The sequence below is a fragment of the Topomyia yanbarensis genome, chromosome 2 (assembly GCF_030247195.1).
Source record: "Topomyia yanbarensis strain Yona2022 chromosome 2, ASM3024719v1, whole genome shotgun sequence".
Lineage (NCBI taxonomy): Eukaryota > Metazoa > Arthropoda > Insecta > Diptera > Culicidae > Topomyia > Topomyia yanbarensis.
Window position 1 is genome coordinate 362,905,855 of NC_080671.1, and position 144,179 is coordinate 363,050,033.

Below are 144,179 nucleotides of genomic sequence, written 5' to 3' on the forward strand. Positions count from 1 at the left end.
GCTGCAGCCATGATCTTACCCGTTCGACATAAGAACAAAAACTGATTCAAACGGGTACGCGTCACCTCTATTTATAAACTAACCGTATATGGTTTAGTCACTTAGGTGTGAGTGTGTGCAAATGCCAACGTTACCAAAAATCGATAGCGCTTATTGCATCGCCCGGAGACGATGTTGCTCGTATGGGATAAGAGCAACAACTGATTTAAACGGACATGCGTTGCATCTATTTATGACTTTTCGTGTTTCATTGAGCAACTAAGCTGCCCTCTTTTGACGGCTGTGTCTGAGAAATCTGCCTCACGAATGGTATTTTTCCCGTTTTTGGTGAACTTTTTAATTTTACCAATTTCCAAAAGTCTACTTTTATTGGGGAGATATTAAATTATTACCAATATTTAAGTTAGGTGTTTCTGAATCGGTTGGTGTATGAATGATTAAAATCCATCTAGTAATATCGGCGATAAGCGTGCAAATCTTACATAGTTTCGTTACATGGGAGATAGTTTAGATTTTAGAATGATACCTAGCCCCAGATAGTGGAGTAAGACATTTTTAATGTCAAAACTTTGACCATTCCACTTAATTCTAGATCTCTGTTACAACTGTGAACTATGACGCGCTCAGTTCCAGCGGATTCTCGTCGATCTCCAAAAACAGTCCATCCTAGCCAAGCTCTTCAAAAATTTCCTTGTCTAGCAGTGTCAAATCAGAGCCGTCGTCGAATAACGCAAAGGTTGGTACTGATTTTCCGTTGCTATGCAGTAAAACAGGTAATATTTTGAAAAGCGAAGATGTCCGATGACAATGTGTGGATACTAACGAAGGATATATTCTGTTCCTGGAAGTTTTTCTGCATGCAATAATTAATGATGTGGTTCCTTGCAGTCACTTATTCCGCATGGCTGTTTTGTTCTACATGGCCACTTACCATGGCCAGTTAGACGCCGCTTACATAAATCGTTCTGCTCCACAAAGTTAAGGCGTTCTGGGATAGTATACCTTAGAAACCTGTCGCATTTGCGAATCTTATGTTCGTTGGGTTGGCATACGCGGCAGGGTTTTGTATTTTTAATCAGGTTAGACAAAATTGTTTCGTTTTCTGTTTCCGGTTCTGGATTACGTTCTGCATGCGTTACTGCATGCGCATTCAGGAATCCATCTTTTTCATTTTTCGATCCACGTCGTGTGTTACAGTCTGGTAGGCTTGAGACAGTTGGAAAACTAAACTGGCAGACAGCCATTTTGATAGACAGAGCGTAATCGCTGAATAGCTTTAATAAAGTTTCAGGGATCCGCTGACTATACAGTCCCCAATCTCGTCGCTGACTGGTTGTTTGCCTACTAGCTCTGTTAGCAGTATTTGGTTCGATAGATGGTCATGGAGATTGGCTGCTTCGATATAAGTTTCGAGGTTTTTGACCTCTCGACCGCTTGTTGACATTTGGAGGAGGTGCGTTTCGTATCTTTTAAAGCAGGCCATGTACGAGTTGGTCAGGACGTCGTTGACCACACTCATATCGAAGTGTACTCAGTGTTTCCAGAATCGCGGATTGTAGAGTGAGGATGCTATGAACCATTTCTGTGGCGCTCCGTACCAGGCTTTTGCAATCTTGTAAGATTTTCGTCCGGTTGGATTCCACACATCACTGTTGTCTCGAATGCACTTATAAACATCGGGGTCCCTAGAGAATTTAGGTAGTTCTTTGCAGACTACGTGACGAGCAGCGAGCTGTTGTGAACTGATAATTCCATCCGTACGCTACGGAAATTGCGGTTGGGGAAAGAAGATAGTTGATTGCTGGGGCGGTGGGCAGTATGCAGAACCATTTGGCATTGGCTGTTGCCTTGCGTAGTGCATACCACCTCTAGAACCTGCTTGCTATTGTTTTGTAGGCTGTTGTTGCAGTATCGGTGCCGTTTGAGCCTCTAATACTTGCTGCGCTGCATGCCCGTGGTCTATATCGGGAACAGCTGTTGCAGGAAGATGACGATCGACATAAGAAGTAGAATTGATCGGCGGTTTCAGTACTTGTCGGACATCGGGTGGGCGATACACACTAGTACTATAAGAAAATGGGTCTCTGGATAGTACGACGATGGATTTGGCACCGGTTGTTGTGCTGTAGGATGTCCAGAAAAAAAACAGGCTGCAGACTAGTCTTCGTCGGACGCTAAATCATAGGTCCAGTCCCAATCTCACCCATATATGGAACAGGATAGTGCCGAACATCATACGCGACAGGGTTCACTGGAAGCAAGGTTCCCATCGCATCTAAGGGATTCGTTACGGGGAGCATAGGCTTCGGTAAACCATACGGCGTTTTTGGCCGGTTTTGCTGCTGTAGTTGATCTTGATCTGGGATGAACGATTGCTGTAATCCGTCAACCTGGTGCATGTGAGAGGCTGTACTCAGCTCTTGATGATGTGCGACGAGCATCATGACGATGTGCGGGTATATAAGCCAACGTGTAAACAGGCTCGGGCACGGCATACATGTTACCTGGCAAACGTCCAGGTTAGAGATAACTGGTGGTGGAATCGAGGCTGCTATCGCTGCGGAAACATTTATGGGCGTTGACGTGCTCGCTACTGGGCGACTAATTTTCGCTTGAGCTTTATTTTGTTCGTCAACCCAGATACGTACACCCATCTGACTGTGCCGACCGCTTTGATTTGTCGCACAACTTTCTACTCTATCGGTCTCTACCTCCAGCTGGTGCTTTTGAGTCAAATATTCCTGTTCCTTTTGGGCTTGCAGCATCAGAAGCTTATCCTCCAGAGCCATCTTCTCTTCGAGGAGTTTTAAACGAAGTCTAGCGCTCTTGGATGTCCTGCCGGATGCATTGGATCCTCAGAACGTAAAGCACTGGCAGTATCTCCATCGGTTAACGATTGAGCTCTGTACTCCTGCACAGCCGAAGTGCCACCAAGTGTTGCACTTGTCGCAGGCCACCATGTCCTCGACATGATCTGGGCGGTCGCAACCCTTACAATTAAATCCTACTAAAGGTTGCATCCTGATCTGACTGAAATCCGCAGTATTGTCAGTTCCTAGAGTACTCATCACTCGTAATTTTTGAGAATGTTAGAGTTTTTGTAGTCTGTCTTATTGGCAAGACTCAAACTGAAATTTATTGACATAAATTGATCTTATCATACTTACAATTAGTATCTAACTGAGTATATTGATGATCGAGTTCTTTTGCTAAGAATTGCCGACTAATTCTCTCCACGCGACTTCAGTGCTATCGAATTCGGGTTGTTTAGTATTGCACAGGTTAGGTTAATTCTAGTCATTTCAAATTCATCATACCTTAACGCTAGATAGGTTGCTTTGGTCCAATTTGCACTGTGGCACCAATATATTTAGTACCTAAATACTATGTATAAAGAAAATAGATTTTAAATTATAATAAAACTATAATTCGGGCTCACGTGAATATAATGTGATATTAATCTATAACCTTCGACAGTCACATCTAATCTACACGCTTATCCTCCGCTACTCATTGCAACTAAAACGCTTTTACTCAAAAATGAGTTAAATTTGTTTGATAGTTCAATATGATGTCTGAATTGGGTCATCTCCATCCAACATCGGTATACTGCATAGCCTCACCTACTTTTACTCATTTTTGACAAGGTACGGTTTTTTCACAAATGAGTAGATTTGACGCGTACGTACGTAATTCGTACGTAAGATAACACTGGTATTTTTTGTTTGATTGTAAATTTCTCAATGACATGCCATTTTCACAAATAGTTTTACTCGTGGATGTTGAAGTATGTTTGATTAGGAAAAGGATATAAGAGGATGCTCATCGAAATCGAATGAAATGTATGAAAATGCAATTGTTATTCCACAGTATGTTCATTTGATTTATCCAGGATTGTTACTTGAAGATTCGGCATGTCGTCTTAGCAGCGCCAGCGTTTAAATACTGTGCGTTGGGAAGCGACTGTCATTTTGGACGCAGCTAATGAGCAGGATGGTGCAGCCCAAGTATCCAATAATCATTAGTGTAGCGTAAGATTTGCCATAAGCAATAAGCTCTATATTTCGATTTAATGCTAATATAATGCTAATGACTGGGAGTGTAATAGTAAAATTGTGCTCCTTTTGCTGCTGAGGCAGTATTGGATATGTTTGAATGCAATGAAATATGTCCATTATTATTCTAAAAAGTAGATACATTACTCATAAATCAGCAGCAATATATTAGTTTTATATTTGCTCTACAACATCACTAAATGCCTATATAATGCTTTCATGGTTTAAAGAGACATGAGGCTTGTATGCCTTACATCAGCTTTATATACGTGTGTAGAGCTGCCAATTATGCTAATTTTTTTCCAGTGGTGCTAAGCAATCACAATGCTAATGGAAAGTTTGTTTGTATTGTAAATGCTGAAATAATTTCTTATGCAATGCTAGTAGTTATTAATACCAATATTGACTCTGTACTTATGATTACTTGGGAGTTTTGCCGCGATATGTAACATAATATAATGTCAAAATCATTAATATGGTTTTCCCATGGCTTTCATATGCTGCTCAGAGTGCACCACGTTCACTTCGAGATTTTCCGGAAAGAATCCAATGCGAACACAGGGATAACATTTTCAAAGACATGTTCGAAGCTGTTCTAGGAGAAACGTAAAAAATAAGAAATATGAAAGATTTTATTGAGGGCAGGTGTTCCTACAAGCTGCTAACACAGGGAGAGAAAACGGTTATTGGGATGGACTGATTGCATCATTATAGTGCTCAGATGGTGCACCAAATTGACGGCTCGAAATGGGATAGGCTGGAAGTTTTCACTTTTTCGGGACTTTTCGAAAGATATTTCGAAACACGGTTGAATGCGGTTAAATATTTCAAATACAGCTTTACTACACATATTTTCGACTAAATGGCGAAGAAATTTATTAATTCCATTCAATATAACAAAAAATATAAACGGTTCGAAGTTTGCACGACTTTTCTTCCTACATTTTGGAAAGGGGCTCCTGTATTGAAAGGTAAGTTGTTGGTCACGATAAAATTAATTTTATTGATTTTCAAAAGCACGGAAAGCATTACATCAACTCAATGGTAAGGTTAACAATCAATCAAAATACAATAATCGTGAGTAAGATACTCCTGTTGACCCTTTTAAGGCAGATGAGAGATAATTGTGCCAAATTTTAGAAACTACTGTTTTTTTTCGTCATGGGAGCAGAAATCCGGTGGCTTCAGTCACTAGATGCCCTCACGACCTCAAGCCTGATTGATTCATCCTCCTAGTGGACACCCGCCCCCTTATTTGGAACCTTGTTTTGAAAATGTCTATATGCTTAACTTTTGAACGCAATTAAATAAATAAATAAATAAAATTAAGTCATCCTAGTCTGCTTCAGGCTCATCAAACGTGCCCATTATTGAACATGTCTAACCATATCCGAGATGTTGTTAGAACTAGTCCATTTTTCATGCGAGGTACTTTTTATTGTTTGGCAAGTTAAATATCAATCTTACATGGATGCTCTGGTCTATACCGGCCAACTTGGCTTGGAAATAAGTAGCAGAACATAAGGGCTTCCACCCGTTAAACACGCTTATTTGTTTACCTGAAAAGGGACAGTATAATTTATGGCACGAGTATCTCCCACCTATTTTTGCATACCTATTTTACACCTTTAACCAACACGCTTGTTACAACAGGCAAGTATCTTCTGTCCCGTGGTGGAAAATCGTTCCGGTTGGAAAAGGTAAGATCCGTAGAGAGCACCTTTTTGCTTTTCTTCGGGGAAAATGGAATAGATGGGGATCATTATTCTTCTATTTATACGGCTGCCGCGCTGCAGCCATATCAGAAATAATTCATTGGTAATTGGAGTTTTATTGTCTGACTTTTATCCGGCCCCTATTTTCGATGAGCAGGATACCGTAAGCCAGGACCCCTATGACCCGTGATTGTTTAGATTCAGGCCATGCCACGCTCCGGTTAGATAGGTTAACAACAGAAGGGTAATGTTTCGTAGACTATCCACCACAGCTACTCTTTGATGACTGTCCAAGGGTGGCTATTAAGATCTGACCTTTGCTCACGAGAGGAACAGTAAAGGTTTGTTGTCTGCCACTTGATAGGAAAATCAACTCTACTATTATGTTTGAAGGATGCTTCAGAAGGTGAAATGTTTCTTTATTTATGGAATGGCACTCTCTCAATTTGTTTGGACTTACTTGACATGGGTGGTAGGTCTTCTTTGATTTGGCTGATGCTTGGTACAATTCGGATTAAGTGGACATTGTGCGGAACACAACGTTTGTCTATAGAATTGTTATAAAAATTAAAGATTGCTTAAAAATATTACATTTTCAGGATTTTACGGTTTTCGCTGTACATATATTTGGTCACAGATTTCGTACTGAATAAATATATGAAGATCTTACTTACTATAGATATCCCATAAATAGCGTAACTATCCGTGTTTACTTTCTTTTTTCTCCTCTATCAGAGTCGATTTTATTTTCATAGCAAATTTAAAGGCAAAGTTTAGATTAGTCCCTACACATGTTACACGTATATGTCATACATTTAACTTATTCACGATCATTTTTCATAACTTTCAGATAGAGTTGAACGCACATTAGATTCCATTCCAAACGCAATCAGTCGACAGTCGTTATTAACCAACGTGGTCTGCATTTGTTGTGATTTGTAGTTTCGAAGACCAGCAAAAGCTAATCCCCCATATGCTCTATGACAGTTTCCTATGGATTCAACTCAATTGGGATGTGGATGAAAACTGGGCACTGCAAAAACCAGTCCATTCGAAAAGAACTTATCTACATAACATTTCTATCCTTCGAGCATCAGCAATCGGGCACTCAGTGAATCTAACAGCAAAAAAGTCAATCAGATCAAATTTATAATCCCGAAAAGGAAAGTGCTCGTCATAGACGTTCTGAGCAAAGTGAAAAGCTAACTATTTTAGTTAGCTGCTATCTAGTCGATGGATATGATGTTGGTGGTGGCGGCTATTCCTTTTCGACTGCCTGGGAAATATGCAATTTGGCTCTGTTGTGCTCACTTGAGTATTCCACCAATGCATCCGTTTGCCGGCTCTGCCACTGTCCGGTTGATGGTAGGTACGGCATTTAATCGGATTACATTCAAGGGCGGGCTTGGGTCGATCTGAAACATAATATGGTCGTCCATGAGGAATCCGCACGGAGAAAGTATCAAGCAGAACTTGAAACTATTATGTCTATCTTAAAAGAACGTCCTGAGTAAGTGGTGATGGGTTGTATTTTGCGAAGCACAGAAAATTCAGCAACTGGATCACTTATTGTTTTTCTCCTATCAATTAATATCTACTCATTAACTAATTTTAATAAAAAAGAATTTGCTATTGCAGAAACAAGAATAGATAAAATGGCTGAAAAAAATTAGTTTCGAATTCGAACATTATGTTAACAAAATATTTACATTTAAATCGCACAGTGGTTCAGAATGCGGAAAAACTGGCCATAAGGAGCACTGTGCTACAGTGATTTTGTATTTTTCAAGTGACCTAGTATAGGTTGTATATCTCATCAAATGCAACACAAAACAACGTATGAAAAGTGTCGTATACGTACAAAACCTTGATTTATCACAAAACACTGTTTTTCAGGACTTTGGACACAAAATTTTTTTCTACGGGGCCATTTTTCAACCACTTTCCAATTTGTTGAGTATTCTGGAAAGAAGAATAAATGACCTTTTGTAACGGTATGCAATGTTATGTTCCTTAATAAAAAAAACTATGTGATTTTGGGACAACAATAAGAAAACAACCATTGTCTTGCGATTTTTTCAGGAAAATTATACAAATTTCACAACATTTTTCTATGTAAGCGCCCATGTTTTAATTAAAGAAAGAGCGAACATTTAATTTCGCATCTAACGACCTATTTATCATTAAAATCGGGTGAAGAAATAGCAGAGTAATGCATTTTTTCCAAAATAGAAAATTGCTCATAATCTCTGAAGGGGTTAGTGTGGCATTGTCCCGCACTATGCGATTCTATTAATATATCTTCCATTATTTTTTTTCAGTATTAACTTCAAAATTCACACACATACTTTGGAATATACACGTAATCGAGCAAAAAAAATTGATTTTTTGAAAATTTTATGCGAGACCGTCCTCTTAAAAGTTTATGCGAGCTTGTTTCAAAATTGAAAAAAAAATAATATCTGCCATTTTCCAAACGATTTTGATATCTAACAGTTTGTTAAATGCGAAATTGAATGTTCCCTTTAAATTATTATTAAGAATAGACGATACTTAATAACAATTTTCACATTTTTCACTTACGAATCGTAGTAAAGTCCAAGTAATGATTATTGTCAAATTGATGTCCAAAAACCGCATATGCTATGACAAAATAACACAATACAGCATACCGTGCGGGAAGGTCAATTCTTCTGCTTTCCAGAAAATTCACGAAGATGAAAATAGGTTGAAAAATGACCGAGTAGAAAATTCTTTGGTGCCGAAAGTCCCATTTTTTCTATAAATCAAGATTTTGAGGGTATATTAAATTGATGTAACGTAGTTTTGTGTTGTATTTGACCAGACCTAGAACCTTTAACAGATCACTTGAATCACTTTTGTTTATTTTGTAGCACCGTGTACACATCTCGCGAGTTTTGCATTATTGAGGAATTCCACGAATAACCGACCGAAAATCGTAAAATCGTTATCGACCACTTCCAATTCCGATAACACGTTTCACCGGCATGGAAGACAAACATTTTCCACAGTCAATGAGATCATTTTGACCCAATACCATTTTTTATAAAGGGGTTGAAATCTTTTGCATGCAGAATTTTATAAAAAAATGTTCGGTTATCATGTTTTATACAGCAGAACTATCTGAGAAAGAGTAACATGCAATAACAACATACACTGAGAAAAAGTTACATATTTCACAAAAACAAATATTGAAATAAAAAAAAATCGCAAGAATAAACCCATTTTATAAAATTTTTGATCTTCTTTCAAAGAAAACTTTAAGAGATAGGCAGGGTTGCCAAAATTAAATCTGTATTTTTATCCTAAAAAATCTTTTCATCTGTATTTACTCTTCGAAAAATCTGTGTCGGTATCTGTAACGAATCAGTTGACTTGTTCAACATTTTGGTGGAATATCTATCGGAGATATTAATTCCTGTGGTTTAAATGAATCAAGCAAGGACCTTTTCGCCATAAAAACACTACAAATCGTTCTGATATTTTGCATCCAGAAACTTGAACTTTACCGATGTGCACAATGGAAAAATAATTTTCTTCTTCATTTAATGACTTTTGTTGATATATAATGTTACATATATTAAGTCGCCTAATGTAGCTGTCGAATTTTCGGACAAAAAATTGTGAATTAACAAAGTCACAGAGCATTACAATTAACGTTTCCGGAAGTAGACTTCAGCCAGGCGTTTGCTGGGTGCTAACCTGAGTGTATTACAAACCTTTACCTTTCAGAATGAGCGACCACTCTCAAAAGTGAGGATTTTTTAATTAGGCTGTGCACGCGGACGAAGTCGACATAAATAATGACCTTTACTGTGAGCCGGGTTTACCAACACTGCCATTAAACTGTGAAGCAATGTTTGTCAACACGGCTGACAGTAAAAGTCATTTTTAAGTCGACTTCGTCAGCGTGCGCAGCCTATTTAGAGGGCTAAGCTGAGAGAGACACAGAGGAAGTATTAGTGAAACAAAGAAAATATTTCTAAAATAGGTTTGGTAACATCACTTCTCAAAAATATGTATATCTGCACATACATGCAAAAATCTGTATATATGCACATACAGATTCTTGGTCTGAAAATGGCTGAAAAATCTGTATAAATACAGATTATTCTGTGTTTTTGGTAACCCAGATGGCAGATAGGAAATATTTTAAATGTAATTGGGTAATTGAAAAAGGTCGAAATCAAATCAAACAATTGTTTTTGCTGAAAACAAAAAAAATAAAATATCTGGAAAACTACATTTTTAATTTTTTTTCTTTATTAGGGTATTTGGAATCATATTCTATAAGAAAATTACATTTTGAATGCAAATACAGTGAAGATCCGATCAACCCCCGATTTTGTGAACCCCGATTTTATTAGATTTTAACCAGATTTTGTCAGCCTTGTATAAAAATCGATAGTTGGTAGTTCGATGGGGTCTAGCAGACGAACCAAGTTGATTTCGAGTAAATCCTTTCTTGAGCATATTTTTTAACTTTTTTTAAAATTTTGCGCCGTTGGGCTCCCTTAAGAGAAATTGTCCCCGTTTTATCAGCCCAAAATTCACCAAGGGGCTGATAAAAATGGGTCTTCGCTGTAGCATGAATTACGAAAATATGTTTAAAGTGGAAAACTTTCTTGTTGATAGTTTCTCCGTGATACAAATTCGCTAAAAAATCCATTCCGTATTTTAAAACAATGACCATATGATTGTTGATAGTTCATGATAGAGACACTCGAATAACTTCTAGAAAGGGTGTAATTTTCCGAATTGAAAGTAGAGCTAAAAATAGATGACGAGAGAAATTTGGCCAATCGAAGAGAGGGGGCGGTGACGATTTGCTTATAGGAGACATTCGGGGTCTATGGGTGCATTAGTAGAGATTGGGGCTATGGCGGTGATCACGATACTGTTGGGAATTTGTGATGACATCATCCAAATTGAATTTTAATCGTATCTTCATTCTCACCGTTGTTGTCATTATTCTCTGTCTATTTCCCATTGGACTCGTTCTTACAAATGTTTTCAATCCCTGTAACTCTTTCTCTGATTGTCTTTTTTGGGATATTTTCCGTGCAAAAACTACTACACCCTTTTAAAAATAAGCAAAATATTTCAATTGCCGGAGAAAATCATGAAAACACAGCTGCAAAGTTTTGTTCAAATCAGCGATGGTCATATTTTATGGTTGGTTTTCTCCTGGAATTCCTCTAGAGCATTATATCAATGCACAGTGGTGCCGATTAGGGCATTGCAAAAAATCACTCATTTTTGATTTCTCAAAGTCCCAAAAGTCCTCAAAGTTTCATATAGTGACTAATGTCAAAGTAAGCTCAGATACCAAATTACACATCATTTGGACCCTCGCCCACTCCTAGACCCTCGCCCACTTCGCTTGAAATTTATGAAATACAATGATACTATGATAATAGGAGAAAATATGGAGGAAAAGTATATTAAATACACAGACAAAAATATTTTGTAATTTTAAGTTTATTTTCATGCACATATTTGGAGCATGAATATAAATGTAAAATTAAGTTCCACCACAAATACACACGACTTGTCGTGCTTTCTTCAACGAATTTTATTATAATTTTACACGTGGATTGAAAATTGCAGTTTCTTTAAACGGAAAACCAATGCACTTCAATGTATTTTTACTCGAGTATTGCTGTAAAATGAATGACATGTAATATTACACGAATGGAAGTGTAAAATTGTATGCTGTTTGATGCTCCAATTGCTTTCAACGTAATTTTCAATCAAATTTTTTATTGAATCTTTGAATGTTTACATTCGTATTATTTTTTTTCATTTCGTTTGCCGAATTCTTTTGTTTTTACATTTTGAATATCTTAAAACTAGGAGGTTACAATGTTGAAATATTTTTTTTTATAAAAGAGAAAAAATTTACAGCTATCTTAAGACTAGAAAAAAAATTCTATATATAAGAGAGGGGGCAAAAGATTTTTTTTATGAAAAATTTTAAAACAAGGAATTCAATAGTAATAGTTTTTTAGGAAATATTTACAGTTATCTTAAAACTAACAATATAGTTTGGTACACAAAAGGGGGAACAAATATTTATGAAAAATTTCACAGATGTTTTAAAACTAGGGATACAATTCTATTTACAAGATGGGGGACAATAGTTTTAACAAAGAGTAGAAATTACAACTATCTTAAAACTAGGAATACGGAATACAAATTTGATTTTTTATCCGATACTTATGCTTGGTCATTTCCAAAATCGGTGTAGAAGTCGTTGTATCAAGGACAGGGGAGAGAAGGCGTAGATGGTGACCGGTAGAGAAGAGCAAAACTTGCAACTTTCAGGCAAACGGGAGATCAGCGAAACAAATTTGCGCCTCAGTCTAGTAGGTCGGATTGGCGGATGGTATTCTTCGGACCCGCGGGGGATCCTTCAAAGGGAATCCTTCGGACATCGAGTCGCTCTCGCTTCAGATTCCGTAGTGATAAGGGCGACGGCGGTTACATAGTTGCAGTCTGAAGCATATCGGTTCCACACGGCAAGAGGAAACTTCTAAAAACGAGAAATAAAAAGAGAGGGGCTAAATTGGGATATTTATCGTTTTTATGAAAGTATAAATAAGGGACATATAGGGGAAATCACGATTTGCCAGCATATCTCGGACTGGGACATTGGGTGGTCTACCTCGGGCCCGAAGGGAATCCTTTAACTGAGACCTGGCGTCCAAATACCCGGCGCATACCCAGACAACGTGCTCGATGTCATGATAGCCCTCGTCACAAGCGCACAGACTACTCTCCGCAAGCCCAATACGCCGCAAATGTGCATCTAAGGTGTAGTGGTTGGACATAAGTCGGGACATTACACGAATAAAATCCCGACCCACATCCATCCCCCTGAACCAAGGTTTCGTTGATACCTTTGGGATAATCGAATGTAGCCATCGTCCAAGTTCACCATTGCTCCACGAGGTTTGCCAACTGTTGAGTGTCCTCTGACGACAAATACTAAAAAATTCGTTGAAGCAGATTGGTCTTTCGTATATGTCACCATTTAATGCGCCCACCTTTGCTAATGAGTCGGCCTTTTCATTGCCCGGGATAGAACAATGAGAGGGGACCCAAACAAAGGTAATCTGATAAGATTTTTCAGATAACGTACACAAGGACTCCTGTATCATCCCCAGAAAATACGGGACTTGCTTTTTAGGCTTCACCGCACGAAGAGCCTCGATAGAGCTGAGGCTGTCCGAAACGATGAAGTAGTGATCTGTGGGCAGAGTGTCGATGATCCCAAGGGTGTACTGAATTGCAGCTAACTCTGCGACGTAAACTGAAGCGGGATCATTGAGCTTGAATGAAGCGGTGATAGTATTGTTGAAGATACCGAAGCCAGTGGACCCATCGAAATTTGATCCGTCAGTTTAGAACATTTTGTCACAGTCGACTTCTCGGAATTTATTATAAAATATATTGGGGATCACTTGAGGGCGTATATGGTCCGGGATTCCACGAATCTCTTCCTTCATGGATGTGTCGAAGAATACAGTAGAATCAGAAGTATCTAGGAAATGAACACGGTTGGGAGTATACGTAGAAGGATTAATGCTCTGTGCCATGTAGTCGAAGTACAAGGACATAAATCGGGTTTGAGAATTAAGCTCGACGAGCCTCTCGAAGTTTTCAATCACCAACGGGTTCAGAATGTCGCATCGGATGAGCAATCGATATGAGAGTTCCCAAAATCGATTTTTTAGCGGAAGAACGCCCGCCAGCACTTCGAGACTCATCGTATGGGTCGAATGCATGCAACCCAAGGCAATGCGCAAGCAACGATACTGGATTCTCTCCAGTTTGATGAAGTGTATGTTCGCAGCGGAGCGGAAACAGAAACACCCGTACTCCATCACCGACAATATCGTTGTTTTGTACAGCCTGATCAGGTCTCCTGGGTGAGCACCCCACCATGTTCCAGTTATTGTTCGGAGAAAATTGATCCTTTGTTGGCATTTCTGTTTCAGATACCTAATGTGACATCCCCAGGTACCTTTAGAGTCGAACCAGACCCCGAGATATTTAAATGTGAAAACCTGGTTGATCGTTGTACCCATTAATAGAAGCTGGAGTTGCGCCGGCTCACGCTTCCTAGAAAAAACAACCAACTCAGTTTTCTCCGTGGAGAACTCAATACCCAGCTGAAGAGCCCAAGCAGACAAATTGTCCAAGGTATTTTGTAATGGTCCGTGCAAGTCGGCAGCTTTGGGCCCTGTAACAGAGACCACCCCGTCGTCTGCAAGTTGCCTTAGCGTGCATGAATTGGCAAGACAATCGTCAATGTCATTCACGTAAAAATTGTAGAGCAGGGGACTTAGACATGAGCCCTGGGGAAGACCCATGTAGCTAAATCGCGATGTTGTTAAATCGCCATGCGAAAAGTGCATGTGCTTTTCAGACAACAGGTTTAGAAAAAAGTTATTTAAAATTGGTGAAAGACCATGCTGGTGCAGCTTCTCTGACAGAATGTTGATAGAAACTGAGTCAAAAGCCCCCTTAATATCCAAGAAGACTGATGCCATCTGCTCTTTGTTAGCATAGGCCATTTGGATTTCTGTAGAAAGCAACGCAAGGCAATCGTTCGTCCCTTTGCCTTTGCGAAAGCCAAATTGTGTATCTGACAGTAAGCCATTTGCTTCAACCCAATTGTCGAGGCGAAACAAGATCATTTTCTCGAACAACTTCCGAATACAGGACAGCATTGCAATCGGCCGATACGAGTTGTGGTCGGAGGCTGGTTTTCCTGGTTTTTGAATGGCGATGACCTTCACTTGCCTCCAGTCATGAGGGACAATGTTACCCTCAAGAAACTTGTTAAATAAGTTCAGCAAGCGCCTTTTTGCAGTGTCAGGCAGATTCTTCAGCAAATTGAATTTGATTCTGTCTAACCCTGGGGCGTTATTGTTGCATGATAAGAGAGCAAGTGAAAACTCCACCATCGAAAACGGTGTTTCGTTCGCGGTATCGGGAGGAGACGCGGCGCGGCACGTTTTCTGTACCGGGACAGAGTCCGGACAGATCTTCTTGGCGAAAGCGAATATCCAACGGTTTGAATATTCCACGTTCTCGTTGGTACTATTACGGTTACGCATACGTCGAGCCGTATCCCAAAGAGTGCTCATCGCTGTTTCTCTCGTTAACCCGTCGACGAACCGGCGCCAATAACTGCGTTTTTTGGCTTTTATTAAACTCTTCATTCGCCTTTCTAGCGACGCGTACTGTTGATAGCTAGCGGGTAACCCGTCTTCCCGGAAGGCCTTATATGCAGTGGACTTCTCCGCGTACAGCTCTGAGCACTCTTTATCCACAGTGTGGGAGACCGTCCATGGGTATTCGCGCTGGGTACTGGTTTAGTCTGAGCTTGATTCGCACTGTCGAGAATCAAACCAGCCAAAAACCTGTACTCTTCCTCCGGAGGAAGTTCTTGAGTGGATTCGATTTTAACGGATATCGCGGTCGCGTAACTCTTCCAATCAATGTTCCGTGTGAGGTCATACGAGGCATTGATTGTTTTCGATGGTCTTGAACCGTTAGCAATTGAAATCACGATAGGCAAATGATCGCTACCGTGGGGATCAGGGATCACCTTCCACATGCAATCTAACTGTAGCGATGTCGAGCAAAGCGACAAATCCAACGCGCTTGCGCGTGCTGGTGGTGTAGGAATCCGCGTCATTTCTCCCGTGTTTAAGATGGTCATGTTGAAATTGTCGTAAAGATCTTGGATTAATGTTGATCTATTATCATCATGAAGACAACCCCATACCGTACCGTGCGAGTTAAAGTCTCCCAGAACTAGCCGCGGTGCCGGTAAGGATTCCGTGATATTACAAAGCGTTCGGTGCCCTACCGAGGCTCTAGGAGGAATGTAGATGGAAGCAATGCAAAGGTCTTTACCTTTGATTAAAACTTGACAAGCGACAATTTCAATGCCTGGTGTCGAAGGGAGGTTAATTCGGTTGAAAGAATAGCACTTTTTGATCCCCAAAAGTACTCCTCCATAAGGGTATTCTCGATCCAGACGGATTATATTAAAGTCGTGGAAGTTGAGATTTATATCAGAAGTTACCCAGGTTTCACATAATGCGAAAGCATCACATTTTAAACTGTTTAGTAAGAATTTGAAGGAATCGATTTTCGGGAGGATACTTCTGCAATTCTACTGTAGAACAGTGATCGAATCGGTGACCTCGTTCGATGACTTAGCCATCGAAGGATACGATCGCTGCAAGGAGGGGCCATTTAGTAGTCAACTGCTTCAAAAATGTTTGCACTATAGGAAGAAAACGTATCAGAAGGCTTTTAAGAGGATGAGTAACATTGAAAGCTGTGAAAATTAAGTCCACTATGTCAGAAAATTTCATTAGTCCGTTACTGGACTGAGTATCTGTTTGAAAAACGGGGACACTTGGGGTTTTCGGTGTCCCTGGAAGTGGTGGGTACTCCTTGTTAGAATTAATATTTCCAAGTCCTGGAGCAAATGGCTTCGGCTTTTGTGCTTCACTTCCGTTGGATTTATTGGTTGTAGATGGCGCACTCTGAGTGGACGACACCTTGGCACCCTTACGAGGCAATGTAGGGGAGGCTAGATTTCTCCTCTTCCTGGATTCCCCTGGGTTAACCAATGATGTTCCCTCTTGTGGGTCGTCAGATTCTTGCTCAACGCCAGCCAAAAGAGCAAAGGAATTTTCGGAAGGGACAGATGGCGAAGTATTCTTTAGCATTTCTGCATAAGAGTGCCTCGAGCGATCCTTAAGGGAGCGCTTAATTTTATCCCCGCGCTGCTTGTACACCGGGCATGACTTAAGAGCATGCGGAGGGCCCCCGCAGTAAATACACTTCTCAGTTTCTCCACCGCAAGCGTCATCCTCATGCTCTCCCTCGCATTTGACGCACCGTTTTTTATTGCCACAATAAGTGGCTGTGTGGCCCAGTTGCTTGCAATTGCTGCAGTTCATTACCCGCGGTACAAACAGGCGAACGGGTAAGCGAACCCTATCCAGGAGGACATAGTTGGGAAGAGCAGACCCGGAGAAAGTCACCCGAATCGAGTCTGACGGAGAATAAGTTGTCTTATCATTTTCTGTTTTTGCGGAATACAATTGCTTGCATTCCAGAATCTTCACCTTTTGAAGTGAAGGGTCGTCTGTACGTCAGGAGTGGTTTTGACGTTGGCTAGGACAATTTTCGCTGCGTACCGCTGTTACCAAACGGTTTGTATGTATGTTGGAATAGTCTTCGGTCGACTCAAACTTTTTTGACGTAGCTGTGATAAGTTGCTGCACCCGGTGGTCAGCTGCCGGTGCAATTGGTTGTGTGGTGTGACCCCATAAGTGAAACTCTTTACGCCCATCCATTTAATAAATGCATTTCTGATTGGTACAAGGTAGGTATACGTGTTCCGTGATTGCTTGATTCAATAAAATAACTGATTCGCATCCTGCCTATGACTCATTCAGAAATAGATACTGTTGAGGTTTTAAAATTATTTACGTTTCTTTTTACCCTTTTAATTGTTGTTTTGCTTATTTTTTAATTATTTGACGTTTTTGCGTGTGCTTTTTATTGTCTGCCTACGATGGATAACGACGATGTTATTTGTGTTGAATGCGGGAAAAAGGAAGCTGATTCTATCAAACTTGTTATGTGTTTATATTGTTTTAAAAGTGCGCATTATAAATGCCGTAATATTGTTGGCAATGCCGTTCGTCGTGTAAAGGAAAATATGTACTTTTGCACACCTAGCTGCTCTGACATATATAAACAAATAGTTGACATGCAAAAAAAAAATGACATTGTTTCCGCACTAAGTTCTGAATTGAAGAAAGCTGTTTCAAATGCAGTGGCTTCTGAGATGAAAAATTTACGGGAGGAGTTTAAGTTGATAACTTCGGCTATTGAAACCTCGCAGGATTTTCTTTCTTCAAAGTTTGATGCAATTGTAGCAGACTTTGGAAATCTGAGATCCGAAAACGAGGTCCTAAAACATGAGATCAAATGCTTAAAAAAATCACAGTCTTGCCTTTCCACCAATGTGAACAAACTAGAAATGGATTTGGACAAAGCCATAAAGGGAAAAGTTTCTGAGAATGCGATCATTTTGGGAGTCCTCTTCCTTACCAATGAAGACTCTGTCGGTATAGTAATTAAAATTGCTAATTGCATTGGTTTGCCTTTAGACCGTGATGCCGTCTTGTCTGCTTCAAGGTTGTCGCCAGGAAATAAAGTAACCAATAGCCTGGTTCCTATTAGGGTAATTTTCAAAGACGAAGCAGCCAAGGAAAAGGTGTTCGCAGCAAAGAAAGAGTTTGGAAGGCTGTTATCTACAACAATCGATAAATCTTTAGTGATTAATGGTAAACCTACATATGTTGCGATAAGAGATGAGTTGACGCCGCTTTGCTTAGAACTTTTAAATGAGATGCGCGAGTGTCAGGAAAAACTTAATATTAAATATGTGTGGTCAGGTAGAGGGGGTGTTGTTCTTGTTAAAAAAGATGAGAGGGCTAAACCTGAAGTCATCCGAAATCGGAATGACCTAAATCGCATAACCGGCCATTACTTGAACAATTCGGATTCAGTAGATTGTCACAATAATTCTTCGAAGATTTCTCCTTCCCCAAAAAGGAAGCGAACTAATATTTCGTCGAAAGATTAAACGTCCCCTTTTCATTTTTCGCTATTTATAAACCTACATCTCGTACCAATGGGTGATATAAGAAACTTTATGCATGATGATCTTGATAGCTATAATAACAGCGTTTCGAACAACAACAGGAAATTTCTTAACCTCTTGCAATGGAATATACGAGGCATGAATGATCTTAGCAAGTTTGATCATATCTTAGAAACTTTAGATCACTCCAGTAACATCATTGATGTGGTTGTCATCGGCGAAACGTGGGTTAAATCTGGAAATGAGGATATTTTCAATATTCCTGGATACAATAGCATCTTTTCTTGCAGAGAACAACCTAACGGTGGACTCGCAATCTATATTAGGAAAAATATTTGGCACAGGGAAGTTCTGAGTGTTGTCACAGACGGTTTTCATCATATTCACATCGAGCTGTGCATTCATCGAAATTACTATGATATCCATTGCCTATACCGACCCCCATCTTATGACCTCGGGGATTTTCTAGACAAGGTCGAATATGCTTTGTCAACAACTTCAAATACGCGTCCATGTTTCATTGTAGGTGACGTTAACATACCAGTAAATCGCCCGAATAACAATGCTGTAACTAGATACTTAAATCTTCTTGAATCCTATGGATTTGCGTGTACCAACACCTTTACGACTCGCCCAGCCAGCTCGAATATTTTAGATCACGTTGTTTGTAGACTCGACGATGTTCCGCGTTTGAGAAATGACACGGTTTTTACGACTGCTAGTGACCACCTTCAAATAATTTCTTCTTATAAACTTGTTGTAGAAAAAGAACTAGTACGGCTAACAAAAACAATAGTCAACCACGAAAAACTTAATTCTTATTTCATAAATTTCATAAATAGCTTCCAGGTAACCAATGACGTAGACTCGTGCTTTAATACAATCATTTCCACATACAACTCCCTACTAACTCAGTGCTCGAAGACAGTCTCTAAAACTGTTAAATGCAAAGGTGTATTTTGTCCATGGATGAGCTTTGACTTATGGACACTCATCAAAATTAAGAGCAACTACCTTAGAAGGGTGAAAAATAATCCTAATAATGAACAACTCAAAAGCCTGCTTCGCCATGTAACGAAAAAAGTTGATGTAATGAAAAAACGTTGCAAAAAGACACATTTTGAAAATATCCTTACAAACACACCTCATTCGAAACTCTGGAAACACATTAATTACATTTTTGGCCGTTCCAAGTCTGCAGATCCCATAAGTTTAGTATGCGATGGAATTAGAATAGACGAGACTAGCGCGGTATGCGAAGCGATGAATGACTACTTCGTCAATGTAGGGAAAAAATTGGCCGATAATATACCCACCAGCCCCACAGCAGATCCCTTTTCTAATACTCAACGTATTCGTGAAACCATCTATTTGCGTCCCACAACTGTTAATGAAGTCATTTTACTAATCAACGGTCTCAAGAAAATCCATAGCAGTGGTCCTGATAATATACCTGTTAATATTCTGAAAAACAACTGTGTAGCTTTTGCAAAAATCCTTACCCAAATTTTTAATTTAATGCTCGACACCGGTCAATATCCAAATTGTTTAAAAATTGCCAAAGTAATTCCCATTTTCAAATCTGGAAATCCCTGTGATTCGTGCAACTATCGTCCTATTTCAACAGTATCAGTATTTAATAAAGTGCTTGAAAAATTGTTGATCTCTAGGTTACTCGATTTCTTAAACAAACACAATATAATCTATAATTTTCAGTACGGTTTTAGGCAGGGTTGTAGTACGTTGATTGCAATGACTGAATTAGTTGAGTCTATTGTTGATGAAATTGATCAGAGAAAAGTTGTTGGTGCTCTCTTTCTGGATTTAAAAAAAGCATTTGATACATTAGATCACTCTATATTGCTAGGAAAATTAGAACGATATGGCATAAGAGGCTTAGCTAATAATCTAATTCGTAGCTACTTGTCGAACAGACTTCAATGCGTGTCTATTGGCAATGTAACTAGTTCGTACAGAGACGTTGAAATAGGAGTACCACAGGGAAGCAATATTGGACCATTACTATTTCTTCTTTATATCAACGACCTAGGAAGACTTAAATTGAAAGGCACACCACGTCTTTTCGCAGATGATACAGCTTTGTTTTATCCAAACAATAGCTCTAGCAACATAGTTTGTGATATGGAATATGATTTGAAATTACTCATCGGATATTTCAACGATAACCTCCTCTCCCTAAATTTATCAAAAACCAAATACATGTTATTCCATTCATCTAGAAAATCCATAGAAGATCATTCGCATCCAATAGCTGAACACTACGAGATTGAGGAAACGAAATGTTTCAAATATTTAGGTCTTTGGTTAGATTCTACACTCTCCTGGAACAACCATCTAAAATCTCTCGAAAAAAAAAAAGTGGCTGCATTATGTGGGGCTATGCGTCGGGTTTGTACTTTTGTACCTCTGCACGTGCTATTAAAGTTTTACTATGCACACATTCATTCATTACTAAACTATCTTGTTTCAGTATGGGGGCGTGCCAGCATATCAAATCTAAAAAAACTACAAACTCTTCAGAATCGATGTCTTAAAATTATTTTTAAGAAACCAGTTATGTATTCAACTATGCTACTCTACAGCAATAATTCACATAACATCTTGCCATTGCTTGGTTTGACAGAATTTCAAACAGCAATGTATGTTTTTAATGCTCTGCATAACCCAATAGCGCATAATAATTTACACTTCACCACAGGCACTAGTGTGTATAGTACCAGGCAAGCCAATAGTTTACAACGCTCCAGGGCCTCCACTAACCTTGGTCAAAAACGTATTTCATTTATCGGGCCAACGGTCTATAATCGGCTTCCTACTGAGTTAATACAGATAACAAATCGCATCCAATTCGAAACAAGGCTGAAATGTTTTTAAAAAAATAAAATTAGAGAATTTGTAATATAGAATTAGTTATTCACCAAAAAGTTTTCTTTATGTGCATTATTCTAATAATAATTATACCTACTAGAATTTAGAAAAAAAAACACTTTCTGTATCTATCATAAATACTGTAGAGAGCCCCTTAAAAGGAACATCGTTCCACTGGGAGCTCGATGCAGTTATTTTTCTTGCATTTAACTCTAATATCTTTATTGTGCCGGTTACTTTCACGTATTTTTTTTGTCTTTTTTGTTCTCAGCGTATTCGCGAATAGTTTTTTCTTCTTGTGTTGCCTTTTTTTTGTCGCTGAGAACTGATGTGTCCACTCTCTGTGCGAGCCTTTTGGTGTGGGGGTGAGAGGCGGGCCATTTAAAAAAAAAAAAAGGGTCCTTAAAGCACGGCTATTCCATCGATCTCCACTGCCCTACAAGGCACATACACTCTGAATTGTTTCGTAAAATGCTCGCTGCGAGCAATCTGGTTCGCCTGATCGAGGTCATTTACTATAACGCGTATCTTATTAGCTCGAACACGTGTTATCTGAGCTACGGCCGGGTAGTTAGCAGTCAGCTCCCGTGATATTTCTAGAATATTGGGCGATTTCGTGTTGGGCCGGAAATACACCACCCAGGGTCCATTTAAATTGGCTGGGTATGTTTTAATACGGGGAGGACTGGGGGAATCAGGGGAGGGAGTAATATCGGGTTTATCCGGTAAATCCATGGGAATATCATTCCCATCCAATGTTCCTTCGCCCTCGGCCATTTAGGCACGAGGATAGCACGGGGTGTAAACGAGAGATGAAACTTGTATTCAGGGGAAAGGGAAAAGTAGACCGATCGGGGAAAGGGAAACGAAAGAAAGAAAAATAATACTTAGCTTATATAGCGGCGTGTCCGGCAATTCTGGTATTCACTTCACAAGCCTGGGCACCGGCGAACAAAGACTGCCTCAAACAATAGTTGACCTTCACTGTCAATATATATTCTTGTTCACTTTATGCACAGCACCAGAAAACGAACTGCTTCGATCGAGAGCTCGGAGAGTTATGACACACATTCGTATTGATTTACATGTCGTTTAAATTTCATTATTTTTTGGTGTGTACTATAACTTTTGATGTAGCATTCAGAAAATTACAATTCAAACTTTTTTTAACCCTCCAGTACTCGCGCCGTTGCATTTAGTGCAACACTTTAAGAAACTCTAGCGAAATCTTCTTTCAGCATCAGCGGTTGCACATTCGGGGAGCCATTCGCGCGAGTGCCGGAGGGATAAAGGAAAGAACCTGATAAAAATGTGTATTCGAGACGAAATGTCAAAAAATCTGATGTTCCCGAATTTCACCAGTAACGATTCTATTTTTATGTTGATCCTAAGGATTTTCCACGTTCAGCAAGGTACATTTTATGTTAATTGATTGAAGAATAATGATAAAATTCAATACCATTGACAAAAAGATATATATATATATATATATATATATATATATATATATATATATATATATATATATATATATATATATATATATATATATATATATATATATATATATATATATATATATATATATATATATATATATATATATATATATATATATATATATATATATATATATATATATATATATATATATATATATATATATATATATATATATATATATATATATATATATATATATATATATATATATATATATATATATATATATATATATATATATATATATATATATATATATATATATATATATATATATATAATCCCAACTTCTGGTTTTCGGACAAAGGTCGCAAAGGCTCCGTTCGATTTCTGAATTTTTTCATATTAGAAAAAAACGGCAAAATATGCATGATTTTCAGCACGGAGTAGCATTTTCCCGTATTTATATTTATATTTAAACTGGGAAAAACGCACAATTATCAGCACTGTCGCTAAAAACTAATATTTCTTTTAGATTCCTTGAACAATTTCCTTCAAAAAGCAACTTACGGTTTGATTTTAGGGTAAATAGAATCAAAGATATAATCAAAAGAAAATTAAAGGTTTTTCCAATTTGTCATGGGCCGAGGGGTGGTTCAATTGGGCCAGCTATTTGGATTTTTAAATATTGGCTCTAGATAAACAATTCCACCAATTTAACAAAAGCACTGTTTTGAGCGACTTAGTGGAATGTTATATTAAACACTTTAACCGTTGTCTTCCGTTATAACATAGTGGAATTAAAACGGAAGACAACGCTTAAAGTGTTTAATTCCACCAATATTGGCTCAAATCCGTAAAGGTCGATTACACGTGCCTTGATCACTTCGCGCGGAATGACCCAGCAGTTTATGCTGATGAGACAAAATATTCTCCTTCAAAATATTATAAAATATTTCTAAAATCACTTTAACGGAAAATCAAAACTGCAGAAGTTATATAAATAAACCCATTGTTTGAAAAACACCCTGTTTTTTGGAAAATATCTTGTAAAATGAAAATTAGAAGACATAGAGCTCTATGTGTCTTGGACAAAGGTTTTTGGAATTTGATTTTCTTAAATTTTCTGGAAGTGTTTTGAATATCTCGCTCTATTAAAAAGCTAAAATTATTTTACAACCACCGCACTGTCCATTATCGCAAATCAGCTCCATAAAGATAGGAAATCCTATCGAAAACGGGACAAATATGCGATCATGGGCAGTACACCCACTATTTAAAATAGTAGGAAAGTCTTGTAAAGTGAAAAACTATATCTTGAGGACGAGTTTTATCTTTTATATTGCCCACCGTGAAAGTAATGTAAACATATCACCAAAAGTCGATTTTTTTTAACACATCCTTTAGATTAGCGACTCTAAATCTTGTTTGAATCCCGGGCCCCCTTTTAAATCATTCAGGTTGGTCGCGAACCCCTTCGAAATCACCCTGAGTGATTAAGACCCCCACGATTTAACATCGATTTTGTATATTGACAATATATTACACTGAAGTCTTTTTATGCGGTTTTTTCATGCGACTTTTTATGCGGATTTTCAAAATTATGCAGATTTTTTATGCGGATTTTCAAAGTTATGCGGTTTTATTTTATGCGGATTTTCGAAGTCATGCGGCTTTTTTTATGCGGATTTTCAAAAGTATGCGGTTTTTTTATGCGGATTTTCAAAGTTATGCGGTTTTTTTCATGCGGATTTTCAAAGTTATGCGGTTTTTTTATGCGGATTTTTTATGCGGTACGTATCCTCCGCATAAAAAAAACTTCAGTGTATTTTCAGTCTGTTTGAACTTGAAATTTCATTATCTATCCAGAAACTATATTCATATTCGCGGACCTCCAGCAACGACTTCAAAGCCTCCTAGGTTGGGAATTGGAGCTTTAGATTATTTTCAGAGTTTTTGAAGATTTTCTTCAAACACATCAAAACTCTTCCTTCTATTCTCAAAAGTTATAAATACTTATGAAAAATATTTTTGAAATCGATTTTGTGAATATAAAAAAAATCGTCATCGTCATTTTTTACTCAGTTATACGTAGTTGAAAAAGAATTATCATTCAATTAGTGATATTGGTAAATACCTGATTTTTGGCGAAAAACTGCTCATAATTTTTCAACGATAGTAGTTGGATAGGTAGTGCCAAGAAACAAATTATTCACCCTAAAACACTTTTAAGGGGGGTAAGGGTTTCAACGTGACAAAAAAATCACTTTCTTGGCGAATTTTTTTAGAACCTTGCGTGAAGCGAATTGATCAAAACTTTTGTACATTGTAGTATATCATTTCAATAACGTGGTGTAATTTTTCTATGCAAAAATATTGACAAACGACTCGGTGACGAAGCTTTTTGTAGAACGTCTCTGAAAAAACATGATTTGCGGTTTTACCTGCCATTCAAAAACTACTTACCCGATTTCTTTCAGACTTTGCATACACATTAGACCGGCAACAATTTTGACCTTTTTCGGAACACTGCCAATTCGAATGGTAATGGTAAATCCGTCTTCATCGATATTTTCTTCTTTATTGGCTATGCTAGTTGTTGGTTTGGGAGCGATTGTCGTGGTTGTTGTATCTGCATTATTGGTTAATTGGATCGTTGTTTTTGGTTTAACTGAAGGTGTCGGTGGCTGCTTGTTAGAGTTGGCTGTAGTAGATGAGTTTTGACTAGTTGCTTCGGCGCATGTTTTTCCGTATGTTTTTCGAATGGTAATTGATAATGGACCTCACATGCAAAATATGAGATATTTCCGATAGCTCTAGTTCACCCACAAGAGGTTTCAAGTTTCTATAGTAATGCATATGTAAAAACAGGAAATAAAAACTTATTTTACAATAAACAATTTCACAGTAATTCTGCGTACTTCAAAACTGATAGTCGCGTAATTTATTTTATAACAAATAGCTTTGTTGAATATCGCATATTGATTGGAGGTTCTCCTAAAAAGTTATTTAACTTTGAAGACCAACCAATTTTTTTGAAATTTCCTATTCTAAGCATGTGCGAGAAAGAGAGGTAACACATAACTGCAAAATCGGATCAATTTGCAGTGTTCGGCAATGTTGATCCTTCCACCTTAAGCTATATATCTGCAGATTTTGGGATGCACAAAATGATACTGGCATTTTGTAATGAATTTATTGTTTCGATAGCCTATTTTTCATATATTTTCACATTCAAACTTGAAAACTCTTGTGAGTGAATTAGAGTTTTCGAAAAAAGCTCCTATTTGACAAGTGGTATGTGAAGCCAATTAGCGTTTGATTTAACGGTGTTCCGAAAAAAAAAGTCAAAATTGTTGGCGGTCTTATACACACTCTGTAAAAAATACTTAACCCCTACGTTTAGTTTTTGTGAATGGCGTAGTATACTGGGTGGTAAAAAAATTGCAATTCATTTTTCACCTTAGTACGATTGCAACAATTTCCCACCCATCCCACGACAAAACAATACAATCGTAAACGTAAGGTCACCTACTCTAGGGATCTAACAAATACTGTTTACACTAATTGTCATCTAATGTTGGTATTTTTTTCATTTTCTAAAGAACTATGTGTATGCAACATTATTATGTCGGTGAGTGAGACGAATATTTTGAGAATATCTTCAAATAATAAGAATGAGACCTGTGAAGCTCCTCTCCATTCATTCAGATTTTCAGCTGAAACATAAAATCGCTTCCATTTACACTCTTCTTATCATCAAGCAAATCCGATGAACTGATGACAAAGCCACTCCTAGCAGCATTATCGCTATTGAATTTTGTATGGCTGCTGTGTAGCTTCTTATCTTTCTGCAAATATCGGTTCGCAATGAAGCCGAACTCCGAAAGCCAAGCTTCTGTCGGGTTTAGTAGTTGCAAAATGTAGCTGTATAATCCCTGGCCAAGTACACCCACAGATTTGCATAAAATATTCAATTGGTCTTTGTGCGGGGATAAGATGGGTAAAGTAAAGCATATTGGAGAAATCTATAATCTAGTGTAAGTCGTAATCGAATAGTCCTTTAAGCTTATTGGGGTAGTTTTGTTTTCGAAACGGGGGCAAAGCGTTTCAATTTGCGAAATGTGTCGGAGTAAAGGGAACCTCAAACTTTAGAAAGATGAGCAGCAACGATTTTATATAGCCTAAGGAGTTATGAAAGGGCTTTACACGTTCAATATATTGATGTATTGATAGGAATTCCATCAATACTTCAACTCCATTTGAAAGCTCCAGCATCATCAGTCCAATTTTTTTTCAAGAATATGTTTGTCAATACTTTTAACTTATTAATGTGTAAGGGCAGCTATATTGTTGCGAACACAGAAAGTTTAGAAATTTTTATCATATTTTCTAAATCATGATTGCCAAATTTTATTAAGCAATATTTTCATTATAAGGTTGAACGTTAGAGTGGGACATGGTTATATGAAAAAAATAAAATTTTGCTTCGAGTGACTTTTTGTGTCACATTTGGCTCCCAGAACAACTCTGCAAATTTTAGCTCGATCGGTGAAACTATATTTTTGCGCCCACGGTTTAAAATTTACATGGGGTTTCGTAATCGTCTTTTGCAAATAAATGGATGTTTGATTTTTATAGGAAATTTGTCAAGAAAACAAAGTCTAGAAGATCACGAAATGATCTGAGGCTTGTGGAAAAAGTTATTAAGCAAAAACCGAATGATGCCCTGAAGATTGATGAAGATTTCACTTTTCATAGCATCACTGCTGCTGACAGTCGAATTATATACAAAAATTTTAACTTTCTCGTATTATTATTTACAAACGAAGCTTCAATTTATCCCTCAAAACCCTTACGAAGTGACCAAACAGTATAAATCAATGAGTTAGACACATTAAGAGAAGATCAAAACAACATTGCATACAATTGGAAAACCAACAGTAGTGGTGCTAGAAATAATGAATATTTTATGAATCGTCAGAGCATCAATCGGTTTCTGCTCAATAATTTTTTTTTCTTAAGCGTCAGATCTTTTCGTGGTTTTCGAGACATTGTTTCCTTGTTAAATTTCCTATAAAAGTCGCATAACGATTTATTTTTAAGAAGTAATGGGCGACTTCTGGTGGAATTATTTTGTGAAACTATGTAAACTTTAAACAGCGGGCCAAAAATATAGTTTCAGGGATTGCGCTATGAATTTGCACAGTTGTTCTAGGACACAAATGGTACCTAAAATGTTGCTCGGAGCTGGAATCTAATTTTTGTTCCACCCTATTAAACATGTTATAGAGTAAATACTTTTCAAAAATCTTGTACAAACAATATAACTATGGCTATAGCTCTAATACACATTTTTTCTTAACTTGCGGTGAGCATAATAACTCACAAATCGCTCAACTGAAAATGTTAGGATGAAAACATCCGTTTGTTTTAAATTTTTCAGTTATTGAATGAGTGATTTCAATTTTTTTTCAAAAATGGTTTTGATTTTCCATAATAAATCGATGCTGATAAAACTTTTTACTTTTCCTCTGTATGGTAGCCTAAATATATCCCACAAGAATCCTTTGATTTAGTATAATAAGGTTTTGAGTCCTTTTGATAGAAGAGAGATAGAATATCGAGACGTTTGGAAGAATTACTGCAAAATGCTTGTTCTACAATTTTGTAGAAGACACCTAATTTTCATCTCTCTTCGTTGAAAAGTTAGTATTGGCGCCCTCTATGCGATAATATAAGGAACTAAAATTTTCTAACCAAAACATGACTCGTATTATATACTATAATTCTTCGGAACGTACTATTGTGCCAAACCTAACCGATATTTCAGTAAAATATATAGGTCGTAGGAATCGAGTACTGATACACAACAATGCACTGCTAGGCCCCATGCAAAATGGACTCATAGATCACTTCGTTAAAAGTTTAATAACTTCTTTTAACAAATCCGGATTGACTAGCAGTCTTCAACAAAGTTGTAGACAATTAAATTGTTTTGCCTTTCTCATATAGAAAGGTTATGCAATCACTCTGAACACTGTCAACTTAATCCCGGCCATATACCATTCGACTCAGTTCGTCGAATTCGGCAAATGTCTGTGCGTGTGTGCGTATATATGTGACCAAAAATAAGCACATCGGTTACTCAGTAATGGCTGAACCGATTTTTTAAAACTTAGTCTCAAACCAAAGGTACAACGTTCCCATAAGCTGCTATTGATTTTTTTTTAAATTAAGGTGCCCCTACAGCAATCGGCGTAACGTTATGGTGCATTCAGAATGGACATGACGATCGGTAAGTAAGCCATTCGAGATTATTTACATAATACGCGCAACATTTTCCGGGCGTTCACGGGATAGATTGCCCTGCTATTCCTTGGGAGACAATTCCTCGCGGTAAACGGAAACCGAATCTGTAACCAGATAATGTCATCGGCGGTACTCTGAAACACAGCTCAAACATTCATCCTAATGCATCAGTTAGAAGACTGTCCTCAAAATTTAACAGCTAATCAAAAGAGGTAGCATGCTGGTTATTATGCCTAGTTATTATTCGCCGGAGACGTTCCGGAAGCATCGTAGTTGAACATGAATCACAATACTCAGCATATCGGCGGATCTGGTCTGTTGAAGAATGAGAAGTTTATCTCATCAAGTTTAGCAGTCCAATTATCACACCTGAAAGTTGAGTGACCGAAAGTATCCAGCATGTAGTAAAACGCTAGCATTTGTTCATAATAATTACCATACCTGCGAGTAAGTGATAAGGAATCAAATCAGATTACAGCTCAGCGCCATGCCTGCGAACCAGAAACTGTGGAGCAGAGTTATACCACTCAGCCCCTCCACCGCATTACTCAATGGCCACGGGTTAGTTATTACCCAGTACTAGGTACTGGCAAATTTCATCAGCTTACAGTCACACATTGGAAGTGGCTTTAAGGTTCCAGGCAGTAAACATCAAGGGATGCCGCTGTTATTCCAACTTTCCCCCAAGTGAAGTATTTTCAATCGTTACCAATTCAATAGAAATTGATCCCATACCTCACCTCTAATGCATCAGTTTTTGCATCGAAAAGGGGGGAGGAGGAGCTGAACGGAAATAATCAGAACCAATTTGCATTCTTCAAAAAGTATATTGCGACTATAAAAACCCAGCGTACCCCACAACAGTTACGTTATACAGTGTTTCGTTTGTAACTTGGTCCATCAATATTGTTTGTACATTGTTCGCCAGTTCGTTATTATACGCTTAGTCAAGTAGTTCGTGATAGTCAGAATATTTTATATGTTCGTCAATCCATCGTCCGTTTTGTAAGTCAGCGAATTAACCTTTAGCTGATAATAGTGCTCGCGATTTTTTTGCCGCGACTGATTTTCCAATCAAGATACATTCGACACTTTAACAGATACTTGAATGTGCGTAAACCGAATGCTAGTGATAATTTGCAGAGCAAAGCGAAGCCTTGGTACTACTCTTCTTTGCAAAACTTGATCTTCCGTTACGACAGATTTAGCAGCCTATTTCGATTACACAGGACAATCGCTAACTGGGGTTCGAATTTACGACAGCTGGTTTGTGAGACCAGTGCCTTACCCTCTGAACCGTTAGACCAGGACAAAACAGTGATCATTTACTTAATAATTATAACAGGTGTCAATATTCCTCCAACTTGAACAGTTCTGTAGAATAAAATTAAACGGATTTAACAAAAAATATCGATTGATCGAAAATCACTATTCTATATCAAATTGAATAGCTCTAGCCTCTAGTAATCCAAAAATCCACCCGGCTACCCGATACATCAATCGGGACCAGCCTTTGGCATAAGTGTTCGCATAGGGGAGCCCGGGGCTAGTTGCCGATTGGGTTTAGTTGACGGAATCCCTGTTCCTGTTAGACATATAGCGCTGCCTCTTCTTGTGTGCCTCAAGGTATGTGAAACCCGTTATCCAATGTGGTTTTGTTGCAACGAAAGTTATTTTTTGAATAGTTTTTAATAAAATATGCGGTTGTAGTAAGCTGCACGCGGGGCAAGTTGGCGGTACTATTTACAGTGCAAAAAAGTCAATAAAAAAAATTTATTTCTGGAATTCGCTTCAAAGTAAGAAAATATTTTTCTTGAGTATCTCGCCAATATAGGAGATATTTATTCCGGCCAATTTCATGAAGAATTTCGAAAATTTGCTTTTGAATAGGGAGTACGCGTCAAAGTCTAAATGCCGGGGTATTGAAGCTGACATATAATAGCAAATGTCGGTTAATATACATTTTTCTCGAAAAGATATTCAGCCCGTTCCAAAAGGGCCCTTGAAGTAATTGAATCTCCATTTGACCGGGGTAAGTTGGCGGGTTTTCCGCGTCACATATTTTTGTCTCTAAATATGGAGATAATGCATCAAACACTTTAAAAAATCAGAGATGTTGCCAACTGTCTGCTCTTTCATGCCGCGTGTTCTATTTTGCAAGATCTACCTACGTCAAAGCGATAAAAAATGAAAACTGAAAACACCGCCAACTAACCCCGGTCTTCCCTATGTTTTGTAAACTCTGTGCTATATTTCTCCTTAGTGGAGAAAAATTTAAGTAAAAACTATATTTACTCCACTAAGAAGAAAACTGTTTAAAACCACATTTGCGCAGGAAGGCCACAAAACCTAGATCTAAATTAGTTATGGAATTTGCGTTTCGACTTCATCTCATCAGAATCCGGCGTTAGTATAGTTCTGTCACTTAGATTCGAAGACGAAGTCGAAACGCAAATCCCATTACATACTAATTTGTGTGAACTGTTAGGATTAATAAATATTTAGTGTCTGGAGTCAATTTGGCGTTAGTTTGGAATTATCGTCTAACTGGCTCCATGCTGGTGACAGTTCCTGACGAGTCGAATACAAAACATTAAAACCCAGCTTTTGTAACTTTTGTGTTGTGCCCTCATGCAAAGGAAGTTCTTTCGAAATGTTAATCATTTGGCGCAAATTGAATATTTTTGCCAGAAATGTGTGACCCAAAAGGTAAGGTTTAAGGTTGAGGGGGGAAAGTTTGTGATATTTTTAAAGAGTTCTATTCGAACTTTGTTTAAAAAAGCAGAAGGCAATATGTTAGTAGTACTATTGAAGAAAATAAAAACAAGTTGTATTAATAAAATTTAAAATTGCCGGAGTTATGGCCCCGCATCAGTAGCGATTCTTTTTCGCGTAGGCTTGTGGTGAACACTATTCCAGATAAACCGCTCAACTTAAAAAAAGTAAGGAAATTATGTAACAAAAATGTATTGTGGTGCACTTGAACGGTTAGGTTCCGTTAGGTTATTATATTTATCTTATTTATTTCAAACATTGGATTCATTTTATTTTATTCATTCACTTTATTCGTTGTTTAAATTTTATTAATAATGCAACTTTCATAAATTTCATCCTTATGAATTGTTTTGCTCAGTTTATTTTGTATATTTGATATTTGATTATTAGTTGTATTGTAGGGGAACATGGGGAGACTTGACCAGGTTTTCAGCTAAAACTGCATAAATCTCTAAAAAGGCCTCAAATGTCATTGAGATATAATGTGCAAAGTTATTACAAAAGTTTTTCTGAGATCGTGTTTTTTTGTCAAGTCTCCCCACTGCGGGGAGACTTGACCAAGGCGTGGGAAGACTTGACCAAGAGAATTTTGAAAAATCATAACAAAAAATAATGACATAAAACATACTGTAATTATTTTTTTTCCATATTGTCGAGATCTTTAGGTAGCAATAAAAAATATAAAAATGTTGCATTAGATAAATTTCGATTTTTTTAATGCATTTCTTTTTAAGGATTAACTGTATTGCTTGCATTTCATGTTCACACATCACGAAATCAGTCCTACTATTGCTAACTAAAATACTAAAACATAAAGACTTATGTTTGAGGTGGGATTTTTTTATGGCGTGATAAACATTAACAGTAGATACCAAAGCAAAATAAATATCAGGAATTTTGTATCTTTCTTAAGCTAATTGCCACCTGGTCAATCTTGGTCAAGTCTCCCTAACATTAGTTATTGCGTTCAATGTCATGCTAATTCTAATAATAACTATTCCAATGTTCCAATTCATGTAAAATCGTTTCACTGCTTCACAAAGATTAAGATGGTATATTAGTACAATAATAGTAATTAGTAGTCAAGTAGATATGTTCATACAAAGTTTTATAAAAAATTTCATCATTTCATGTAAATTTATTAATCACGTAATATTTTCTGTAAGGAAAGGATTTTTCATTCCAAACTTTTAAAATTACCTTAAGGGATCGAAACAAGCCTTAAAAATTTTTTTGAAAATTTTTTAAGAATCGAAGAATCGAAACGCCATAGCCAAAAATAGAATTTTGCGCTTGTTGATACTTTAAGTTCAAATGATGGCTGATATGAAGTGTTACCTATTCAGAAGGCTATAACAATTTTGCTTATTAATATTATATTTTCTATACATGGGCGGATCCAGAAAAAAAAATCGGATGGGGTCTGAAATTTCGATTTTTTAATAATCCTTGTGCAAATCGCAATACGTGATAAACTTATTTATTTAAAATCAGTTTTGGTGGTCAAATTTGGTTTGTAATGATTTTAAGCTTGAAACTGACATACAATTGAAACTAATTTAAAATTGTTCAACAAGTTAAATGATATCGGAGGTTCCGGACCCTCAGAACCTTCTGGATCCGCCAATGATTCTATATTTTATGGAAATAATCCAAAATTTAGAATCCATTCACTTTGGCTCGCTGTGGCTACTTTTTTCCTAGTTTTTCATGACCCCAGTACATCCAAAAAACGAATCGCAAAAGGTCAAATGGTTTCCGCTGGAAATTCGACCTCATCACAGATACTTCGTTGGAGCTTCCATGGTTAGCAGCCGCAATCTTTGTATGTCAATTTCTCTTAAGAAGCTTCCAAAATATTTTCACGCTTATAAGTCGCAGCAAATTTAACGCCCTTGTCAGTGAAAATGATCGAAGAGCGTCCATCGTACAGTGATGCCACTCAAAACAGAAGTAGACCAAAATCTCTAGGGTTTTTAAAATTACGAAAAAACGGGGAGCATTTATCACTTTTGCTAATGTTTTTCGAATAACTTTCTTCAAATTAAGTAGATGTAACTGATTTGATTTTTAAAACAAGTACTGGTACCCAGCATTTTATTTCGTTTTACTATAAAAATAAAATAATTTTGTTTGTAAATTTTCATTCGTTGTTTTCGGGGTAGCTTTGATCAGCAAAATATGTAGGGGAAGATGGGGTAAAACGCACCCCCTAAGGAAATATGATTATAACTCAGCTATAGAACATCAATCGGGAGAATTTGATTAATGATATCGTTTTGCCAACATTTTCCTGTGTTTTCACAATCATAACACTTTGAAAACTAATCAAGAACATGAAAAATATTCGATTCTTCAAAATCATTAAAAATGGCCTTTCGAAAAATAAGCGGGGCAAAACACAACTGTTCGAGGGTAAAATGCACCACAACATCGGGGCATAATGCACTACAACCACGGGGCAGAATGCACCGCAACAACTGGGCAGAATGCTCGGTGAATAAGCAAGTAGTTTTGTTTTCTAACGAGATTTCACAAAAGTGTGCCATTAAATAGCCTTAGGTTATGCAATTAGTAGGTTTTTAGAACAATTTTTCTGTTTTCGATTGAAATATAAGCCAAATCAAAGAAGAGAGCATTTTGCCCCGATGGAGCAGAGATATAAATTTAGCAAAAAGTGAATTATTTAGTAGATTTTTCATATATAGTGCGACAGAATAATGAACAACGGTATAAATAGAACTGGAATGCATTGATATAATAATACAAATTGCATTTATAAGAGCTGAAAATCCTTGTTACACGAGCCACGATAATGACATGAGAAGAGCACGTGATTGTATTTTGTTTATTTCTCGAGCTGCTATTGATGTACGGTTATCAAACTTTGACAAAATATGTTTAATTTGGCGGACTTCCAACTGGTGTTACCCTTTTCTATAAATTTTCAGTAGTTTTCGATATAAGCAAGGGGTGCATTTTTCCCCGGAAGAAATAACGCTCGAAATGTTGTGTAAATTGCATATCCGTAGGCAATTTCAAGACCCGATATTATGTCCTCTCGTAAGAAAACAAAATTACATAGAAGGATACAGCCGACTTTTTTCGAACTTTTTCAGAAAAATAGTCGAAATTAAATAGCTAACAACAAAAATCTCAGATTATTAAAATTAATTATTGGACAAAAATATTCTCGGTTTCTAAAAAAGTGGTCGGTTCAGTTGAAGTTGATTTCATTAATATACAAGGAATTGTTTGAACACATTGTATCGATGCATAATAGTTGCATCATTTTCAATTTGAATTTTTGTTCATAAAAGATACATAAAATGACGAAATAATCATTGCCGATAAATGCTGAACATGTTTAGAACATGGTCTGTATTTTGTTTCGACAATTTGGTTAGAGCGAATCATTTGATCGTACGTTACTGAAAAAAGTCTCTTTTGATCAAACTTACCCCAGTGATCAAAGATACCCCGTTTTACGGTAATTATAGTACTGTGGAATCGATTCTGGTGTTTTGGTGTATATAATCAAAATAATGTTCCTAGGGTGGTCGCAAGACACAAATCAAGACATTTTTTCACTAACATGGGAAATGTCGGACTTGGCTTTAGCGGTGCATTTCGGTTAAACGGTATACTGTTCAAAACCATTCTTTTGCAGACATGTTTTAGGGCATAGGGTGTACTAGAACACATTTACTTATTTTAATTACGATTAGTTTTCTTAATTTTATTTTCTGTTTGATTATATTGTTTTGTTTGCATTGCATTTCTTCCCTATTGTTTACATGATTCGGTTAATTATTATTAAGATATAATATGCTTGTTAAGTGATTTTTGCAGTAGGAAGCTTTAAACCTATTTGTCATGTGAATAATGAGCTAAACAAATCTTATAAACTAACTTACAAAGTATAAAAAGAGCTAATCGTTGCAATTAGTAATTGCAACGATTTTTGTCGGAAATCGCGTATAATTAAGTTTTGCTTTTTTGTGTTTCGAATTCATCTCGTCAGTAACTAGCACCATCTGGGTGTCTAGTTAGACGATGTATCTAAACTAGTACCCAAATTAGCACTAGTTAGACACAAAAATTTCCAAACAGTTCACACGACATATTTGAACGCATAAAGCCACATGTCCCGAGTGATGTCTCGGGAAGCAAATATAGCTCTGGTTTGCTGACGAGAAAGCGAAGACGAACTCTTGTCTTTTGGTTCAAGAAACCAAACGCCTGGTATTATGCAATAAAATTGGTCTAAACCGTTTTGCGCGTTAAGGGCACAAGACCTAATATGAATTAAGTTTTGCTTTTTTGTGTTTCGAATTCATCTCGTCAGTAACTAGCACCATCTGGGTGTCTAGTTAGACGAAGTATCTAAACTAGTACCCGTGCTTATAATACTGTTCGTCATCATTTCTTATGTTTCTATGTTTGCGAGTCTGTGCAACTCGTTTGTGCTAAACCAGGGAGGACGCTTCAAAATCATTTTCAGGTATTGTGCTGAATCCTTTGAAGCGTTTTCTTCCTAGTAGCACAACAACTTGCCCAGATTGTCACTGCATGTAGCATATAGTATTTGTTCATAAATTAATAGTTTGTTCTTCAGGCAGAGCCCAGAATTCCTGTTTATAATAGGTTATAAACATTTTATATTTTTGCTGCATTTTGTTTGGATCCCTTCAATGTGATCCTTAAAAGTGAGTTAATTAGGATTAGTTATTTTCGATGCTTAGTTATTTTCCAATACAACAGTTCTTTACTGTACAAAGTCTTAAATTAGAAGTTATAGGGACTGAAGCTACTAATAATTTAGAGATAATATCTTCAATCGTCAATCCAAGCAATGCTTTCCTTCGGTTGTCGCTCCTATATCTCTGCTCTTGTTTTATTGGAAGTCTCTTGAGTTTTTTTGCGGACAAACGGTTAGTCGAAGGAAAGGACATTTTAAAAAATTTAATGACCATGTAGCAGCAATTTGTGCACGTTCGTCGACATGTTGCAGCAACTAACTTTGTAGTTTCAAAATCGTTTTAAGAAAATGAGATTTAGATACTTTTGAGAGTTTAAACGTTGAATATAGCAAGTACTTTCGACAATGTTTAATTTGACAATATTTCCAAGCGTTTGTATATAACTAAAACGCACCATCAATTTATGTATTCGGACGGATAATTTACTCTACTAATTTTAGTGCCTGTTTGATTTTTGAATAGTTGGTGCAATAATAGGCAACAATAAATCTTTACTTTTCTTGTAATTTCATCAAACCTTTGACGCAAAATGGTTATGTATCAACCTTGGCGCAAAACTACGCAACACACCACTATAATATTCGGAAAGAAAATGAAATTTTAAAGAATATGCAACTAATGGCGTTCTTTAACGATTTTCCGTAATTTAGTAAAGTTATAATGAATATACATAGATTTCTATATCATAATATATTTGTTCCAGTTTTTCAAGTATTTTTTCAACCTGATGATCATTTTTGCAGCATTTTGATGTAACATGCATTAATTATTAGGATTATCGGATTTCAGTTATAATGAATGATTTTTATTTCAATTATAAGTTATCTATCTAACTTTTCTGGACGAGAGAAAAAAAACTTCTGTGCTTGGCTAACCGAGACATCACTTGGTTCCTGCCAGTTATTTTAGACGTCCACATACGTTGCTCTTTGGATCTAGTGTCTAACTGGCTCCAACTTGATGTTAGTTTGGATATATCGTCTAACTGACAGCAGGTTGGCGTCAGTTACTGACGAGTGGAACACGCAACATTCAAATCCAACTTTTGGAAGGCTCAAATTTCGTAAGTGAGATCAATTAGGTACCATGGATTAGGTACTAGCATTTTTGCAGTTGCTATTGAATATTCTTTGAATTCCTTAATTTTAATTGTATATCCTGATGTTAAGCACTGTACTAAAACTTCGCACCTGGAATGTGATATCAATGTTGAAATTTCTAACATTTTATTAAATTCAATAAGTTCTTTTTTCAACCCTGTTATTTCAGCGGAAATATTGGAAATTTTGAAGAATTTTCTTGCTGTGTTACCATCATTCGAATTTCCGCTTCCACCACTTTTTGGTTTATCAACAATCAGTCCTAATTTTGCCTTAAACTGCGATTGTACCTGCTTTTTGCTACCTGCTATTAATATTTTGTCTTCTATATTTTTAACCTGCCAATTTTTTTGTATCCAATTGGTGTTATAAATTAATGAAATATTCGTAGAATCGTATCTTCGCATGTAATTGCGATAAGCCGAATTCGTATGGTTTTTCGTTGACTTCTTTTTGAAGACTTTCTTCAATGTTGTTCATATCTTTGGAAAAGGCTGCTTTTACTTACTTCAACGAAGATGTTTCTGTTAATGCATTACATACTTCTCCGTCAACCATGGTTAGCTGAACAGTGCGCGTTACATTGGTGGTCACTTAATTTATGACAGCAGTACATTACAACTGGTTATCGTAAATTCGCTGGATTCTTTAGCAAAGTGGAATCGCATATAGGTCTACACTAGTTGGTTAACGAGAGATGTTGGTTTTTCCAAAGAACATTGACACTATCTGGTGTAGATTTTGTCATCATCTGCAGCGGGACATACGGTGTTCCGAACCAGTGCCACTGTAATAGTTTGATCTTGTTCTTTTGAAATGCTTTCCACATGCCAAATGAACAAGCTGAGCATCATCAGAAGGTGTTCGTCGAATTGTTTCAACCACCTCTGCAGATTTTTCAGAATTAAGCCCAATTTTAGAAGCCCTTATTTCGAAAAGGTGCATTCGGGAGATGGATGTCATTGTCCAAAACCAACATATTTTCTGTACCTTTTGGAGTTATGATTTTTTAATGTAGAATACATTTAAGGTTTCAATATAGGGGTCCCGTTTCAAAATATCGGCTGCGGCGCCGCGTCAGATTTTTAACGTTAATAACTTTTATCATACTTAACAGAATGATTTGATTTTTAGGCCAATTTGTTGCAAATATGTTCCTCTATGCTGTATTAAAATTTGAAGTATGTATAACATGTACTAATAACAAAAAAAATGTGTTTTGAAAAATCTTTCGAAAACGACTCGGAAAAGTGAAAATTTTCAGCCCATCCCGCACAGAGCCGTCGTTATGGTAGACCAACCGAACAATAAAATAATGAAAAGTTTATATATAGGTCCATTACATGTTTGTTCGTATGGTTATTCGCATTGGGTTGCTTGACGAGAGCACTTGGTGGGGGAAAGACGGCATATTCCTTTGGTTAGGCCATTAGAAGCCGGACGGAAAGGAAAGGCTCATGCACGACACGAGAACGAGGGAGAAAGCGATAGTAGTGCATATTAGCGCGATTATATAAATATCTGTCGGTCGGTTTTTCTCATCATTCGTATTCGTTCAAGCACTAGCAAGCAGCCAGTCCACCGAAGAAAAGCAGTCGGCGATGACGACGGCGGAAAAAGTGCCCCAGCTACTGGTGACTCATCGCAACCCGATCAGGAACTGTCGCCCTGCAAGAATTTCGCCCCAACTAAAGGGCAACAGAGTAGGCTATCGTTCCAGCGTCTGGGTCGTGAGATTGTGCAGGACTGCAAAGTCGAGCTACGCTTACAAAGCTCAGTCGTAATGATGCCCCGAGAAGCCAACAATGCCTACTTGGTCGGTTTGTTCGAGAATGCAAAATAGTGCTTTCTAGCTCACCGTGTCCGCGGGGAGTGCGTCTGAATTATGCTCCCGCAATAAAACAATAAACGGTTCTTTACAGGACCAATTAATTGTGTTCTAATAAGAGTTAAACTGAAATTTACATTTTATGGTGTATAACAAATAATTTTCAGAAAGCAATATAAGAAATACGATGTGTGGAAAGAAAGAAAGAGAATTTAAATTATCCTCTCGCTCGTTTTCGTGCACTGTTTTTCCATTCCTTTCTGCTGCTACTACCATCATAACTAAAACGAATGTGCGTGTTCCCCCACCATCTCATGACCAGTGTTGCCACAATTGCATGTCGCTATTACAATTTGAATTATTTTATTGATCCTCTCTAGTATTGATAAAATATAGAACGTGCAAAGTACACTAGTCGCATGCTTTTATTCGAACTTTTTGGCAGCCTCCGTTGATTAACTGCATAAATCGATTTGTTTGTGCAGCTCCTTGCTAGTAGCAAACTAAATAGCCTTTATCAGCGCTAACAAATAACACGCAAGAATTTAAATTTGTGAAAATCTTTTCCTTCCTTCTTTTCAAATCTGCAACATTCTTTGAAAATATTGTTTGAATGTTGTTATTGAAAAACTGAACATGCAAGTTTGCTAGCACTGGCCACTAGATTGAAGGCGATGGAAAGACAGAATATTCGTTTTGGTTATGCTAGTATTGGTAGCCGAACGGAAAGGAAAGGCGCAGGAATGGCACGAAAACGAGCGAGAGAGCGATAGTAGTGCTTTCTCGTGTTTTCATATATGAATATTGGTCGTTCGGTTTTTCTCATCATTCGTATTCGTTCAAGCACTAGCAAGCAGCCAGTCCACCGGAGGAAAGCAGTTGGCGATGATGACGGTCCGCAAAAGTGCCCCAGCTACTGGTGGCCCATCGCAACCAACTACCGATCAGGAACTGTCGCCATGCTAGTATTTCGCCCCAACTAAAGGGCAACGGAGCAACTAATCCGCTGGCTAACATTCCAGCGTCTGGTTCGTAAGGTTGTGTATTACTTCAAAGTCGAGCTACGCTTACAAAACTCAGCCGTAATGAAGCCACTGATGCCTACTTGGTCGGTTTGTGGGAGTGGGCGTAAATTACAATAAAAGCAACGGTTCTTTTCAGGACCAATCAATTGTGTTCTAGTGAGAGTTAAACTGAAACTTTTATTTTAAGGTATTTAATACGTTGGGTGGAAAGAAGTAGCTTGCACACGGAACAAAAATTTAAATTATCCTCTCGCTCGTTTCGTGCACTGCTTTTCCATTCCTTTCTACTGTTATTATCAGTATTACCAAAACGAATGTGTTGTTGCATGTGTTTAAGAGAAACGTTGAAGTCGCATGCTTCTATTCAAGCTTTTTGGCAGCCCCCGTGAACTAACTGCATTAAATGATTTTTTGTGCAGCTCCGTGCTAGTAGCAAACAAAATGGCCCTACCAGTGTCTGATTCGTGAGATTGTGCAGGATTTCAAAGTCGAGCTAAGCTTATAAAGTTCAGCCGTAATGGTACCCGAAGAAGCCAGTCTTGTCGTTTTGTTCGAGGCTACAAAACAGTTCGCCAGGCACGTAACTATCATGCCAAAAATATCCAACGATCCAGCGCATCACCATCAACACCAACGCCGATACCAAAGGTTCTTTTCAGAACCACCATTATTACCATAGAGAATTATTTGAAAATTTCCCATTCAAACGTGATTCTGCTGAATATTATTAGATTTAAATTAACGTCTCGAATTGAAATCACGACGCTCCGGTTATGTGACAGACATTACCCACCCATCTTTTTTTTATTGTGACCACGACACCCCATTTCAATATTTCTGAATGAACAGAAGGTCGAGTTTGGAAAGTTTGTAACTTTCATTGTACTTAACCAAATTACACAATGTTCGCACTAATGATTCAGAAATATGATCAGGAATCTTCTGTTAGATTTGTAAGTATGTATAATTTACATGAATAAAGAAAAATTGATTTTCAGGAATCAATTATTATCTGTTCTTCCATTGGCCAGTACTACGCGACTTCCTCATGCTAACAATTAATTTCATCGTTAGCCATCTCCCTCACCAAGGCCAACAACGCCAACAAAACCGGTCCTTTTCAGGACCACCATCATTTTTGTAAAGAATAATTTGAAATATTCCTCGCCCAAATCAGCTTTTGTCCGAAAATCCTAATGAGTATCAACATATTTGAAGAACGTGTTCCTTATGTATTCTACATCTCTCCGGTTATGTCGCAGACATTACCCACCCATCTTTTTTTAAATAATTTACCGTTCGTAGCAAATAATTGAGTACAAAATCTACATAACTTGAAGTGAATTATAGGAGTAATTTGGTTGTATTTTTTCCATGGGTTACTATGGTCAAGAAGTATAACATTGATTGTTCTGATCAGGGCCGTCTTAAAGCCACTCGGGGCCCTTGGGCACAAGTGAGCTGAGGGGCCCCTATAATTGAACAGGTATAAACTGCTGTAGAGTAGAATGATCAAAAAATGATTCCCAGCATTAGGGAGCCATCTATGCCAAATAACTCAACCTTACTGACTCAAATACTGTAGGAATCAAAATATATGGAGACAAATTTTTAGATTTTCATCACTATATGTGGTATTGTAAATGTCCAAATACCGTCGAATAACGGTAGATGATTTTGATGGATCTTGATATTAGCATTTCTGACTAATCTGACCGAAAGTAGCAAAGGGCCTAACACATTATATGCGGTTGTGGGAGTTCGAACTCAGGTGAGCTGCGTACAGTGTAATGGACTTAACAGTTGGGCTATTCCCTCCTCATTTATGATATAATCTGACCTTGATAGTTGTAAGACGTTGTTTGAGGCTGAAGAGTGCCTTCGTAAGTAATGAAGAATGACTTACAGGTTAAAAATCAACGCTACAATGACGACGATTCAATTTCAATAATTCTCGCGTGTTTTTTGAGAAGGGCCAATAAGCATGCTGTCAAAATTCACTTTGAGAGAAAATTTCGGACAAACCGTAACTCGCCGAGAATGGATGTTAGCATTTTATGAAAGAGAAAAGTTTTCTCAACTGTTGTTACGGCATTTAATTAGCAAGGGACTGGAAGGTGAAGTATATTTTTCAATATTAAGAGCCATAGTACTCAAGGGAGCGCAAGGAGTTGAAGGGAGAAAGTTAAGATAAGCGTGGAAGGGTCATATGTGCATACCGTAGGAGTCAAGATCTTTTGGCATTAGAAATGCGAATCACCTGAGTCTATGACATGTCCGGACAAGCGTAAAGTAACTTGTTACTTCATGCTGTCGGAACCGATTGTGCAAATTGCAATTGTGTCGGTTCCGACAGCATGAAGTAACAAGTTACTTTACGCTTGTTCGGACATGCCGTAGACCCAGGTGATTCGCATTTCTAATGCCAAAAGATCTTGACTCCTACAGTAGCAGACAAAGAGTTAAGACGCCGGTAAACTCTAAGCTTGCACATATGACCCTTCCACGCTTTTCTAAACTTCCTTCCTTCAACTCCTTGCTCTTCCTTGAGTAATATGGCTCTTAATATTGAAAAATATACTTCACCTTCCAGTCCCTTGCTAATTAAATGCCGTAACAACAGTTGACAAATTGACTCAATAGGTCGTTAACAAAAAAATGGTTAACAAAAAATGGTAAAAATAAAAGTTTTCTCTTTCGACTATTGCTGTGTTTTACAATCGGCGATTATTGGTTTGTCCAAAATTTCCTCCCAAAGTGAATTTTGACAGTATGCTTATTGGCCCTTCTCAAAAACACACGAGAATTGTCCTTACACTATGACAATCTAGGAAAAATATTTAGCAATATGCCCATATAATTCAACTTGTTAATAGATGACGACTACGTGATTTACAAAAGTTACATTGATTCGTACAATGTTGTTCTCAATTTCGTACTAATATGATGCAGCTGGAAAAAGTCAATTGCCAGCTTTACAAAAGCCACATTTTTTCAATCATAATTCAACTACATTTACATGTGACATTATTGGATATTGCAGCCAATGAAATCAATCGATATTATATCGATTCTATGTGCGCGATTCGAGTGTCATGCATTTTAGATATTCGCATTTTTCGTTGTAGGAATAGAACGATTCTTTGAGATAGTGTCTCTTCATGCACAAATTGTTGGTGAGGTAAATTTTTGTTATATATTCTGATAGAAGTTTCGTGCTTGCTTTTATAGTGAGTGGATAGCAAACAAGTACATTATAAGTAATATTAATATTTTCATATTCAACGAATTAGTATCTCAAAGACGGCGTTGGTAGTTAAGTGGCAAGTCTAGGGTTTTGATGGTAGAGTCGTCTCTCTGGTGTCGGTAATAGGTACCCAGCGCAGAAAGAGACCGAAGGAAAAAAATAATTTCAATAATTAGCCTTTTCACCTTTTGAAAGTACAAATGTTCAATACCTTCATTGTTACGTAAACAAATAAACATAGCGAAACATCGAAATTATTCGAACCTCTTAATATGAGCAAGACAATTAATTTCAATAATTAGGGTTGCCGCCTCTGGAGAGGCTTTGACCCGGAGATTTTCACTGATCTGGGGGGTGGTGGATTTTGAGTGGAACGAGACAGGAATTGGAATCAAAGCGATTGCTCGGCATTTTAGAACACTTTAATTGCTTTTTATAACTACGTTAAAGTTAAGCTGTAATTTTTTGGCGCTTGAGAACGGTTTTATCGGTTTAATGTGGTGTAGTATCTCACTTCCCTGACTAAGAGCCAAGAATACAAAAGCACCAGCTACTCTCACTGTAGAGGATAATTCGAACGAGTTCGGCTCACCTCCAAAACTAACAGGAAAAGAAGAGCAAAGGAGGCAGAGCTGCGGCATCACACTATGTGGTGTCGGTTATTCATCACCAACGAATTTTCATATCGCAACAAAGCGGCAAAACTCACCTCCCTAGCCCAGTCAAGGATCGCTGCCGGAGTAGCAACAACACCGGAAGAACTCGTTTGATGTTGACCTAGTCAGTTGGATTAGAACAAATCTGCTAGACCTGAGTGCAGCTGGTGATAAGCACCACTATGAGTGAAATGATTTGTTAAAATTGCGGCAAAATAACTTTTTTACACCATTTTGAACGACTTAGTGGAATGCAATATTTCAATTGTAGCACATGGCGAAATATTACTTTTCTTAACCCTCCGGAAGTCGCGCATATGACCTACCGAACGAGCAGCCGCTGGTACCCTAAGACGATTTCGCTAGATTTTCAGAGCAGAGTGCACTCAGTGCACTATCGCGACTGCCGAAAGGTTAATTTGTAGTAATTTTATTTGTTTTTCATTTTCATTGCTTTGTGAAAGAAATTAGCAATATTTGGTGAACTCATCTTCGCCACCTTGAAACGAAAGGTAAAATAAATCTGAACCAGAGTAATAGTTAACTTAGACTTTTAAAATATTATGTAAAGAATCAATAAATTCCAAAAAAAATTGATCCTATGGTTCTTCCCACCAAACCCGGAGAAATTGATGTAAAACCCGGAGATCGCTCTCGAAAACCGGAGTCTCCGGGTCAAACTTGGAGGGGTGGTAACCCTATCAATAATTCACTACCACAACTATCTATCAACGAAGCTCATCAAAGACGAAAAGCAAATGCTATATCACTTAGACTGCAATATAATACAAAATGAATTAAAATTCTTAAATTCATTTCAATACCAGTTATGTAAAACATCGAAATAGGAAACACATCGAATGCACGCTGCCGTGAGGCATAAACCCTCGACTACCTACGGGATAGGTTGAGGTTACATTTGAGCCAGTCCATTCTGATTCCTGATTCTGACGGCCTGAAATATTTATGATAGGGAGGAGTGCCGTACAAAAACAAAATAATTGGTTCTGTAGCAGACTACGACGGCGTAGTGGAAAATGTCTCAAGAAGTCCAGGAGTCATTTTTAGAGGTTTTCATGCAGATTTGTGCATTCACAATCCCTGATATGATGAAGAAATGAAAATTTGCCACATGCGCGGATCGCTTGCCAAACAAGGATTGTGTACCGAATTTCGGTATCTTCTTCTTCCACTTGCTGTACAGCTTCTTTGTGCAAATTTTGCCACCTTGTTGGTTGCCGCTCCTGCTTGGTGCCTGTCGAACTTTATACGTGTTGTAGGAAACATTTCATTGTTTTTGCTCAAAATGAATTGAAACTTGAATCGAAATGTTGGATTGACGTTTGAATTGGTCCAACGTCATGCAGTGCTTCGTTTCTTACCGCTACCATCACTACGCTTGATTGTCTGATGCTCTTTAAACGTCACATGGGATAAGGTGCAACGTGTGAACCCTAGCAACTGATCCATTGTTACGTAAACGCTAAAGAGTTATAACAATTGAGTGCTACTATTTTTTGGAACATAGCATTCAAAACAATTTATCCCAAGTTGGGGGTCCCTAAATGCCCGGAGCCTCTGGCCCAGTGTGCCCATGCGTAAATACGGTACTGGTTCTGATGCAGCGGTTTTGAGAAACCTCGATAATTTGATTATTATAGCTAAGAGTCATAAAAGCATTTTTTTGTAAAAAGCTCAGCAATTTTCGAAATTTGAAAAACATTTCTCTTCAGTTTGCCTGAAAAAGGACCACCAATTTGCTTTGTATTTTGGTAATATATTTATTATTCACCAAGTTTTTCGGTGGGTCGAAATTCGACAAACACACAGGGTAACCTCCTTTACCTATCTGGACTCTATTATTGATGAAATTGTATTATCTATGTAACTTAAAAAAGTATCAGAAGGAATCCAAGGTAAAAAGATGGGTGGGTAATGTCTGCGACATAACCGGAGAGATGTAGAATACATAAGGAACACGTTCTTCAAATATGTTGATACTCATTAGGATTTTCGGACAAAAGCTGATTTGGGCGAGGAATATTTCAAATTATTCTTTACAAAAATGATGGTGGTCCTGAAAAGGACCGGTTTTGTTGGCGTTGTTGGCCTTGGTGAGGGAGATGGCTAACGATGAAATTAATTGTTAGCATGAGGAAGTCGCGTAGTACTGGCCAATGGAAGAACAGATAATAATTGATTCCTGAAAATCAATTTTTCTTTATTCATGTAAATTATACATACTTACAAATCTAACAGAAGATTCCTGATCATATTTCTGAATCATTAGTGCGAACATTGTGTAATTTGGTTAAGTACAATGAAAGTTACAAACTTTCCAAACTCGACCTTCTGTTCATTCAGAAATATTGAAATGGGGTGTCGTGGTCACAATAAAAAAAAGATGGGTGGGTAATGTCTGTCACATAACCGGAGCGTCGTGATTTCAATTCGAGACGTTAATTTAAATCTAATAATATTCAGCAGAATCACGTTTGAATGGGAAATTTTCAAATAATTCTCTATGGTAATAATGGTGGTTCTGAAAAGAACCTTTGGTATCGGCGTTGGTGTTGATGGTGATGCGCTGGATCGTTGGATATTTTTGGCATGATAGTTACGTGCCTGGCGAACTGTTTTGTAGCCTCGAACAAAACGACAAGACTGGCTTCTTCGGGTACCATTACGGCTGAACTTTATAAGCTTAGCTCGACTTTGAAATCCTGCACAATCTCACGAATCAGACACTGGTAGGGCCATTTTGTTTGCTACTAGCACGGAGCTGCACAAAAAATCATTTAATGCAGTTAGTTCACGGGGGCTGCCAAAAAGCTTGAATAGAAGCATGCGACTTCAACGTTTCTCTTAAACACATGCAACAACACATTCGTTTTGGTAATACTGATAATAACAGTAGAAAGGAATGGAAAAGCAGTGCACGAAACGAGCGAGAGGATAATTTAAATTTTTGTTCCGTGTGCAAGCTACTTCTTTCCACCCAACGTATTAAATACCTTAAAATAAAAGTTTCAGTTTAACTCTCACTAGAACACAATTGATTGGTCCTGAAAAGAACCGTTGCTTTTATTGTAATTTACGCCCACTCCCAGAAACCGACCAAGTAGGCATCAGTGGCTTCATTACGGCTGAGTTTTGTAAGCGTAGCTCGACTTTGAAGTAATACACAACCTTACGAACCAGACGCTGGAATGTTAGCCAGCGGATTAGTTGCTCCGTTGCCCTTTAGTTGGGGCGAAATACTAGCATGGCGACAGTTCCTGATCGGTAGTTGGTTGCGATGGGCCACCAGTAGCTGGGGCACTTTTGCGGACCGTCATCATCGCCAACTGCTTTCCTCCGGTGGACTGGCTGCTTGCTAGTGCTTGAACGAATACGAATGATGAGAAAAACCGAACGACCAATATTCATATATGAAAACACGAGAAAGCACTACTATCGCTCTCTCGCTCGTTTTCGTGCCATTCCTGCGCCTTTCCTTTCCGTTCGGCTACCAATACTAGCATAACCAAAACGAATATTCTGTCTTTCCATCGCCTTCAATCTAGTGGCCAGTGCTAGCAAACTTGCATGTTCAGTTTTTCAATAACAACATTCAAACAATATTTTCAAAGAATGTTGCAGATTTGAAAAGAAGGAAGGAAAAGATTTTCACAAATTTAAATTCTTGCGTGTTATTTGTTAGCGCTGATAAAGGCTATTTAGTTTGCTACTAGCAAGGAGCTGCACAAACAAATCGATTTATGCAGTTAATCAACGGAGGCTGCCAAAAAGTTCGAATAAAAGCATGCGACTAGTGTACTTTGCACGTTCTATATTTTATCAATACTAGAGAGGATCAATAAAATAATTCAAATTGTAATAGCGACATGCAATTGTGGCAACACTGGTCATGAGATGGTGGGGGAACACGCACATTCGTTTTAGTTATGATGGTAGTAGCAGCAGAAAGGAATGGAAAAACAGTGCACGAAAACGAGCGAGAGGATAATTTAAATTCTCTTTCTTTCTTTCCACACATCGTATTTCTTATATTGCTTTCTGAAAATTATTTGTTATACACCATAAAATGTAAATTTCAGTTTAACTCTTATTAGAACACAATTAATTGGTCCTGTAAAGAACCGTTTATTGTTTTATTGCGGGAGCATAATTCAGACGCACTCCCCGCGGACACGGTGAGCTAGAAAGCACTATTTTGCATTCTCGAACAAACCGACCAAGTAGGCATTGTTGGCTTCTCGGGGCATCATTACGACTGAGCTTTGTAAGCGTAGCTCGACTTTGCAGTCCTGCACAATCTCACGACCCAGACGCTGGAACGATAGCCTACTCTGTTGCCCTTTAGTTGGGGCGAAATTCTTGCAGGGCGACAGTTCCTGATCGGGTTGCGATGAGTCACCAGTAGCTGGGGCACTTTTTCCGCCGTCGTCATCGCCGACTGCTTTTCTTCGGTGGACTGGCTGCTTGCTAGTGCTTGAACGAATACGAATGATGAGAAAAACCGACCGACAGATATTTATATAATCGCGCTAATATGCACTACTATCGCTTTCTCCCTCGTTCTCGTGTCGTGCATGAGCCTTTCCTTTCCGTCCGGCTTCTAATGGCCTAACCAAAGGAATATGCCGTCTTTCCCCCACCAAGTGCTCTCGTCAAGCAACCCAATGCGAATAACCATACGAACAAACATGTAATGGACCTATATATAAACTTTTCATTATTTTATTGTTCGGTTGGTCTACCATAACGACGGCTCTGTGCGGGATGGGCTGAAAATTTTCACTTTTCCGAGTCGTTTTCGAAAGATTTTTCAAAACACATTTTTTTTGTTATTAGTACATGTTATACATACTTCAAATTTTAATACAGCATAGAGGAACATATTTGCAACAAATTGGCCTAAAAATCAAATCATTCTGTTAAGTATGATAAAAGTTATTAACGTTAAAAATCTGACGCGGCGCCGCAGCCGATATTTTGAAACGGGACCCCTATATTGAAACCTTAAATGTATTCTACATTAAAAGTGAGTTTTGAGAATGCGCGATGATTTCAATTTTATCGATATACCTACATATATCGGTATATACTATTCCTTCTGCATCCTATATCGTTCAAAACTCGACACGTACCATTCCAGTATATGAGGAACATCAACCCTAGAACGTTGCACTGGGGTAAAAATGTACCCCACGCCTTCTTTGGAGCCGTGTGAAGACGAGAATTCGGCATTTACCGACCTGGGACCCTAACCATAATTCAATTTAGAGTTCCTAGTAAGAGTAGGAAAAGGTGGTATAGCCAGTTTGCTTATAGCCTTTGTGGAAGCAGGTGTCAAAGTTGGCGTGGGGTACATTTGTACCGCAGTGTATACGGTTGCCGCTAGTATTTTGTCCGGTTTCGTGCTGTCAGTGGAAATGTGATTCGTGACAATACCATTTTAAGTACTAGTTGTTTTACTACGTAAGTAACAATTAGTATTATATGATCGTTTTTAATCATTTATTTAATTAATTTAATTTTATTTTGAAGCGGAACAAAAAATCGTTCTCATTTTTGCTGATTTTTATTGTTTTATTGTTTATTTTTTATTTTATAGTTTTTCACTGCAATGGCTCACAAGTATAATTTGCGCACAGTAACTGATGTAACAGTAACGTTGCGTGTTACCAATGTATTACTGGTCAGAAATATTTTTTCACTAGCTGTAACCCGGTGCGCAGGACTAAACGAAATATTTTAAAAATACTAAAAATACCAAATATTTTTGCTCGCGGATAAACAATGTTCTTAGTTTGACCACCTGGAGCACAATTAAATGAATTGCTCTGTATTCCTACACACAATCGTTTGAAATCCCTTGATATCATTCGAATTCGACGTACATCTGCTCCTTTATATTTTCTAGCTACAATGGGTGCTTAAATGAAATTATTCAACCAAAGCACAGTTGTGGTGGGTCGATGTTGCGCAGTAACTAATATAATAGGTACACAAAGTTTCAATTGCAACACATGCGGTGCACAGTGTTGCAAAACGACGTTTTCACGATCAAAATTTAATAACTCCTGATCCATTGGTTTTGGAGAATGGAATTTTTCGAAGGATTTTCTGGATATAAATAGATGCATGTTTTGATATAATAAATTGAGTGATTAATCCCCTAAAAGTGAGATAGAAAATTTATTTCCCCAAATAATTTAGCTAGAAGCTCACTGTCTTCAGTAAAGTTCTAGAAAATATTATTGTGAAAATCTTTACTGAAGATACTAAAGCTCTATATAGTAACAGTAGGGAGATATGTAGGCTTGTTTGGGATAGACCCCTTCAAAACAGTTTTCGAATATAACTTTTTACGATTACTTTTTATTATTAAAAGTGTCTTCTACAAAGTTGTTAAAAGCGATAAAATACACATTTTTATAACAACGATGAATCTGTAGCTCTCGAAACAACAAAGTTATTGTCAATTTTCGAATATTTTTTTTATCAATTTACACCTTAAGCAACTTCCTTAATCGCAAAAATTCGTAGAAAGAACTTTACTTTTTCGATTAAATATAAAAACCTTCGTCTGACGGCGACTGCTGGGTTGGTAACGTATAAAACCACTACTCCGGAAAGCATGGTGGATCGACTGAATTAAATAATTCAATACGATAATCCATAGATTTATATGCGTAATAGAATTACCATCGATTTTATTTTGGATGGAGTAGTGTTTGAAATTGAAGTCAATTTACGCAATCGATTAATTCTTCAACAGATTGTATTATGTTACAAAATCATGTGAAAATATGGTGCAAGTTATTGTTGCATCAATTAACATTTTCCCAACCCATATATCTAACTTTTTTGGCGAATTAACCTGCGAGGATGACTATAAGAATCATTCAATAAAAGTATGCACATATAGTGAAAAGTTAATTCATAAAAAAATGGAGCATTTAAAAAATATTTTGGCGATACAGAGAGTGTTAGTATATTCATTCACTTTTCATATATTTATTGCACAATTGAACAGTATTTCTTCAAATATCATAGCAGAATACTAAAAATTGAGCCACAGAAAATCTCTGGAGGTATTTCGTTTAAAACTTGCTTTGTGGTGTAAATCATAAATCAAGATATATTGAACCAATCGTTTTCAAGGTTTGTACAGTTCTTCTACATATCTCCAGGTATTGATCGAAGCTTTTATTTTTTTCCTAATATTTGAATTTTTTATAGCATTCTGCAGCTAAAAATGCAATGTTCGCTAAAAAAATCATGAAACTTATTTTTGTGAACAAAGTTATGATCTTCAATGATGTTATGATATGAAGGAGAACTGTGTAAAATTTCAAACAATTTGGTTCAGTAGATTTAAAGTTATTCTGTACATCGCATTTATTCGTGGTGTCTCCAGAAGATTTTCAATATTTTGCGGTGAACATTAAGGAAAATATTGCTTAAATGTTGCATTATTGTCTGAATAGACTAACACTCTCGGTATCGCCATTTTTTTAAGCACGATATTTTTTCAACAATAATCCTACCCCCTTAAGCAAGAACTGATTTCATCAGTAGGTGTCGACTAACGGATAAAATTTGACGAAGATCGCGGACCACGCTACCAAATATTCGATAAGTTCCTTTTATGGGTCATCGTGAATTCGTCCTATATAACAGTGTTGCATTCTTTCAGCATTTTGCTTACATCCGAATTTTGATTGATATTGTAAGTAACGTTTTCCGCAAGCGCAGGATTTAGTGGCTGTTTTGGGGCAGAGCTGTTCGTCCATAATCTAGCAATGTTGATTTTACTTCAGATGAAGCGATCGCAGGTGCAATTTTCAATTTAATTTTCGACAAATTCATGCGATTCATCAGTATTATATTGTCATTCGCGTAATAGATCTCTATCAAATAAATTCTTGCCATTTCATTTATATGCTGGTAAACATACATTCATCAAAATTTTAGATTTTTGAAGTAATTGATAGATATTGCATCAGAAACCCTCCCTCTCCTTCAGATTCCGAAACCAACAATCATGTCCACCGTTTTGGTGCCAAATCATATATAATATATATAGCTAAAAAAGTTCTTCAGTACACCCCCCCCCCCTCTCCCTTTCCTCGGATTAGGTACTTCTCACCCTTCCCATTGTTCACAAAAACCACCCCATGACCATCTCCTTAGTGGAAGGAATACTTATGTCAAAATTGAATTCATCGCTAATAATCACATTGAATGAATAGATAAGAATTACTTCAGAAACCTCCCCCCCCCTTTCTTGGTCCACTCCCATCATCCATCGGCTCAGTGGGAGAAATACTTATGTCAAATACTAATAAATATGGAGATATAAATAATTCTTTGCCTAAAAAACAACCCCCCCTAAAGCTAAGTGTACCCCCCCCCCCCCAAAAAAACATACCATGAACATTTTCTTGGGGAAAAGAATACGTATGCCAAATTTCATCAAGATCGGACTTGTAGTTTAGAAGTAGTTAGCGGACATACATACAAACATACATTGATTTTTATATATATAGATTTCAATTTCCACCCCATTTTGTGGCATTTTCCAAAACACAATTTTTAAACTTTCACTCTTCAAAATATTCGCACTTTTTTAAAAATATCGAAATTCCATTTTATATCGTTTCAAGACCATTCTTTCTACTTTAAGAATCATTTGATTTTTTTCAAATCGGTTGAAAATTCGCAAAGTATTAGTAATTTTTGTGAAAAAGTCACAACCGCGATTTTTTCGCTTTTTATTTTGTTCAAACCAATTTATGTATCATTGATTCAATAAACTCCTTACTTTCACTTACTCAGCTGTTTTCGCAATAAAAAAGAAGAAAATGATGTATTATACATTTCTATTGTTTGCATTGTCACCTGCGAAAATTGCGATAATACGCGTGGGGTACATTTATACCCCAGTGCAACGTTCTAGGGTGGAAAACGCAAGTGCAACGTTCTAGGGTTAATATTTATTGATATTAAAATTGATATTAAAATTCATATCATTGACTAAATTCATTTAGTTTGATTAACAAATTCTAATCGATTAACTTCGTAATATCTATCATACTTTTCCATAATAATTTATTTCTAGAAATACCCTTTAATGTAGGCAAAATCAAGCATGAAGAAATGACACCTTTGAAGCTATATAATAGCTAACATCCCCTGAAAGCACTGCGGCTCTTTGGCAATCCTTACTGCTCACGAGGAAAAAAGAAAAATTCGATCCACATACAACGCATTACTCATTTTACTTATTCAGAAAATTTCCTCTCTAACATGTTTTGCCAAAGGCTATGTGCAATACTTTCACGAACGAGGTTCGACTCGAGCTTATGAGCTATTGCTGTTAGAACTGGACACGGTGGGCTTGAAGCATGATCGAACTTTACTCGTCAGTTACCAGCTAGGTACATAATTCCCATTCAAGCGATCGTACTACATTGAGCTGATTATAAAGTTCGTGAAATTTCAGGAATCCTAAATCATACCCACCGTGGTTGGCTAGCAAGCTCATAAAGAACGGCAAAACCTTCCGTATGAAACACTGCATGGTAGATCACGTATCAAGCACAAACCTGCAGCGGCATTCAAATGTCCTACTGGAATGACTAAGGTAACTTTGTAGGACCGTGCAGGATATCTTCCATTCTCGAATCCGTATACGCTAGCATTCTCGCCGTAGCTTTGTATGAACAGGAAAATCTTCGTCATAATTTTTCTCTCGTTTAAATATTTAATATTCGTTCCCGTTCGTTCCATTGTGTCAAAACTGGCTGCCAATAAAATTTTGAGAAAAAGAAATACATAGCGGTGCAGCAGCAACTGAAACATTTTCTATTCTGAGCAAATCTTTTTGATAAGTGGAAGATTTACTCTATGCAGAAGTAGATAAAAAATAAAATAATATTCGAGCAATGCAATTTGTGCACATTTAGGAATGCTCGCATGTCAGTCGCAGATGGAATGTGCGGCAGAGCAACCCAAGTAAAGAATGTTTATCGCAATCCAAATCAAATAAAAATCAGGCGCTTGTGTGCATTAAGCAGATGAAATAAAATAGCACTCACCTGGTGTAGCCTCACTACAGAACCGGTAGACGGGAAAGAAGTAATTTTTGGAAAAAATACATTCTCACGTAGTTCTTCATCTTTTATGGGGAAGATTAGGGACCACCATGCGGGTATTTTGTAGACCGGGAAACGTCGGACGAGAGACACTTTATGTGTGTATGCAGAGCATATACTTAATGGTGCAAACGTGCTATTTCCGGCGCAGAATTATGCTCTCGAGCTTCCGAGCTGGATCTTTCGCTAATGTACTACCAGAACGAGTGAGCGCCTTGCAATAAATTATATGCACAAAGGAAGTTGTATACAATTTGTTTTCATGAAAACGCGACTCTTTGAATGGGAATGGAAATGTTAGCGAAATTTTGATAGATGATCAACAAGCACATTGATATTATTGAATGTTATATTCAAAAAATACAGGTAAAATAAAGCAAATCGATTTCGAGGTGAATGATGATTTTTTGATTATAGAGGTTTTAACTTTAGGGTCATTCGCATTTTTTTGGGTTAGAGAGTGAGTGATGAAGAATACATAGTGTCTAATTTTTGTTTCAGATCCAAAGTGGATTTTTGGAGGAGCTTTAAAATTGAACACAATACTGATTTTCGTGTATTTTATACGGCTCATAGCGGTGGCTTAACAGAGCCGGTGATCCTTGATATGTTTACAAAATGTAGAAATAAAAATGAACTTAACAACTGATTTTCCATTAGATCTCGTGCACGCAACTTTTTATTGCGCCTTTTTATATACCTTCTTTCGCGGCGGGAAACCATTTATCTTCTCGTCTATTGCGTCATGGGGGTCATTTAATTCGCACCTGGCGTTCCTGTCATTATCGCTAAAGCTGTCGTGGCGCTCGCAATCAGATGTTCTTCCCTGATTCTTGCATTTACGAGCGACCAGTCTCTCCTCCTCATTGTTATTGACTTCTTCACCGATGTTACTTACAATTGGTCGGTGTTAAGTCAGACCGGACTAAGTCACATTGCATTGATTTCGAGAAAAACGAGTTTAAAGTTTTATTCTTAGCATCCTTTACATGATAATTCGAAAATAATTTTTGCCATAATTCATGCTTATTATAACATATTACAATTCTGGCAACAGTGGAATGTAGCCGAAGAAATTCTTTATCCAGTACTATCATTAACTCACTTTTTGATATTTTGCGACTTAGTCCGGTCTGACTTAACACCGACCAGTTGATGATGGAATGCTGGATGCTACTTTTGCGGCCGTTATTAGGGCCTAAACTGCTGGCATAAATTTGGCAACCGTTTGGGTTAAGGTCCTGGTGCTGAAAACTCTGTTGTCAGTTGGCGCTGGATTCTGCAGTTATCTCAGGAGAGGCACGCGGTAACAGGTCATGTAGCCTTACCTCTGTATAGTAATTTTCTATATACACAAGAATGCTAATTCAAACGTTGTCACTTTCAACCACGTGCTCTTAGTTGGTTCGCAAAATGAAACGGTTTGGATTAACCTGTTGAATGATATCAACACTGTATTGCGGAGATGATGATACTGAAGATAAGGTGTCTTCCTTACATACCTTACATGCCTTCTAGTGAGAAAAATTGAGAAAAGTTAGAATTTTTTTAAGGGTATTAAGCAATGGTTTTATCACATCAAAGTTATAGTTTTGTGATAGCACATTTTCCATTGAAAAAAAATCAAACATTACTTCACAAAAATTGATAATTGGTGGAGCTATGGTGTTTCCTCCGAAGTCCTTTTTAATTTAAGAGGCATGCGGTTATCACTATGCAAGTTCAGTAGATCAATCAAAATCTTAAAACTCAAAAATCCCGTTAGTGACCTTAATGATTAGTTGAAAAAATAATGATTTTTTGCGGCATCCGGGAACGTTTTTCCCAAAAATTCGATGTTTTGAGGCCTAAAAATGCGCAAAATAAAAATATATACACAAAGGGCCCACAGATGAGTAAGTTAGCTATGGAATTCGGGAAACGTTGGTTGTGGGGGCCTACACTCGGGTGGTGAAGGGAGGTGGGGGGCGTTGCGGACCAGGTCGTTGGTTAGTATGTCCCGTATAGATCCAGCCAAACCGTATTGCTGCCAAAAGGTCCTCGAGCTCCTGGAAGTTGCAGAGGAAGTACTTGGCGGAGAGTCGGGTGTTCTAGGGTATGCATTCTGGTGTTAGAACGCTGGAGATGACGTGTGCGTGAGTCACCCTGATGTGCCCCACCAGGAGACAGGAGAATATCTTTTACTTCTTCTAACTGTCCCGGTCTGTCCAACTGTCGGTAGATCTCTTGACATTGTGTGTGTGGCCTTGGGACCTCAGCCCGTGGTGGGTGAATCCGTAGTGCAGATTGGTTTTGAGGTCCTTGTAGTTATCGGTGTTATCTCGACTAGGAATCGGTTTCGGGCTCGTCTGCCATGTAGGGCTCGACTGTCGGCATTCGTGTTTTCTTTGATACCGGGACCCAGCCTAGTGTGATCAGTTGATCTCGTTGGCCTTCGATAGCCTGTACGAAGGGGTGTGTCGGAGTTCCCGAAGCGAGATCTTTCAAAACCGATAGGGGATCAGTGAAGATGCGGCGGTGCAGATTGAATAGGGGGCTGGTAGGTGTAAGAAAAGGCCGCTCCATAGTTCGCTGATTCCCGCTCCGACGCCATCGTCTGCCTTGAAGCCATCGGCGGATGAGACGTCGTTATTTGGTCCGGGGTCATGCAGGGTTTGTTGATGAATACCTCATGTATGTTGGCCGCGAAGGTAAGCAGCAGGCATTCGTCACTCGCAGTCTTCTCAAGGAGGTTCACCCAAGGTACTCTGGCTGCTTCTCAGCGGCAGGATAGTATTCCGGCCTCATGTAAGCTGCCTTGGCAGGGGTGCTTGATAGTAGCCGGGAGGTTATCCGCACTGCTTCGTGGTATAATGGCCCGAGAAAAGTTGAGAGCCCTTCTAGGTTTAGACACGTCAGTTCAATCCCGTACAAGATTTTACTATGTATTAATGATCGTCCGACAGGCAGTGCTAATTGGCTCTTGGAATGGCGGAAGCAGACCAGCCGCTTTCTGCTTGCTGCTTGCGGATTGGTCTGAGTCGTCTAGGTGGTGGGTATCGCAGCAGTGGGTGATGATACGTGTTTCGACCACCTGGAATGATATTCGGCTGGGCGTAGACGTTTCTGGGTAGCGTAGCAAAACGCAACTTTATCTTAACAAGTAATAGCGTTACTAATAGTACTGAACCTTGCGGTAATTCGTTGGTCTCGCGAAACGCCTGGGATATGTTAGTATATTTTAATTGCCGCAAGGTATCGATTTTTTTACTATTTTCAGCAAATCTAAGGCTAAGAGAAACGAAAGCAATGAAATTGAAAGAAGGATAGGTATTCTGGAACGAATCGGTTTTAAACCTAGAACGGAAAACTCGGCTTTAAAAGCGAGTTCTATTCCATTGAATAGTTTATTGTAGGTGACTGTGAAGCAAGTCGGACGTGATAGTGGTCGTTGAGGCTTGTAGTCTGCTTTTACGCAGGAAGTAAACAGCGGGCTGGGCTTCGTTGGCGATTAGGAATTGGTAGTGATGATGAAAGCTATTTTGCTTGACTTTTAGGATAGTTTTCGTATTGGTTTTGTATTGAGACGTCGCAGGTGTCCCAGTTGGCGCTGTCGTATAGCCTGCATCTGCCACGGGTAGTGTTGGGTGGAGGCGATTGATGTGTATTTCGGTTGGAAAATGGTCGTTTCTAGCCGTGTCGTTCGCCGTACACCAGTCACATATTCCAGCGATGAAACTAGAGGTGAAAGTGACGTCGCGGGTGGAATTTTCAGACCGATGGTTTGATGATTGTTTTGAACGCTCGCCATCTTCCTTTCGTATTTGTTTCCGAACCATGGAGAGGGGTCGACACCGGTGGGCAAGCGTGTTTCTCGGATGAAGAGGCAGAGTAGAACTGTTCATTTTGAATGTTATTTTTTTCAATTTAAAACGAGAGATGATAATTCCCGATGCGGCTAGAAAATACAATGTGTTCCAGGCTACATGTGAAATAGGTGTAGAAAACACAAAATCGAAATAAGTAGAATAGTATCATAGCAATATCCTGTCTCTGAACACTCTACCTGCAATTGATCCATAAATCGACTTTCCTCGATTTCCTGCACTGGAATATTTTAGGGTAAAGTTCAAGTCTACAATCCCAAAGTAGATTCAAGAGAAAAGAATTTCAAACTTTGCCCTACAATCTCAAATCGGGCAGGCGATTTGTGAATGTGGTGAAATAGCTCAACTCAGTTTTAGGCTGATCCTGTATCACTGTTCACAGTTGTGGGACTACGTGTATATGTGACGCTAAACCAATATCTTGATTTTTTTGTTTATTCTAGCAGAAACAATATGCTTTTGGAAATGTCGCCCTGGTCGAAAGAGAATGAGATATAAATAAGCAGATATAACAAATCAACCGAATTAAAAATGGGATAAATTCTTTTGGAGTGGTTAGAGCCACTTTCGGGAGACGCCTACAATATTTTGAACAAAATTGGCGTGAACTGAGCTACGAGCGCGCATCGTTGTCAGAGCAAAAGCACGAAGCAAGCTCGTACTACTCGCTGGGTGAAACAATGAGCGCGTTTTCGGAAATATGTTTTTTAAAACTATGCTGGCGTAATCGGAAGTAATGTCTTGTTGTGTAATCCGAGTGTATTTTCTTTTTCTTTTTCTTGTGAAGGAATTTGAACAAAAAAAATAAAAGGTGAATGTAAAATTTTCACGCACGAAACTCATTTTTTAATATATTTCTATCGTAACTGATTTGGCTTTGAAATGGCAAAAAAATCTTTTTTGATCGGGAATTAGAAGTTTTAGATAGTAATGTTAACGCTATCGCAACCGGGAAACCCTTATAAGGAAGTTACTTGCTATTCGCTGCGAGCCTGAGAGCTCGATACATATTTTCTGCTATTGTACAGAATTATATCTTTAAATGCAACAATACTCCGGAAGGCATCTTATGATGCCTAGCGATGTGTGATATACTTGTCCCGAACGGCTCTTTATTACATCAATAAAGTAGTACCCGGCCGGGACGACACATGTGGATAAACCAATAGCTTGCTTCCAAATATAATGGATTTGGATAATGTGAAGCATGTATAACTAATAGGGGCAGCTACAAATGTTAACCTAAATAGTGGTCGCAGTTGCGAAGTTGCCTCTAACAGGAAAAAAATCGCTGCACCAGGGACGACTTTGCTACTATACATTTTTGTTGTTGATAATTTTGGCACAGTTTATATGACTGTATAATTAAACTCGAGATTCAAAGTGTAATACCATTGATTTCAATGGTTATTAAAATAATTAAAAACTAATTAAAAACTATTTATTAAATCAATCATGTTTGAAACTGCCTTCTGCTTAACGCTTCTGCTTGTTTTCTTCGAGTCGACTTAATGTTATCAGAAAGCCTTTCTGTTTGCCCCTCCGACGCTGTCGAATTTCCGACCTACGGGAAGATGGGGAAAAATGCACCTCTTACTTTTACTAAAAGGTGCTGAAAATATCTGGAAAACAGTGACACCAGCCGGACCTCCGCTATAGTAAACATACTCCGCTAAAGTTTCCCAAACGTATATCAATTGCAGCCCGAGATATAAACAAAACACAATAACGTGCTCTTCTCGTGTAATTAGGTCATTAAATGAAGAATGAAATTCTTCTTTTATTATATAAACCGATAGAGCTCATCTCTCTGAATATAACAATATATATGTTCAATCCTTAAAACTTCAGAATAATTCTTAATCGATTTTCAATGAAAATTTAAACACGTACCCGTTTGACACTATCGCTCTTCATTGACAGTGAATTTAGCCACATGGGTTAGCATTTTTGACAATTATCCCAGCAAAAGGAAAGGGATCAAGGTAGTTCAATGGAAGGTGTGGTCGTAATAAAAAAAAATATTTGTTATTTTGCGCACTTAAGCGAAAAAAAGTTCGACTACGTATCTTCAACTTCAGCTGCATCGGAAAAAATAAAAAACAGCATATTACTTGATGACCCAATTATTGTGGCTCACGTAATAAGCATTTTCAACATATATAAATGCTGTTTCACCATTATATCAGTGCATTCCTGTGCTATATTTACCGTGATTCGTTATTCTGTTGCACTGTATGAAAAAAAAAAAAAAAATTAAATGATCTACTTTTTATATCTACTGGAGAAAGCTCCATCTTCTTTAATTTAATAGTACACTTTTGTGACATCCCGACAGAAAACAAAATTACTTGCTTGTTCGCCGAGTATTCTGCCCCGTTGCTACGGTGCATTTTGCCCCCTGCGTTTTGTCCCGCCTATATTATGAAGAGTAAATTGTTATGATTTCGAAAAATAAAATATTTACCATGTTTTTGAATATTTTGGTTAATATTGGTTAATGATATCATTAATTAATTTCTCCCGATTCATGTTCTATAGCTAATTTATAGTCATATTTCCTTAGGGGGTACGTTTTACTCCATCTTCCCCTATACGCAAGTGAAGTGTTGCTCCTTGAAATATATTACGCACAAAGTGGCAAGGGTGGTAAGATGGCTGGAAACAGCTGTTGCAAGGCTATTCAGCCTCGTCCTATATTCAGTCAAGTTTGGCGTGGGCAAAAGATTACCACTCATAAGGCCGCTTACAGAGTTAATGAAATTTTACTACATAAGTATTATTATTTATGTTACCGGCATAGGGTTTGTCGTCGAGATTTGTTCTGAGAAGCATTAATTGGTAGAGCTACTTTTCGACTATTATTGCTTGTCAGATTTGCACTTAATATTAGAACTCAGATACAAGTGCACTGTTGCATGACAAACATTATATTTACATTCAACAAGAACGGCTCCATTTCTACTGCAGTTAATCCCGGATGTAGGAACCCTGTTCACATATCCAATATGTGAAACTCAAATCAACCAATGTAGTTGTTTGAAAATCTGGAAATATCACTGCATTTTAATGGTCCGGAATTGTTTACGAGTAGAACAAGAAACTGTAACATGCCGCTATTATTGCTTAACCGGAGCACCAATGCATTTCAGACATAAATAGACGAAAAGGTCATAGTTCCATGCAAATTCTGCAAATATATTTTAATCGCAAACAAATTTCTTCCGTTTCCCTGCAAAATGAAACTAGTAATGCTAAAATCGGACCAAAATCAAAAGAGCAGCATTTGAAGTGATCATAAAAATTACCCAAGCAACCAGAAGTTCGGATAATACTTAAAAAGCACACTTTAAAGTTCACATAAAGTTCTTAGCGAACTTTCAAGCTGCTTAAGCTTTAATGGAACTTGAAAGCTACGCAAGCCGCTATTAGTACACAAAACGTATCGCAAAATTACTTAAAACGGGAAGCTTATCCGGCTCCCTTATACGCACTTTTGGTTGCTTGGGTATGGTTTCGAAAAAGAAAATCATTAAAAAGTCCGGACATCGCCATGTTTAAACTGCTGTTAAAAATCGTTCAATATGTAACTTCCAATACATGATAAGTTTAGGAAAAATATAAAATATTATTAATTTATATATAACTTTTTGAGGTTATGCCAGGCCTCCGGCAACTGTGCGACGTCAGTATTAGAGCTTCCATCCCGGGAATTTATTTCCTGGGATTCCCGGGATGTTTGGTTTTCCCGGGATTCCCGATTCTCGGGAAATGGTGTTTTCTCATTCCCAGGATTCGGGGATCCCGGGAAAAAAGATATTTAATTTATTACAAAAGGCTTAGGTACCGCGAAAAAAATTCTGTAGGAAATATTTTTACCGTCAAACATTTGGAGTGAGTAGTGAATGCAGATTGTAGCGTTAGTGATGCGCACGATATCTCTGCAACCTGCCCATTGATCAGATTATTTAACAATTCTTTTAATAGTTTATTTTAATAGTTAGATTGTGAATGAAAGGGCTTGCAATCAAATTAATAATGGAAATGGCGGTACTTTCTTAAAAAATCGATGAGTGTATGTTTCAAAACTTGGGATGGTTTTTAGTGATATTATGCTTAACGCAAACGCTATTTAAAATAAGGAATGTTTCTAGAACGTCTGCAGAAATATTTGGTCGGTTCATCGAATGCATATTTCGTCTAATTCGTTATACCGTAGCTGCAATATCTGTAAATTTTTGGATGAATTGAAAGAAATACATAACGCTGTATCTGTCTAAATGTGCATCAAAACTCTTTGAATGTCGCTTTCAAGGATGCAAAAAAGAATTTTTGAAGGGATAAGATCAAACAATCCAGATATTCACCCATGGCAAGAAATCGATGGTAGGTTTCATCCACCGCTGCACAGTTCGTACATTATCTGCTTGATTTTGATTCACACTTAATTCGAAATGATGCTGATCCTACTGTGACGGAAATGGATTCCATATATCACAGTTTCTCATTTGGTCGGAAATAACTGCACACTACCCTCACAGAGAACAGACGCCCATCTTCATCATTCAACTTGTGTAAAAATCCATAACGGCTTCGAAGGTAGTTGGGATATCTTCATCAAGTGCGCTACTGTCGTCATGTTTTTTAGTGGCTGAGTTCGACTGAATTGACAGCGGTTATACCTCTACCCAATCAAATCATTCCGGAACCGGTTCGGACTTCTGAGTGGATTTAGTATGAATTCTATCTCAAATGCATCAACCGATTGAGTCGGAACCAGTTGCTTTCTTTGAGCAAGATTCTATACAGAAGCCATTCAGGATTTCGAACCGGTTCCGGAATGGATTTGACGGATAGTTGGGATAAGTTGGTTTGGCGGCGCTAGTGGTTTATCATATATTAATTTATATGTTTACACACGTTTTATTAATAAATTTGTTCGATCGTGGATGTCTGTTCTCTGTGCTACCCTGAAGGGGCTCAACCTTTTCATTCAAGATTACTAAAGAAGGTGCTTTGCATTAAATTGATTACTTTCCATCGTATCAGAACAACGAATTCCAATTTTGGGCAGTAACTCCAGCAGCTGCGTTTAATCCCAATCGTAATCGTAATTTCCAAAATTTAGGTTATACATAAAGCTAAGAAAAATCATCAAAAGAACTTGATGTTGCGTAAATTTTTTGACGAGTTATCGAATGATTGAATGATGTGTAGGCCACCAAATCGCAATTTTCGGACAACTGCTTTTAGGACAGATACACATGCAATCAAACGGGTTTGACAACTTTTCGATTTATTCTTTTGTTTCCAAGAAAATCATAAACCTTTTTATTTTTCTTCTGTATTCCCGGGATTTCCCGGGAAATTGATTATTTATTTCCCGAATCCCGGGAAGCTGAAAACCGGCGGGATATGGAAGCTCTACACTGATAGAATATATTCGTAAATCGCAGCGAATTAGATTCGTACAGACAATTTTCATAAAATATACGAATTTGTTCGTACATATGATGAATCATTCGTAGTTTAATTGAAACACTTTTATTTTTTATTACGAGTTTTTCGTGAAAACCACGAAACGACTTTCGTTGGCTTATTAAGAAACGGCTTAATTAGGCAAACGAATTGTTCACTGCTATATACGAAAGTCTTCGTAATATTTACGAGCATCATTCGTCAAACCGTCAACGTCAAAAAAGAGGTCAATGGGTCAATAATTGTTGATCATCACGACGATCTCGGTCTGACTATTTAGTAACCGTATCCGTGTCCTCCGGTTTCAGGAAGATTTCCTGAACCTCTTTCGCTTCCAGTTGATCCATAATCCGGAGCAGAACGGATCCAGTTGAGCCATCGAGAACTGCTCGTTGGTTTTGTATGAAGAATTTTGAGTTTTTCTCTGCTGGAGCCATGTAAAAATAATATGCTATTAAACACGAAAACTTTTCTACGATGAACGAAATGAATTCGTGCGACCAACAAAATCGTTCGTAATATACACAACCGTTTATTAAAATAAACGAAACATTTTGTTTCATTCCGGAAAAATATTGCTGTTTTCAAATTTTCAAACGAATGTTATCGTGCAATGTACACTAAATTTGTAAAATTCACGAAAACTTTCGTACATCAAGTGGCCATTACTTCACACCACAATCTTTCTAGTCCTCAAAAGAGGTGAGCAGGTTAAAATAAAATCGATTTCGCCAGTTAAAAAAATCGTTGTTGTCATGGATCATTGTTGTGATCCGAAAAGAACGATTGAAAAAATATGGTAATAAATGCGAAAACTTTTCGAAGATAAACGAAAAGAATTCGTGCGACCAACAAAATCGTCCGTATTATACGCAAACATTTATTAAAATAAACGAATCATTTCGTTTCATTTACCAAAATGATGTCGTTATCAACGACAACAATCGTGCAATTAGTGTACACTAAATAAGTAAATATTACGAAAACTTTCGTTCATCAAGCGGCAATTCATACCACAATAAAATCGATTTTGCCAGATTGTTTTTTTTAAATTAAAAAATCGGTGTTGTCAAATATCGATCCCAAAAGATCGAATGAAAAAATATGCTATTAAATACGAAAACTTTTCTAAGACGAACGAAATGAATTCGTGAGACAAACGAAATCGTTCGTAATATACACAAACGTTTATTAAAATAAACAAAACATTTCGTTTCATTCACGAAAAATAATGTCGTTATCAACGATAACATTCGTGCAGTGTACACTGAATAAGTAAAATTTACGAAAACTTTCGTTCATCAAGCGGCCATTACTTCACACCACAAACTTTCTAGTCCTCTTGAGATGCGAGGTTGAAATAAAATCGATTTTGCCAGATCGAACCTTTTAGTTTAAAAAATCGTTATTGTCATAAATCGATCCTAAAAGATCGATTGAAAAAAAAAATATTCCAATGAATACGAAAACTTTTCTAAGATGAACGAAATGAATTCGTGTGACCAACGAAATCGTTCGTAATATACATAAACGAAACTATTCGCTTCATTCACGAAAAATAATGTCGCTTTCAACGATAACATTCGTTCAATGTACACTAAATAAGTAGCATTTACGAAAACTTTCGTTCATCAAACGACCATTTCTTCATACCACAATAAAACCGATTTGGCCAGATCGATTTTTTTTAAATTAAAAAAATCGGTGTTGTCAGACATCGATCCCAAAAGATCGAATGTAAAAAATAAGCTAATAAATACGAAAACTTTTCTATGATGAACGAAATGAATTCGTGAAACCAACGAAATCGGTCGTAATATACACAAAAAGGTTTATTAAAATAAACAAAACATTTCGTTTCATTCACGAAAAATAATGTCGATATCAACAATAACATTCGTGCAGTTTATACCAAATATGTAAAATTTACGAAAGCTTTCGTTCACCAAGCGGCCATTCTTGTTTATGAAATGAACGAAACCTACTATTTACAATGCACGAAAATACTTCGTTGCAGAAAACGACGAATGAATTCGTGTATTTCAGGTTCAATTTCATAATATTTACGAATTTATATTATCAGTGTAGTCAGTATATTTGTACAGTTGATACTTCTCGTGGTTCATGCTTTTGTGTCATTCTCTGTTGTGCCGCTGAGTACTGAGCGCTGAATTCATCTCTCAAACTCACCAAGCACTCTATAGTTTGTATTTTTCGACAACCATGGCTGACGACAGGGAGTATCAGTGATTCGTATAGAGCAAGTTATGTGAGTATCCGTAAGCTACGGACTGCTGACAACACAAACCGTAGGAAGTCCCATTAGCAGATGCAATACGCTCTTTTAACTCCCCGCTAACACTACTATCACAAGTCACTAGTGTTCCAATATTTATAAACTCAACGATAACCTCATGCCGCATTTCAACCATTACCACCCAAGGATCAACATCGTTCGGACAGCCTCGTTCTCCACCCCGATCAGAATGAAATAACAAGATTATAACAGAATACAATTTTTGTAACATATTGTGTTACAAATTTGGTCTCGTTAGTAGTTAAAATAACAGAAATTTATAACAAGTAACAACGTGAGATATATTTTTGAAATATTTCTGATATGAGTTTCTGATCGGGATCAGATACCATGAACTTTATCTTGTTAGAGTTTGTAGTCAGTCCGCGTTGGGCAGCTTCCTTTTTAAAAGGCACAAACCAGCTCTTACCCTGCTTAACCATCGACTCAAACGTTGTCGATGTCATTCGGAAGCATATGAGATATTATGATGATAGTTCCGTTTCTTTAAAGAGCACATCTTCGTATCGCACCTTCGTGTGCTATGTAAAACAATGAAGTGATTCGTTCTAATTCAATCCATCTAACGTAACAAAGGAATAGGATATCTCTTCAGCTAGTCTAGCACATATTTTTAACCCATCCAGCTTCATCAGTTAATCAATCTTTTTGGAAAGCCATGTTCAAGTATTTTCTGTAACCACAGTTGCACTGAATCGTACGCTGTCTTGAAATCCAGAAATGGATTAGGCAAGCTGTATTTCTAAAATTTATTAAGGATGTATTCTAAAAAGGAACTTTTGAAATCAAAAAGTATGTATTCTAAAAAGGAACTTTTGAAATCAAGAGCCATGACTTTGTTGTAATCATCTTCATAAGGCCGTTATTGGTTCGTATCCGTGTGGAATGTGCTATACAGAATATCAAACACCGTATAATTTTCAGTTTTGTTTACATAAAAATCAATTTGATCGACACTAAATATTGCAAAATTGATTCAGGAACAGAAATCTGGCTCTCATTTGCACGGATAGCTACATATAGATGATATTCTGACAACTTTTTCGAAAATGTCTAAGATTTTCGTTGTCGCATTCACTAACGCATTACAAAATATACCAACAGGTTAACATTGAAATTTTTATTTAAATTTTGAGCAATACAGTTTAAATAACTTTAAAAAAATCCGGTTTTACAAAATATCCAAAAAAAATGTTTCACCTTCTACGTCAGCGTACTGCCTAGCATTTTCGAACAAAAGTCCGAAATATAGACATCGTTTTTCACTACACAAATTGCTAGACAGTGTTTGAAATAGTCTGACCCATCGGCAATCGCTAGTATTAAACCAAAAGTTTGTTATGTGAATTCTTATAGCACTGGAAAAATAATCCACGTTGGCAATCAAAAGAAAATATATCTTGATCGACCCAAAACAGACTTCATCATTTATCTTCTAGAAAGTAATCTTACATCAGGCATACTACGAAATCATGTTGGCCTACACTCCAAAATAACATTTTTGTTTTTCCAAATTCTGGTTTATTCCTGTCGTTATCTTAACTTGGGATATTGGGACTGGAAGGAAGCGGAGACTAGTCCCTTCCTTAAAAGCCAGGTCGAATTAAATTTGATGAATCCGCTCGAGTAGAACATGCATGATTGACTATTTGTAGTCAGTTTTCAGAAACACCATGAAGATTGCAACAATTTTTAGGCTACACAATATAAATTCGATAGAAAAAAATCGAATATGAATATGTTTTATTAAATTTCCGCAGACTTCTGAAGAAATAATGGAAATTCCGTAGATTCCTAGTGTTAAACCGTAGATTCGTATAAAAAACAAAAATCCCTATGGTTGGCCACTCTGCCCACAACTATTCCGAGTCGGTTTGTTGTGTCGTACTGCTGCCCAGGCTTGCCGATCTGCAAATAGATAAATGTGTCGTGAAGTGAAAAACGATGTCCATTACAGTGGCTAGCGGTTGTATGGGAAAACTTTAAAATGATTCAAACTAGCGGGAACTGCTCTTTTTTAGTTCCTTTGTGGTCCTAAATGCTTGTGCAAAAGTTGAGAGCGGTTGTTTACTTCCCGGGTTTGCGCATTACGTTCAAAGTTTGTATGGGATTTTATATGGGGAAATCAATTCTTTTGCATTAACGTTAAAAAATATCGCTATTTCACTCAATATGAAAAACAAGCTTTATAAAATTAGAGTTCAAACCTTGGTTAACAACTTTGTCCAAGACCATAACTAGTTACGAGTTTTCAAAAAATAGTTATAACTATTTTAAAAGTTACAGTTCAATCCAAATGCATAAATCAATTATTTCTTCCAACACTGCCAGTGCACCACTGACATCGACATTTAAAACTGAGATAAATGAGAATATTGCAAGGAGTTACTCGCCTAACACAAATCGAGTTGTGCTTGCAAATAAACAGCATGATAGCCTGTGCCGCAATGTGCCATGATGTGCCATGGTGTTCAGCAAAGCAAAAACACGGGTTGCTGCAAGCGTGGCAATTTACACTTTGTTGGCTGTTGTTGTTGGCTCTAGTTTACAGAAGTGTGCCTCAATGTGCCACACATGTGATAACGAGTGAAATGATTGTGTATTACTGTGGATCGTATTCTTATATCGTGTTCTCGTTGCTAACATAGTGTTTATGGCACATTGTTCTAAGCGACTCACCCTTTGGAATATTGTTATCGCAGAAACTTGGTACCTTCGAATGAAATGCTCAGAATGAATTGCTGATTCATAGAAGTAGTCAGATAAATAAAAAAAGAGGGGCAGATTGTGTACTCCCCAGCCCCTTTTTAGATTGCTTTGTATAAGACAATGAATATATCTCCAGCGCAGGTTTAGACCGTCGAACTAAGAAGACGTTTTATGTGTTTGAATACCACTATTTAATGACTCAGTTGCTGTGTTATTTGGAACAACACAACAATATCGAACCTTTCGGCAAACATTGTAAACAAAGCATATTGTAAAAACTGTTTTATATAAGACAATGAGCTTTATATATATATATATTCATTTCGTTTATTTGATAGGCACAAATGCGTTAGCTTGGCGGTGCCGAATTCTTTTGTTTTTACATTTTGAATATCTTAAAACTAGGAGGTTACAATGTTGAAATATTTTTTTAAAAAAGAGAAAAAATTTACAGCTATCTTAAGACTAGAAAAAAAAAATTCTATATATAAAAGAGGGGGCAAAAGATTTTTTTTATGAAAAATTTTAAAACAAGGAATTCAATACTAATAGTTTTTTAGGAAATATTTACAGTTATCTTAAAACTAACAATATAGTTTGGTACACAAAAAGGGGGAACAAATATTTATGAAAAATTTCACAGATGTTTTAAAACTAGGGATACAATTCTATTTACAAGATGGGGGACAATAGTTTTAACAAAGAGTAGAAATTACAACTATCTTAAAACTAGGAATACGGAATACAAATTTGATTTTTTATCGGATACTTATGCTTGGTCATTTCCAAAATCGGTGTAGAAGTAGTTGTATCAAGGACAGGGGAGAGAAGGCGTAGATGGTGACCGGTAGAGAAGAGCAAAACTTGCAACTTTCGGGCAAACGGGAGATCAGCGAAACAAATTTGCGCATCAGTCTAGTAGGTCGGATTGGCGGATGGTATTCTTCGGACCCGCGGGGAATCCTTCAAAGGGAATCCTTCGGACCTCGAGTCACTCTCGCTTCAGATTCCGTAGCGATAAGGGCGACGGCGGTTACATAGTGGCAGTCTGAAGCTTATCGGTTCCACACGGCAAGAGAAAACTTCTAAAAACGAGAAATAAAAAGAGAGGGGCTAAATTGGGATATTTATCGTTTTTATGAAAGTATAAATAAGGGACATATAGGGGAAATCACGATTTGCCAGCATATCTCGGACTGGGACATTGGGTGGTCTACCTCGGGCCCGAAGGGAATCCTTTAACTGAGACCTGGCGTCCAAATACCCGGCGCATACCCAGACAACGTGCTCGATGTCATGATAACCCTCGTCACAAGCGCACAGACTACTCTCCGCAAGCCCAATACGCCGCAAATGTGCATCTAAGGTGTAGTGGTTGGACATAAGTCGGGACATTACACGAATAAAATCCCGACCCACATCCATCCCCCTGAACCAAGGCTTCGTTGATACCTTTGGGATAATCGAATGTAGCCATCGTCCAAGTTCACCATTGCTCCACGAGGTTTGCCAACTGTTGAGTGTCCTCTGACGACAAATACTAAAAAATTCGTTGAAGCAGATTGGTCTTTCGTATATTTCACCATTTAATGCGCCCACCTTTGCTAATGAGTCGGCCTTTTCATTGCCCGGGATAGAACAATGAGAGGGTACCCAAACAAAGGTAATCTGATAAGATTTTTCAGATAACGTACACAAGGACTCCTGTATCTTCCCCAGAAAATACGGGAATTGCTTTTTAGGCTTCACCGCACGAAGAGCCTCGATAGAGCTGAGGCTGTCCGAAATGATGAAGTAGTGATCTGTGGGCAGAGTGTCGATGATCCCAAGGGTGTACTGAATTGCAGCTAACTCTGCGACGTAAACTGAAGCGGGATCATTGAGCTTGAATGAAACGGTGATAGTATTGTTGAAGATACCGAAGCCAGTGGACCCATCGAGATTTGATCCGTCAGTGTAGAACATTTTGTCACAGTCGACTTCTCGGAATTTATTATAAAATATATTGGGGATCACTTGAGGGCGTATATGGTCCGGGATTCCACGAATCTCTTCCTTCATGGATGTGTCGAAGAATACAGTAGAATCAGAAGTATCTAGGAAACGAACACGGTTGGGAGTATACGTAGAAGGATTAATGCTCTGTGCCATGTAGTCGAAGTACAAGGACATAAATCGGGTTTGAGAATTAAGCTCGACGAGCCTCTCGAAGTTTTCAATCACCAACGGGTTCAGAGTGTCGCATCGGATGAGCAATCGATATGAGAGTTCCCAAAATCGATTTTTTAGCGGAAGAACGCCCGCCAGCACTTCGAGACTCATCGTATGGGTCGAATGCATGCAACCCAAGGCAATGCGCAAGCAACGATACTGGATTCTCTCCAGTTTGATGAAGTGTATGTTCGCAGCGGAGCGGAAACAGAAACACCCGTACTCCATCACCGATAATATCGTTGTTTTGTACAACCTGATCAGGTCTCCTGGGTGAGCACCCCACCATGTTCCAGTTATTGTTCGGAGAAAATTGATCCTTTGTTGGCATTTCTGTTTCAGATACCTAATGTGACATCCCCAGGTACCTTTAGAGTCGAACCAGACCCCGAGATATTTAAATGTGAAAACCTGGTTGATCGTTGCACCCATTAATAGAAGCTGGAGTTGCGCCGGCTCACGCTTCCTAGAAAAAACAACCAACTCAGTTTTCTCCGTGGAGAACTCAATACCCAGCTGAAGAGCCCAAGCAGACAAATTGTCCAAGGTATTTTGTAATGGTCCTTGCAAGTCGGCAGCTTTGGGCCCTGTAACAGAGACCACCCCGTCGTCTGCAAGTTGCCTTAGCGTGCATGAATTGGCAAGACAGTCGTCAATGTCATTAACGTAAAAATTGTAGAGCAGGGGACTTAGACATGAGCCCTGGGGAAGACCCATGTAGCTAAATCGCGATGTTGTTAAATCGCCATGCGAAAAGTGCATGTGCTTTTCAGACAACAGGTTTAGCAAAAAGTTATTTAGAGTCGGTGAAAGACCATGCTGGTGCAGCTTCTCTGACAGAATGTTGATAGAAACTGAGTCAAAAGCCCCCTTAATATCCAATAAGACTGATGCCATCTGCTCTTTGTTAGCATAGGCCATTTGGATTTCTGTAGAAAGCAACGCAAGGCAATCGTTCGTCCCTTTGCCTTTGCGGAAGCCAAATTGTGTATCTGACAGTAAGCCATTTGCTTCAACCCAATTGTCGAGGCGAAACAAGATCATTTTCTCGAACAACTTCCGAATACAGGACAGCATTGCAATCGGCCGATACGAGTTGTGGTCGGAGGCTGGTTTTCCTGGTTTTTGAATGGCGATGACCTTCACTTGCCTCCAGTCATGAGGGACAATGTTACCCTCAAGAAACTTGTTAAATAAGTTCAGCAAGCGCCTTTTTGCAGTGTCAGGCAGATTCTTCAGCAAGTTGAATTTGATTCTGTCTAACCCTGGGGCGTTATTGTTGCATGATAAGAGAGCAAGTGAAAACTCCACCATCGAAAACGGTGTTTCGTTCGCGGTATCGGGAGGAGACGCGGCGCGGCACGTTTTCTGTACCGGGACAGAGTCCGGACAGATCTTCTTGGCGAAAGCGAATATCCAACGGTTTGAATATTCCACGCTCTCGTTGGTACTATTACGGTTACGCATACGTCGAGCCGTACCCCAAAGAGTGCTCATCGCTGTTTCTCTCGTTAACCCGTCGACGAACCGGCGCCAATAACTGCGTTTTTTGGCTTTCATTAGACTCTTCATTCGCCTTTCTAACGACGCGTACTGTTGATAGCTAGCGGGTAACCCGTCTTCCCGGAAGGCCTTATATGCAGTGGACTTCTCCGCGTACAGCTCTGAGCACTCTTTATCCCACCACAGGGTGGGAGACCGTCCATGGGTATTCGCGCTGGGTACTGGTTTAGTCTGAGCTTGATTCGCACTGTCGAGAATCAAGCCAGCCAAAAACCTGTACTCTTCCTCCGGAGGAAGTTCTTGAGCGGATTCGATTTTAACGGATATCGCGGTCGCGTAACTCTTCCAATCAATGTTCCGTGTGAGGTCATACGAGACATTGATTGTTTCCGATGGTCTTGAACCGTTAGCAATTGAAATCACGATAGGCAAATGATCGCTACCGTGGGGATCAGGGATCACCTTCCACATGCAATCTAACTGTAGCGATGTCGAGCAAAGCGATAAATCCAACGCGCTTGCGCGTGCTGGTGGTGTAGGAATCCGCGTCATTTCTCCCGTGTTTAAGATGGTCATGTTGAAATTGTCGCAAAGATCTTGGATTAATGTTGATCTATTATCATCATGAAGACAACCCCATACCGTACCGTGCGAGTTAAAGTCTCCCAGAACTAGCCGCGGTGCCGGTAAGGATTCCGTGATATTACAAAGCGTTCGGTGCCCTACCGAGGCTCTAGGAGGAATGTAGATGGAAGCAATGCAAAGGTCTTTACCTTTGATTAAAACTTGACAAGCGACAATTTCAATGCCTGGTGTCGAAGGGAGGTTAATTCGGTTGAAAGAATAGCACTTTTTGATCCCCAAAAGTACTCCTCCATAAGGGTTTTCTCGATCCAGACGGATTATATTAAAGTCGTGGAAGTTGAGATTTATATCAGAAGTTAACCAGGTTTCACATAATGCGAAAGCATCACATTTTAAACTGTTTAGTAAGAATTTGAAGGAATCGATTTTCGGGAGGATACTTCTGCAATTCCACTGTAGAACAGTGATCGAATCGGTGACCTCGTTCGATGACTTAGCCATCGAAGGATACGATCGCTGCAAGGAGGGGCCATTTAGTAGTCAACTGCTTCAAAAATGTTTGCACTATAGGAAGAAAACGTATCAGAAGGCTTTTAAGAGGATCAGTAACATTAAAAGCTGTGAAAATTAAGTCCACTATGTCAGAAAATTTCATTAGTCCGTTACTGGACTGAGTATCTGTTTGAAAAACGGGGACACTTGGGGTTTTTGGTGTCCCTGGAAGTGGTGGGTACTCCTTGTTAGAATTAATATTTCCAAGTCCTGGAGCAAATTGCTTCGGCTTTTGTGCATCACTTCCGTTGGATTTATTGGTTGTAGATGGCGCACTCTGAGTGGACGACACCTTGGCACCCTTACGAGGCAATGTAGGGGAGGCTAGATTTCTCCTCTTCCTGGATTCCCCTGGGTTAACCAATGATGTTCCCTCTTGTGGGTCGTCAGATTCTTGCTCAACGCCAGCCAATAGAGCAAAGGAATTTTCGGAAGGGACAGATGGCGAAGCATTCTTTAGCATTTCTGCATAAGAGTGCCTCGAGCGATCCTTAAGGGAGCGCTTAATTTTATCCCCGCGCTGCTTGTACACCGGGCATGACTTAAGAGCATGCGGAGGGCCCCCGCAGTAAATACACTTCTCAGTTTCTCCACCGCAAGCGTCATCCTCATGCTCTCCCTCGCATTTGCCGCACCGTTTTTTATTGCCACAATAAGTGGCTGTGTGGCCCAGTTGCTTGCAATAGCTGCAGTTCATTACCCGCGGTACAAACAGGCGAACGGGTAAGCGAACCCTATCCAGGAGGACATAGTTGGGAAGAGCAGACCCGGAGAAAGTCACCCGAATCGAGTCTGACGGAGAATAAGTTGTCTTATCATTTTCTGTTTTTGCAGAATACAATTGCTTGCATTCCAGAATCTTCACCTTTTGAAGTGAAGGGTCCTTAAAGCAGCCAACCCCGTACTTCAACAGGTCTTCGCACTTTAGACCCGGTTCGGCGACTATTCCATCGATCTCCACTGCCCTACAAGGCACATACACTCTGAATTGTTTCGTAAAACGCTCGCTGCGAGCAATCTGGTTTGCCTGATCGAGGTCATTTACTATAACGCGTATCTTATTGGCTCGAACACGTGTTATCTGAGCTACGGCCGGGTAGTTAGCAGTCAGCTCCCGTGATATTTCTAGAATATTGGGCGATTTCGTGTTGGGCCGGAAATACACCACCCAGGGTCCATTTGAACTGGCTGGGTATGTTTTAATACGGGGAGGACTGGGGGAATCAGGGGAGGGAGTAATATCGGGTTTATCCGGTAAATCCATGGGAATATCATTCCCATCCAATGTTACTTCGCCCTCGGCCATTTAGGCACGAGGATAGCACGTGGTGTAACCGAGAGATGAAATTTGTATTCAGGGGAAAGGGAAAAGTAGACCGATCGGGGAAAGGGAAACGAAAGAAAGAAAAATAATACTTAGCTTATATAGCGGCGTGTCCGGCAATTCTGGTATTCACTTCACCAGCCTGGGCACCGGCGAACAAAGACTGCCTCAAACAATAGTTGACCTTCACTGACAATATATATTCTTGTTCACTTTATGCACAGCACCAGAAAACGAACTGCTTCGATCGAGAGCTCGGAGAGTTATGAAGACAATGAGCTTTGATACACATTCGAACAATAGATTAAATGATAGTTGAAAATATTGATTATTTATCTATGAGGTTCGCATACGAAGTAACAATATTTAATTATTTTACTATGTACTTATAAATTTTAATTATGTGCAGTAGCGTTCCGATCAGAAACACATAACAAAAAGATTTCAAAACTATATCTCGCGTTGTTATAATTTTCTGTTATTTTAACTACTACAGAGACCAAATTTATAACACAATCTGTTACGAAAATTTTATTGTGTTATAATCTTGTTATTTCATTTTGATTGGGGTAGTGGACATAGCTTTTGGCTCCTTCTATTCATAAGTTATATTCTATACTCTTATATTTAATCAGGCGCGCTTGAAAAAAATTTAAAACTCTCGGATTTCCAGATTGAATTTGCTTTTTATAATGTCATTTAGGAGTAGGTTCCAGGTTTACCACATTCCTTCCTCGTTTACGCCCAATATTCCACGTGTAATAATGATATGAGAAGTGCAGGAATGGAATGGAAAGGTCAATTGCAGAACTTTCCACCACTCACTGAATACGTTGCGTTGCGTTGCGTAAGCACGGTATACTTCGTAGATTGCAGACTGATGCCTCTCATTTCCAGCCAGACTACTTGGGGAGCATTGTTTGGGAATAACAATTGATCCAGTCCAAGCGAGAGTTTCGCCTGAGAGCCCCAATTGCGGGCCACGACCATCTTTACCGTAACTTGGGATGAGAAAGGAAGTGTTGATGTGGTACTTACTTAACGGAAGGCCTCGACTCAGTGACACTTCCATAAGTACCACGGATTGGGTAGTGGGTGGGTTGTAGTCAGGATTCGCTTCAAGCAAGCGTTGCGACTGAGACTATATTTTCGTGCATGTTTGAATAGTTTATTGACTGTAGGATACGTAAATCTTCTAGGCGTTTAAACTCTGGCTAATCGTTTATCGAGATTGTTTTGAGTGTGGTCGACAATGTAAAATGGACCGTTAACAATGAGTTTAAAAGTGGTACGGTGGAACATTAAAAAATTATGTCACGCAAAGATTACTCAATACTAATTAACTCTCTGTCTTATTACCACGTTAATTTTCCCCTTGGTCTAATACGAATCAAATTCTTTTAGTTTATCCTTCATTTTGTAGTAGCACTTTTATGCCGCTACTCGCAAAAGTGTTCATGTTCTATGGAATTTCCTATATACATGGCGCAATCGTGTGTAAAACGGCCGATTGCGTCAAAGCACATGACGTGGTTCCCCCCCATTTATGTTACAATTAGTCAAATCTCTTCCTCCTAATCGCGTGGCAGAATTTATAAATGGTCCTTATTGGTATAATCACAAGCATATTGAGATCCCGTAACTTGAAATTTTCCACCTCGTTCGAGTAAACGTTCCGATATTACAATAAAGACGCGAAACAGAAAAAAATATAAATGCTGCATTCCGAAATGATATTAACATCATGCACGATTCAAACACCCCCCATTTCCAAATAGTACGTACTTATTCTTAGCTCAGTATAATTGACTGATGAGTTAAGGGACTAAAAGTAAAGCATTAAATATGACCATAAAACATTAGTTCCTCGTGCTGAAATGATTGCCGCAAATTGGTAATTGGATTTGAATTGATCTTGCGAATTGTCAATTCTCTACCCTCATACATAATTCAAAAGTGATTCACTCAGACAAGACCATGCGTATTTCCCACCCGCATTAAAGACCCAGTGGATTCATTTCCTAGTTGGTCAAATAAACACTAACCAAACAAATAAATTAGTTTATTCAGTTTAAAGAAATTTCAATTCGATTGGCATCAACCGGCGGATACGTGTTCCCTTACAATGCCATCAAATGAAAGTAAATTTAAAATTACATACGACAAAATATGTGCAATTCAGAATATAATGAAATGAAGATTGCTTAATTATTTGCATTTAAAAAAAAGATCGGAAAAAATTAGTTGCATAACCAAGGTGGTTCATTTTCAAAGATAGCACTGCTGATGAATCACTGTATAAAAATTGATGATAAGGGACGCAGACGAAAATAGCTGACCACCGCCTAGAACTTTCCACCACTCACTTAATGTCCTAAAACTTATGGATAAACCTAAATGTTAAAAATGCCTTATTAACAAATAGTATAACTTTTGTAGATATGTATCTTGTATGGCTGACATCCAATTTCAGAATATGGACCAAGAATTTCAAATAACTATGAAGGCGATATGATTAAAAAATGTTCAAAGAAGCCATCATTACGTCATGGAAAAATTAATGAACTTTGTTAATATTTTGATAGATCCAAATATGAATCATACTACAAACGTTGCTGTGGGAAATTACATTTACAACATGTAGGATTTACACTTAAAAACTTTTATGTTGTTTTTGCTTCAGGCTAAAACTAACTCAGTTCTGGAATTCGTGTTGGGTTCTAACCTGGAGTATACTTCAGGTTAGCTAACATCACCAGTATTTTGCGTGAACCTAACTCAATTTCATCAAAAACGTTCGTTTGAAGTAACTATCCTGGTTTCGTTCCTAGGTTCTCAAACGAAATCGTCAATAGAAACAATTCTAAGACTTCAAGGAATCTATGGATATGCATTTTTTTTTTTTGAAATTCTGACTCTTAACGGATAAAAAAGGGTTTTAAAATATGTTAAACTTATAAACCGTTGTACCATTTTGAATGAGGTTACAGCAGAGCCCTTAAATAATAGCACTCAAACACGTAAGATTAATTTTTAATTTGGCGGTATAAACCTCTTCTTTTCATTTTCTGACTACGTCTGTTATTTAGCAATTCATGCTTTTCATTCAAAGGTACCAAGTCTCTGCGATGACTATATTCTCATTTATTTAAGTTTAAAGTATCGGTGTCGGTGGTTTACTGACAGTGTTGGAAGAAATAATGAATTTCTCCATTTGGTTCAAACCATAAGTTTTAAAATCGTTATAAATGTTTTTTGAAAACTCGCAGCTAGTTACCGTCTTCAACAAAGTTGTTATCCAAGATTTGAACTATAGTTTTATAAAACTGGTTTTTCATATTGAGTGAAATAGCAATCTTTATTAACCCCTTCATGCCCATCTTGTTTGTTAAAACACGTTCTTAAACAGCTATAACTTTCGATTGAGAAAAGATTTGCTCACAAATACAAGTAAGGCTAATAAATGCGACTATTGCCTTTCATTTGAGTTTTAACAGTTACAAGAATCAGCTCTAGAAAAGAAGTTATTGCAATTAGTCTGATGGAGCAGTGCTGCCAGGGACAGTTTGCGTTGACGACGGAAAATTTCATATATCTTTGTTATGTTGCAATATTATTGAAAACTGATAAAACTCATCAATTTATGTTGTATTTGGATAAGTGTTCCACGCAATTGGGCTATTGTAAATATTCTAAAAGAATTGTATTGTGCATTGGAAGGTAAAAATTGGGTAGCTGCGAGGGAAGCACCTATCTTTATGAAAAAAGGCTTTTCGAGTTTCTTGATCCCACCGTTTAAAAAAAATAGTTTTGAAACCCTACATGCACTAGAAAAAAGTTGGGTATTAAAGGGTTAACGTAAATGCAATATAATTAATTTTCCCATACAAACTTTGAATCCAATCACAGTTTAATATAAATTTCAAGCCCAAATTATTAGTTTTACCTGTCATTTAATACGTGTTTGCTAAAATATTTTTCTAATGCTATCGAAATCGAGATATGTGTCGACGATACTGCAGAAAAAAACAACAAATTATCCCACTCAATATCATTTACCTTAGTATTCACCGTCTTGCTGGTTGCCCTTAAAGACTCTTAGCTTAATGAGACAATGAAGTATAAACCGGTAGTGATTGGTTTCACATTTAACGTAACGTTAAATACATTTGTGACGGTGTAATGAGAATTGGAGCGGCTCGTATTCGTGAGTTTTGCGAAGCTCGCTTGCATCCATTTTCGGTTCACTATATGAATGAATAAACCTGGTATCGTGGTTCAGAGGGTACGGTAGCCAGTGGTCGTATGTTCGAGTCCCAATCAGGAAGGATTATTGATGTCAGTAGGCTCATAGTGTTAGTCATGTAATGCGAAGTATGTCGAAAAAGCTTCCGCTGTGGAATGTAGTACCACGCCTTTTTTTTTGCTTTGATGTGAATGAAGTGTGTAAGATTATTCGCTAAATATTGCAACGATAGACTCTATCCTGGTAGCAATTCTAGTTTTATAGCACATTACAAATGCATTTCAAGTTTTAAGAAGTTCTTCAAGAATAGCATAATAAAGCCACATTTGTTTCTGTATACTGCTATAATATGACGAATATGAACTAAACACATAAAACATAAAAAGTATAAAACGTAGCTGAAACTATTTTGCAATGAAACAGGATTAATCCACCTTGCCACTATCATGGGCTGTTTAATAAGAATCCTGAATAATCATTATTTTCACAATTTGCGAAAATAGCATAAGGACCTCTTGTTATGTGAAATCACTACTGCTACGAACACTCATGTCTAACATATTGACCAAAAACTCATATAGGAGGAATCTTTACTCGTTCCGCGTTGAAGCTTTGACGTGGTAAAATGGCTAGCTTAGGTTTTCTAATACCTCTTGCGGCGTTGCTGTGGGTGGGTCATGCTGCTGATTTTCGCATTTCGATTCATCACAATCACTCCCGTGGAATATTTGATTTCGCTACAAAACCTTCCATCGAAGTCGGTAAATATACGTTTAAATAATCTGGTGAGAGGGTTGAGGGACCATTCTTAAATTACGTAACGCAAACATTACCCAAAATTGACTCCCCTCCTCCAAAAACAAAATGTCACAAATTTCTTCATCCCTCCTCCCCTAGCGCGAGAGGAATTCTTTAAAAAATCTTTCTTTAGTAAAACACGTTCGGTAAGATTCTAACATACCCCATCTCCATAAAAGTGTTACGTAATTTTTGGATGGTCCCTTATCTTCGAATAGTACAAATCAATTATTGCTTTCAGGAAAACGACTCCGCAATCAAAATCGAAAATTGGATAAAACTTTCGCTTTCGAAAAAGGCATCGGATACTACTACCAATATGATATCATGCTGAAACCGTATGAACTGTACAGAGGTATTAGGTCTCCTGCGAGATGGCCGGGTGCTATTGTCCCCTATCAGATAACTGGATCATTTAGTGAGTATGTAGCAGTAGTATATATTTTAATTTCAGATATAATTTTGATACGATGTTCGATTATTGTTAGGAGAAAAATACTTTTATACGTTGCAGAAAGTACTGCCTATCAGATGTGCTTCTTACTTTTGAATGGTTTTAGAATGGACCAAAGTACATTCGATAGAATCTGCGTGTAAACGACTGAAAGGCCTCGATGTTGGTATCCAATTGCTATGGTCTGGTTTGGCAGGAACTGTTCCCATTTTGATACATGCCTCACAAGTCTTTACGAAGTTTTCGATGTCCGAAGTAATACCTGACCAAAATACTGTTTGACGTGCTAATTGCTTCATCTTCACGATGACAATATGGTGTGATGACAATAATGTCTTCTTTTAAGTTTGATGGTATGATTCTGTCCTGGTATAGAAGACATTTTTGGATCTATTTATTTATTTCAAGTCGTCAAACAGATGTAGACCGGTTTCTTACAATAATTATTAAACTAACTTAACACTAGTTAAAATTTTGGTTTACTTTAAACTGCTGCTTAAGTTTTGTTTTCGACATAGTGAAGTCAATGCTTTCGCAATGCTTGTTATAAATATTCATCATTTGGTTTAAAGGGCCAAACTTGGCATAATTAGTGCGATGGCGAATTGTACAAAAGATGCTGCGGTTACGTAGTTGTCGAGAAGGAGCATAAAAATTTAGTTTCGATAATAGTTCGATTGAATCAATACGATGTGATACAATGTCGTTTACAAATGATATCATAGAAAATTCACGACGATCTTTCAAGGTTTGAATGTCAATTAGCATGCACCGTGCTTCATAAGATGGCAAATGTAGTCCAGTCCAACCTAGTTTACGGAGAGCGAACATCAAAAACTGCTTTTGTACTGATTCTATCCGGTTTGCATGGGTTGCTGAAAAAGGCGACCAAACTATACTACAATATTCTAGTGTTGAACGCACATAGGCTACATATAATGTTTTTATTGTGTAGGGATCTTGGAAATTATAGCTGAAGCGTTTAATAAAACCTAGTGTGCTGTTTGCTTTGTTAATTATTGTGTTATAATGATCTATGAATGTTATTTTGGAATCTATAATAACTCCTAGATCTCTTATTCTGTCACACTTTTCTACTTGTTGGTTTCCCAATAAGATTCTATTGTTCTGTATATTATTCTTTCTACTCAATGTTATGGCATTACATTTTTTTTACATTCAGTTTCAGGAGGCTTTTATTACACCATGTATAAAATATATTTACTTCGTTTTGAAATGTCTGAAAGTCTTCACCATTTCTTATTTCTAGAAATAGTTTCATATCATCAGCATATATAAGAACTTTAACATTTTTTAGTATGAAGGAAATATCGTTAACAAATAAAATAAAGAATAGCGGGCCCAAATGAGACCCTTGAGGGCCTCCTGATGTAACTTGAATTGGGATTGATTTTATCCCTTTAAATCTAACAGCTTGTTCACGATTTGTAAGATATGATTGTACCCATGTAAGAAGTCCTGGCTCAAATCCTATTTTTTCTAATTTAAAAAGTAGCATGGGTATGTCGATGCGATCAAATGCTTTGCTAAAATCTGTATAAAGAGCTTCAACGTGGTTTCCGATATTCATTGCTGTTAATGTGTAGTTAATGAACTCGAGTAGATTTGTACTTGTAGAACGCCCTTTGAAAAAAACCATGTTGCACATGCACATTTTCATTAACAATCGCCTCGAAAATCTTGGGAATGCACGACATGATAGCTATTCCACGATAGTTACGCAAATCGGATTTTTTACCATTTTTAAAAATTGGAACTAGGAAAGAGCTTTTCCATGTTTTAGGAAAACAACCTGATTCTAGAGACATGTTAAAAAGCCAAAATAAAGGAGCAGTTAGTTCTATTGACAAAGTTTTTAAAAACACCGGTGGAACGCCATCAGGTCCAGGGCTTTTAGAGCTATCCAAGTTTTTTAAGGCATCCATGATTGTATGTACTTTTATCTGTTCATTGTTAATATCTCTTGAAAGTTCAGGGAGGAAGGAAAAGTATTCACGCTCTCGATCCTTCTCTGAAAATGTAGTGTAAACTTCTTGGAAGAATGTTGCAAAAAGATTGCAGATTTCCTCTGAGTTATCGCCTACCTTTCCATCAAGATGCATTTCTGTTGGGAAATAATCCGATTTTATTTTAGTTTTTACGTAATTAAAGAAGTTTTTTGGGCAAGTTTTTATATTGCGTTCTGTTCTTGCATTGTACTCTTCAAACGCGATATCAACGGTAGCGACCATTTGCCTATCGTGATTTCAATTGCTAACGGTTCAAGACCATCGGAAACAATCAATATATCGTATGACCTCACACGGAACATTGATTGGAAGAGTTACGCGACCGCGATATCCGTTAAAATCGAATCCACTCAAGAACTTCCTGCGGAGGAAGAGTACAGGTTTTTGGCTGGCTTGATTCTCGACAGTGCGAATCAAGCTCAGACTAAACCAGTACCCAGCGCGAATACCCATGGACGGTCTCCCACCCTGTGGTGGGATAAAGAGTGCTCAGAGCTGTACGCGGAAAAGTCCACTGCATATAAGGCCTTCCGGGAAGACGGGTTACCCGCTAGCTATCTACAGTACGCGTCGTTAGAAAGGCGAATGAAGAGTCTAATGAAAGCCAAAAAACGCAGTTATTGGCGCCGGTTCGTCGACGGGTTAACGAGAGAAACAGCGATGAGCACTCTTTGGGGTACGGCTCGACGTATGCGTAACCGTAATAGTACCAACGAGAACGTGGAATATTCAAACCGTTGGATATTTGCTTTCGCCAAGAAGATCTGTCCGGACTCTGTCCCGGTACAGAAAACGTACCGCGCCGCGTCTCCTCACGATACCGCGAACGAAACACCGTTTTCGATGGTGGAGTTTTCACTTGCTCTCTTATCATGCAACAATAACGCCCCAGGGTTAGACAGAATCAAATTCAACTTGCTGAAGAATCTACCTGACACTGCAAAAAGGCGCTTGTTGAATTTATTTAACAAGTTTCTTGAGGGTAACATTGTCCCTCATGACTGGAGGCAAGTGAAGGTCATCGCCATCCAAAAACCAGGAAAACCAGCCTCCGACCACAACTCATATCGGCCGATTGCAATGCTGTCCTGTATTCGGAAGTTGTTCGAGAAAATGATCTTGTTTCGCCTCGACAATTGGGTTGAAGCAAATGGCTTACTGTCAGATACACAATTTGGCTTCCGCAAAGGCAAAGGGACGAACGATTGCCTTGCGTTGCTTTCTACAGAAATCCAAATGGCCTATGCTAACAAAGAGCAGATGGCATCAGTCTTCTTGGATATTAAGGGGGCTTTTGACTCAGTTTCTATCAACATTCTGTCAGAGAAGCTGCACCAGCATGGTCTTTCGCCAATTTTAAATAACTTTTTGCTAAACCTGTTGTCTGAAAAGCACATGCACTTTTCGCATGGCGATTTAACAACATCGCGATTTAGCTACATGGGTCTTCCCCAGGGCTCATGTCTAAGTCCCCTGCTCTACAATTTCTACGTGAATGACATTGACGATTGTCTTGCCAATTCATGCACGCTAAGGCAACTTGCAGACGACGGCGTGGTCTCTGTTACAGGGCCCAAAGCTGCCGACTTGCAAGGACCATTACAAAATACCTTGGACAATTTGTCTGCTTGGGCTCTTCAGCTGGGTATTGAGTTCTCCACGGAGAAAACTGAGTTGGTTGTTTTTTCTAGGAAGCGTGAGCCGGCGCAACTCCAGCTTCTATTAATGGGTGCAACGATCAACCAGGTTTTCACATTTAAATATCTCGGGGTCTGGTTCGACTCTAAAGGTACCTGGGGATGTCACATTAGGTATCTGAAACAGAAATGCCAACAAAGGATCAATTTTCTCCGAACAATAACTGGAACATGGTGGGGTGCTCACCCAGGAGACCTGATCAGGTTATACCAAACAACGATATTGTCGGTGATGGAGTACGGGTGCTTCTGTTTCCGCTCCGCTGCGAACATACACTTCATCAAACTGGAGAGAATCCAGTATCGTTGCTTGCGCGTTGCCTTGGGTTGCATGCACTCGACCCATACGATGAGTCTCGAAGTGCTGGCGGGCGTTCTTCCGCTAAAAAATCGATTTTGGGAGCTCTCATATCGATTGCTCATCCGATGCGACATTCTGAACCCGTTGGTGATTGAAAACTTCGAGAGGCTCGTCGAGCTTAATTCTCAAACCCGATTTATGGCCTTGTACTTCGACTACATGGCACAGAGCATTAATCCTTCTTCATATACTCCCAGCCGTGTTCGTTTCCTAGATACTTCTGATTCTACTGTATTCTTCGACACATCCATGAAGGAAGAGATTCGTGGAATCCCGGACCATATACGCCCGCAAGTGATCCCCAATATATTTTATAATAAATTCCGAGAAGTCGACTGTGACAAAATGTTCTACACTGACGGATCAAATCTCGATGGGTCCACTGGCTTCGGTATCTTCAACAATACTATCACCGTTTCATTCAAGCTCAATGATCCCGCTTCAGTTTACGTCGCAGAGTTAGCTGCAATTCAGTACACCCTTGGGATCATCGACACTCTGCCCACAGATCACTACTTCATCATTTCGGACAGCCTCAGCTCCATCGAGGCTCTTCGTGCGATGAAGCCCAAAAAGCAATTCCCATATTTCCTGGGGAAGATACGGGAGTCCTTGTGTACGTTATCTGAAAAATCTTATCAAATTACCTTTGTTTGGGTCCCCTCTCATTGCTCTATCTCGGGCAATGAAAAGGCCGACTCATTAGCAAAGGTGGGCGCATTAAATGGTGACATATACGAAAGACCAATCTGCTTCAACGAATTTTTTAGTATTTGTAGTCAGAGGACACTCAACAGTTGGCAAACCTCGTGGAGCAATGGTGAACTTGGACGATGGCTACATTCCATTATCCCAAAGGTATCAACGAAGCCTTGGTTCAGGGGGATGGATGTGGGTCGGGATTTTATTCGTGTAATGTCCCGACTTATGTCCAACCACTACACCTTGGATGCGCATCTGCGGCGTATTGGGCTTGCGGAGAGTAGTCTGTGCGCTTGTGACGAGGGCTATCACGACATCGAGCACGTTGTCTGGGTATGCGCCGGGTACTTGGACGCCAGGTCTCAGTTAAAGGATTCCCTTCGGGCCCGAGGTAGACCACCCAATGTCCCAGTCCGAGATATACTGGCAAATCGTGATTTCCCCTATATGTCCCTTATTTATACTTTCATAAAAACGACAAATATCCCAATTTAGCCCCTTTCTTTTTATTTCTCGTTTTAGAAGCTTTCTCTTGCCTTGTGGGACCGATCAGCTCCAGACTGCAACTATGTAACCGCCGTCGCACTTACCACTACGGAAACTGAAGCGAGAGCGACTCAAGGTCCGATGACTTTTGAAGGATTCCCCGCGGGTCCGAAGAATACCATCCGCCAATCCGACCTACTAGACTGAGGCGGTAATCTTTCGCTGATCTCCCGTTTGAGCGAAAGTTGCAAGTTTTGCTCTTCTCTCCCGGTCACCATCTACGCTTTCTCTCCCCTGTCCTTGATACAACTGCTTCTACAGCCCCCCTCTGAATATCTTGACCAAGCATAAGTCTCCGCTAAAAAAGTTCAAATTTGTATTCTGTATTCCTAGTTTTAAGATAGTTGTAATTTTACCTCTTTGTTAAAACTATTGTCCCCCATCTTGTAAATAGAATTGTATCCCTAGTCTTAAAACACATGCGAATTTTCTCATAAATATTTGTTCCCCCTTTTGTGTACCAAACTAAATTGTTAGTTTTAAGATAAGTGTAAATATTTCCTAAAAATTATTACTATTGAATTCCTTGTTTTAAAATTTTTTCATAAAAAAAATCTTTCGCCCCCTCTCTTGTATATAGAATCTTATTTCTAGTCTTAAGATAGCTGTAAAATTTTTCTTTTTTAAAAAAATATTTCAACATTGTAACCTCCTAGTTTTAAAATATACAAAATGTAAAAACAAAAGAATTTGGCACCGCCAAGCTAACGCATTTGTGCCTATCAAATAAACGAAATGAATAAAAAAAAGATGGGTGGGTAATGTCTGCGACATAACCGGAGAGATGTAGAATACATAAGGAACACGTTCTTCAAATATGTTGATACTCATTAGGATTTTCGGACAAAAGCTGATTTGGGCGAGGAATATTTCAAATTATTCTTTACAAAAATGATGGTGGTCCTGAAAAGGACCGGTTTTGTTGGCGTTGTTGGCCTTGGTGAGGGAGATGGCTAACGATGAAATTAATTGTTAGCATGAGGAAGTCGCGTAGTACTGGCCAATGGAAGAACAGATAATAATTGATTCCTGAAAATCAATTTTTCTTTATTCATGTAAATTATACATACTTACAAATCTAACAGAAGATTCCTGATCATATTTCTGAATCATTAGTGCGAACATTGTGTAATTTGGTTAAGTACAATGAAAGTTACAAACTTTCCAAACTCGACCTTCTGTTCATTCAGAAATATTGAAATGGGGTGTCGTGGTCACAATAAAAAAAAAGATGGGTGGGTAATGTCTGCGACATAACCGGAGAGATGTAGAATACATAAGGAACACGTTCTTCAAATATGTTGATACTCATTAGGATTTTCGGACAAAAGCTGATTTGGGCGAGGAATATTTCAAATTATTCTTTACAAAAATGATGGTGGTCCTGAAAAGGACCGGTTTTGTTGGCGTTGTTGGCCTTGGTGAGGGAGATGGCTAACGATGAAATTAATTGTTAGCATGAGGAAGTCGCGTAGTACTGGCCAATGGAAGAACAGATAATAATTGATTCCTGAAAATCAATTTTTCTTTATTCATGTAAATTATACATACTTACAAATCTAACAGAAGATTCCTGATCATATTTCTGAATCATTAGTGCGAACATTGTGTAATTTGGTTAAGTACAATGAAAGTTACAAACTTTCCAAACTCGACCTTCTGTTCATTCAGAAATATTGAAATGGGGTGTCGTGGTCACAATAAAAAAAAGATGGGTGGGTAATGTCTGTCACATAACCGGAGCGTCGTGATTTCAATTCGAGACGTTAATTTAAATCTAATAATATTCAGCAGAATCACGTTTGAATGGGAAATTTTCAAATAATTCTCTATGGTAATAATGGTGGTTCTGAAAAGAACCTTTGGTATCGGCGTTGGTGTTGATGGTGATGCGCTGGATCGTTGGATATTTTTGGCATGATAGTTACGTGCCTGGCGAACTGTTTTGTAGCCTCGAACAAAACGACAAGACTGGCTTCTTCGGGTACCATTACGGCTGAACTTTATAAGCTTAGCTCGACTTTGAAATCCTGCACAATCTCACGAATCAGACACTGGTAGGGCCATTTTGTTTGCTACTAGCACGGAGCTGCACAAAAAATCATTTAATGCAGTTAGTTCACGGGGGCTGCCAAAAAGCTTGAATAGAAGCATGCGACTTCAACGTTTCTCTTAAACACATGCAACAACACATTCGTTTTGGTAATACTGATAATAACAGTAGAAAGGAATGGAAAAGCAGTGCACGAAACGAGCGAGAGGATAATTTAAATTTTTGTTCCGTGTGCAAGCTACTTCTTTCCACCCAACGTATTAAATACCTTAAAATAAAAGTTTCAGTTTAACTCTCACTAGAACACAATTGATTGGTCCTGAAAAGAACCGTTGCTTTTATTGTAATTTACGCCCACTCCCACAAACCGACCAAGTAGGCATCAGTGGCTTCATTACGGCTGAGTTTTGTAAGCGTAGCTCGACTTTGAAGTAATACACAACCTTACGAACCAGACGCTGGAATGTTAGCCAGCGGATTAGTTGCTCCGTTGCCCTTTAGTTGGGGCGAAATACTAGCATGGCGACAGTTCCTGATCGGTAGTTGGTTGCGATGGGCCACCAGTAGCTGGGGCACTTTTGCGGACCGTCATCATCGCCAACTGCTTTCCTCCGGTGGACTGGCTGCTTGCTAGTGCTTGAACGAATACGAATGATGAGAAAAACCGAACGACCAATATTCATATATGAAAACACGAGAAAGCACTACTATCGCTCTCTCGCTCGTTTTCGTGCCATTCCTGCGCCTTTCCTTTCCGTTCGGCTACCAATACTAGCATAACCAAAACGAATATTCTGTCTTTCCATCGCCTTCAATCTAGTGGCCAGTGCTAGCAAACTTGCATGTTCAGTTTTTCAATAACAACATTCAAACAATATTTTCAAAGAATGTTGCAGATTTGAAAAGAAGGAAGGAAAAGATTTTCACAAATTTAAATTCTTGCGTGTTATTTGTTAGCGCTGATAAAGGCTATTTAGTTTGCTACTAGCAAGGAGCTGCACAAACAAATCGATTTATGCAGTTAATCAACGGAGGCTGCCAAAAAGTTCGAATAAAAGCATGCGACTAGTGTACTTTGCACGTTCTATATTTTATCAATACTAGAGAGGATCAATAAAATAATTCAAATTGTAATAGCGACATGCAATTGTGGCAACACTGGTCATGAGATGGTGGGGGAACACGCACATTCGTTTTAGTTATGATGGTAGTAGCAGCAGAAAGGAATGGAAAAACAGTGCACGAAAACGAGCGAGAGGATAATTTAAATTCTCTTTCTTTCTTTCCACACATCGTATTTCTTATATTGCTTTCTGAAAATTATTTGTTATACACCATAAAATGTAAATTTCAGTTTAACTCTTATTAGAACACAATTAATTGGTCCTGTAAAGAACCGTTTATTGTTTTATTGCGGGAGCATAATTCAGACGCACTCCCCGCGGACACGGTGAGCTAGAAAGCACTATTTTGCATTCTCGAACAAACCGACCAAGTAGGCATTGTTGGCTTCTCGGGGCATCATTACGACTGAGCTTTGTAAGCGTAGCTCGACTTTGCAGTCCTGCACAATCTCACGACCCAGACGCTGGAACGATAGCCTACTCTGTTGCCCTTTAGTTGGGGCGAAATTCTTGCAGGGCGACAGTTCCTGATCGGGTTGCGATGAGTCACCAGTAGCTGGGGCACTTTTTCCGCCGTCGTCATCGCCGACTGCTTTTCTTCGGTGGACTGGCTGCTTGCTAGTGCTTGAACGAATACGAATGATGAGAAAAACCGACCGACAGATATTTATATAATCGCGCTAATATGCACTACTATCGCTTTCTCCCTCGTTCTCGTGTCGTGCATGAGCCTTTCCTTTCCGTCCGGCTTCTAATGGCCTAACCAAAGGAATATGCCGTCTTTCCCCCACCAAGTGCTCTCGTCAAGCAACCCAATGCGAATAACCATACGAACAAACATGTAATGGACCTATATATAAACTTTTCATTATTTTATTGTTCGGTTGGTCTACCATAACGACGGCTCTGTGCGGGATGGGCTGAAAATTTTCACTTTTCCGAGTCGTTTTCGAAAGATTTTTCAAAACACATTTTTTTTGTTATTAGTACATGTTATACATACTTCAAATTTTAATACAGCATAGAGGAACATATTTGCAACAAATTGGCCTAAAAATCAAATCATTCTGTTAAGTATGATAAAAGTTATTAACGTTAAAAATCTGACGCGGCGCCGCAGCCGATATTTTGAAACGGGACCCCTATATTGAAACCTTAAATGTATTCTACATTAAAAAAGATGGGTGGGTAATGTCTGTCACATAACCGGAGCGTCGTGATTTCAATTCGAGACGTTAATTTAAATCTAATAATATTCAGCAGAATCACGTTTGAATGGGAAATTTTCAAATAATTCTCTATGGTAATAATGGTGGTTCTGAAAAGAACCTTTGGTATCGGCGTTGGTGTTGATGGTGATGCGCTGGATCGTTGGATATTTTTGGCATGATAGTTACGTGCCTGGCGAACTGTTTTGTAGCCTCGAACAAAACGACAAGACTGGCTTCTTCGGGTACCATTACGGCTGAACTTTATAAGCTTAGCTCGACTTTGAAATCCTGCACAATCTCACGAATCAGACACTGGTAGGGCCATTTTGTTTGCTACTAGCACGGAGCTGCACAAAAAATCATTTAATGCAGTTAGTTCACGGGGGCTGCCAAAAAGCTTGAATAGAAGCATGCGACTTCAACGTTTCTCTTAAACACATGCAACAACACATTCGTTTTGGTAATACTGATAATAACAGTAGAAAGGAATGGAAAAGCAGTGCACGAAACGAGCGAGAGGATAATTTAAATTTTTGTTCCGTGTGCAAGCTACTTCTTTCCACCCAACGTATTAAATACCTTAAAATAAAAGTTTCAGTTTAACTCTCACTAGAACACAATTGATTGGTCCTGAAAAGAACCGTTGCTTTTATTGTAATTTACGCCCACTCCCACAAACCGACCAAGTAGGCATCAGTGGCTTCATTACGGCTGAGTTTTGTAAGCGTAGCTCGACTTTGAAGTAATACACAACCTTACGAACCAGACGCTGGAATGTTAGCCAGCGGATTAGTTGCTCCGTTGCCCTTTAGTTGGGGCGAAATACTAGCATGGCGACAGTTCCTGATCGGTAGTTGGTTGCGATGGGCCACCAGTAGCTGGGGCACTTTTGCGGACCGTCATCATCGCCAACTGCTTTCCTCCGGTGGACTGGCTGCTTGCTAGTGCTTGAACGAATACGAATGATGAGAAAAACCGAACGACCAATATTCATATATGAAAACACGAGAAAGCACTACTATCGCTCTCTCGCTCGTTTTCGTGCCATTCCTGCGCCTTTCCTTTCCGTTCGGCTACCAATACTAGCATAACCAAAACGAATATTCTGTCTTTCCATCGCCTTCAATCTAGTGGCCAGTGCTAGCAAACTTGCATGTTCAGTTTTTCAATAACAACATTCAAACAATATTTTCAAAGAATGTTGCAGATTTGAAAAGAAGGAAGGAAAAGATTTTCACAAATTTAAATTCTTGCGTGTTATTTGTTAGCGCTGATAAAGGCTATTTAGTTTGCTACTAGCAAGGAGCTGCACAAACAAATCGATTTATGCAGTTAATCAACGGAGGCTGCCAAAAAGTTCGAATAAAAGCATGCGACTAGTGTACTTTGCACGTTCTATATTTTATCAATACTAGAGAGGATCAATAAAATAATTCAAATTGTAATAGCGACATGCAATTGTGGCAACACTGGTCATGAGATGGTGGGGGAACACGCACATTCGTTTTAGTTATGATGGTAGTAGCAGCAGAAAGGAATGGAAAAACAGTGCACGAAAACGAGCGAGAGGATAATTTAAATTCTCTTTCTTTCTTTCCACACATCGTATTTCTTATATTGCTTTCTGAAAATTATTTGTTATACACCATAAAATGTAAATTTCAGTTTAACTCTTATTAGAACACAATTAATTGGTCCTGTAAAGAACCGTTTATTGTTTTATTGCGGGAGCATAATTCAGACGCACTCCCCGCGGACACGGTGAGCTAGAAAGCACTATTTTGCATTCTCGAACAAACCGACCAAGTAGGCATTGTTGGCTTCTCGGGGCATCATTACGACTGAGCTTTGTAAGCGTAGCTCGACTTTGCAGTCCTGCACAATCTCACGACCCAGACGCTGGAACGATAGCCTACTCTGTTGCCCTTTAGTTGGGGCGAAATTCTTGCAGGGCGACAGTTCCTGATCGGGTTGCGATGAGTCACCAGTAGCTGGGGCACTTTTTCCGCCGTCGTCATCGCCGACTGCTTTTCTTCGGTGGACTGGCTGCTTGCTAGTGCTTGAACGAATACGAATGATGAGAAAAACCGACCGACAGATATTTATATAATCGCGCTAATATGCACTACTATCGCTTTCTCCCTCGTTCTCGTGTCGTGCATGAGCCTTTCCTTTCCGTCCGGCTTCTAATGGCCTAACCAAAGGAATATGCCGTCTTTCCCCCACCAAGTGCTCTCGTCAAGCAACCCAATGCGAATAACCATACGAACAAACATGTAATGGACCTATATATAAACTTTTCATTATTTTATTGTTCGGTTGGTCTACCATAACGACGGCTCTGTGCGGGATGGGCTGAAAATTTTCACTTTTCCGAGTCGTTTTCGAAAGATTTTTCAAAACACATTTTTTTTGTTATTAGTACATGTTATACATACTTCAAATTTTAATACAGCATAGAGGAACATATTTGCAACAAATTGGCCTAAAAATCAAATCATTCTGTTAAGTATGATAAAAGTTATTAACGTTAAAAATCTGACGCGGCGCCGCAGCCGATATTTTGAAACGGGACCCCTATATTGAAACCTTAAATGTATTCTACATTAAAAAAAAAAACGCGATATCAATGGCAAGGTTTAATTGATCGCATAGATTTAAATAGTTTGTTAAGTTATCTTCGCTGTTATATTTTTTGTAGATTTTGTGTGCTTTCTGCTTACGATTTTTTAAATTTTTGATTTCTCTATTAAACCAGATGGGATGTTTTGAGTTATAGTGACGCCTTCTTCTTTTCAATGGTATATCTTCGTGAATGACTTCAAATAATATTTTGTAGAAGATGTCTACGGCAGCTTCAACATTTTCTTCATTTCTTAAAATCGTTTGCCAGTTTATAGCATTAATTTTTTGCCTCAAGCTTTCATAGTTAGCAGACTCGTAATCAAATACCTCCTCAAATTCACTATCACCAGGTCTGTCGTTAACATGCAAGAATATAGAAAACTCAATGGCTGTGTGATAAGCTTCATTCTTCCATAAGGGAGTAAGTGATTCCATTACACAGAAGTCTTCGTCTATATTCGTCATTAATAAATCTAAATAGCAATGCCGCTGATTTCTTATGTGATTTATTTGATTAAGGCCTAAACTGGCAGATTTATCGCAAATGAACTGCAAAGTTTCATTTTCCCCTACAACAGGAAGTAGGATGCTCTCATTATCAGCATCTGGTATGAAATCAATACCGCGTTGATTGAAATCGCCGTATATGTGAACTTTTACGTGCGGGCAAAGACCATTAATAATGCATTCAGCAGCATGATAAAACTTTTCGTAAGTCGTTTTTCGAGCAAAATTTGGAGGAAAATGCACCGAAGCGAAAACGTGAGTTTCGTCTTTAACATGTACTTTCACCCACACATGCTCGAATTCTTTTGATTTTATAGTTTTGATAACTTCTGCATTTAGTTTTGCTGAAATCGCAATCAAAGCGCCCCCTCCTGACTTCTTACCAGATACATGACAATCACGGTCATCCCTAAAGACATTGTAATTGCTTCCGAAAACTTCTTCACTTCTCACTGTTTCGTCCCAACTAGTCTCAGTTGCTAAAATTATGGAATAATGACAACCTAATATTTTGTTTTGAATCACATTCATCTTAGCTGCACTTTTCATGCGGTTAAAGTTTTGGCAATAGACCAAGATTTCTGTTCTTGACTGAGATTCTCTTGGAGAAGTGTTAGTTGAATGAGAATTAATTAAATCTAGCTCTAACTCTTCTTCATCTTGAAGCACAATATGATTTGTCAATTCATTACTACCTTGCTCTAATAAGCGCGTCGATTGCGGCAAAAACACGGACAGGCGCCAATTCCGGAGGGGTACATAGGTGTGGCAGCAGCTGTTCGATATGAGGTGCTAGGTTGGTCGGTAGGGCTCGGGTTTAAATCGCCTCTCTGGAATGCAATGGTAGGTCTGAACGAAGTTGAAGGTGGCCTCGAAAAACGTTCCTTTGCCTCAGCCAGTAGCTCTCTATCCAAGGGAAGATTGTCGATGTCGCGGCGTTTGTTGTCATGGTACGCAAATCTGCTGTGGTTGTAATTACATCCGTTATTTTTGTCGAAAATTGTGTGGTGCTTGTAACTGCGATTCTTGCGACGCTTGGTATTATTATTACTGTTACGGGTGGTGTCAAGTGCATTAGCGGGCCTCTGTTTATTCCGTTTCTTCTTTATTCTTGCTTTCTCCGCCGCTTTTTGTTGATTGAGACGATGCAATTTACGTGTGTCGTATTCGGACCAATCAGCCTTCCATACCTTAGAGTTGCCAAGGAAACGCCAGCCTGAGTTACTGGCTGCCTCGACGGACATCTCAGCCTCTAAACTAGGGGAGGAATCTGTTGTGGGTGAAGCAACAGTCTTTTGTTCCAGTGAGTTTACTGCGCTAGAAATTTGCTTTAACTCATCGATAATATCATACGTGAAAGTTGGGTTTACATAACTCATATTCTGTGCCGAACAGTTGTTAGCCATGTCAGTTATCACGCTGCTGACCTTTTCAATTTCTGAACAAATTTGTTTCAACTCGCGTGTCATATCGGTGGTCAGTTCATTGACATAGGCTGCGATGTTGTTTTTCGTAGCTTTCATCGATATGTCGAATAATGATGTTAAGTGATTTTTTGTGGCAACGACATCAGTTTTGCCAGTTTTGTTGGAAGCAGCCAGCTCATTCCACAACTCCGAGGTTTTGGCTATGTGTGCAACCGCGTTATTATGATTAGCTGCAGTTGTTTTAATTTCGCCTTTCAACTCGTTTAAGAGCATTTCGATACATTCAAATCCATCTCGGACATTGAAGTTGCTAAACGTGGATGCGAGTTTGTGATTCGAATCCATAACTAGCTTGTTGAGGTTGATGGCTTCTTGTTGTTGTCTGTACAGTTTATCGAAATTTAGCTCCATCACGAGACGCTTCTGGCATTCGTAGCATATTGGCAGCATGTATGTTAGTGTTCTTTGCTCATGACTCCTCTGAGCACCAACGCATGCAGCGTGGAATTTTTTCTCGCAAGATCCATGGCAGTACCACACATGTTTGTCGTCACTCACTGTACAATTATTAATCGCGCACGGCATGTTTTACTTACGCAGCAATGATAAATGAAAACAATACAAATTAAAACACGCACGGTTAAACTTTAAACGGCGCAAATGTAAACGCGACCGAACTGTAACGACGACTTGAATGAAAAAAAGATGGGTGGGTAATGTCTGCGACATAACCGGAGAGATGTAGAATACATAAGGAACACGTTCTTCAAATATGTTGATACTCATTAGGATTTTCGGACAAAAGCTGATTTGGGCGAGGAATATTTCAAATTATTCTTTACAAAAATGATGGTGGTCCTGAAAAGGACCGGTTTTGTTGGCGTTGTTGGCCTTGGTGAGGGAGATGGCTAACGATGAAATTAATTGTTAGCATGAGGAAGTCGCGTAGTACTGGCCAATGGAAGAACAGATAATAATTGATTCCTGAAAATCAATTTTTCTTTATTCATGTAAATTATACATACTTACAAATCTAACAGAAGATTCCTGATCATATTTCTGAATCATTAGTGCGAACATTGTGTAATTTGGTTAAGTACAATGAAAGTTACAAACTTTCCAAACTCGACCTTCTGTTCATTCAGAAATATTGAAATGGGGTGTCGTGGTCACAATAAAAAAAAGATGGGTGGGTAATGTCTGTCACATAACCGGAGCGTCGTGATTTCAATTCGAGACGTTAATTTAAATCTAATAATATTCAGCAGAATCACGTTTGAATGGGAAATTTTCAAATAATTCTCTATGGTAATAATGGTGGTTCTGAAAAGAACCTTTGGTATCGGCGTTGGTGTTGATGGTGATGCGCTGGATCGTTGGATATTTTTGGCATGATAGTTACGTGCCTGGCGAACTGTTTTGTAGCCTCGAACAAAACGACAAGACTGGCTTCTTCGGGTACCATTACGGCTGAACTTTATAAGCTTAGCTCGACTTTGAAATCCTGCACAATCTCACGAATCAGACACTGGTAGGGCCATTTTGTTTGCTACTAGCACGGAGCTGCACAAAAAATCATTTAATGCAGTTAGTTCACGGGGGCTGCCAAAAAGCTTGAATAGAAGCATGCGACTTCAACGTTTCTCTTAAACACATGCAACAACACATTCGTTTTGGTAATACTGATAATAACAGTAGAAAGGAATGGAAAAGCAGTGCACGAAACGAGCGAGAGGATAATTTAAATTTTTGTTCCGTGTGCAAGCTACTTCTTTCCACCCAACGTATTAAATACCTTAAAATAAAAGTTTCAGTTTAACTCTCACTAGAACACAATTGATTGGTCCTGAAAAGAACCGTTGCTTTTATTGTAATTTACGCCCACTCCCACAAACCGACCAAGTAGGCATCAGTGGCTTCATTACGGCTGAGTTTTGTAAGCGTAGCTCGACTTTGAAGTAATACACAACCTTACGAACCAGACGCTGGAATGTTAGCCAGCGGATTAGTTGCTCCGTTGCCCTTTAGTTGGGGCGAAATACTAGCATGGCGACAGTTCCTGATCGGTAGTTGGTTGCGATGGGCCACCAGTAGCTGGGGCACTTTTGCGGACCGTCATCATCGCCAACTGCTTTCCTCCGGTGGACTGGCTGCTTGCTAGTGCTTGAACGAATACGAATGATGAGAAAAACCGAACGACCAATATTCATATATGAAAACACGAGAAAGCACTACTATCGCTCTCTCGCTCGTTTTCGTGCCATTCCTGCGCCTTTCCTTTCCGTTCGGCTACCAATACTAGCATAACCAAAACGAATATTCTGTCTTTCCATCGCCTTCAATCTAGTGGCCAGTGCTAGCAAACTTGCATGTTCAGTTTTTCAATAACAACATTCAAACAATATTTTCAAAGAATGTTGCAGATTTGAAAAGAAGGAAGGAAAAGATTTTCACAAATTTAAATTCTTGCGTGTTATTTGTTAGCGCTGATAAAGGCTATTTAGTTTGCTACTAGCAAGGAGCTGCACAAACAAATCGATTTATGCAGTTAATCAACGGAGGCTGCCAAAAAGTTCGAATAAAAGCATGCGACTAGTGTACTTTGCACGTTCTATATTTTATCAATACTAGAGAGGATCAATAAAATAATTCAAATTGTAATAGCGACATGCAATTGTGGCAACACTGGTCATGAGATGGTGGGGGAACACGCACATTCGTTTTAGTTATGATGGTAGTAGCAGCAGAAAGGAATGGAAAAACAGTGCACGAAAACGAGCGAGAGGATAATTTAAATTCTCTTTCTTTCTTTCCACACATCGTATTTCTTATATTGCTTTCTGAAAATTATTTGTTATACACCATAAAATGTAAATTTCAGTTTAACTCTTATTAGAACACAATTAATTGGTCCTGTAAAGAACCGTTTATTGTTTTATTGCGGGAGCATAATTCAGACGCACTCCCCGCGGACACGGTGAGCTAGAAAGCACTATTTTGCATTCTCGAACAAACCGACCAAGTAGGCATTGTTGGCTTCTCGGGGCATCATTACGACTGAGCTTTGTAAGCGTAGCTCGACTTTGCAGTCCTGCACAATCTCACGACCCAGACGCTGGAACGATAGCCTACTCTGTTGCCCTTTAGTTGGGGCGAAATTCTTGCAGGGCGACAGTTCCTGATCGGGTTGCGATGAGTCACCAGTAGCTGGGGCACTTTTTCCGCCGTCGTCATCGCCGACTGCTTTTCTTCGGTGGACTGGCTGCTTGCTAGTGCTTGAACGAATACGAATGATGAGAAAAACCGACCGACAGATATTTATATAATCGCGCTAATATGCACTACTATCGCTTTCTCCCTCGTTCTCGTGTCGTGCATGAGCCTTTCCTTTCCGTCCGGCTTCTAATGGCCTAACCAAAGGAATATGCCGTCTTTCCCCCACCAAGTGCTCTCGTCAAGCAACCCAATGCGAATAACCATACGAACAAACATGTAATGGACCTATATATAAACTTTTCATTATTTTATTGTTCGGTTGGTCTACCATAACGACGGCTCTGTGCGGGATGGGCTGAAAATTTTCACTTTTCCGAGTCGTTTTCGAAAGATTTTTCAAAACACATTTTTTTTGTTATTAGTACATGTTATACATACTTCAAATTTTAATACAGCATAGAGGAACATATTTGCAACAAATTGGCCTAAAAATCAAATCATTCTGTTAAGTATGATAAAAGTTATTAACGTTAAAAATCTGACGCGGCGCCGCAGCCGATATTTTGAAACGGGACCCCTATATTGAAACCTTAAATGTATTCTACATTAAAAAATCCACCAGATCCATCAAAACATCGATTTTTCCAAGCGAATGGAAGCGTGCCAAAGTAATTCCAATTAAAAAACGCTTTTAATCCACCTAACAGTGTGATGAGACATTTCTTATAACTCTTATCACTCTCTTCGGATATTATATCGTTTGAGAACTTTTAGAACTTGATGCTTCGCGATGTTTTTGATAACACATACTACATGGGATAGTGGCAGGACTCAGAGAATCGCTCAAATCAGCATAGGACAACATCAGTGCTAGAAATCTCAAACCAAATCAATGGGAAAGCGAAAAAATGGCCAATAAAATAGACATACAAACGAATTATTGCTAATGCTCTGTTAATAAAATATCTAAATTCCTCAATAAATGCATTGTGGTGGGAAAACTGAATTTTCCTAAAGGGGTTATGTATATTGTACTGAGCCAAAAAAAATTAAAGGGTTGTGTACAGGACACGACCACGGTGACATTAAAAATGTAGCTTTTTTCAAGAGCGTGCAAATGTATTTTATCTATCACACATATCGACTCAAGTTCTTGCTCACTCGCCTGTTTTTTATGTTACAATTTGCTATATACCCTCCCCATTAAAACATAATTTATTGAAGGTCTTTTAACGGTAATCTATTAATCAAGTATCTCACTAGGTAATTGGCATTAATTGGCTAATCCATCTAGTAAAAATAGGCTGGTCTGTCCAGAAAATATATTTAAAAGAAAAGTTCCATATTTAGAACCGTGACGAGGAAGCCCACGCCCAGCAACGGAAATATACAGATTCTTCATGAAATATGAAATTTCATTTTCCATTTAAATTTTCAATAATGTATTAATGAACTTAAGTAAACAATCTTAAGGTTAAGTATTTCTTGATCGATTAGTGGTGAAAAAAATGAAATTATTTGATAAATTACATTGTTATGCAACGTTCGCACTACCAGTTAAAACGGGTTTTATGCTATCTTGGTGACATTTTCTCTTGTTGCTAATTATTAAAACGTGTTATAACTCTGTAGTGTAAACATTGTATTATTAAACCAATTCTGCAGCGTTTTATGTTATATAGGTGTTTTATGTGGTAATAGGAATGACATAATTATATCTTCAGTACAGCTGTTTGTTGCATAATTTCAAACAGATATATTTTAAAATTTAAATTAGTATACCCAACCGTTCTATTTGTTGTATACTTTAAAACGCAATTAGAACTGTGTTTTAAATACATAGGGCAGGACAGATACTCTGACTGGATAAACTGGGAAAACAATTTTAAGTCCAGTAACGATTAAGACATGGCTTGAATTTGAATCGAAAAAGAACACCCGCCTAAACTGCTGCTGGGACGGTAAGTTCTGTTTTAAAATTTTCCGTTGTGTACAGTACGAAACAAAAGTGTTTGAAATTAGAAAACAAAAAGTTCTGCTGGGAATGTGATTGTTTCCGATGCAATTACTCTCAGGTTTTTTTACGCAGGGGATACAGGCCGTGCAAATGAAAACCGCCTAAATTTAAAAAAAAACGCGTAAATGAAAACCGCGGAAATTTCAAAATTCGCGTAAAAAATACCGCGTAATAAAACCTGAGTGTACTCCCCTATATAAAATACTACGCTGCTGAACAGTGCAATAACTGCAGAAGCACGTTGTCAGATGCCTTACTGATAAAAAAACATATAACCAAAATATGAAACATATGAAAACCAATAGGCTCTTTACCCTAGGCAGCTACAATGTGCCGTAAACATGGATTAACAAGTTACAACGCACACGCATGCATAAAAATAAATATATGTATTTTATTCAAACGCAACACTCTTAAGCAGCACACACCGTATTGAATTAAATCCAAACCACCCCACCCACCCACTTTGCAAATCATTCTGTGACACCGTGCTGGTACCCGAAAAATCCGCACACGGCCACCGCTGCCGAAAATGCATAGCGTCTACGGGTTATTGCAGTGCCCACACGCTGCAGCCATGATCTTACCCGTTCGACATAAGAACAAAAACTGATTCAAACGGGTACGCGTCACCTCTATTTATAAACTAACCGTATATGGTTTAGTCACATAGGTGCGAGTGTGCGCAAATGCCAACGTTGCCGAAAATCGATAGCGCTTATTGCATCGCCCGGAGACGATGTTGTTCGTATGAGACAAGAGCAACAACTGATTTAAACGGACATGCGTCGCTTCTATTTATGACTTTTCGTCTTTCATTGAGTCACTAAGCTGCCCTCTTTTGACGGCTGTGTCTGAGAAATCTGCCTCACGAATGGTAATTTTCCCGTTTTTCGTGAACTTTTTAATTTTACCAATTTCCAAAAGTCTACTTTTATTGGGGAGATATTAAATTATTACCAATATTTAAGTTAGGTGTTTCTGAATCGGTTGGTGTATGAATGATTAAAATCCATCTAGTAATATCGGAGTTATAAGCGTGCAAACCTTACATAGTTTCGTTACATGGGAGATAGTTTAGATTTTAGAATGACACCTAGCCCCAGATAGTGGAGTAAGACATTTTTAATGTCAAAATCGATTTTTTTTTAATCGATTTGAAGTTCATACTTTACTCAAATTTACAACGCGACTGAGAACTAAGAAATCAACGCTTTTTCTTGAAAAAAGCGATAGTAGCAGTGATACCATTCAAAGAAAATCAACAGTGAATATTTCCAGACTTGGTTTTATTTCCTATTTAAGAACTATTGTGCTTTTTACATCCTAGATTGCTTGATTCAGTGATCGAAACCCAAAACTTCATAAAGTATTTGAAATTATTAAATTAAAATTTGTGTTTGCTATTGAAATTGACAAAATGATAGTATATATAGAATATAGTTCCTTTGGCGTTGGTTAATTTTTCGGTCCCACCTATCAGCATTGAAGTATCGCCCTTACGTTTTTTTACAATACCAATTTTACAATTTGTGGGAGTTTGGTGAAAATCGATCTTACTGTCCAAACGGCATAATTCCGAAACCGTAATTTTTGAAGTTTTAAAATTATGCAGAATTAATTTTTCAGACAATAGTAACAGAGTTCGTGTCTTTAGCAAATTTGTTGAGACTTTATTGAAGTCATGAATATTAACCTGAGAAAATTCACCATAAATACTTCTTGGACGATATACCGTCAAAATTACTTTATCAAATGATGCGCTGTTCGTATGTAAAACTCATCGAAGATACTAAACCTCCGAAATTGGCGGTTTCAAAATGATGCTATCTTGACCTTAAATTATTGTTTTGGAACATTTGACCTATACATATAAGTCATACAACAAAAATCAAATTCTCATCAAAATCGACCAGGACCTGCTAGAGTCGAATGGAAATCGTCATTTTTCATAAATTTCGCTCTACATTCGGAAAATGTTATCCTCGTTATTAATCATATTACGTTTTCGTCTCAACTCGACGCATTCCCAAAATAAAAACCTATTTTGATCCACCTAGTGGTGCAATTGGGTTTTTCTCATTTGTCCAGACTACGATTCCATGGCTGGTTATGTTCAATACGATGGTGGAAATGAATATTACATGTTCAGTACAATTTGCACATACGTACAATGGATCGACAGCCACGATCTTGAGATACTATGTGATACTGAAACATCGCTTGACCGCCGCTGGTTTCAAGCGATGTTTCAGTATCACATAGTAAGATCCGGGAGGTCCGGGTCCTGCCGAAAATTTTCAACTTGTTAAGAAATTTTAAACTAGTTTTAATTTTAAAACAGCAACCCCTCACTGCATACTCCCTCCGGGCCGGTATGATTGACGATTTTTGGAGTGATTGCATAACCTTTCTATATGAGAAAGGCAAAAAAGTCTAAAAAAATCAATTTTTTTCAAACATTATTTTTTCGAGTTTATATCAAATCTCAATGGTTCATGCATTTTAAAGTCATTTGGCATCAAAAATACAAATTTGATTTTGAAAATTTTTCATTTCAGTTTATATGGGAATTTGCTGTGTGATTGCACTCTTCAACTCCTAACTCCGGAACCGGAAGTCCAATCAATAAAAAAAATCAATTGCAGCCGATGGGAAGGTTGTACCTTTCATTTGAGACTAACTTTGTGCAAATCGATCCAGCCATCTCTGATTAACAGAGGTCATATTTTTTTCCACATACACACATACACACACATGCATACATACACACACATACATTTTCCTATCTCGACGAACTGAGTCGATTAGCATATGACACTCGGCCCTCCCGGTCGGGATTAGATTGACGAATTTTAGAGTGAATGAGAAAGGCAAAAACATTTTTAACAAATGTTTCATAGACATTAAATCAATTTTAACTTCGCTTTCTATTAAATAAAGACCCTCATTACAGTACATCTCTACAAAAGCGAGCTCAATTTGAAAAGAAATCTGAGGATTATGATTGATTACAGAACTCTGGAATTTTCTATTGGAATGATTTCAGGCAGGAATTTGATATTGATGCTATTAGGCAACTGTGAAATCAAGACCAATAGATCAATTACATATCAGGACCCCATTCTGACAATTTATCAAAAGTCCTCATGATGTTTACAACAACAGGTTATCAATGTACGGATCAGATAATTGTTATTGTAATACTGAATTAAATCAGTCTGCATCAATAAATTTTCAATTGCAATCCAATATATTTTTTGGGTGTGGTAGGGAGGGAGTTGTTAAACCCCAAAACCTTCTCTTGGCTACGCCGTTGCTGAGAGTTATTTACTTCACTTTCATTTTCCGATATGTTTCCGATCGATCCGTTGGTTATAAGTTAGAAAAATTGCAGTCAGAAGGTTCGTACAAATGAACATTTTTGCACTGATAAGGTATCAAGTTCCTTCCTGCTTGGAAGTGTTCGGTGATTATTTCTAGCGGTTGTAGATAGAAAAATGAAATACAAAATTCTTTTTATCGTAATAATGTTTTTCTTATTTCAATGGATTATTACTATATTGAACAATAAATGGGCGACAAAAGGTAATCCACAAACAACAAGCCATAACTTTTAAAGTATTCAAAATAGATATTTTATGTCTTCAGTAAAGTTATTCGCAAAAGTAAGAGCTACAAATTTGCTGAAGGCATCATTTCGATATAACCACTTCCAAGAAAATTTGTGAAAATATCTCACTCATAGGGAGATTAATCAGTAAAAGCACAATACCAAAAGAAAGGGCGTATTGCCTCCATTATATTCTCCGAAGATACTATTGACCTAAAATAAGCCGTTTTGGCGTTAATAATAGATTACATGTTTTTGGTCATATTTCTGGCAATGGGAAATGATAAAAATCTTTCGTCCGCATTCAATGTTAAATATCTCTTTTGATAATGGTCCGATTTCAACAATCTATAGCTTGTTTGAAAGGTATTCGTTAAAGCTGTCTAAAAACATATAAAGTATTAATCTATGTTGTCAATTCCGGCAGATAATTTAAAAAAACTGCAAAAAACGCCATTTTTACGCATTCAAACATTCATATCTTGGAAACTAAACATCAGAATCAAAAACAAATTAATAGCGTTCATACTGTTTTTTAGTTCTTTCATTTAAAATTGGTTTGGATAAGATCGGTTCAGCCATTGCTGAGAAACACGAATGAGAATTTGTCCGTTACATACACACACACACACAGACACACACACACACACACACAGACATTGTCCCAAATCGTCGAGCTGAGTCGATTGGTATATAAGACTCGGCCCTCCGGGCCTCGGAAAAAATCTTGAAAGTTTGAGCGAATTCTATACATTTCTTTTATAAGAAATGTAAAAAGAAGTAATGTTACAAGCATAACAAATTATCGCCCGATTAGCCTTCTCAGTGCACTTTCGAATGTTTTTGAAAAACTTCTTAAAATCCAAATCATGAGCTTTTGAGTCCGTTACAATCAGGATTCCGCTGCTCTCATAGTACTGAAACCGCTCTTTTGAAAGTGCATGACGATATTGCTCAAACTATTGACAAAAGGGGAGTAGCAATTCTTTTGCTGATTGATTTTGCTAAGGCCTTTGATCGGGTTTCGCACAACAAACTTTTAGATAAATTGGTCTCTTCCTTCGAATTTTACCACACTGCAGCTAACCTCATTAAATCTTACTTATGTGGGCGTACACAAGCGGTATTCTGCAATAGCGTTTTATCTTCATTCCACAGCATTCAATCTGTAGTTCCACAAGGATCTCTTCTCCGACCATTCCTTTTTTCATTATTTACAAACGATCTGCCGTCTGTACTGAAATATTGTCGTGTACATTTATTTGCTGATGACGGACAAATTTATTTTTGTGCCTACGAGAGTTTGAGTCTGGAAGTGATGGCTCGCAAAATAAATAGCGATCTTGATAGAGTATATAGAGGTCCTTGAAAAATTTGCTATCCATAAATTCATCAAAAACAAAAGCTATATTTATACAGAAGCGTAAAATTATTCTTGTTGCACCACGTTTATTTTTGAACAATGTATCAATCCAGTTTGTGGATCGTATAGAGTCTCAGTGTTATATTGACATCACGACTTGAATGAGATCCTCACATAAACTTACAGTGTGGAAAAATTTATGGAACTCTCAAACGATTACGTTTGACAACCAGACACCTTGACGTTCAAACTAAGCTGAATATGTTCAAAACCCTAATACTACCTTATATTTTGTACGGAGATGTCTTTTTCAGCAATGCAACCATGGCAGCACTGAACAAACTCAAAGTAGCCCTAAATTCTTGTGTGCGATACATATCCCTTTTATGCCCAATTCTTTTCTAGTGCATGTAGGGTTTCAAAACTATTTTTTCTTGAAAACGGTGGGATCAAGAAACACGAAAAGCCTTTTTTCATAAACATAGATGCTTCCCTTGCAGTGCTAGCAGCTGCTCAATTTTTACCTTCTAATGCTCAATGCAATTCTTCTAGAATATTTACAATAATCCAATTGTGTGGAAAACGTAACCAAGGACAGTCTACATTGATAAGTTTGATCAGTTTTCAAAAATATTGCAACATAACGAAGATATATGAAAAAATCATTTTTCGTCATCAACATAAACTGTCCTGGCAGCACTGCTGAAATCCAATCAGACAAATTGCAATAACTTCAATTCTAGAGCTAATTCTTGCAAATGTTAATACTCAAATGAAAGGTAATAGTCACATTTATTAGCCTTACTTGCTTTTGTGAAGAAATCTTGCCTCAAACAAAAGTTATAGCTGTTTAAAAACGTTGTTGTCCACAAACAACATAGGCATGAATGGGATATATAATCTTGCAAAATATTCAAGAGTAACCCGACTTCAATCATCACTGCTTGGTTGTAGTTTTTCGAAATTCTACATTTTTCATTCCTGCGTTACGCTTTTCGGAATCATAAATTTACAAAAACTCCATTATCTGTACGAAAAGTTGAGACCTATGCGCAATAACAGATCAAAAAGCTACATTATACCATAGACAACAGCTCTGCTTACTATAATCAGTCATTCTTTGTAAGAGGTTTTAACAGATGGAATGGTCTACCTGTAGTGATTAAAACTTGTAAAACAAAAAGCAAATTTAAATAAGAATTACTAGCCAAACTAAATTCTATCTAATCTGCCAACACTACCAGTCTAGCTGTTTTACGACTGAGAGCAACAAACAGTAACATAAGATCTAATTCTATAGTGATATCAATTGTAACATTAAAAAGGCAATTGCCTTACGTTACATTATTATTAATAAATAAAAAATAAAAGAAAAATAAATAAATAAATAAATAAATGAATAAATAAATAAATAAATAAATAAATAAATAAATAAATAAATAAATAAATACATAAATAAACAAATAAATCAATAAATAAATAAATAAATAAATAAATATGTCAAGGCTCTTGGGGACAGATTGCTCAATAGACAACTAGATAGACAACTTCATGGTATATCTATGGATTATAGTTACAAACAACGAATTGTTACCGGTTTGCCGAATATTCCTACCAACGGTTTGTGGTCTGTGCAGACTTTAAACCTTTGGCCAAAAAGAAATTTGTGAAATTTCTTCATGGTGCAAACTAACGCCAATGCTTCAAAATGAAGGATTGAGTATCGTTTTTGTGCAGAATTCAGCGAAAACGATGTAAAGCATATGGGTCTTTCTAACTCATTGATCTCATGGGCTAGAACAGCACCCAATCCGTATGAACTAGCAACCGAGACGACAATTAGCGGTTTTTTTTGGATCTTAGAACTCCAATAAATTTGCATCTAACAAGGAATTCTTACTGAACTGAAAAGCTTTCTCGCAATCATACCTCCAATTAAAAGTTGCATAATTGGCTAGCTGGGCATACAAACTTCTTAGCTGAGAAGACAGTTGTGGAACAAATTTATTGTAAAAATTTATCAATCCAAGAAAAGCTGTTCTGTTACATTTGTCGGTGCTTTAGCTTGGCTTATCGTCGAAACTTTTTCAGAAGATGGCGAAAGTCCCTTGTCTGTAACAAGATACCCCAAATATGGCAATCGTGTAACGAAAAACTTACATATTTTTAAATTTATTATTATTTATTTGCTTGATAAAGTCGTTCAAGAACTAAATCCAGAAGTTTTGGACATTTTCTAATGTTTCAACCGCTATAAGAAAATCATCTAAATAGTAGCTAACACCTTCCAGCCCGTGCAAGACCTGGTCCATAATTTGTTGAAAAATTGCCGCAGAACTTGAGGCCCCTTGCGAAAGTCGATTGTATTTTGAATTTTGAAATTTTATATATATATATATATATATATATATATATATATATATATATATATATATATATATATATATATATATATATATATATATATATATATATATATATATATATATATATATATATATATATATATATATATATATATATATATATATATATATATATATTTATATTTATATATATATATATATATATATATATATATATATATATATATATATATATATATATATATATATATATATATATATATATATATATATATATATATATATATATATATATATATATATATATATATATATTGCTGAAAAAAGCGACAATAGAAAAAAAAAGAATCCAAATTAGCAAGTTAAAAGGATACATACGGCCAGAATCAAACATCAGCAGTTGAATCCGAATCTGCCTACCACCGAGCAAACCCTGAGCAACACTAACAAAAGCAACTATTCAAAACGAAGCAAAGAAGCTGAGAGTCACAGAAGAGCTTGAGCTTGTGCGACCACCCCTGGCTGCTACTCCGTTATCGATCTGGACTAGCTGAAGTTGCACAGGGAATCAGTAGATAATTATGCTTGGGAGTAGCGAAACATCTTTCAATGTGCAACTCCTAGTAATCCTAAAGTGTTTATTGATCAATACCGGTGCCGGCCAGGCCCGAATGTAGATCGCGGAAGGAAAGGGAAGGAATTGTTAGTCCGCACTTCACAAGTATCACGGGAGGAGGATATTTGTTAGTAAGTATAGAAGTTGGATTACACTTCTTCTTTACCGACGCCAGAGAGGTGACTCCTTTATCTGGACGAGATATTGGTCCATCAAACTTATGGACCGGGGCCAACGGCTTTACTTCCCTTCCGAAGGAAGACGTGACCACACCTCAGAAAAATCTCAACGACCTCGGCTGTAGAGGTGTGCGCCGATGCATTTTTAATCGGCGGCGGCGTAAGCGACATTTTTGGCCGGCGGCGGCGGCGTTGACGGCGTGGCGCCGTTGGACCCTATCGGCGGCGGCGCGCCGGCGTGTGTCGGCGTGACGAATATTGACGCCTAGGTAACTAAAAAAAATCTTAACAGTACAATTCCTTTCCCAAATTTTCGGTTTCTATTGTAACAGACTTCACAGCACATACAAACAAACGTTACAGCTTAAAGAAAATCTAAAAAAATCATCGCCCACGATGTACTAGCGACATCTGTTGAACACATTGCACAAAATGTAATTCTCGCAACCATATCAATTTTTTTTTCAGCTGAAGCTCCAATAGTGCCCACCCTGCTTGCCAAATGCAAGATAATAAATGAAAGGTGGAACAATTTTTACAGTTGTAAAATTTGAAGAACGAAATAGAAAAATTGTCGATGTCGCATACTACGACTTTGCATGAAATAATGATTGCAATTGACAAATTTGAAGAATGCAGAGTAACGACTAAAATAATTATTTATTGTTCTATATTTGGGAAAATAAGCAACGGTAAAACAGTTTTTGTTTTGTTTGAGGAAATTAATTGTTGTTGTCGTTCCATTGTTTTTTGTTTCTATTTAGTCATCTTTACCGTAAGCCCGGAGACAATTGACAGCTCCCATATATTGAATTCATAAGCAAATTTTGGGGTGATTTGGTGATGTCATGGCGGCTCGAATGGAGCAAAATTTGAAAAAGGCGCATCCCATTTATTATTTTCCATATCTGTGGAAAATAATCAAATTAAGCATTTCTACCATTTCTTTTTGCTGCAAGAATTCTGATAAAAACACAAATTCTATTCAAAACGAATTGTTAAGCTTGGTGGTGATGTACTCTCACTGGCCAAAATGTTTTTCATTTACATTTCTCGCGATAAAAAGCACCAATGATTTAACGATTTCAAACTTCACACAACAAGAAAATCAAAACATGTTTAGGAAGGAAGAAAGCCGGTTGTTAAAAACAACGACTTCCAGCTAAATATATAATAAGATTTATGTAACTTTGCTGACGGTTATCAGTTAGGGATAAATTTATTCTCTAATAATAGTTTTCTTTATTCACATTTTGGAATAAGCTTTTTCTAGATGTTGTTCTAGCCGCATTGACGGCATTCATAACACACGTAACGAAAAACGCTTTTCTCTTGAAACTTTTTCGTTTCGAGAAGGCATACTAGCGCCACCATCAAATCGGTGGTGCATATATGAAACAAGCACTATCTGTCAAGTTGTCCCTGGGTTGTTTACCGTCGCTCTTTTAGAATCCCACAGATTTCAGAAACCCTAACACAAGGCGTTATTGTTGGCATTACTGCGCAGAAATGTCACTTTTAATGATCGTGTAAGGACACCTTTCAAGGTAGACACATTACTTCATTTTCCAGGCTGGTGTTTACTTTTACTTCTTGTAAGTACAAAATCGCCACGATGATAAGAAATACGATTCCCTGGCACTACATTTTCTTACAACGTACGGTCTACTTCTATCTTGAGTGCAAAGTATGCTCGATGTGCTGGAATCCTACAGATCTACACCCTGACGAAACCTAAATATACAGTTACTATCAATCATAATCATTCCACGACTTGACGTGTTAGCTCCTGTTAGGATGAAACTGATCACAAAACAAGTCTGATTGAAAATGGTCTGAGCGTATCTCTAGTTTTCGTAGCACCTGCACCCCGCCAATTTCTCCAGCAGTTCCGGGGACCAACAAATTCTAATCCATTCGATACACCGAATCAATTAAATTACTAACATCCTGTTATGTGCTTACTCACCGATCGGCATCGTGTTGTAACTCAAGAAATGGTTGTGAACAACTCCCACCTTGGGCACTTCGACAAGAATGAATTTCACATTTCCGGCCCATATTGTTTGTTTTGGTTTGCATGAGATTAAAAAGACCGTAACGTTTTCGGGTGGGTGCGGAAAATAAGTAACGCATTTAGCTCTGTGTCAAAATCTCTTCAATAACGCCACCGATTTGTAATTGAAATCGACCGTTTTTTTCTACGAGTGATAAAAATTCATCTCGTGTTACGTCTTATTTGTCTGTGATACCGGGCTGGTGCAACTGCCACTGAAAATCTTTCTTGAGTGGGGCTAGATCACACGATGAATAATTTATGAGACTATAAATCTTACCCTCTGCATCGCTACATCTGTGCACCAGCGTCGCGAAAAGTCAAGATCACTTTGCTCAACTATTGTTCGAGAATTTTTTTTTAAAATAGGTCACGATTCAATCAATTATAAACAAACCTCGTATTGAAAATGAAACATTGATTTGTATTGACTTTATTGACTAAAACAGTCAAGAATTGAACAACGTGCAACGATTTTCGTAAATTCTCGTCGTGTTATCGTGATATTTTAGTCTTGAGCTTACCGTTGGATTTTTTACACAGAGTCACGTGTCTTATAGTTTTCTAAATTATTTCACGGACATGAATTGTGGCTAGGTAATGTATTTTGCTCAGCACAGTTTCGTTTAATTCCGAACATTTCTCTGAATTTTAACAAAGGAATAACAGGGTTACAGGTGCTAGTAATGTCTTTGTATCTAATGCTCGTGCCTATGAGACTGGTTGCTAGCAGTTGTACACAATAGCTCACATAGAAATTTCAAAACCAAAAAGCAGAGCGAATAATCCATGAATAGGGGAAGATGAGGTATGAGTTCCTTGTAATTGTTTACGTAAGTATAATAAGATTATGTGGAAAATTAATTACTTCATGGATTACATCATGAACAGTTTCACGAACTCGACTGGTGAATCGTGTGTAGCATATTAGGAATTAAGAATCGGTTAAAAAATCAATGAATAATACACTGCGTTCCAGTGAAATTAATTACGTGCAAAGATTAGGATCAGGCACATAATCGTAAATTTCAGGCACATATATCCTGAAAGTGGAAGTTTTTTTTAATTTGTGAACCATTTCAAGCACACGAATGGTGAATTGAAACTTATATGCTCACAATCATAACCAGTTGACGAAGCAAGGATGGATCTTTGAATTATATAACGAGTGTCGTGTAATGGTTTTCGAGAAAATATCAAGATTATTTTAATTTAGTAATCCAATTGACAACCCCTAATACCAAATAATGATCAAGATGTGATAAATCATCAATCAGTTAACGCGGTATATTCGGTCCATAGACAATGTTCCTAGATTTGTGAATAAAATTAAGAGTCAACAATTTTAGAGTTCGCGAATTATCGGCGCGGAAAAAACGCATCGGCGGCGCGCCGCCGATCTACCGTTCGGCGTCGGCGTACGCTAAAAATTACCGGCGGCGGCGGCGTGGCGCGGCGGCGCACAGGTCTACTCGGCTGGACACCGGCACCGTCAAGAAGAAGCTGAGAATCACAGAAGAAAACAAAAATTCAAAACGTCCAACGATGCAACATACAAAATAAAACTGATCGATACCTTTCCTAACGGCATATCACCGTCTCCGAAACGAACAGATATTTCTAACTTAAATAGTAAAATCAACGACGACATTCTTGTTGTAAAGTTAGATATGGTTATTTCATCAGAAGACGACGACGAATGATAGCCAAAGTAGTATCATAACTCAAACTGACACCAATGGAGCACACAATGAAATCTAAAATATATGAACTAATAAGAATGACTAACCAAGACCGATCACCGCTCGTGTAGAGCAAGGCGCTTCCCCGTCTGCTTCAGAAAATTCTAAGGTCATTTCAGACGGCAACATCAATACAATTAACAAAACCCATCCAGCTATATTGGTGCTTTTGAACATGCTAAATTCAGTTTGGAAAGGGGGCTTGATCCCAAGTTTGTGGAAAAAAGGTGTGAGTATACCGGTTTCAAAAATAGGAAAAGACCCCAAAGAGCTGTGCAAGCATAGGATAATCATTCTTTTGAGTTGCGTCGGTAAGACCATAGAACGAATGGTTAACCGTCGTTTGGTGGAATTGTTAGAGAACCGTAAGCTTTTGAATAACCGTCAAAATAGTTTGTGTCGAGGACGGGGACAGGAACGTTATTTAATCGACTTAGAATACAAAATTGATCAAGCATTCACATCAAATAAACACTGTGAAGCTGCTCTTCTGGATATCTCGTAAGCCTATGACACAGCACGGAAAGAACCGATAATACTTGCCCTCACAAAAAGTGGTATCAAAGGACGAGTGCTAAATTTCATACAAGACTTCCTGGATAACCAAAACTTCAAAGTGGCAGTCGGCAATAGTTTTTCGGTACCAAAAATTCAAGCAGTTGGCGTCTCACAAGGCTCTCTGTAACCTTGTTCGTATTTACGATCAACTCAATTTGCAAGGTCATACCGGTAAACGTCATGATCTTTGTTTATGCGGATGACATTTTATTAATAGCTATGAGAGCACCTGTCAGCATTAGGAAAAAAATACAAAATACAGTTAAACTAGTATCCGATTGGGCTACTAATATTAGCTTCTCATTATCAGCAACAAATTCGTGCATTTTTCATACGTGCAGAAAACATAAACACAGACAAGTTCCAACAGTGAGAATCAACCAGGAAATGAAGTGACCAGTGCACGGATATAGGGAATAACTTTCGTTAGACGATTGAACTTGAAAGCGCACCTCGGGGAGTTGCGAAAGGCTGCATCCAATTAGATTATTTTCTAAAACTAATTGGAGGAAGATTAAAAAGCGGAAACAGGCAAACATTGTTTAATTTGTCTAAAACGCTAGTAATTTCCAAAATCACTTACGGAAGCGGTCATAGTCGCAGTGGAAATATCGCTACACATATCTCACAAAAAAACCACATCACAGCTAACCGAACAATTACCGGAACGTTCAGGAGTAGTCGTTTAACATTTTCGCAGATTCGGGAGAGTTACCCTGGGAATATATTGTAACACAAAACTTGACTTCTAGAGCGATACGTTATCTGGAGAAGAACACTATAGCTGGGTACACTAGCGAAACAGAACAGGACATCCCTGTAGTCAAGCGAGCCAAGATGGAGTTTTATAAAATATCAAATCAAGATTTTCCTGCTATAGCACAGATGATCATATTTGGGGGTCGGCCCTGAAACCAACTATCACCGGCAGTAGACTGGTTCATCAAAAATAATCAAAGTAGGTCAATCAAAAGATGCAGCCAATGTTTTGTTCAAGCAGAGTAAAAGATACATATTTCCACATTTCCACAAAATCCGTGGATGCCCAGTGTTAAATAGGATGTGGGGATACAGATGGGTTAAGGGGTTATATACAAAAATGGCATGGGAAATTCGCAACGCGTCTAGTACCGGCCAGTATAACTAAATTAATATTGGAATTTGCGTTTCGACTTCGTTTGATCAGATTCCATCAACAATTTAACGGTAGAACTAATCTTTTTTTGTAAACCGACGTTTCGTTTTATAGCTTCCAAAGAACTTGCCAACATACAGACTGCAATGAGTCAGTTCGCTTCGACCACATGTGTCAGATTTGTACCACACACCACCGAGAAGCTTTACGTGAGTATTGATAGTGGAGAAACTGGTTGTTGGTCCTTTCAGGGACGAAGCACGGTAAATAAGCAGAATCGGGTGAATCTACAAACGCCTTACTGTACCGAAACATTCATAGTTGTTCACGAGCTAATGCATGCGCTAGGATTCATCCACGAATTTACCAGACCGGATCGTGACAGTTGGGTATCGATTAATTTGGGAGCTTTGGAACCTCAGTATCAGACGGGTGAGGGGTCTATTAAATTCAGTGCATTGAAATAATAATATATAAAATTCCTATTAGCCGAGTTCTATCTAAGAGCTTTCGCGATACAATCGGTTGCTCAAGATGAGCTGCACAGAATTCCTTATAACTACGGTAGTGTGATGCACTACTCCAAATACGGAGGGGCTGCCAGTTACAGTACACCAGTGATGACTAATTTGGTAGGAGGTATATAATGATTTCAAACTCATCGTTTTTAAAATATTTTTTCTTGTTTTCAGCAACCATGGGAAGGTGATTTTGGTAACACTACCGGTCTATCGGATCTAGATATTTTTAGAGTCAATTACAGGTACTGTAATTCTACTATCACTACTGCGACGACATCAGCAGCACCGGTGAGTATTTTTACATTTCTTATAAAAGAAATGTATAGAATTCACTCAAACTTTCAAGATTTTATTAGAGGTCCGGAGGGCCGAGTTTTATATACCAATCGATTCAGCTCGACGGTTTGGGACAATGTCTGTGTGTGTATGTAATGGGTGTAGATTCTCAGCAACGGTTGAACCCATCTTATCCAAACCAATTTTTAATGAAATGCCTAACACCCAGACAGAACTCTATTATTTTTTGCCTTTCTCCTATAGAAAGGTTATGCAATCACTATGAACATCGAGAACATAATCCCGGCCCGGAGGGCCGTCTGTCATATACCAGTCAACTCAGTTCGTCGAATTTGGCAAATGTCTGTGCGTGTGTGTATGTATGTATGTCACCAAAAATAAACATCGGTTACTCAGGAATAGCTGAACCGATTTTTTCAAACTTAGTCTCAAATGAAAGGTACAACGTTCCCATAGGCTGCTATTGAATTTCATTAAATTCCGACTTCCGGTTCCGGAGTTACGGGTTTAAGAGTGCGGACACACAGCAAATTCACATTTTTGGCTTTCTGCTATAGAAAGGTTATGCAATCACTCTGAATATCGTCAACTTAATCCCGGCCTTAATCGAGTAATTTACTCAAAAAGTATAACAAATCGGTGTTTTATAAGGGTAACACTCATTTCAAGTTAAAATGATCTGGTGTACTATTCTGGCTAAATATGCAATCTACGAAAAAAATTTCTAGTGATCAAAGTCACCTCGTTTTTCGGTATATACATATATACACACAGACAGACACACACGCACACAGACATTGCCCTAAATCGTCGAGCTGAGTCGATTGGTTATATACTTGGGCCTCGAATTTTTTTCATTAAAAGTTTGAGCGAATTCTAGTATTGTAAGAAATGCAAAAAACGCAGCGGTTCCACTTGCTTCTTCTTGTTTTAGATCAAATTCCGAAGAACTACTTCCAATGCAACGGCCAAGTCTACTAAAGGAAATTCTACAAGCACCAAGCCATCCAATTGAACTGCTAGAACAACTACACCATTATGGCATATTAGTAATCGATGATTACTAATTGTTGATAATTAATGAGCGTAAATGATTTCGACTGCTTATTTTATAAGAATAATAGTCTGTGTCATTTTCGGGTAGGATCAACAACAGCGGATCTGTAACAATTGGAGTCAAAATTAAATAAATATCTTGTTTAACATTCTTAGTACCATATTTAGTTTAAAAGTCCGAAATCTCCTGCCGTTCAATTCTAGGATGGTGTGCACTTTTTTAAAGTAAAGAAAATTGTAATAATTGTTTGAAAATAGTTTTGCGTCACATATTGAATACTTTACGGTGACGTCACAAATGCGCTTGCGTATTCATTTTTGACAATTCGCTTGTACTGTTTGCATGGACTTAGGGGAGAGAAAATTGCGAGTGAGAGGGAAGCTACTGGGTTAGGATAGAAACAATGCAAATACCTTTTGCTTAATACTTCAAGAAAGGCAGACATCAAAGTTAAAAGTTTAAGAAGATAGACAGTTGGAAATATTTAAATAAAAAGTGTTTAGTAAAGCAAATAGAGAAGTGATAGAAAGTGGATTGAATAAATGCCGGGAAGGAATCAGGTTTGAAACGAAAATAATACTAGTCCCAGTAGCAAGCCCATGAGATTCCCCTCCCTATTCAATATTATTCGGTTGCAGAACCCATTGTATTCGTTCCTAAAGCCATCGGAGTGGCTATGGTCCGAGCGTGGCATCCCTTCAATGATACGTCTTCAATAGGTGCCGTCGAACACACAAAATCAGCCACGAGGTTCCACAGAGACCTCTGAGCACTAGTAGCTGAAACCAGTCGCAAGGTACCAGAGCATGAGCATGATGACCGTGCAATTCGTAGTTGCTACTCCGTGATTGACCAGAACAAGCGATATTGCACAAATAATCAACGAATGGGGCCTGGAAGAAGCTATCCATTCTCAATGTGCACGTTTCGAGAGTTCTATACTCTGCATACTACGGCGCCGGCCACGTCCTTACAGCCATCGGGGAAGGAATGGGGTGTTAGTGCAGCAAACGTTGTGTTGCGGCAGAGCGCACTATTTGTACATCCCCTAGTCAGTGATTTTCATTATCTGTAGACAAGTGAACAAAATAAAAATCTAAGGCAGTCCAGTCCAGCCACCGCCGCTGGCGGTCGGTTGTTCGTCTATATAATTTCAAATTGCTTTGTTCAATATCACAGTCCATCCTGGTGTCGTTGTTTTTGTGTGTTGTTTTTTGTGTGCTGATCGACGATCGATAGATAGGAATGGGTCCTACCGCTACGATCGATCACGTTGTTATGGAGACCGTGTATACCTCTGCATCTCCATGTTTGCCACGGGAAGTACTTTTTGTTAGTAGGATGAGGTAAAGAGTCACACAAATCTGGATTCACCTGGATAAGTGATACTATCTATGCAACTCTCAGAAGTGTTATCATGTGTTTATTGCTCTGGGCGCATTTTAAACGGTATCAAATACGCACTACCGAAATACCTGATTCGACTAGCTTTGTATATCGAATATGCAACCGATAACGCAAATTTTTACACTAATTACTAGAACAAGACTGGAGACAATAAGAACGAAAAGAAAGTAACCTTTTACATGAGTAATCAAGCTAGAATATTTTCATACTCATGAAGAAATATAGCTAACATGACAAGTTGAAAGTATTCGATACAATGAGAACAATTAATTAATTTGATTTCATTAAATTAATTAATGAGACTAAAAGTAAGTCAATGAATATGCCAATAAAACATATGGTCGGTGGAAAGTCAAACCGGACTAAGTGACATTGTATTGAGTAAAGCCATGTCAAGTGATCCTCGAATTTTTCGCAAAATCACCGATTTTCATGAGGTATATTTTATTGTATAGGGATTATGGTGAGTAGCTTTTGGTATAAATATTTCGTTAAAACTCCCTTTTTTCTTTGAGATATTAACCCTTAAATTTTCTTGTATAATAAAATTGTAAATTTTATATCTCAAAAACTACTAAAGATAATTGAATGAATTTTTGTATACTTATAGAATGATATTAACACTATCTCACAAAAATATATCTATTGTATAATTGAGTAAATAACGGTACTTTGCATCTATTTAAAAATTTCAATTGCATTTTTTCTTGTGTTCTTCACGCTAAAAATTTTCAGGAAGTATGTCAAATTACGCAGCAATCCTTCACCTTCAAAAATCTGTATTGATAATTTTTCATTTTTGTTCCTATCCAAAGTTATGGATGATTTAGTAACGGTGTGTTCCTTCAACGCATGGCCCACTTTAATGCAACCCGCGAACACTTACATATTGGCAACGCCGTACGTCGCGACGTTCTAATGCGCATCGCGTTGGAAGTGTGCATCGCATGACTAACAGAAGCTACATCTCTCGATTGCTGCAAAAGAACAAGCTTTTCTATAGGGATTAACGAAGATGAATGTTTACCGGATATTTTGAGATCATTTTATATTTTTTTGACCGAAGTGCACAACAAAAATCCTAGTAGTTTAATAAATACTTTCTTATTATAATTTATCGTTACAATTAAACTGTATCGCAAATAACCGAAAATTAACTTATGTAATGAGTTTATGTTATTGCTATCTTCAAAGACACTTTTGTAAGTCAAAGTACGTCTATGTTTTATTCAAATTCATTATTTGTCTACAATATTATACAGGAAAGTGGAACAACTTATGACAACAGTACTTTACTTCACATGTTTTTGTTTACTGAATGATCTTACTTATGTCGTTTTTGCTTGAGGCAGAAACTAACTCAGTTTCAGACCTAACTGCCGTTAAAGCGTTTGTTTGATGCCATTTTCGAACCTAGGTTATGCGCCACTGAGGAACCATTCATGAATTACGTAACGCTTTTAGGGGGAGGGGGTACAACAAGTTGTGACATGTTGTGACATAGGGGGGAGTTAGCTAGATCGTTACGTAACATGTTTTCACCGAAGAAGAAAAAAAATTCTAGGAATTTGTTGCGTAATAGGAGAGGGGGAGTGGAGAAATTTGTAACAACATGGGGGGAGGCAGAGTCAATTTTGGGCAATTTTTGAGTTACGTAATTTATGAATGGTCACTGAACTGAAAACCGAGTTGGGTTCCAACCTGAAAAATATTTCGGGTTCGCTCACACTACCGCTGTTTTGCGAGAACCCAACTCAGTTCCATTAAAAAGGTTTGTTTGAAGCAACTAACCCGGGTTAGCGTCTAGGTTCTCAATCGAAAACGACATTATAAACAACAATGCGAGCAAACATACCGTGCTACCACTCAGACAGAACCAACTAACAAAAAAGTGGTGAAATATGTCACTTTGCAAAAAATCGTATCCATGCAGGTTCAAACATGTCCACTGCTCAATAACTCAATAAAAAATATAATAACGCTAAAAAGTATGCAAATCACTCGAAAAGCATTTACTCTCAATAATCCGTAAAGAAAAGCTTGTCTTTTTACTCTAATATCAGAGATGGAAATTTTGGACATGAGATACACTTTTTCAAAGCGATGCGCATCAGGACGTGGCGACGTGCGGCGTTGCCAATATGTAAGTGTTCGCGGGCTGCATCAAAGTGGATCATATGTTGAAGGAACACACCGTTACAAAATCATCCATAACTTTCGATAGGAACAAAAATGAAAAATTATCAATACAGATTTTTGAAGGTGAAGAATTGCTGCGTAATTCGATGTACTTCCTGAAAATTTTTAGCGCGAAGAACACAAGAAAAAATGCAATTGAAATTTTTGAACACAAGAAAAAATGCAATTGAAAATTTAAATAGAACGTTATTTACTCAATTATACAATAGATATATTTTTGTGAGATAGTGTTAATATCATTCTATAAGTGTACAAAAATACATTCAATTATCTTCAGTAGTTTTTGAGATATAAAATTTACAATTTTATTATACAAGAAAGTTTAAGGGTTAATATCTCAAAGAAAAAAGGGAGTTTTAACGAAATATTTATACCAAAAGCTATTCACCATAATCCCTATACAATAAAATATACCTCATGAAAATCGGTGATTTTGCGAAAAATTCGAGGATCACTTGACATGGCTTTACTCATTGAAAAACGAGTTTAAAGCTTGAATCGCTGCATCATTTATATTATAATTTGAAATTAATTTTTGCTATAATTATTGCTTATTGTAACATATTTCAAATCAGCTAAAATCGAATGTAGCTGAAGAAATTCTTTATCCAGTACTATGAATATCTAATTTTTTAAGGTTTTGCGACTTAGTGCAGTCTGACCCAACACCGACCATATATTTTTCGTGCTGATATAACTGCTGCGTATTGGTAAACACCCTCTGATTCTTCTCACGATCTGCCAATTCTCAACCCCAAACATATGAATCAAGAGTCATCATTTCACTCAGACAAGACCATGCGTATATCCCACGCACATTAAATACCCCGTGGATTAGTTTCCTAGTTGGTCAAATAAACACTAAACAAACAAAGAAATTAGTTTGATCAGTTCAAAGAAATGTCAGCTCGATTAGCATCAACCGGCGGAGTTCCCTTACAATGCCATCAAATCAAAGACCATTTAAAATAATATACGACAAAATATCTGCAATTCTGAATATAATATAATAAAACCTACTTAATGATTTGCAATAAAATAAGATCAGGGAAATTAGTTGCATAACCAAGATAGTTCATTTTCAAAAATAACACTGTTGATGAATCACCTTATAAAATAGATCATAAGGGATGCGGATGAAAATAGCTGACCATCGCCTGAAATCAGTCACAAGGTGCCAGAGTACTCGACGGCCTGTTGCCGGAAAGCAGCCGTTAGAAATAGTAGTCATAGCCTATCAGCGTGCCCGCCAGAAAGTGGCATCGCTGGTCACATCGGACCCAGCCACCCAACAGCGTTCGCCGTCTGGCCTTGTACACACCTACACTCACACACAAAATTGTAAGTTACAATACAACAAGCATAAGCATAAGCATAAGCATAAGAGATCGCCCGTAGTTGCTACTTCGTTATTGACCAGAACCAAATTAGGTTGCAAAATGTTCATTGGAACAACATGCTTGGGAATAACATGATGAGCCACATTGTACAATCTATTCTGATCCCTGCATGCTGATCAATACCGACGCCGGCCACGTCCGAATGCAGATCTTCTGGGAAAGGAAGGAATGTTAGTCCGATACATGTTGCTACTAGAGACCGAGGAATCCTCTGCATCTCCGCATGTATCACGGGAATGGGAGAGTTGTTAGTAAGTGTGCCAGTAGCGTTATCATGTAATAATTGCTCTGGGCAGCCGGCTACCGAGAATGTGGGAAATTTATCATTTGTTGCATTAATACGATTAGCAAAATAAGCAACTTGAACTCCGGAAAGCCGGTTATAGGGAGCACTGCTTATATTTCTTAATAATATTCAATCACGCGACGATTTTTTTCGTGGTTTCTATCGCGAAGTTGGTGTTCTAGGATTCGCTCCATGCAAGCGATGCGACCTGTACATAGTTCATTAGGTAGTAGTTTAGTAAGTTTTCGAGAACACGATCGCTCGAAAAAGAAGATCTTGTTTAGTTTTTGGTTCTTTTTAAACACTGGGTAGCCAGCTACCGAGAGTATCCTATGTTTTCTAAACAAAAGCAATTTCAACTCCACACAGCCGATCGTGGGAGTATTGCCTAGAAAAGCTAATCTTATCTGCATAATAGACCGGATCACTATTTATAACGACATTATTTAGACTAATTTCGCTATACCTTCTCCACAATATATTTTTTGGGTTGCAAACTACCGAGTGATAACACGTTATACACACAAAGAGTTATGATAGCTCGAGATGTTATAAATCAACGAAAGTATTTCCTATTTCTAATATCGGATTGTTTGCGAAATACACGTATACGAACGATTATATCGAACATTAAATGGAAATACAGAGGCTCGTTAACCTGATGCACGGGCTTGCCACCAATAACGGAACTTGAAATTAGATTCATTAAAACAGACGCGGCGAATTTTCAGTACGTATTGACCCGCGATCATCGATACTAGTCAAATTAAAGTCTTATTGGAGCTGATTTCCCAATAACTATTTATTTGGACGGTATTGTTTTCTCCGCTAGATCTGTTCGCACCCTCTCATTCTGCTACTATTGGCAGAAGGCTGATAGCACCCAGTCGTCGCCGGTCTAAGGACCAAATGCCATTAATAAACTTAGACTCGCGTGGAGGCATGAGATAGAATTGAAAGCTGAATGAACATGACAGCAAAACACTTATTCTTCGTGCTGACATAACTGAAGGTAATTACTTACCGGTCCCCGATTCCTCTCGCGAATTGTCAATTCTCAAACCTTATACATGATTGAAGTCATCATTCTACTCAAATAAGGCAATGTGTTTTCCCTAAGCACATTGAATGCTCTTTGGATCAGTTCCCCCGTTGGTAAAACAAACCCTAAAGATACATAGAAATTAGTTTGCTCAGTCCAAAGAAAAGTTTGCCGACCGGCAGATACGTGTTCCCGAATATTAAAGAATCAAAACCTCTCCTCATACCCAATAAAATAAGAAAGTAAAAAAAAAACAGTTGAATATCCAAGGCGACTCATTTCCAAAGATAGCACCGCCTATGAAACCCCCAATAAAACATAGGTGACAAGGGACGCGGACGAAATTAGCTAAGCTGGAGTGGCTGGTTTGCCACCTATTTTTCGGGCGAAGAATTTTGGGGCGACACCTGGTAGTCGCTAGTCGCTGGTGAAACGCCAATTATTTGAATATGCTAATTTTTATTATTGCCGTATCTTTTTTCACTTTTCGGATTGAATTTTTTTCTCTGAAAATCCATTTTTCACTGTTTTTAGAATATACACTGTGTTTCTAGATGTTTTCTGTGCACTTTTATTGTCCTTGCATCGGGAATCGACGGCCCGTAATGCGAGGAAAAGATATTTTTTCATTTGCCGGAATTCGATTTTCACAAACTGTCACCACTCGCGTCACTCAAAAATATGCCGAAAATGCTTTTATAAGCCACTTAACTTTGTATAATCGTTAAATTGCACCCTTATTGACACTTTCTATAACCGGGAGGCAGTAAACTGCGCCGAAAATAATAAAAATAAATTAACCGACTCGAAGGGAGCTCTACAAGAGTCAACCGCTCGCGACGAAGATACACACTCGAATCCAAAATTGTAAGTTACAATACAACATTGAAAAAAGTGAAAATACCGTATTTGTCGTTTTGATTGGGATAGGGTGACATAGAGTCCACCCTGAGGCCTCCGGGCGTCAAACTCGAGCTAGCCAAGAAAAGAGGCCTTCGGAGCCCACCCCAAACGGTCACCGTGGCTTGACTAGGGACTAGGGGCGATATAAACCGTGACCCCTCTGGTCCGGTAGGTAGCAACATAACTTTTTGAGTCGAACAAGCCGCTTGGTATGCTGCTAATATGAGTGAGTTTCTTTTATCTACGACCTTATCCAAGTCACGTGGAGATGCAATCATCCGAAGATACCCCTGAACCTAGTCACTCTTCGTAGAGGTCCCAGTTCGTAGATTTGGGATTACGATATGGGACGATATCTAGCGAGACGTTTAAATGATCAAAGACGATGTACTTATAATCAAAAAACGACGGTTCGAGCTCGTTTGGTACGAGCCAGTTTGCCAACTCATGCATAATGCTGTCCGAGCAGAGAGTTACATCTAACACCTTTTCTCTGCCAGCTTGTGCAAATGTTGAGCGATTTCCTACATTAAGTATGTGCAGATTTGTACTGCTTGACCTTCCGGAAGTCGCGCTAGTGCATTGAGTGCACGCTGCTCTGAAAATCTAGCGAAATCGTCTTAGTGCACCAGCGGCTGCTCGTTCAGTGGACCATTTGCGCAACTTCGTCTGCGACGTGCCTCTCAAATGGATATCTGAGCTGCCCCAAATTATGTGGCATTTGCATCACCGCCGATTATGAGAGAAAATCCATTTCTGCCACAGTATGATACAACTCTTTTGAAATCATCAGAAGGTGATGGTTCCTTATGCGGCAAATATGCCGAACAATAGATGTATTTCTTCGTTATGTTAGTAACAGTCATATTGACTGTGACAGCACAAATATCGCGAGTTGTGAGGTCGGATATAAGACATGCGTCAATAGCACTATTCGCAAGTATTTGTCATGCCATTTTTATTAAAAACTCTGAAGACGGGGTTAAGTAGCTTTCCAACATAGAAGTTTTGTTTACGGAATATGGTTCTTGAACCTAAGCTATAGCTATAGCTATACTCTAATCACACGCGACCACAGCACTACACATTTCTTCACCAGCACTTGTTGTACAGCAGATAGAAGATACGAAACACGTTGGCTTATAATCGCCTATAGCGAACTCCGAAATGGGTATTAGGGACATAACCACCATTTTAAGCCCGCGAATGGCGAAGAAACAAGCGTCCACTGTGGCGCTGAACACAGTAACACGACACTTCGTGCGCGACTGGCCTTTTTTTTTAATTCTGCCAGCAATTCTGTCTTCGGTACGGAGAAACACCTTGGCTTGAGGACTCCTGTTTTCAGTCGCCTCTTACGACATGGGAGCAAGAACCCAGTGGATCAATTCTTGGTTGAGAAACTTCAACCTGCCGGATGCCACACGGCCTCTAGGCTGGTTTTATTCGGTGAAAGATAATAGACTGTTATCAATCTCCTAGTGAACTTTCTGTCACAGTTTACGTTGCAGCAATGGTTGCGGCCGGCCTTAACTGCGACTAAGACCATAGTGACTATTTACGAAGAACGCTACTAGATTTATTTTCTTAGCGAATGCTTAGCAATGGCTTTGTTAGGAAAATCTCTCTGTCAGAATGTTCGAGGTTTACTTTCCACCCTACAATAGAGAAACATAAAAAACATTGAATAGCCATGATTTGAGAAGAAATCTGAATATAACCTGCAATCGACTACTTGATATTTCACATTTTGATTATTCTAACTTGATAAACAGACTACTATTAAGGGGGGGGGGTGAATAAGGGTTTCAGCGTCCTCAAAAACTCAAAGGGTTAGGTATTTTGAACATAGAATATGTAAGCAAAGTTTGAAAGAAATCGGTTAAGTAGTTTTTGATTGGCAAATCATGTTTTTTTCCAGAGACGTTCTACAAAAAGCTTCATCACCGAATCGTTTGTCGATATTTTTGCATAGAAAAATTACAGCATGTTATTGAAATGATGCACTATAATATACAAAAGATTTGATTAATTTGCTTCACGCAAAGTTCTAAAAAGTTTGCAAAAAAGTGTTTTTTTCACGCTGAAACCCTTAACCGACCCCCCCCCCCTTAAGAGAGAAAATCTAGCTGTGTTCAATATAATTTGGCTCCATTATCTTTTCGACATATTTTGGACACTATTATTTTTTAATTCTAAATATAACTTTATAATTATATTATTAAATCCTTGAAAAACAATTGAATTGTACTCTTAATTTCAATTTGGAAATGCATCTTTTCTCCCGATTCCTTCCTAACTCTCGTGGAATCATGAATCGTTTTCGACCTTAATTTTTTCAACTGTGAATTTTGATTAATTTGAAGTAGAGATAAACTGATGATGCTGAGTCTTAAAGACAACCCAAAGAATGTAATTATCTTCATCAAACCAAATGAATTTGGGAGAATTGGCACTAAAGGAGACAAATATATGAAAAGCGTCCTAAATAAAGAGCGGTCCAAATTACTCTACTTACTCTATTCGTTCTTCTACGTCGTATTTCTATTTCTCTTGATTTCTGTATAAATTCATTGTAAATTTTTCTGCAGTCCGCTTTATAAGACTCTTTCTCAAAATGGATGCTACATAACTTTTATGAGAAAGGAAAACTAGGAAAATGTTCTACTAAACTAAGTCGTAATATTTTTCATTTAAGAGTATTTTATGAATTTTTTGGAATAAAGTTTTTCGAAGTTGGTATTTCTATAGTGTAACGCTATTGCGACTTTTATGTATACTTCAGTACTTCATATTGTGACAAGTCTCAAAGTTAGCTCAGATGACAAATTTGACATAGTTTGGACAGATTTTGACCCACGCTCACTTCAATTGACGTTTTTTGCCATTGGAACTAATGAAAGATTTTGGGAAAAATACATTAAATGCTAGAACTTTCGACTAGCCTTTAGAAAATTACAGTTTATGCATTTAAAGGAAGCAGCATTTGAATGATCCGTTTCTTGAAAAATGCGGAATACGGAAGTTAGGGTTTTGCGATATTTTGTTGCTAAAATCACCTCTTTTTAATATCATTTCTGCTGTATGCTGTAAATCATTCATTTTTTGCAGTTTTTCATATATTTAGTATCCGTTGAGATTGGATGGATCCCTGATCAGAGGTAAAACGTTTTTTGTCAAATATGGCGTTTGATGGAATTCAATACGTCTTGGTATATATGCGCTTCTATTGGAAGTACCGTTGTTCTACCTTTAACATTCTTTTTGGTGAAATTCCTTTAAGAATGCATGCAATTTTTACTACGTAAATGCGAAAATCATCCCATTTTCATTTGTCGAAACCATTGAAAATATGAAAAATGAAAGAAAAAAACATACAACTTTATTACTCGTTACACTTTTATTCCACTTTTTCAATTAACTGCGGAAGAACATTTTTGAAAGTACAATTATAGAATATAGTTACATTTCGTAGGAGTTTAGGGCTATGCCAATAACCGGAGGAATGATAACATTTTTACCTTGTATCGAAAGTATTTTCCCTAAAAGGTACGGTATTGTATAAACACAAAAATTGCAAAAGTTGTTTTTTCACAAACCTAGAATGATGAATCTGTTAAAGTAAAATTTCTTATAAATAAGAACAACATTTTATTATGTATGGTGATACAAAATAAATTAATTATTTTTTAACACTATTTTTAAAAATACATCAGTTTTACCGCATAACCGCGCGTTGCGGTAAGCGGTGCGGTTTTAATATTTTTGGCGGTTGTGGTGCGGACAATCCATTTACCGCCCACATCCGCACCGCAACGAACCCTACTCAGGAGACATTATGACAAAAAGAAATAGGCTTGAAGGATAAAAAGCAACAGCAGTGTTTTCCTCGACATCCCTGGACGCCAGGACAGTCTGTTTAAAACCAGGACAACCTACTATTAGATCGGATGATTGGAACTTGAGTTACAGCAATTTATTGGCCGTACTTTTTAAATCATATGTCGGTACGTAATATTCGAAGCAAACACATTTCATGCAACGATGTTCACGAAAATACAATAGTTGTGTAGTACGAAAATTACTATTTTCACTGTAGGCAAACTCTTTTTATTAATTGAAACGTATTTTTTAGGCAAAACATTGCAATTAATTGAAAATTGTTTTACGAAATAGTTATTGTAATCAGTAACAAAATTTTAAAAGTGTTGCTGAATCGTTGGGTTTCCTCTGGAGACATTGTTTGCGATGAAAACAATATTACAATGTAAGCTTCATTGTCTAAAAAGAATTTCAATGATTAGTGTGTTAAGAAATGCCATATCATATTGTATGGTGGATACACTCTATTTCTTCTGCAAAGTTTGTGTTCTGCGACCCAACATCTACTAAACAAATGTAGGTTTGCTATAAAATTAGCAGTATTTATGACCGGGTTCCTTAAAGATTGGGTCCATTATGCTTCGCCCAGTTTTACTCTGCTTCTCACTATCTACACAAAACTACTGTCCTGATAGAAATCAGAAATTAGTTTTCAATATTCAATATCACATATCTAGAAGGTAAGTATCCTTTCATAAGAACCATTCGTGCGAAAAATATTCAGCTGCCAGATGTGGGTTCTGTAATTAAAATTGTCATTGAATCGAATCCATTGTTTTGAAATATGCTATATAAGCAAACCACTTTAAGTATCCTTCAGTTAGAGAAATATGATCGACTTAAGCTTATTGGTGGCACTCGCTGCTTTAGTTTCCTGTGGACTAGCAGCGGATTTTAGGATTCCAATCCACCGGAACCATCGTCGTGGAGAACGCAATTTTGCTACGAAGCCATCTCTGGAAGTTGGTATGTATTGAATAATTCAGTCAGTGTTGCGATATTGTCGATTCAAACATTTTGCAGGAGAACGATTGCGGCATTATAACCGCAGAGTGAACAAAACCTTTGCTTTCGAGCAGGGTATCGGATATTACTATCAGTTTGATATTATGCTGAAACCGGATGTCGAGCAGAATGCAATACTGCCATATGATAATAACCGGTGGCCAAATGCAATTGTACCGTACGTGATTGCTAGCACATTTAGTAAGTGCATTAGATGAAGAATATGTGATTATTACTAATTTTTAATGGGTTTTCAGATGATGCTGAGCGTTTAATGATTGAAGAAACGATGAGTCATTATGCATCTTTAACATGTGTTCGATTTAAGAAACGTACTACAGAGCGTATCTTCCTTAAGATCGACTACACAGCAAGTGGATGTTGGTCTTACGTAGGAAGAAGTCCGAACAACGCCTATAACCTAGTAAACCTACAAACACCGGGTTGTATGACCACTGGTACAGTTGCTCATGAGTTAATGCACGCTCTTGGATTCTACCATGAAATGTCCCGACCAGACCGCGATGACTATATACAAATTAACATTAGTGCTCTGGTACGGGAGTACCAAACAGGTTCGTTTCGAAGGGATTAGTTTGTAGTTGTTGCTTACAATAAATTCGTTCTTTATTCTAGAATCATTCTACAACGCTAACTTTGCTAAGTACGCGAACGAACAAGTCGAGCTGTATAATATTCCCTACAACTACGGTAGTGTGATGCACTATTCAAAGTATGCAGGGGCGGCAAGTCTTGACAGCCCAGTTATGATGCCTACAGTAAGTTTATCGATTTGATTTCGTTTATTAATAATGTTCACTAGGCGTTCTTAGTGGAGAAAAATTTTTGGCAAAAAAAAATTCTCCATTGAGGAGAAAATTATTTTAAAACACATTTACGCGTAAAGGGCAGAAAACCGATAACTAAATTAGTTATGGAATTTTGCGTTTTGACTTCGCGTCATCAGAATCCGACACTAACTTAGTGACAGGACTAAGCTAGCACCGGATTGACGCTAGCTTCTAAAACGAAAACAGTATTTGTGTTTTTGAATGAACCCCTAGTCCTACGTGATGTCCTGCAAAAAGGAGTTTTGATTTAGTTGATGAGAATTGATGAAATCGAGACAAGGTTTGGCTTAGCAAGCCATGCTATTCTGTCACAATGTTAGTGTCGGATTCTGAACGAGACGAAGTCGAAACGGAAAATTTCGTAACTAAGTTAGTTACAGATGTTATGCCTTTAACGTGCAAATGTGGTTCAGAACATTTTTCTGCTTTGTGAAGAAAAATAAAAGTTTTTGCCTACATTTTTCTCCACTAAGGAGAAATATAGTTTCGACTTCATCAATTCTCATTAGCTTTACCAGAGCTCCTTTTCTTGTGGAACGTCACGCTGGACTAAGAGGTTTGCACAGAAACACAAATAGTGTTTTCGTTTTTGGGGCTAGCGTCAATCCGGTGCTAACTTAGTCCTGTCATTAAGCTATTGCGAGAATCTGAAACGTTGAATTCCATATTTAAATTTAATAATATTGATTTAATCATTGATAGCCTAACCGAGGCTGGACTGCTGACTTCGGCAACGAACATGGGTTATCTGCCGTTGACGTCCGGGCAATTAAATGTATGTATTGCAACGCACCGTGCCAAAGAAGTAATCTGTAACCGTGCTGGATTTTCACCATAAGACAAAATTGGCTGAGATCAGGAAGTGTATGTTCTTATTATTTGTTCATTTATTAATTTGTTAGTATATGACAACATTAGTAAATTAGCAAACTTTATTGATTTCAGACAACTGCTGCCATTATTACTATTACAACTACTACTGCCAACAAAATCTCAACTACCACAAAACCACAGTGCCAAAAAAACCACATGTGTGTGGTATTATCTTCTGTAAACATTAAAATTTTACTGCATCTGAAACATTTAGTTTTATTTTTCGCTCACTATCCTGGCTTCCGTTGGTTCGTTGTATTATTAAATGAATGAGTTTTAGTTGGACCTCCGATGGTCGAAATAAAAAACCTATTTTAATCTACCCAATGGTATGATTGAGCCGTTCTCTCTTTTTCATACTTTGATTTCATGGCTTGTTATTTTCAATACAAATTAAACAATATCTGGAGTTATTATTACACTTACCATCTACCGTCATTTTGAAAGAATCAATTTGTTCCATCCGCCTGTATCATTATTATCATCATAAGATGTTTTTTTTCAAAAGATGAGATGGTTTTTTGCCTGATGGAGACATATCCTAAAAGAAGATCCACTCCTTTGGGCTTTTCCCTACTCCACGAAAATATAAACGAAATATAAAGTACAAAATAACAAGCATTGAACGTTTAAACTAGTCCCACAAGTTACCTAACTACAGTGTTAACACATATTTATAAACTCCCGATTAATATGGTATTGAACAAAATACGTGCAACAAATACCGAAATTTATGGAAAAGCGTCAGTAAACTTCATCGTTTTTGAATCGAAACAAAGAAAAGTTCCAAAATCGATGGTTTAGCACACCAAGAAATTTATTGTGAAAAATGTATTTTTTCGTTGGGCAAAACAAGTGCAACTTTTAGTTTTCTCTTGATTCTTTTTGTCAAACTGCACAAAAACAAGCGGAAAAGATTGCCCTTCATAACAAAAGTGTTGTACAGTTGCTATTCTACCAACACTATGCTAATATCACACAAAATTCCTTGAAAACTTAGCCTTAGATTCAGATTTAGAGGAAATGATCGATTACTGCTTAAGGAAAGTTATCATAATTATTATTTATGACAAATACGGGGTGGAAAACCGAGCATATCACGTCTATGTTGCGATTGTATTCAACGGGAGATTTTTTTTTTCGGATCATGCCCTGTCAAAAAATACTTAAATGTTTATTGATTAAACACGTCAATAAGCATTGTTGATTGCTCGAAGTGACACTTTTCTTCTCTGATTTCGTATCTGCGATATTATTTTTGCATCCAAAATTGTGATGGTTTAAAAAAATGCTTGTTGCTGTGATTAATCAATAAACGTTTAGGTGATTGTTTTGGCAGGTCGTCGGGAAAATTATCTGACTTCAACAGCACATCCTGTTATTGTCTGATTCGGCACAGATAGCTCTGATTGTACATTGATATATGACTTACAAACTCCTTTTTTGAAGTAGTGGAGCGTGATCTTCCACCTGTGTGATCCAAAAAAAAATTTCCCGTCGAATACAATCGGAACACAGTTGTGATACACTCGGTTTTCCTCCCCGTATTTGGCACAAATAATTATTATGAAAACTTTCCTTAAACAGTAAACGATTTTTTCATCCAATTCTAAATCTAACACCAATTTTAGTACTTTACGATCATAAATTCGAACTATTTGTAGTGTTTATGCACAATTAACATTTATAGAACAGAACCGTCTGCTACACAAGCATATTTGCACACCACTGAAATTCTTCAGTTTTGTGCATCACTAATTCTACCGCCAGTATAGCACACACATACACGCACACACACACACACACACATATATATATATATATATATATATATATATATATATATATATATATATATATATATATATATATATATATATATATATATATATATATATATATATATATATATATATATATATATATATATATATATATATATATATATATATATATATATATATATATATATATATATATATATATATATATATATATATATATATATATATATATATATATATATATATATATATATATATATATATATATATATGATTTAGAATGAAATTAGACTCCTAAATCATCGACAGTGGAACTTTTCTTTGATTCGATTCAAGAACGATGGAGTTTACTGACGCTTTTTAATTAAGTTCGGTATTTGTTGCACATGTTTTGTCCAATACTGTATACAAACCCAATTTTATGAACCCTTGAAATTTTTTTCATATCTCGACCGTAATATCATCCCGATCAGAGGGGCATAACTGATTTATAACACCCGGAGTTATTTATTTCAAAAATATTTTGAAACAGAATCCGTTATAAATCCGACTGTTTAGTTGTTAAAATAACATAAAATAAAACAAAACCCTGGATAATTATAACAAAATTGTAACAAAATTTGATATGATTTTATCAAAGTTAAAACTAAATGAGATATAATTTTTTTCCAAAAGGATATAGGTATTCTCTGAGAGAACTGTATTAGTTATAATCATCTAATGACAGTGACCTAGTAACAAACGATCAATTCATAAATTGATGGTCTAATAATAGATTATGATATAATATTGATAGTATAGAAAACTGTCCGCAATCCACTTTCAATTCCGTTATCTGAATATAACTCCAGTTGTTATAAATATCAACCGTAGTTATAATAGTGTTATTGTTTTGTTATGCTCTTCTGATCGGGAACTAACTGCACTCGGACGAACCGCTACAGAGTCACCCTCCATCGGCATAATGAGGGACTTCAAAGAAAAAGTCTCCATTCACTTTATGCACCACTGGAGAAGTTTGCCTGGCCACATGAAAACAATTAAGCAGACATTGACACAACGACAGAGCAGACCAAAGAGAGCAAACTTCGTACATGACATACGAAAATTACGCACTGCTACACGATCTCTCCTACAGAGACCCCCCCCCCCCCTGAGACCTCTTCCCAAAATATTGTAGGACCTAAATTATTTCAGACAATGTATCGTTAAGAAGAGCTGTTATCCGGCAAGAACGCTTCAGAAGGTTGTCACCAACTTCACACTAAGCACACAGCCCGAACGTGATCCTCATCCTTCGTTTGCCTTAGGGACCATTCATAAATTACGTAACGCAAAAATTGCCCAAAATCGACTCCCCCTCCCCCCATGTAACAAATTGTCACAAATTTCTTCATCGCCCCCTCCCCTATTACGTAACAAATTCCTAGAAAAATTATTTTTTTCTTCGGTGGAAACATGTTACGTAACGATCTAGCTAACTCCCCCTCCCCCCTATGTCACAACATGTCACAACTTGTTTTACCCCCTCCCCCCCCCAAAAGCGTTACCTAATTTATGAATGGTCCCTTATATGGAGGGGAGGTTCACCGCAGCCTATAATAACAACAAATAACAACAATAATAACAATATACAATGGTTTGTATAAAGTCTACCAACTAAAAGAATCTGCATTCAAATTATTATGTTCATGATCTCCGGTGGTTTGTCGCCATTTTCGTAATTTCTCGTCACACTTTATTTTGTTCATGACTTTACACTTTGTTTTGTTATGCTCTTCTGATCGGGATTATGCTATATTTCTCTTTAGTGGGGAACAATTTTGGTAAAAACTATTTTTTCTCCATTAATGGGTTACACCACTGTAGAACATGAAAAAATAGGCATATTTCAGGAATTTTTCTAGACGAAATAAAGAGGTGAATCGGGATCTTGTCAAATGGGATTTATGATACTAGTTTCTGCACAGAACAAAAGTACAAACAACAGTTGGACATGATGTACACATATCTTAAGGCTGCGTGTGACACTGTTAACCATGAGATACTGTTAACGAAGCTTGATAAACTTGGATGCACTACCCGTTTCTGCCGTTGGTTTCGATCATACCTTGTTCATCGTGAAGTCGTTGTTCAAATTGGTGACAATGTATCTGAATCCTTTTCCAGCCATTCTGGAGTTCTTCGAGGTAGTACGCTTGGTCCGCTACTGTTTTCACTGTTCGTGAATGATGTGGTTTTCATCTTAATGCGTGGAGGAAAACTGTTCTCGCCAACGACTTGAAAATATTTCTAGTTGTAAGGAAAGAAGCCGATTGCCGTGAGCTACAGTATCTCGTTGATACCTTTTACAGGTGGTGTAAAAGAAATATGATGGTTCTTAGTGTTGCTAAATGCTTTGTTATCAGCTTTCATCGAACGAGGAACATGTTTACTTTCAACTACAGCGTTGCTGGAACTCAGCTGCAACGTGTTGACCATGTAAAAGATTTGGGCGTCATCCTAGATGAAAGGCTGATGTAAACCCATTACTTCTCGGCGATCATTGACTGCGCAAATCGTCTACTAGGTTTTATGCTCAAAATATGCAACGAATGTCGAGATCCTTTATGTTTCAAAGCGTTATATTATTTATACACTTATTCCTCAGAAAATTCTTGACCGATTTCCACTATCTTCCGAATCTGAAATGACTGATTGAATTGGTTACTATTGAATTTCATCCTGACCTGTGTTCAGGTTCCGGAGTTACATGTTAATTAGTGCTGTTACATAGGATTTTTCCCTACCACCATTACACTTAAACGGTTGAAAACCACAAAATGTGATTATTGCAACCACGGCCATGCCCTACTATGTGTAAACGGCAGTTTGTTTCAGCATTCATTCGAACAGCCCAAATTTCATGCTTATATTTTTCACACGCCCTGAAATAAAATCTGAAATGGATAAAAATGTTATAGGGTGATGAGCCCATTATCGCTATGTTTCTATTATCACGCTACCCATTTGAAGCCGTTGGTTAGAGCAGTGTCTGCCATCTTTGTTTAACGCATTGAGTCAAATGGTAGCGCAACAATAGGGGCACTCGATTCGTGTTTTCGTTGCGCTCAAACACGAGAATTTCACTGTTTTCAGCGCATGTATGTTATTATTTTGGTACTTAACAACAAAGCAGAGCTGTTGATGCCAATTCGTACGCATTCCATTGTTTGCAGGCCGAGTAATTAATGAATCAGTGAGGCGCCCTCCTTAGTATGGTGAAAATAGGCACTTCACCCTAATTAGATAGCACACTTCAGGCAAATGATACAAATTCGATTGCGCCTAACAATATGCAATTCGAATAAGGCGAAAAAAAGTGCAATCATCAGGGCCGCCTTCTCCTTGTGGCTGATTCGTTGACAGACGAAAAACAATGAATAAAGATGCATCATTGACGTCTTATCGTTGCTTCAAACTTGTGTTGTTGTAGTGCCGGTAAGTATTTCACAAGTTTGCAGTTAAGACCTGATTTTATCAGCACCCGATTTTATCAGCCCCCGGTTTTATCATCTCCCGATTTTATCAGCTCCATATGAAAATTGATAGTTGGTAGTTTGATGAGCTCTATCAGACGAACCGAATTGAATACGACTAAATCCTGTCTTGAGCATATTTTTCTTATCTTGAGATCCGAAATAAACAAAAAAAATTTATTTGTTTTAAATTTTGCACTGTCAGGCCCCCTTAAGGAAATTTTAAGCCAAATAATCAGGAAAGATTATGAGGCTATATCTACGGACTAAAGAAAAATATTTTAAGAGCTTTGGTTTCTTGAAAAGAAAGAAAAATATATGTCCCGATTTTATCAATGTGACCGTTTTATCAACCTAAAATTCACCAAGGGGCTGATAACAACGGGTCTTCACTGTATTTTGTTCTTTATATGATACTTATTGCAAACAACCGCTGACCACTTCTTTCCACTATTGTATTGAGTTACTTTCAACTAACAGTTATCAAACAGAATAGTCTCCACCTACTAAGTATCGTTTAAAGTCGGTTTTGTTAAAAAGAGAATAATTTTTTTAGTCATCTATACCACTTTTTACGGGCCGATTAGCAGCAACAAACTTGTTTGTGATCTATTAGCAAACAAAACATGGTCCGGTAAAATGCTTTGATAATTTTCTACAACTAATATTTAACCAAATAGGTTGATTTTTTCATTGACTTGTTACATATGTTGCTTGGGATGTGTGTATTTGGCAAATCATGTTGATCGGACTTCCGGTTCCGGAGTTACGGGTTGAGGAGTGCGGTCCCACAGCAAATTCCCATACAAACTGCTACCACCATGATGTCCAAATGATGCAATACATATGAAAATGTATGCAACATTACTTGGATTTGTGGGTCTAGAGCACTAATATCCAATCGAAGACGGTTTTTTATGCCCCCAGGGAATTTGCCAAGTTCCTTAGCTAATTTCACACCTATTTTCCAGCAAGCTCTTAACCGATTTTTACAAACTATTGATTGTACGAAACAGCAGATTTATGAATAAATTCATCAGTAATATGAATTCTTTATGCATATACGACTTATTTTGGGGATTTTCTTTCGGAATTATCACAAAACTTTCTCGTATATTTCATTAAGCAATTCGTTTGACTTATGAAACCATTTCGTAATAAACCCACGAAACTCGATTTGTGGTATTTATGAATAAAATCGCTTTCATGGAACTACGAATAATTCATCTTATGTACGAAAAATACGTATAATTATCTGTGCGAAACCAATTCGTGGTAGATTCTCTCAATGTGGCTTTAAGGGAAAACATACGACGACAAATCGTTGAATATCAGCAGCAAGCCTATGTCCCTCGTGCCACAGATACAGATCTACTCGCAGCGGTAACATGTCCTATTTTTCGTTGAAAGACCCCAAGAAACCGGATAGATCTCGGTTGGTGTAGGACGCCATAGCAAAGGTTGACCACAGATCCCAAAACTCCATGTTTCTTCCCGAACGCGATTTTCTAACATCTAACATCCCAACCCACAATCGTATTTAAATTTTTTTAATATCCTGTATCAATAAAGAGCCACACCAAGGAAATGTTCCATCTAATTCTGATAATAGCACCAGGCTAGAATCTCTACGCTTTCTGAACGGAGAGGACTCCTGACGCTATGAAATTCCATTTCCAATTTCCTAAAGCAGTGGAAAGTCAGTTTCGAGATAGCTATCGAAGCATCTTTCGTATCCAGCTAAGACAAGCTGAGACGCTCTGACAGATCTTTGTTATCTCGGTGGTACTGCAAACGATAAATCAAAGATTCGCTAGGTTCTTCAAAGACTTTCATAGAGGATATCAAGCCACTGATTGAATATGGTGTGCGACTTACAAAAATACAGTTTTGAAAATGTGGCATAATCCTATTTGCTCCATGTAAACGTCTCGCAACCTTCCTAGTTGACAGTAAAATACTTCCATGAGATATTTGGCTACGGGTCTTATAGTTCATGAACGATAAAACATACGGACGCTGGAAATGATGGATGGGGCGTAAACCTCGTATTCTCCCATGCTATTGTTACAACAGTAATTTGTCTATATTTAAATCACTACATGTTCATATTTTAGTGGATGCTAGTGAGGTTGTCTACTCTCCTAATCGTAAGCCCCGATTACATCCCTCGGCGTACCCTGGTAGCTGCAAAAACAAAAGTAGATTTATTAGAACATGTTAGCGTAATGTGCTAAGAATTAATAGTGTCCTTTTGAGTGAAATCGCCTGCTTGGATACTGCGCGTGGGCGTCCACGGTTGTATGTCGGCATGCGTAAATTACATAATTCTATACATTAGATCCTGTGGTGAATTCCCCTGCTTCCAAATCTTTAAAATTGCCTCAACGCTCTTTCATATATGAACAGTTTAACTCCCGGTTGGTAATTGCATCGCCATGATATAAAACGAACTTGTACTATATATCGATTAGCGGAATATCGACTTGCCTTGTTTACAGCTCTGCCAACTAGACCTATTGTGGTCACTCTCGTCAAATGATTCGTATATATGGCGTCAATTTCAGCAGTAAAACGATTCTACTGCTTTAGGAACTAGTATCAGCCTTCAATATTGAACCCACCATTTTCCACGTCCAGGTCATCGAAAAAACTTCACTTAAATGTTCAGTAAGGTGCGCATCTGCAGTTGGATAGCAGAAACGAACAAAAGAATGAATTGTACTACTTTAACGCTATTTCAACTCGCACGTTGGTTGGGTTGATTGGAAGATCTCAAACTGAGCGATTCTGTAAAGGAGATATTAGAAACTGTTTTCTATAATTGTTAACATGGAGGCCTGCTAACACAAACACGCTGATTGATAACTAGTAAAATATGCACACATATCTGGTACATTTGATAAAACAGAGTTTGGCTAAATAACACCTGTTCCAAACAAGAGTAGAATCTGAATCGATCGTTTTGTTAATTAATAATTGATCAATTGTAACCCTGAAAATTCGCGTGGGATCCACACAAATTATATATTTTTTGGAAAGGCCACACCAACGCCACGGTGTCTTTTTCGAACAGGTTTATTCAAAAAAATTCGGCATCTATAAAACTTCGGGATATGAAAGAATGGGCTTTTCCCTTTCATTTGAAAGTAAAATTAAAATATTCTGTCGGGGGGTCTAGAGCAACTTTTTACTTTAAAGTTTTTTGATTGAAAACCTAAGTTTTTTAATGAAATTAATTCGCATTCTTGCTACTAATTCGTACTATAGACATTAAAAAAATACAAAAGGTGAGAATCTGATGAACAATCTCATTGTATACATTTTCGTAGAATCCTATAAATCGATGTAAAATCACCTGAGAAAGTTAATAAAATTTTATCAGTTTTTTGGTGTGTGCGGGGCCTGTGGATTAAGAAGTCGATTAACAAGAACTTACAAAAAAAAGTTGGGTTTAAATGAACAGTAAATTCAGATAAATTTCAATGTATACAAAGTCCCATTCTCAGCAGAAAAAATATATTTTCAGGTTCCTCCGGGTCTTGGGCGAAAATGACATTTTATGAACAAAGAGGTGTGGAAAAGTGTTGTCCAAATTTATTCGATAATCTTATACCTTTTCAAGATGTTGATTAATGTAGTAACGGATTTTATCATGCCTTTTTCATTTCTTTTCTCACTCTAGGAGATAGCTAATGAAAACTAGAATGACCCGTCTTCCTGATCCTATCCTACCTGGTAAAATACAGTTGGCTTAAATTCAAAGCTTTATATTTGAATGAACTAAAGTAGACAGTTCGAGTCATTGTAATAAACGACGGATTTTATTGAAATTTTGGGTTGTGAATCCTGTTTGTCTTTATCAACATTAAAAGAAAGATGATTGAAAGAGAAAAGCTCTTCGAGTTTTGGATCCATGTTTGTTATCTTTTGGGATAGATTCATTTCATCAGAATTTATAGATGCAGATTTTTTCTTGTCCTCAAATTTTATTTCCAAATGGAACACACTTCACATAATCTTAGAAGAAAGAACAAAACCAAGCTTCATAATTTACTTTAAGAAGAAATTCTCGATTCGTTACTCGTTGAACACGGACCATAACAGAAAACGAACAAGAAAATATCACTGGACCATACATTCAGTAAATTCTCAAAGTAATACAAGTCTGTTTATTGAAGATTTCCCTCATAGTATGGGATAAGAGCAAAGACAACATATCAAGAAGACAGAGATGCCAGTTCAGTTCATAATCCGGAGACATTAACGGCTACGGTCTTTCGGGTAAAGGTGATTTCTATATATACTTTTATATTGAGATCGCCATCTTCGTACAATAGACAAAACCTTTATTTCTCATTTACTATTGGGATTTCTGTTCAATGTACAGCGATTCCCAAAAGTTAACAAACTTGAACATAAATCTCATCAAATTATTTTTCTATCCTTCATGAAACTGTTAATCAGGATTCTCAATCGAAATTAAATCAAATGATTGAATATCTATTCGAGTTTGATCAAATATAAAGTTAAAAATTAGGTCAAATATGTCCAACAAGATGCTAACGAGCAAAAAGGTTGATTCAATATTACAACAAGCGTACTCCAGAATTTAGGGTTCGTTGCGGTTGCGGTAATTACCGCAACCACGCGGTATTTACCACACCCGCACCGCAAAAACTGCGATGCGGTGCGGGAAATGAGCTTTTACCGCGCGGTATTACCGCAACCGCACTTCAAAAAATAATTGATAAAGTCTACAGTCTACATTAAAAAGTGAATTAAAACTATGACTTTTACCATTTGAGAAGGACGCAACTAGATTTATTTTCTGAACGAATGCTTAGCAATGTCATTGTTAGGAACATCTCTCTCTCTCTCTCTCTCTCTCTCTCTCTCTCTCTCTCTCTCTCTATCTCTCTCTTTTTCTCTCTCTCTCTCTCTCTCTCAGAACGTTCGAGTTTTATTTATTACCCTACAATAGAGAAACATGAAAACATTTAATTACTCTAATTTCCATAGACTTGACAATGATTTGAAAAGAAATCCGAATAGGGTTACTGCTGCCTAATTCCTCTTAGCACCTCTATTCATCCCACCCATTTGAACACAAGTATCTGCTATCTCTATTCAACACATCAGCTCAAATGGTGAGATGAATAAGGGTACGTTGTAGTCAACTTTTCGCTTCGCTCAAACGTGAGTATTTTACATTTTCCAGGCAAAAATTTTAACTGTACTGCTTCTTAGGAACGAAGTAAAGATGATGATACCTATTTAAGCGCAATCCTGTCACTCTAAGTCGAATTATCAACGAAATAGTGTGACATCCTGACTAATGAGATGAATAAGGGCTCGTCTACCCTATAATCTGTATTCGACCTATCGCTACTTGATTTTTTACATTTTGGTCATTCAAATATGATAAAACATACTGTTACTAAGAAATAAAATCTATAAGCTGTATCCAATATAATTTTGCACCATTATTTTTACGACATATTTTGAAAACTATTTATTTTATACTTCAAAGAAAAAATTTACAAGCAAACCTTTTCAAATACATAAAACGCAAAATCCAATCATTGAAAAACAATTGAATTTTACTGTCTAAATCAATTACAAAATGCATCTTTTCTCCTGATTCCTCTTGGCAATCGTTATAAATCGTTTTCGATGACATTTTATCAACTGTGAATTTTGGTTAATTTGGAGAACTTAGAGATGAACTACGACTTAAAAACAATCCAATGTAATTATCATCATCAAACCAAACTGGGAATATTTTCTACCAAATAAACAAATAATATTTGTCAGTTTGGAGTATTTTGTAACTTTTTGAAAGTAAAACTTTCGAAGTTAGTGTAGGGCATTGCGATTTTTTTTGTGTTTCTCAAAGTCTCCCTCAAGGTCTTCCTTCATATTGTGACAAGTGTCAAAGTTAGCCCAGATGCCAAATTTTGCATAGTTTGGACAGTTTTTGCCTTAATGGAAAATTTATCTCGAAACTTTAACGTAGGGGTTAGGTATTTTACATAGAATCTGTATACAAAGTTTGAAAGAAATCGGTTAAGTAGTTTTTGAATGGCAGGTAACACCGCAAATCATGTTTTTCCAGAGACGTTCTACAAAAAGCTTCGTCATCGAGTCGTTTGTCGATATTTTTGCATGGAAAAATTACAGCATGTTATTGAAATGATACACCATAATGTACAAAAGTTTTGATCAGTTCGCTTCACGCAAGGATTAAAAAATCGAGAAAAAGTGTTTTTTTCGCGCCAAGACCCTTACCCCTCTTAATAAAACTTGCAAAGTTGAATATTTTCATAAATGTTAAATTCTGAGGAGTCCATCAAAGATAATTTTCGTGTAAATAAAAATAATATTTTACTATATATGGCTACACAAATCAAAAGATTAATTTTTCAACACAATTTTTAAAATGCATGATTTTTACCGCATTACCACGCGGTGCGGTGCGGTAAATGCAATGCGGTTGCGGTAAGCGGTGCGGTTGTATTATTTTTTTGCGGTTGCGGTGCGGACTATTCATTTACCGCCCACATCCGCACCGCGACGAACCCTACCAGAATTAGTGAAGAAAAACAGAAGAAACAAATATATCTGAAACAGAAAAAACTATTTCATTTTGCCGCATTACCCAGCATCTTTCAAAAGAGTCTTAATTTCGTTCAAATTTAATCTACTCTTCTCTATACCTTGAAAAACCGCGTAAAAAATACAGCGCAAAAAAAACGCGTGAAAAAACCTGAGTGTAGTTGATTACTTGTTTTTGGATGCCGTAACAACTCGGTAAAAATTGTTCACCTGTTTTTTTTTTTTTTTTCAATTCGTTTATTTGATAAGGCAGGTTTGCGTTAGCTTAAAGGTGCCAATTTTGTTTTGTTTTACATTTTAATTACTTAAAACTAGGGGCTTACATATTGATTTTTGAAATTAAACTAAGGCTAATTTATAGCTATACATATACACAAGGGGGTAGTATAATTTTCGTAAGATTAGAGAGGTCATTTAGTTTTTATGGCAATATGGTTTGACATTTTTAGCAATGAGATTTTTGGAGCAAATAATGTTTAACTAAGGGGGAAAATTTTTACGACTATCTTAAAAGTAGAAATAATTAGAGGGCGTGATTAAATTTTGTAGAGATTCGGAGACATTAATTAGAGTTATTTTATGTGGTAGTAGAGTTGGGCATTTTCAACGAGATCATATAATATAATAGTTAAAACTAGAAAAGGCAAGAAGAGCTAAATGCTTCATGAAGATATTTGGGGGGGGGGGGGGAAGGGGTGTTACTTCTGTGTATAAGAGTCAGGGGAAGTAGGGTGGACAAACATGGCAGGGGGAGAACATTATTTCAGTTTCAGACTTCGGGAGATCAACGGATGGATTACAGAATCAGGGTGGTCTTCATCAGGAAGAATCATGTACTGGGACGCCGGGTGGTCGTTCTCGAGATGGCAGGGGTTTCTCCAGACGATTTCGTAGTGCGGCTCAGATGTTGATCGGCTACATTTCGAGTTGTGCGTGTGATGTTCGTGCTTTAGGTCCCGTGTTTGTTGGCTCATTCGACAGGGATGTTTTGTGTCGCCTTGGAGTCGCATTAAATCATCGTGGGTGTATGGTACAGGTGGAAGAGAGCGCTTCTGAGAATGATAAGGAAAAAGGGGCAGTTAAAGTTGGATATTGATGGTTTTTATGAAGGTGTATATAAGGGACATATAGAGGACATCGCGGCTTGCCAACACATCTCGAACCGGGACGTTGGGTGGTCTTCCTCGGGCCCGGAGGGTGTCCATAAGCCGAGACCTGGCGGAACTGTACTCGGTGCACGCCCAGACTATGTGCTCTATATCGTGATAACCGTCGCCACAAGCGCAGATACCACTCTCCACGAGCCCAATACGTCGGAGATGTGCATCCAGCGTGTAATGGTTCGCCATGAGTCGGGACATCACACGAATGAAGTCACGACCCACATCCATCCCCTTGAACCAAGGTTTCGTCGATACCTTAGGGACTATCGAATGTAGCCACCTTCCTAGCTCCCCATTGCTCCACGAGGTTTGCCAACTTTCGAGGGTTCTCTGATGAGTAATACTGAAAAATTCGTGGAAGCAAATTGGTCTTTCAAAAACGTCACCTTCAATGGCACCCACCTTAGCTAAGGAGTCCGCCTTCTCATTGCCCGGAATGGAGCAATGAGAAGGGACCCACACCAAGGTAATCTGGAAAGATTTGTCAGATAAAGCACTCAGTAGCTCCCGTATTTTCCCCAAAAAATACGAGGAGTGCTTTCCATGTTTCATCGAGCGAATAGCGTCAATAGAACTCAGACTATCCGAGACGATGAAGTAATGGTCTGCGGGTAATGTGTCAATGACTCCAAGGGTATACTGAATAGCAGCTAGTTCTGCGGCGTAAACTGAAGCAGGGTCACTGAGTTTGTAGGAGGCGGTGAACTTTTGATTGAAAATACCGAAGCCAGTGGACCCTTCGAGGTTTGATCCGTCAGTATAGAACATCTTAGAACAGTCGACTTCTCGGAATTTATTATAAAAAATATTTGGAACCACTTGTGGGCGTATATGGTCCGGAATTCCAATAATCTCATCTTTCATGGATGTGTCGAAGAAAACAGTGGATTCAGAAGTATTTATGAAATGCACACGGTTGGGATTGTAAGAAGAAGGATTAATATTTTGCGCCATGTAGTCAAAGTACAGGGACATAAAACGGGTCTGAGAATTGAGCTCAACAAGCCTTTCGAAATTTTCAATCACCAACGGGTTCAAGATATCGCATCGAATGAGCAATCGATATGAGAGTTCCCAAAATCGATTTTTCAGCGGGAGAACGCCCGACAGGACTTCGAGACTCATCGTATGGGTCGACTGCATGCACCCTAAGGCGATACGCAAACAACGATACTGAATTCTTTCGAGTTTGATGAAATGTATGTTCGCGGCGGATCGAAAGCAGAAGCATCCGTATTCCAGTACCGACAGTATCGTTGTTTGATACAACCTAATTAGGTCTCCTGGGTGGGCACCCCACCACGTTCCGGTTATTGTACGAAGAAAGTTGATCCTTTGCTGGCATTTCTGTTTCAGATACCGAATATGGCATCCCCAAGTACCTTTCGAGTCGAACCAGACCCCTAGATATTTTACTGTGAAGACCTGAGCTATAGTTTGACCCATTAATAGAAGCTGTAGTTGTGCTGGTTCACG

The 144,179-nt window shown here is 37.9% G+C and overlaps 2 protein-coding genes across 3 annotated transcripts; both read left to right on the top strand.

Moving 5' to 3' along the window:
- The first annotated feature begins 30,037 nt into the window (after positions 1-30,037).
- LOC131684425 (astacin-like) lies at positions 30,038-115,884 on the top strand. The gene is made up of 7 exons (XM_058967281.1): positions 30,038-30,152; positions 80,083-80,262; positions 80,541-80,717; positions 114,012-114,329; positions 114,387-114,529; positions 114,590-114,706; positions 115,650-115,884. The coding sequence occupies exons 2-7, from the start codon at positions 80,127-80,129 to the stop codon at positions 115,728-115,730; spliced, it is 972 nt and encodes a 323-aa protein (XP_058823264.1). The 5' UTR covers positions 30,038-30,152; positions 80,083-80,126; the 3' UTR covers positions 115,731-115,884.
- Positions 115,885-116,798: 914 nt separating this feature from the next.
- Positions 116,799-129,822, top strand: LOC131684426 (zinc metalloproteinase nas-14-like). 2 transcript variants are annotated; one of them, XM_058967283.1, is made up of 7 exons: positions 116,799-117,118; positions 127,762-127,857; positions 127,915-128,097; positions 128,154-128,471; positions 128,533-128,675; positions 129,450-129,611; positions 129,693-129,822. In XM_058967283.1, the coding sequence occupies exons 3-6, from the start codon at positions 128,001-128,003 to the stop codon at positions 129,561-129,563; spliced, it is 672 nt and encodes a 223-aa protein (XP_058823266.1). In that variant the 5' UTR covers positions 116,799-117,118; positions 127,762-127,857; positions 127,915-128,000; the 3' UTR covers positions 129,564-129,611; positions 129,693-129,822. The 2 variants fall into 2 exon arrangements, with proteins under 2 accessions (XP_058823266.1, XP_058823265.1); XM_058967282.1 differs by lacking the exon at positions 116,799-117,118 and having other exon boundaries at positions 126,370-127,857.
- Positions 129,823-144,179: the final 14,357 nt, after the last annotated feature.

Excerpts from the sequence above, each read along its gene's own strand:
- LOC131684426 (XM_058967282.1), top strand. The coding sequence starts at position 127,722 with ATGATCGACTTAAGCTTATTGGTGGCACTCGCTGCTTTAGTTTCCTGT. Across the intron at positions 128,472-128,532 it reads GGTACGGGAGTACCAAACAG|AATCATTCTACAACGCTAAC; the intron begins GTTCGTTTCGAA and ends TCTTTATTCTAG. Across the intron at positions 128,676-129,449 it reads GCCCAGTTATGATGCCTACA|CCTAACCGAGGCTGGACTGC; the intron begins GTAAGTTTATCG and ends AATCATTGATAG.
- LOC131684425 (XM_058967281.1), top strand. The coding sequence starts at position 80,127 with ATGGCTAGCTTAGGTTTTCTAATACCTCTTGCGGCGTTGCTGTGGGTG. Across the intron at positions 80,263-80,540 it reads AAAACCTTCCATCGAAGTCG|GAAAACGACTCCGCAATCAA; the intron begins GTAAATATACGT and ends TATTGCTTTCAG. Across the intron at positions 80,718-114,011 it reads TCAGATAACTGGATCATTTA|CTTCCAAAGAACTTGCCAAC; the intron begins GTGAGTATGTAG and ends TTCGTTTTATAG.